We start from the raw sequence: 144,179 nt of genomic DNA, 5'->3' as shown, positions 1-144,179 counted from the left end.
GCAGCCAAATTGGCTCCTGCCAGGCCATCCCCTGACGTGGGGAGAGGACATCATGGATGCCACAGGGGCTGTGGGGAAACAGTCCTGGGCAAAGAGGAGGGATTGCACTGTGTTGCAGCCAGTGCTGGGGGAGGAAGAAGGTCTGCCATTGTGCAGATTCTGAAGGGGGCTAAAAATGGATGAGGAAAAAAATATCCTAAGCCAGAAAGGATGGGAGTGACCATTGATGAAAGGCCATTTGGTGCCCTGTGGGGAGCAACCAGAGACTGTGGCCTGAAGGAAGATGAAGAGAGACTTTATGTTTTAAAATAGCACATTTCAGGTGCCCTTTCTAACCCAAATCTCCTCCCAGTCTGAGGAGGAAAAATCCCTTTGGGAGGTCCCCCCCACCAGCACCATGATGGCGGCCAGCACTGCCCCCTCACCTCAGCGGGGCTGGCTGCCTGGGCCAGGGGCTGTGGGGGCCATGGCGCCACAGGGGCTCTACCCTGGCATTGTGTGATGGAGAACAAGCTCCTCCAGAGAAGTGAAACACGTCCCTGGCATCAAGGCAGCCAGGCAAAGAATTCACACTCTGGATAAGTTTAAAAACACCAGCATTTTGCTCAGAGGAAGATGCAGGTCCTTGTGGGACTATGAGTTTTACAGGAAAGAAGATGCACTTCAGACTGCCCTGTCCTGAGTTTTAATTAGCTGTCTTCCTTCCACATTTCCATGTGAGTGATGTGGTGATCAAGTGCTGTTGTAGCAGTTCCTGGGAGGGAAGCTCCCTGCACAGCCACCATACAGACACAGCAAAGCGACTGATGGAGAAGGCTGCTCTGCTCCCCTCAGTCTCTGCGCCATGCCCCCAAACTCATTGAGCGATGGGACTCACTCATTGTCAACAGTAGGGACAGTTCTACCTAATCTATAATTAAAAGCATTTCCAGTTCTTAACAGTTGTTCAAGAGATATGATTAGTTACCTACCACCTTTAGTTTAATAATCCATAACGTCAATTGCTGTCAACTTATTTTATTCATGTGAATATGCTTATGCAGATATTCACTGTACCTCCTGCCACTGAATTCCCCCTGTGTCCATTAAGTACTGTAAGCCTATAAATAAAAACTGAACAGTAGCAAATAATCACATTGCAAATAATCACAAGAATTGGTGCTCCATCGAAGTTATTACACCCAGCACTGCAGAAAGCCTGGGCCAAACAGCTTGAGTCTTCGTGGCAATAGCTTTGTCTGATAAAATGGTGTTGACCTACTGATGGATGTATGGTGATCTAACATATATGATTTCTCTCCAAGGCAGCAATGGAAATAGCATTCCCGTTTAGGAGGATTACCCTTTTATGGTAATGCCCCATCTCCTCAGTCTGAGTTCGTAACACTTGTTTCTCTCTGCTGTGCTCCAGAGGTTGAGTAGATTTACTTCGGTTGTGTACAGTACATTTACTTGCAAATGCTTTCAAAGTTATGGCCATGATTCTTATCCCCTAAAGACTGTTAATTAAAAAAATCTACTCATTAACATTGCAGCATTATTTTGCATGATGTCAATGATTACCTCTGCTATTACTCAGGGCCAACACCTTGTGTAAACCTGTGTCCCAGAGTTAATAAGATAGTAACTCCTGGTCAAGAAAGAGAGCCAACAATTACTTTACTCACATTCTTCACTGAATTTAAGCCCTGACATGTACACCTGCTCACGTTAAATACCACTATGGTTATGGTCTTTTATTCAAACTAAGTATAAAGGTATATTATTTTAACCAAACACGGAGATCTGGCTAGAACATGTAGTAACTAAGATTCTTGGTCTTGTTGCAACCTGTAACAATCACCATACTTTCCAACAGTCTGGTTTAATGTTTGCTTTTATGAATATTTTCCCTTCTGCTCAGTAGTTAAAATAGACAGGGAATTCACCCATACTAGTGGATCCATGTTGCTCTACACACTGCCTCATCTGCTGTGGCAAGATACAAGAGAGGGGACAAAGGAGCACGCGTGCAGGATTGTACAGAAAAGAAAAAAGCATGCACACAGGGAAAAAGATATGCCCTCGTGCTGCAGCCTCCCCATGCAAGCAGCCTCTGACAGAAAACAGAAGAAAAGACTTCAGAGAGCAGTTTGCTTCCCTGCTGGGGGGACAAAGATAAAGCAAAAAGAAGCAGTGGAGTTATTTCTGCACTGATGAGAGTCAAAGCCTGTTCCTCTCAAGTGTCCCTCATAGGAGGAAGATTTGGAGAAGATAAGAGACATCAGATGTCTTCTCTGTTAAAAGCACCAATCTGACCTTTACATATTGATTTAATGGACGCTAGCATAAAGGAAACAGAAAGTCTGCACTCTGTATCATAACCCCTCTGACTGAAATATCCTTGTGCCTGGAGTAGCTGGCAGAGCTCCAGCGCAGCACAGCACACCATACTCTTCTGTTCAAAAAAATCCAGTGGGCTCAACAAATACTGTTTGATTTAGACACTTTCCCAGACCCACTAAGGCTTGAAATAGTCTCACAACCTCAGTGTCTGTTTGGGTTGGTAAGTCTCACGTGGCTCTGGACTAACCAGCTACCTACAGGACCAGACCTACCTAAAGTCCTTTTTAGAGGTCCTCGGCCAAAAAAATCACAGGTAATTTTAAATGTATGATTATTCTATATCCCACTGCAGCTACTAATAAGAAATTGCAAATTTATTCTGGTGAAATGTGCTGTAACTTACCCATGTCGGATACCTTGTTATGTCAAGTTCACAACAGGCTTTTAGATCCATGGCTTTATTACAGGAATTTAGAGCTCTGCTTTCAAAGGAAATAGCTTTAGGCTGCATCACATGTTATACTTCCATATGGTGATAGTTATAAAACCCTTTTCTTAGACATATCCAGGAAAACTCAGAGTTGCTGTCAAGGCTGATATAACAGTCTGCTTTATCTCCTTAGTGGATGAACAGACTAAAATAGCCTTTTTCTCACAGAACGCTAATACAGTTCTGTTTCTATATATAAGCCCATGGATTTATTGCAAATCTACTGATAAAACCAGCACTACAATAACTTCTGCAGACTACTTAGTGGTTTTTCTCCCCTTTAGAAAATTTGAATATACTCTGAGTACTTCTCATTTTAAATATTTTTAAAAGTTGCTTTAGGAGAAGTTTTTTTTCAGTGCACTCTGATATTTCCTAATTTGACAAGCATCTCAGAAAACAGACATGAACTGAACAATGTTAATGCATGTATTTGGGCTGAATCTGTCAGCTAGATAAGTGAAATTAAAGTTATATATGTGCCTTAATTTATCAAATGCCCTTCTAATAATATCATGCCCAAATCAATTTCCAGCTTTGTTGGCAGTGGCAAAGTCTAACCGTGCCTGGCCAGAATTTAAACTGGTGGCCAGCTTTCAGAAGACTGCATACCACTGCCAGTCACATGAGCTATGCCTGCTCCCAAACACCTCCCTGTCCTTTATGGCTTTGCCTGAAGCATTAGTAAATCTTCCTTTTAGACATATATTCTACATACTGTTAATAGCTGATGGTATGCCAGCACCCTTCTCTTCATCTATTTCCAGTTCTCCAAACAAACCTTTATGCAAATCTTTTTAATAACCTGAAAAAAAGAAAAAAAAAAAAAAAAAAAGAGTTATTTATGGTAAGCTTTCAGCAGTTTTTCTTCTACTTTCTTCTTCCAAATGTCTTCTTTCTGCTGTAGTTACTGGCAGGTTCTAACTGCTTCCTCACTGTGGATGCAAGTTCGAGATCTGATGTAATTCTGACAACAATAGACCACACCTTTCTGTGGAAAGTTTCTAAGGTGTGGTAACAATTACTGTGTCTTGCGCTTGGAGGGATGGGTAAATAGGTAAAATGCAGCTGGATTGGTAAGTGCTACTATATAATGCACCCAGCTTGAGCTCCAATTATCTTGTAATGCAATATTTTTTTGTTTTCTTAAAGTTCTTCTGAGTAAGCTTTTTTTCTGAAGCATGTTAGATCAACATGGGCTTTAAATGTGAGAATCTTCCTCTAACACTACTCAGCAACCATTTTCCATTTCCTGGTAATTAGTAAATGCTGGCCTAGATATGCCAGAACCAGAGCAGAACCAAGGCAAAAGAAGCCTTGGATAAAGCAGGGGGGCAGGCAGCAGTACTGTGTCTTGTTTTCTGTCTCAACAACTTGTTTATGATGCTCTTTTCTTTTTGCATTTGCCATGTGGGTTTTAGGGGTTGTATGTTTTGGGTTTTTTTGTTTTTTAAAATGACTTAATTTTCCCTAAATACAGAAGATCATACATTGATGTCACATTCACAGGCAGTTGTGTTGGCCATCACCTCTACATGCTTGCACCAGATATAAGTCTGCCCAGAAAAACCTTGGCTACCCAGACATCTGAAGCAGATCTTGAAATTCAGGAGGAGGTGGGGGGTGGCATGTCAGATCTGGTATAGTGACACTTGCATTCTCCTTTATTACTCATGCACTGACTACCTAGAAGTCACTTTTAATTCAGATAATTATACTGCTGTTCAGCTCTGATATTTTGCTTTTTAATGCTCCTGTATCTTGCTCACCTCCATTTACTGAGGTGATATTGGTTTTTTTGGGAAGGACAGAAACTGAAGCTGAGCCATCCAGGAAAGTGCAAGATGTTCCCTTCCCTAAAAACATCAAGCAGAATAAAAATTAACAGATCTGGAAGCACAGTTTGCATTTTCCATTATTATTTGCACTGCCTGCATGTTGGAGATGGCAAGAGAAAATAAGTCTGCTCTGAAATCTCTTTTCATTGCTCCTGAATAGTCTAGTTTGTCCATCTATCCAAACCTTTCATTATTCAGACAGACACTCCTACTATTTTCACCTCCTTGCTTTGTTTATCCATGATAGCATGACTGAGTACATTTCTCCCTTACCATGCAAGTAGGTGTTATGATTTATGCTTTGTTTTCTTAAATAACCTCCTACAACAGACTCCTTCTTCAAAGCACAATCTCCACTGCACTTTTATTTTTTCACAGGCATCAGATTAGGTACCATTTACGTTGTCATTTCTCTAACTCCAAAAGAGAGGCAGGCCAGGTAGAACTGAGCAGTACTTACTCAGTACTTACTGAGAGCTGTCTGTCAGCCACAACCTTCATGTAGGAAGCTGATTGAGGGGCCATGAAGAGAAAGGAAGAGTTCAGCCTTCAGACCTCTTCAGACCTCTTCAATCCTTGTCCTTTTTACTGAAACATTTGGGAGCAGAAATACTTGTCCCTCTGGAACAGAACAGAAATCACATTTCTATCTGGCCAGCACATGCCAACCTGAAAGGGAACTGATAACTTTATAGATGTAAGTAATAAAATCTCATCCTTCAAACCAATGATTCTTTACCATCAAACATTACAGTTTCAACTATTGAATAGAATTAAACCATTCATTATGTTTTGCACACACCTGCCCATAGCAATTTCAGGTTGTAAGTACTAGTGCTGATCTATGACTTTGCTGTTTTACAAGGCAAAATGACAGAAATCTTCAATGATACGGTACAAGAATTTCCGAACCAGATAAAAAGTATGTACCTTTGTAGATGAAAAAAAGTATTACGTTACTTCAGAGAAAAAAAAATTACTTACTTGACCGCTACTGCTGAAATAAAGCAGAGTAAATACAGGAGGACTAATACACTGTACTTATTATTGGATACACACTTCTTGATTAGATCTGCTATTTCCTAAATACATTGATAGTATTTACGTTACAGATTAATTATACTTGGAGTGAAAACATTCTGAAAACTTTGTCACTAGGTAAATATCTTAAGCTAAATATTTAAGTTAAATTTCAAACTCTTTTGTCCAGTTATATTTCATCACGTCCTAATGGGCAATGTTTTTCTATTAAACATCTTCCTGAATTGGTTTTGCTCTGCTTCATTATTCTTAAACAATCTCTAGAGGAAGTTCACAGGATAGGGATTTATCATGTCTTTCCAAATAAAAATGCCTCTCCTAAACTCTGCTGTCATAACAGCCACGAGGTCTGCCAGCCCAGTTAGTGTGCATGTTGTAAGAAACAAGCAAAATATTGTACTTACAAGCTTATGAACGTATAAACTTATAAGCACAAAGAGACAAAGCTAATCATAGGCTATCTTAATTCAAATACCCCATATAGTTTCCCTAAAAAAGATACGCTCTGCTACAGGTCAGTGCAGAGATCTATGTGGGAAGCAGACGTTGAGATAAAGTAGTTTTATTTCCCTGCTCTTCATCTTCAGGTGAAGCCACTTGACCTCCTCTGTAGGAGACCACTTCATACTCTTGTGTATAAAATAGGGAAGCCTCAAGTTTACTCTGAGTTTGCCATATACAGAGGCTGTTTTGTAACATAACCTCGTCAAAGCCCTCTGCATTCGAGGAATGAAAAGAAAAGATTGTAGTAATAAGGCAGAAAGGTTTTTATGATAGAAAGACCCAGCAAGCTTATATTGCTTCTTCAGTGTGAGATAACATCTACTCAACTAAATCTTTGGCTAATGCTTCTGTAACCCAAGCTACATTCATGATTTTTGTTTGTCCTGGAATCTGGACCCTTCAGTCTATCGCAGATCACAGAATCATAGAATCATAGAATCATTAAGGTTGGAAAAGACCTCTAGGATCATCTAGTCCAACCGTCAACCCAACACCTCCATGCCTACTAAACCATGTCCCGAGGTGCCACATCTATACATTTCTTGAACTCCTCCAGGGATGGTGACTCCACCACCTCTCTGGGTAGCCTGTTCCAATGCTTGACCACCCTTTCAGTAAAGAAATTTTTCCTAATATCCAATCTAAACCTCTCCTGATGCAGCTTGAGGCCATTTCTTGAGGCCATGAGATCTGTTCTTTCAACATATAATGCCATTAATAGTTAGATACCCTTGTTCTCTGACCATGAGAACTAAATTATATATACTACATAACATCCTGCTTGCTTCAAAAATCTAGGAGCTCTTCATCTCTGTGTTAGTTATCTTTTCATCATTGTCATTATAAAAATGGATATGTAGTTGAAAATGGGTCATATAAAAAAAAAAAACAAACCTTCCAGAAATGATGCCCCAAGACTTAATCAGAACCCTTAAATATCTATATTTCACTGAGTTCAGTGGAGCTATAGTGATTTATGTAATTCTTTTTATGGTAGTCAATGACCAGAAAATATTTCTGTATATTCAGTAATGCTTCATCACTCATTCTTTACACACTATAATAGTTCAGTTTTCAATTTATACTTAAAAATTTGGTCTCAGGAGGTTAGTGGTATTTTCACATATTCATATAAGCTCTTAGTTTCATAAATGTAGTGTCATGCATAATTGCCATCACCCAAGAGGGGTGTAAAGCCTACCAAGTTCTTTTTTAAAAAATTGAATAAACCTTATCTCACAATAGGGATTTCTTGGTTTTAAGTGTCTCCAATTAAATACTGTTGCCTAGTAGATTCATAAGCTATCCAATATTTCCTGGAGAGACGCAGAGGCAGAATTCTTTCAGACAAGTACATCCAGAAAATAACACTTGCTCTCTACAGATAATGCTTCCCACTGACTGTGTTAACAGGTAATTTTTCTTACATCTTAAACAATTACAGTCTTGAAAATATTTACAACTTATTTTTATCCTCCCTTTTTTCCCCTTTCTCCCATGGTGTCATATGAGATCTGAATGTGTATCACTAACTTTTTGAAATGTCCTGGATATAATTTGGAGCCAGGCTGTTTTCACGTGAAATTACTTTAATGGATTTTAAGTAAGAAGCTCTTACTCCACCTACTAAATATGGTTTATGTTAGCTTCACCTTTCAAACTGCCTAAATGCATGAAGTCTCCTGAAAATTTGCAATTATATACTATGAGGTGATACCTAATTTAGTTAATGCTATGAAAGTCTGATCCAGTTCCCCTAGAAATAAATTAAAAACATTGTGTTGCCTTAATGAAAATTGGATTTGACCCTAAAAGGCTAAGACTCTGCTTATATGAACAGAAAGGAGAATATGGTATTTCTTCCAATGTTTAAAGTGAGAACGAAAATTCAGGAATCTCTTATTAGAGGGAAGGAGAGAGATAAAGACATAATACCAGTGAAGTCAGCAGAGATAAACTGATATAAATGCTTTTGGATGAATCGTACCATTCTGACAAATGATGCAAAACCATAGTCGCTGTTACAGCCTCAGGTTAAAATCAAGACACAAAAATGTTTTGTCTGATAGAGACTCTACTGCATTTATGAACATAACATATATTTAGCTCAGCATTTTCATCTTTTTCATTTTATACTTGCATTTATGATCTTATCTAGGTTTCCTACCCTTGTTTTCTTAGCAATCATAAACTTGCTATACTCCATGGTTAGGGATTTTGTGAGCTATTATGGATTCTGCTTGGAGAATATATGTTTCAATCCCTATGGAGCACTGCATCAGCACTATAAAATGGCTTTTTGTTTAACTCATATGCTACAGCTTTTGTTTTTTGCAAATACTACTTCAAGTAGGGATAAAGGGTTCCCTGAAAAAAACCTTGTAGAGGTCCAGAGGTTTTCCTGTGCTCTGCATACAATATGTTGGAGAAAACAGTCTTCCTGAAGTTTCTGGCATGCTGTTCTTGCTCCCTTGGATCTTCCAGAGGGAAGTATAGCAGCTGAAAAAACTGAATTATTCTGTGCCATTAAGACTGTGTGTGACTGGGCATTTTGGGCTACCTGTAATTATCTATGGAACCCTTTCTGATAGCTTCCACATAGCATGGACCAGACTGAAGCTGTTACCAGTCAGTGAGCGTGAAATGAGGTGGCACTCATTTGTTTCCTCCTTATCTAAAACTCTCTGCAGCATTAGAGATTAATTAGATATTAATTAGAGATTAATAGGATAATTACTGTGTATCTCGATCCACCCTGTAACAAAGCTGGTCCTTAGAATGTGAATAATCATCACGGATGAAATGCTGAAGCAGAATCTATTAAAGCTTCAAATACTTGCAAAAGACAGAGCAGTACACATCCAGAATCTGAATTTTTGGAAAATCGTGCTTAAAGACTAGTAGCCACCATTAGAGAAAATAAAGTTGCTGAGCCTACAGACAGCTTATACACTTTTTCTAGTTAATTGATCTGGTTTTGCAAGTGAAAAAGTGTATCAGACTTTAAGCCCAGCTGTTCTTTGGTGGGACAGTTCCCATAACTGGGGACTACAAAAAGAGAAAAAAATCACACATTCACTTCAGCTTTGAGGTTCTTCATTAAAAAGGCTATACATTAAGCATGGAATATAAATATTAATTTTAGAAGAAAGGCAAATGAGACACTATTAGTAAAGACAGTGAATAACATAGCTGAGATGGATTTGATTAACACATTACCAAAATAACCCAAGTAATGTTAAGTTTCCCAGCACTAAGTAACCTTAATTACATTCTACTGCTCTAATACAAACATATATGTTTACCATGGGGCAGCTATCCATTATGTTGAACAGTAAATTTATGTATTTATTTATATAACTCTCAGTATCAGCGGCCTATTTTAAAAAGCAAAGTTAAGGTAATGTAATGTTTTGTATTTAGGGTCTGTTCCACAGCCCATTGGAGTCAGATGCAGTCTCCCACTGAATCCCCAGCACTAAACTGAGCCTTATTAATGTAAGACGTTTCATACTGGGGATTGTAATTGCTCTCAGGTCTGTCTGCCATCCACTGAAATACTGTATTTACCACCTTTCTGTAGGTGAGAAAGTGAGTACCAAAATTATGAGTCAAGCTCTCTACCAAGTTTTACATCTCTATATTGCGAGCAGGTTATGGAGAGCAGCAGTGATCAGGAACGATTTGCTGCTGCCCATCCCTCAGCAGCCCAATCTCAACAAAACCTGAAGCGAAGGCAAATTGCTCTGAATTCTCCCACTTGCATAAGGCCAGTAAGGAATTTTATGCCGATGGATGTTGTCCGTGGTGGAGCCAGGGACCCCACTGGTACTTCCCAGCTGCACTGTGTCTTTTCCTCCTTCAAGGGGAGAAGGGTGGCCAGCCTGATACTGCTGACTGTGAGCTCCAAGGATCTGCCATCTCTCTTTAGCAATGGCATGCTGCCAGTTGACTGAAGAACCAAACCCCAAATGAACTGTTAAAAGATAAAGAGGAACAACATAAGAGTTAACACAAAATATTTGAAACCATATTATCCTATTTGCAAATTCTCCATATATTTTGCTCAAAGAAAATTATTTGTGAAGGGAAAGAGATAATAGCTGTTTATGAAAGTGGCAGTATGTGAATAATAATTTCACAGTAATAACTGTGAAATAAGAGCAAACACTGAAAAAAGCAAAATTATCTAAATTATGAGAGAGACAGCTGAACCCCACAGTGGTGACATTTAAAATTGTAAATATTGGAATGAAGAAAACAAGTGAACAATGCCTTTCCACAAAACACTGCTCATAATAACTGACATTTTCAGTCCCTATTTTAACTCCTTGTCATATGTTAAATACTATTGCCACATTAAAATATAAATTTCAAATTTGAAATGTTACAGAAATAACTCCTCACTACCTTGAGGAAAGTTGTCAATGTCAAACAAAATTAACTCACCAGCAAAAACCAGCTTGCTTTCTGTTATGGAGGGACTGCAAAGAAATGACATTTGTACAGAGGTAAACAGATTTGGAGTAGTGGGTTATAGTATGCTTCTGGAGGAATCTGCATGTATTATTACACACTATATTTTGTCTGTGTTGTATTGAGCCCATCAGCTGCTGTGCATCCAGTTTTAAGCAATGAATATCTGAGGTTTATTAATAAGAAGTACTTCTAATATTTACTCTGCTACAACCAAAGCCAGTTTTGCATTTCAAAGGGAATCATTGTATTTATTCCCTCATTAAACAACCTATTTTTCAGCTGGAGACAGGTTTCATATTTTGAAGTGTTAATATTTAAAACTAATATCTTCTTATGTTGAGGCTGTTACCTGCTGATTAAAACAAGGATCCAGCTCAACTGGTCAAGTTACTTCACATCTCTCCGAGATGTCAGCACTCATAAGATGAGATTGATAATACCTGCCTCCTTCATGCAAAGATGGGGCAAGGTTTATTAGCTCTTTATAAAGTTTAAGTGAAGGATATTGATCCTGCGATGTGACGAAGATTTTGGTCTTCCTCCCAACCAGCATAAGATTCGTGTTTCACAGTCTGAAGCTGGGGTGGTTCAGCTTTAGCCTATTGACCCACTGATTCACTCAGACATTAAAGTAAAATAAGAATTTAGCTATGCATTATGCATTAGCTATGCATAAATAGCTAAGCATTTAAACATCAAAACCTCTACTGTAAAGGGTAAATTGATGTCAAATTAAGTAGCTCCCATGAAGTTTAGCTTTCACACTGAATAGTGCACCTCACGTGTGAGGCAGACCAGCTCTTTCTGAGCTTTGCTGTTACGGACAACTTTTCTCAGTCTGTCACCACCCTGAAGGTGAAGGTCCTGCTAGTATGATGTTTTTAGGGCTTAACAGAATTTTTTATTATTATATTCATTCTCAGGAAGTATTTGCACAAGACTTTACAACCATGTTGTTTTCAGTGAAGGAGGTGTGTTTGTTTATTCTTAGATTGCTTTTGGACTTAGAGACCTTTTCCAGCTTAACAGTTATATCTGAATTACATTCACAATTCCAAGCTTTAGAAGAACAAACTAATTGCTAAGAGACTTCATGTACACAGAGCTATTAATTGCAATTAGATTAGAATACACAAGAAGGCTGACAGAGATTAAATTTTGTTATCTGGCTTCAATCAACTCACATGGACTGGGGTTGTAAACTTTATTTCCCATCACATGACTTCTCTGTATATTCCTTGGCAGTCAGCCTTGAAAGACACCAGTTATAATCTACAAGCCCTATTACATTTTCATAAATATTCAACTTTGGTGGTGATTTGCTGAGCGCCCTGTACTTGATGTTCTCTTTCACCCTGGAGTAATTTCCCTTGATAAACATTGATGAAAATGCAACCAAAGTTAATTAACACAATTTCCCTTTTTCATTCTGAGTGTAGTTGCTCTTGGTTTTACTCTGTTTGCACATGCAAAAGATCAGTTGTCTTAGAGAAGGATTTTTTCTGCCTGAGAGAGAAGGCTCCCTGTTAACCACAACATCTTTCCACAGGCATTTCTGTGACAATCTCCTCCAGTCGTCCAGAAGTCTTTTGCCAGCCTTTTTCATACTCAAGGATAGCATTAATCTTGTGGTGGAAAACCTTATAAAAATGAAACCTGTTGACACTGTTAGCAATCAAGAAGCCCTCCTTCCCTTTCATGCAACCCTGTAACTTCCCCCTGAAAAGATGCTTCCCAGAAAACAGATATTTCTAACTCTGTTTTAACCAGAAAGAGTTAGGAGTACTTTTTTGAAAGGTATTTTTTAGAGGTTTAGTTTATCTCTAAGACCCGTGGTATGAGGAGCATCATCATGAAGTTTGGCAGTGTTTCATGTCTCCTAAACAGAATTGATAGCACTGATCTGTCTCAAATCAAAGTCCTCCCAATATTTAGTGACAATACCAGCTTCACTTGCTTAAAAATAACAGCACCAGTTGCTGCATTCCTGAAGGTTTTTACGTTTGATATTGAGACTTCAAAAAAGGGAGATAACTGGATAATATAAATGTATTTTTGTAATGCTTCACTTTCTTTATGATGGCATTATGTACACAGAATGCTTTCTACAGACATGCCTCCAGCTTACATATTATTTCCTTGCTCGAAGCTCTCCAAAGATTAGTGAGTATGTCAACATTGGTTTATGCAGAAGCAGCCTCCAGGGCCAAAAAATGACGCTTGTAAGGTTGGAAATTCTACAGTAAAAAAGTCTTAAACATATGAATGTGTCACTTTATACTTAGTGTAAGTTAAAAAGCATTATATTAAGAATTTCAAATGTTTTCCATTCCCTTCTGTTTTATGGGAAACTTGTCACCATGCTCCTAAAGATTCCTGGGTTTCAGCAATTTTCAAAAGCTTGTCTGCAAAATTTTCCAATTTTGTTCTCTTCCATTTGCCAGGCAGTACTCCTGTTTTCCCTTTTTGCTGTAGCTGCAGGAGCCAACCTGCTTGCCTGTGGTTTGCATGAGCAAGACCATGCAGAGGTAATCAGACTAACAAACCTGCCAGAGAATGGACAGAGTAAAGAACATCAAGAAAATTTGTGCATTCAGTTCTCTCTGATCTCATCTTTCAGCTCATAATTAACTCTGCTGAGTTGCTCCTGCTATGGGAATTAAGATGTCTGGGCACCTTGCAACACTGGGCTCATCGTTTGTAGGTTAGCTGTGATCAAACCGTAAGGAAAATCAGCACTGAAGCATTTTGGAGGGGAAAAAATCTACAATTTCCCTTTTATTTTTTTTGTTACTGGAATTGTATAGCAAACTAATCCATTCCCTATTGACTGGATTTTCAAAGTAAGGCCACAATTTTAGCACCCAAAGTTGTTTTTCTTTAACATTAAATCCTTAATACCAGGTGTTTTGATGTATTTAAGCCTTGAAGGAAAGGAAAAGCTTCAGGTGCTTTTGAAAATATAAGCAGGCCTCTGTATTTTTCACAAGTTAACCAGCAGCCTTTTTTCTGGAAAAGACGCAGCAGTCAGTTTCTTTGCCCCAAAGTTTCTAGATCAGGAGATAAAAAAACCAGTGGGGTTTGTCTGTCTCTTTCATCATTTGGGGAGAATTTATGCTTCTTTAGACAGGTATTGGGCCATGATTAGGTGTATTGCAGTTAAAAAATATGAAGAGATGCATACAGAGATACACACAGAGATCAGTCCATAGGGCTGTCCCATCTGGGACAGCCAGACTGGGAAGCGAGATGTGAGGATAGCATTTGTACAGAGAAGCTTTTTTTTCTGCAGACTGTAAAACTGCCACATTACAAAGCAGACACAGAAAAGGAAGTAGAAACCATGTCTTGGGTAGTAGGTATTCAGAGCTAAGCAGATCTGAACCAGGGATTTTCTACATCTGGGGGATGACATGGGAGTGGGGAGCTGAATGGAAATGGTAAAATAGCCGTTTGTGTAACTGGGAGACAGTCTATGCTAGAATGGGGTGTGCAGGCATCGCTCTCAGAAAGGATCTCTTCCCTTCAGGTCCTCCATACCATTGTCTCCAGATCACAAACCAAGAGGCTCAGCCGCTTGTAGCCACTTGTGCTCAAGGACTGTTATTTCTTAATAATATTTCTTAATATTTCTTCTTAACATTTATTAATACCTTAATAGATTAAGCATCTAGTTGCCCTGAGATTTAGGCACCTAATTTTCTTTTAATTAGATTTTATTTTGAAAATGTGATGTCTGTGTGCCAGCTGCATTTCTAGGGATACAAAGATCTCCGAAAACTAGACTCTCAGCAATTTGCCAGAAAGCATGTGCTATGTCAGTAAGCAAACTCGAGAGCACCAGCTCTTTTTGAAGCTCACTCGGTCAGCCTTGGGCGTTAATGAAATTTCAGTGCATGAGTACGTCTGGTTGACAGGACTAAAAATAACTGTAAATAAAGATATCAAAAGTAACTCCTTGTCCTCTCCATTCCACATTAAGTTTTACAGAAGAATAACACATATTTGTAATTATTGCTTGTGGAGGAAAAAAAGGAAAATTTTAAATCCACTTTAAATGTTGGCTTTAAAAGACTGAATTAATTTATTTTTATCTCCTCTGGAGGTATTTTTTTATTTTCCATAGTGGCTGAAAACTTCCTGTGCATCATATTTATTTCCTACTTATTTATTTTTAAATCCTTCTTTTAAAGCTCTGTGTCCTATATTCCCTCTTATTTTTCATGGAAATTTTTACCATGAAAAAAGAGGAGCAGACAGCATTAGGGTAAAGGATACCACTTTATTTTACTTGCCCTCTGTGTGGACCTATGTATTTGTTTATGATTTGCAAGGTTTCTGCTTTCATCCAGGCAGAAAATGGTTGCTAAGCAGCATCATTGCTTTTTAAAAGGCAGAGCCAGGGCCTGATCCTGCACTGACTTGTGCCTGTGGTTATTCACAGGGTTATGCCCAAGGAATGGGAAAACTTATGCATAACTCCCACCTATGCACTAATAGAGGTCTCTGTATAACTCACATAGGTGTGTACATGTGTGTACATATATATATATGTACATACAGAGGTAAAAAGAAATGATGTCTGTGTTCTTGTATGTATTTCTGGGTGCATCAGTACAATTTGACTTAAAACCTAGTATCTGTCCTCTTAAATGAATTAATAATTGCCTAAACTGTGATGGTGATATGAAGTTGATCCACTGATTTTTGCCTTAGAAAAATCCATCATAAAAACCTTGCATCAGGTTTGGGTTTTTTTGAGTTTCTCACCAGACTTCAAACACAAAAGTGAAAAGCTTTGAAGCAAACCAGAGATGTTCATAATATATACAAGAACTATCAAGTAATGTCTCAGCCTTTCTTGTGTTGTCATGCCCCTGCCATTATTTTTGCTAAAAATTACTCATTTGTTGAAATTTATGCAAGTGTGCGAGATGCATGAAACTGTAAAAACATTTGGAGATTTCGCTCATTAATCCTTTGCTGAATTCTACATTTGATCTTGAACACAGCAGTCAGGAGGATGCATGCTGTCTTCTCAGCTCATAAAACAGACCAGAAGCCTTAAAGGAGATGAGTGCAAATATATAGATTTCATACATTTATCATATAAATATAATATAATATGATATATGGATATAATATAATTTTAGATGTGCAGGTGATGTGACTTCACCAAATCCAATCTAAACTGCTGGAAAGCCACTGTTCCCACATAGTAGCTAGGACTGGTGTGCTTTTAACCTTCAGAGTGCTTTATACGCTTTACCTAATTCTCAGTATTGCTCTTGAGAGACAAGTCGAGTATCTGGGTGCTGGTATAGCACCTGGGAAGCCAGTCAAAGCACTGCAGTGGCTTTTTTAAACCTGTAAGAGGGAGTTAGATTGAGGAGAGGTGTCATAAATTCCTCGCTTCATGAGCCTTGCGGTAAATAGGCTGGACTGCAACCCATAAAACTAACAGATAAAATTCCCTGGATGTGGCACAGATTGCCAAGTTACTTGGGAGGAATCACATAGTTTATCCACATCTTGTTTTCTTTGTGTGTATAATGCAGTGGTCTGGCTCGGCTCTGTAGGCACCTGGGAGATACTGTGATAACAAACAGGGTGACACACATGTGCCAGACTGTTCTGTCTTGGGATCATGGTAGGACTACACATGGTTAGGTAACTCTGTTTTCAGATCACTGTGCTCTCTCTTTCCTCCACCACCATCTGCATCTTTGTGGTAAATCACACAGTCACTAGTATTAAATGACAGGGAGCCGAACATTTTAATGTGTAGCCACAATGTTTGAAAAGGAACAAGGTAATTTTTAAAACAAGCTTCTGCCACGCTGTCTTTCCCTGTTATTTTTATAAAAACAAGAGACTAAGTGAACAGTCGAGAGGACTGCAGCTTCTTTGTACCACCAGAGAAGTTTTGGGCATCGAACAAAGGCTGTGGCCACAGTCTTGTCCAAATGAGCCTCTGTGTGCGATCCCAGGGACCCAGAAGAGGCATGAGATGACGTTACTTCAGAAGAGCATGAGAGTTCCCTTTGGAGGTACATCCAGGTCAGGTTAAATCCCTGGCACAAAAGTTGGAGCAAAACAAAACAAGGTTCAAAAGCAAAAACACGAAGACCAGGTTGTTATACCTCTGTTTGAAATACTACAGAAAGAGGACAAGGAAAAGCTGGTCTTAATCATCAGTGGTTGTTTTGCTAATCCAGATGGGATTACACAAGATACTTCAATGAGAATTTCAGTCTCACCCTCTACCTGTGTTTATTATTTTTTCAGTGTACGCACTTTCGTAGGCTTCGATACTTAATTAACTATATATGAACACATTCCCAAAAAAGTGGGAGTGTAGCCTAAACTTCTCAATTTTTCCCACTGCTGTTAACATTAATTTGCTTCTACAAGGTTGCTTCTAGCAACCAACATTTTAACCACTCTGATGCCGAACTTGGTCCGAGAAGGTCTTAGACTGCCTGGTTATCTAAAATAGCTCCAGCAGCCCCTCAGCAGCTGTGTTTCACTATTGCTTAAATAAGACAATTCTAGTACCTCTAATCTGAATTTTAGATGTATGTAATCATATATACTAGTTCTCATATTCTATAACATTGTGTCAACATCAGAGTCTAAAACAACTTCACAACACAACCTTCTTAGCATATGAAAACTTAATGTTTTGCCCAAATCTCCAGTTCTTGGGAAAACTTATTGCTGTTTCTCTTTGGTGTTGAAAAGCAAAACTGATTTAAAGTATATTTTTAAAAAGCCAGTGGGAAGTTAAAAAGAGAAGTCATACACATGACTCATGGTCCTGGAAACAGCTGTACTGCTTTTGGTGACAAAGGGCTGATTTTATGCCTTATGTAACTTCAGGAAAATCAACATGCAGCAAATGTACTGAGCCAGAAAGGAATCTGACCCAAAGTTTAAAAAATAATACAAGCTGTCTCATGTTATATCTTTAAATGGGGGTTCTTTGTACCTCCAAATATCTTACTTTCTGTCATGTCCTGAGAAAAGGATGAGTGATGTGTTTGCAGTAGATTGGGTCACTTGGGAACAGCGTAGATCAGAACAGGTTCAAAGTTAATCACTGCTGTATTGTGAGTGTTTAACAACATAAAGAGTATGTTGGTCAATAAAATAATGCCAAAACTCCAAGTTACACCCAGCCTAACTGCAGGCATCTTCATGAGAGATAAAAACGGCTATATGGTACAACTGCATCTGTACAGCAGCTACCTTCCTCTGGACTTCAATCGCCAGAGATCTCTCTAAGTATCAAACCCACTCATTTCCACACCTCCAAAGTACTAAGGAAACCAGAGCAGGAATGCTAGTTGTCTCTCTTAGGCACAAATTCTATCTGATACCAAAAGTGTTGGACCACGAAAGGGTAACCTCTTCTTTCGCATATATTTGAAATGATTATTTTTGTGCCTGGCTGTAGTTTGTTTCCCAGTACCCCTAACAATGTTTTATCTTGTGTTTATTGCTATGGTATTCTGTTCACATACTATTGGGTATTGTACTACTCAAATCTAAAGCAAATCCAAATATCTGCGATATATATTTAGCAACCCCAAGACTATTTATATAGTGGATATAAGAAATGCCCTTAGGCCAATGGTCCATCTCACCCAGGTTTCTGCCTCCAACAGTGATGACAGGAAATGCTCTTTTGGGAGAGCCCATGAGCCTGACGGCTTTCTGTGGTCCCTCCTACTGCCCAACACTCACAGGTGTGTTAGGGATATTAGAGGATACATCTCTGTGTATTCCTTGTACTAGCTATTTATGTACCTGGCATCCATTAATTTGTCTAATCCCATTTTAAATTGGCCTCCATCATCTCCTGTGGATACAAATTTTAGAAGTTCATTACACGCCTTGTAAAGAATTATTTTCTTCAGTCAAAGTTTTAAACCTACCTCTTACTTGCTTCAACATATGCCCCCTACTACTGAAGGATTTAGTGAACAACAGTTCGTCCTGCACCCACTGCCTTCATTACTTTGTACTTATTTTGCCCTACTGATAACAAAAGAACTACAAGTAGCCACTTTATGATATGGCACTGTTTGTGCCTTCTCCTGGTCTTCTTAAATATCAAGCCAGTGATATCTAGGGATACACTGTACATAGTACTACTATCTGGACACCGTAGCCCACTGTATGTTGGCTGTAGTAGCAAAAGTAGGTGTAAGAATTGCCAGCCACCTGCCCATTCCCATGCAAACTCAATCTGTTGAATGATTCAGGTTGAAAAACAGAAAAACCTCCTCAGAATAAAAGTTGTTTCTTAGCTTAGGTAATTTCATTTTCCTGTGTTACAGAATGTCCCAGCAAATAATTGCATTGTTGTGATGGGGAATGATAAAAAACAACGGTGAGGCCATAGGGGTTGCTCTTCCCAGCCATTTGTTTCTTCCGCTGGATTTGCAGAACTACAGCAACAGTGGTAACATATAATGAAGGGAAATATGTCTGTCATATTCCTGTTTGTTAGAAGCAGATCCAGATCATCATGAAAAAACCCTCTCCTTTCTTCATTATGAATGGAATTACAGACGACTGTAGACTATGCCCCCTTTGCTCCTTTTTTGACCCTAATTTGCAGAACCCCGTAACTCCGTGTCTAACAGAGGTATGTGCTGAAGTGCTTGTCCTATCAAACTTCCCAAAGTTACTAGAGTTTTTGGATTTGTTCCTGAAAAATAAAAAGTCGTTCCAAGTAATCCAACATGCTGTGCAATAAACTATTGTAAATTATCTCCGCAGTTGTGCAGGGAAGTCCTGTACAGCAGCAAGAAAGGGATCCCTTCTTTAAACAGCTGATATTGTCATCCTTCCCCATTCTCCTGAAGGGAAAGTTAGTACAGCTGCAGCTTGTATCTCTCTTCCTCTTTAGCTCATTTTCTGTATTTCACCCATTTGAATCATACATCCACCATGGAAATTATAAGCCCCTGAGAGTGAAGCACCCCATCTATCCAAAAGCACAGGGTAATGCCATGCTAGTCCCCAAAATCTACAGTGCATCTGATTCTCATCCAGTATGCCCAGTCCCACAGCACAAAGAGGAGGCAGAAGGTGAAGGATGCAGGATTATTCTGCAGAGCTGACTTTCTTCAAACACACACATTCAGGACACATGTTTTCCATATCTAGGAATAGTTTTCTTGCCACCTGATCTCCTGTTTCTCTAGATATGACAACAGCTGTATGCACAGCACAGGTGGTCCAAGATAGGAGAGCAAGTGTTTCTGCATCTGTCAGTGGGTTTGTGGAGGAATAACATCTAACTTCCCCAGCTGCTTCTCTGACCTAAACTCTGAGCAAGAGAGGGAGGCAGCAAGGAGCTTGGAAGCATGCAGAGAGAGTTCAGAAATGAGAGGTGTTGAGAGGTTTGGTAATAAATGAAGGGTTTCAGGCAGTGGAGCTGGAGGTGTGCCTGGGAACGTGAATGGAGACTGCAAAAAATGTCTGTGGATAATAATGAGCTAAGCAAGTCTTAAGGTAAGGAGGAGTCAGGAATGGCAAAGTCAAATTCGTCAAGAGAGTTAGTTTGTGGAAGAAGATGAATTGAGTCTGCAGGTCCAAAGGGTAAAGGAAAATCATGTAATGGCTACAGCTGAAAGGAAAGATGTCACAAAGCGTCAAATAATATCTCCTTCATTCTGTTTTTTGTTGTTTGGTTGTTTTGGGGTTTTTTTATTCTGAAATTCAGAAGTCCTGGAAAGCTTGAGAGTGTTTCCTTCTTTTATTTCCCCCACCAGACTTTTCACTATAATCATGCCATTACCCATTCTTTCACCAAATACATAGCTTCCCAGTCCCACCATTTCATTTTTCAAAGAGGTAGCTAGGAAGTATAGGAAGATACTACAGCAATATCTGCAGCTAGCCAGTTATTTTGGCCATCAGCCTTCACCGCTGACTTAAAAATTCACAAGTTTTAAATCTTATCCAAACGATAATGCATCTTTCTGGATATTTCCTCCTTAAGATCATGTTGGGTTATTCATATTCATAAGGTGGTCCTCTTCTAAATGGTTATATAAAAGAGAAAAAGAAGCATACATGCATGAGTCACATTATTCTTTGCATCACAACAGAACAATAGCTTTAGGGTAAAAGTGTTGACATAGGACTTGGGTGATCCAAATTTAACTCACAATTTTGCTACCTTCTTCCTTTGTAACTTGAACAAATGACTTAGCCTTTTTGAGCCTCAGTTTCTTAAACTGTGAAATGAGGTCTATAAATCTCTCTTGAGTTGTTGCGAGACTACAATCATTAATCCCGGTGATGGGATCAGATATTGCAGTGGGGAAAACTTCAAGAAAAGTAACTATAGTAGAATTCCAAATAACAACAGGGCATAATCCTGATTTGTTCACAAAAAGGGAATGACTGCAAAACCAAAAGGGATCCAGCTTTCACTTACAGATTTGAAATATGTTTTCCTTCTCAGCATTGTGGCTGTGACTTTATAAATGGTTATGCCACTTCCCCTTTCCCATCAAACACATTTCAGATCTCATTCATTTGTAAATGAAAGGAAAAGATAAGGCATCCCATAAAAGTACCACAAGAGTAAAGCCACTGGTGATTGTTCTCTCTAATAAAGAGTCTGTAAATTATCACCTTGGTTTTTGCCAAGTGACATAAAAGCAGACAATGAAAATGACTGAAGAAAGGACATTCAGAAGACAGACCATAAATGAACAAGAGAAAGCAAGATAAATAAACAAGAGGCAAAAATTAAGAGATGAAGATAGATTATCAGTTAACTTATTTTGGGGAAATGCAAGACAACATTCCCAGTTTCTCTTCAGGACTTCAAAGGCCTCAGTGCTACGAAGTGAAAATGCTTCTTTGGACTGATACAAAAAGAGTATCTGCTTTGTTTGCTCTAGTAACTATTAGAATTCACAGAAGCTGAACACACAATGTATATTTTGGAGTGACTGTATGTTTTGTTTGGTTTGTGTGTATTATTTGAACATTGCTGGTAGAAAACCACTAATACCTTTCCCTCTTTTTCCTAAATACATATCGTTCCTAATGTTAGGGACTTGCATGATAATTAAAAATGCAAAACTGTAAGTAAACTGTGCTGCAATTACTTGAGTAATTTGGTTCAAAGCAACTCACAAGGGCTGATGGGATGAGTGAAGTAAATGCTACTAAAGTCTGTTATTTCACACAATTACCCAAGGGGCCACTTCTTGTTCCCACAGAGTTCAAAGGTAAACATGCTTTTAACTACAATAGGAGTAGGAACTTGATGTTGACTGGTAGGGATGGCTGAAGAGCTTTGAAGCTGGAACAAAATACACGTGGCTATCACACATCAGTAATTATCTTGGCACCATAAACATTTATATATCAGCATGTTACAAACTCTTCATCTTAGGTATGATAATAAAATAACGGAGTCCTTAATGTGAGGGCCAAAATACGGTATTTCATCTCAATAAAAATTGAGTTTATTCTTTAACTTCCTCTCCTGAGTATCCTCGTATGTTACTATACAACACATAAGAATGGCACTATATAATGCACATATATAAATATATTTAAAGAAATAAGCTGGTCATTTCACCGCAGTGTTTGGCCAGATAACGACACTATTAATACTCTAGTGTAACACGAGGCAGCCTGTAGTCGTTATCATTCTCTGTGCTAAAAGGATGGAGCCAAAAAGTGAGATGTATGACCTTATAATGGAATTTGTGGTCCTCAGGAGAGCAGATATACGTGACACTGAGTGTACGTTACATACTCTTGTTGCATTTAGTTCATTCCTATCGGCAGCCATCCTGCTGGAATTTTAAATCTCTGCAGACTTTTTGTCTCCTCTCAAGGCTGTGCAGTAATTCAGACTCGTGAAGGGACACTGGTGCCACAGGAAAAGTAGTTTCTTGCTCCAAATGTGCTCCTTTACAATTTCCCCCTGTGATGCTCTATCTTCCAGAAACCTTTCAGTGCTTGTCCTATTTACGCTTGTGTGCATGTCTTCAAAGTGCAATGTATTTTGATTATGCAGATTTTCTGTGACTGCATTACAAGGTGTTGGCAACTTAAGGTTGCTTCTGTGCATGAACTGATTCCTGATTAAATCAATATGTGGGCTGACTAGCTCTAAAATAAGACCACTTTGTTCCTGTTTACTTGTATTTAAATTGAATATTCTTGTTAAGGAGAAACTTGCAGTTACTTGTGTTTAATGGGACCATTTCCTTAAATATAAACAGGTCACACTACAGACATTAAATATGAACATCTGCCATTTAATTGTGAGAGATTTGCTCGTATTAGCATTGCAATCGAAGCTACTAGCCAAATTAAAAAAAAAAAAGCTGGAAGCAGTGACCTGCTCAGTTTTCAAAGGAAGCATGCAAGCAGAGGGGCCTCAGCTGCCTCAATTATCCTTTTAGCCCAACCATTAAAGTGAATCCCACTGCAATAAGGAGTATAAGAAAGTCCTTATAGCTCCAAACCATTGTAGCATTCCTTATACAGCCCCTGACCCCCACATCCCTTCCAGTGAACCCTAGCCTCTTCAAGGCTCCAAAGAGAGGAGAGTGCCACTCAAGACACAGGTAGTTACTACCCCTGCAGAATGGAGATCTAGGCAGCAAAGATCTATCCCCTGCACAGATCTCAGGAGGAAACACTTGAGTTGATACGCTGGAATTACCAATGCTACAGTCAGGGCTGCACTGGAAGCATTCAGTATGGCTCAGCACAACCAGCTGTTACAGTCATAGGCAGTTCTCCAACCTGCTGCAGCTTTCCAATTTGCTTTCTGCTGCAGCTCCCTCTCTTTATTCCCTCCCAGGTATTTTGGGTCAACCCTAGAACAGCACACCACACATTGGACACGCACCATATGTGGCACCTGCAGAAGTCCCACAAAAATTCTGATGAGTGCAGACTGCCCCGATTTTCATTTTATTATATTCTTTCTAGATTCAAGAGTTGGGAAACTTAGTTTCTGTCCGTGTTGCCAGTTCTTGCACTTTTGTGATCTCAGGCAAATCCAGCGGTCCTCTTCATGCAGTCCACTCATCTGTGAAAACAAACAAACAAAAAAAGCAAAGCAGAAATATAAAATATTTATCTCTTTCTATGCATTTCTATGCTGCTGAATTAATTTACATACAGTTCGGAGCTCCTCAAACAGGAAGCATTACAGAATTGCAAAGTATCATGACTTGTGAAAGAAATCATTTCAACACAAACTCTAATGGCTAAACTCTACCTTCGGTTCAAAGGGATCTCATTTCCATGGAAGCGTTCCTCAACCCTATCAAAACCTACAATCTATGGCAGGCCGGTTGTAGCACTCACCAATGTTTTTGGAAACAAACCATGCCAATAAAAGAGACCCGTCCCAAATGTTAAACAAAAAACCCCCATGTTGAATCAACTCACGACACTGATGAAATCAAAGAGGATCTATGTATAAGAGGATTATTTTTTCACTGTCAAGCTGCAGCATAACACAGAGTGAGGACACAGTTATAATAAATTTCTGTGTTCTTTGGAATAAATTGTGAGTTTTTAAGATTAATTCATTGCTCCTGATCAAGAAGCAATATAGGTCATCTTTGTCTTGTTCTTGTGCTCATCTGAAAAACAACCCTAAAAGAGGCTTTCTCATTAACCTTCTGCCTTCCTGCTAGCATGGATATATAATGGGAATTGCTTTCCTTTCACAGGACATAAAGGTTTTGCTACATTTTTCTTCTTTTTTTAAATTAAGTTAGCCATAGCATTATTGTGGCTAAAACAGATAAGCAGAGTTAAAGTGACTTTAGAAATAATGCTACTCTTCTGCTTGTGCAGAGATTACAAATGCATAGTCCAACTCTTAAATCAATTTTGTTCTCTTTAGCTTTAGATGTTAGCATTAATTAAAAAAATGAAATTGAAGGGCACTGGGTTCTTCTGCAAAAGCTGAAAAAAGAACTTTGCTTGAAAAAAAAGCACCAAAACAGGAGTTTTGGACCTACTAGTACAAATCTTGGTCATTGCCTGGAACATTTTCTGAGCTCATGGTAGAACAGGATGTTTAATTCTCTTTTATTTCCCCAGAAAAGCAGATAAATCACTACCTGAACATTCCTGCACTCACAGCCTTTATGTTATTTTAAAAGCTAACCTGACTCGGAGATGGACATGACAGTGTATTCCTCACAGCCACAGGAATGAAAACAGTCTGTCTTAGAGCGCAGACATGATCTCCCAGTCTGCTAGGATGGTGCTGTGCCTGCTACCAATGTTGTATTCTAGTGTTTCTAATTACAGTCATCACTTAACGACCAGATTAGGGATGTAAAAGTCTGCAGAGCCATAAGTGACACACCACTGGCAAGAAGCAGCCTTTTCCAGTTGCGGTGTCATGACAGGAGTCAATGATTCTTTGGCACAAGAGGCAGCTGCTGGGACTTACACGTCCCTTTCTTTCGCTTGTGTGACCCCACACTAACATAGTTTTTCTTTGGGTTACAGGCAATTAGGTGTTTGTTTGTTTGTCTTCCAGAGACCCCAAGTGCTACCATTCTTTATATTTGAAGAAACATTCTCATTGAAAATTTCTGAATTATTTTTCTTTACATTTTAATTTTTCATTAGCACCAAGAGTGAAAATAATGATGTAGTTTCAGGGGCAGGGAGAAAGAAGGAAAAGCAAACTGGGAGCTACCAGACTGCAGTAGAGCCAACAAACATATTTTGTGAATGCAACACCAACACCAAGTACAAAGCTCTTACTTGCATGCACAGTCAGAAGCTGGCAGAAAGCTTAAGGGTCATGAAGGCAAACAATTTAAGAGCAAGCTGTTTTACAGCCTTTTATTGTAACACTCTGAGCAGGATGTTTCAGCTAAAGAAACTATTGTCCTTATGGAAGCAAGAAAGACATACAGATGTATGGAACAAGTCAGCATTTTTATAATGAACAAGTAGAATATATTTGCAAATATCACCACGCAGCTATCATAAATTAATACTGCTGGAAAGCATGGGAGAGTTCATTTAATTTTAACTAGGCTTCCAGTCCTAAAGAACCAATAACAAAATTCCAGGTTCTACAGGAAAGCCATAAACTAGAGATTTTTTAAAAGGCTGATTCCTGATCCAGCCCTTGAGAAGCTCCTGAATGTGCACAGTCCAAAGGACCAGACTTTAAGCAAGTCTCCTTAATACGTCCCACCACAATTGATGGGGAATCAGATTTGACTATCAAATTTTGATTTCTTTGCTCAGAGAATGATGACAGGACAGATACTGCTTTGTGAACACTACTATGCAGTTTATATAAGCACATCCACACTTTCAAATTGGTGTTACATCTGAGTGAAATACTGTGACGGCTGTCCCAGGCCAAGCAAAAATAACTTGTAGTATCTCCATGCATAGACTCCATGCATAAATAAAGGTAGTATCTCCATGCATAGACTGGATCTGCTGGCAGTTGCCTGGTGAGAATTGTCTTGAAAGAGCTATAAAAGCTATAATTTTTCAAAAATTGTAGCTATTTTGTCTATGCAAGATATATTTGCAGCTGGGAGCTCCCATGATGCCTCATCCTAAAAGCTGTGTTTTTGAGATCACAGGACTGATCCTTCAAGGACAGGTAGTCAGAAGAAGAGGGGTTTTATTAAGACATTAACTAGTGGCTCTGTCAGAATCCTCTGTATGTCTCCCATGGACTTAGTCCAATGGAATTAATTAAAAAGACTTCTGTTTGCTTAATGGAAATGAGACAAGACATAATTTATAACCTTGGTGTGGAAGAGAGTCTCTGGTTTTCCATCCAACACAAAACTATTTGAAATCAAGGAAGGTCACTGTGGTGGAAGAATGGTGTCTCCTGAAATGAAGAAGGAAAGTTGTTTACACTGTTTAAGAAGATGAACAGAGACTTGATAGAGAACCTGCCTTTAAAATTTAAGGCCACAGCTATTAAAACTGGGCCTCTTTCATACTGCATCTAAATTTCCTGCAATCTTTGCTCCTAAGTAAAGAATTCATCCAAAATGATCATTGCTTTGCCTAAGAATAGGGAAAGGAAAAGGAGACGAACTGTCCTCCTCAGAGTAGCTGTTATCAGTCAGCCAGATGGCAAACGACGTGCCAGAATTTACAGGAAACAGACCAATGCAGATCATTAATTCCAACACAGCCTCTACACCCCAAACACCATTAAAATGTCACTGCTAAGGACTCTGAGAGCCAGGGCACCAACAAAACGTGTTCTACACAAGGATTTTTGCAACTATAATGAATTATCAAAAACTCTTCCAAAATGCAGCAAGGAAAAGTTATGGAATGAGTAGATTGGTATATGTGATAATTATGGAGAACACAAGTGACCTTCAATTGCAATACATATCTCTATATATTTTAAATATATACATAATAAATGATGTTTCACAAAACATTTTGTTCACTCATAAAAATGATTTTTTTTTAAAAGAAAACCATGGACCAGATCCTTGACTGGTAGCATAGCTCGCTCAGGTGGTGTACTTCACTGAGCTATACTAATCTGTGTCCAAAGAGAAACACTATGTGACACTAGGTTTAAAGATATATTGTAGAGTGGCTTACGTGAAAACAGGTCTTGTTCTTACTTCTAGGACTAACATTTTTTTTTCTACAATTTCTCCATTTTTAATGCAGCAATCCAAGGCACGTATTTTCCTCTCACCAAATGGAACATTTTCCCCTCTCAGGTCGTCTTCATGGCTAAGCTTCGTCAGAAGCAGAGTTTAATGTTATGACATTAAGCCCTTGCAATATCCAGAGTTAACAAATTCAGCCTTTCCTTTAGACATTAGATTTTTAGATGAGACATGTGGAGTCCCTTATAACAAGACAGGGACCAGTGGAAGAGCCAGGTCCGAGTCAGGGACTCTGACCTACAGACCGCCTGACTTAGGAGTAACACACCATTTGGAAAAAAAGCAAGAGGGCTTTCCAGGACAGGGCTTTCCATTCATTAATTAGGAAGACTGTATCTTCCATGGTGGGAGACAACAGGTATGCAGAACATCCAGAGCTTCCACAAGCATAACTTTATTCATTTTTTTTAAATACGGTGCTGTTAGGGAAGTGGTTTTGTTAAAGAAGTGTTCTTGACATCTTATGAACACTGTTACAGGGAAGGACAGTTGTCAAACCAGGAGATCTAAGACCCTATGAACATCACTGCTCTGGTGGTTGCACGTGTGCTAACTAGTTCTTTTGGCTCAGCTCCCAGTAACTCAATTGTCTGGTATCAACTCGATCCCATTGATCCCTTTCAATAAAGTGTTCTTCTTTAGATATCAAGCAACCTTACTAAAAAAATTGCCATTACAACTTTCTGCCCTCTACGTGTTGATACACTTCAACAACCAAGCAATCCTGCCTACTTGCCTCTTCTGTGAGACCAAGCAGCTTTTCTTGTGCAGACACCTCATTCAGACAGAGTGATCTCCTGCAGTCCATTGCTAGCCAGTGGCTGAGTTTTATCTACTTTTTATGATGCTTTTGTAAAGCTGCTGTAGATTTCAAGATGCACTTTTTGGCTAAGACATCAGGGAGCCTAGCTGAAGCTCAAGCAGAAATCGTATTCATATGTGTAAACTTAATTCTACTATTGAATAGTTTTATATGTAAGAACAAACAATTTAGCAAAGCAAGAGAATACCCTATCTTTCTGAGAGATCTTGTTTTCTTGAACAAGTGTCAGCTGGGAGGAACATGCTTGTTTCTCGTTTTCACCGCTCTCTTTCGAAGGAAGGGTGATAACTGAGTTCAAGATTTAGCATAAGTTTAATTGGGAAGGATCACGAAGTGTCTAGCAAATTGAAATAAAGTTATTCACACATTATAGAAGTCTTGTCCATCACCACAAGAAATATAGCTGGAACAATGGTGTTTTAATCATGTATAATAATTTCATGTTGATGACAACGGAAGAAGCCGAGAAAACCCCCTTTTTTTTTAATGGGAGGTGACTTTGGGCGATCAGAATGCAACTGGCCCAAAGGAGATGCTGCCTGAGCTCCCAGCCCAGCCACCGTTCACAAAATCCCAAACGTGTTCCCCTGCCACCGGGACCAATGTGAAAAGAACTGGAAACACCCATCTGTTAACTCTGTGCTGTCGGGAAGATGCCATGCTTCCTCTTTGACACCACTAGCAATGGCTGATAATGAAAATTAATGGTGATTCATAAAGACATCTCCTTTCCCAAGAATATGGAACAGCAGCTTGCATAATCCTGAGATCTACTTAATTAAGGAACATCCCCAGCACTGTTTTATTTGATCATAGTTCCTGTCTCGTCTCTCCAGCTTTACGACAAGTGCCTTTGATTAGCACAGCCCTAATAAAAAGCTTCATTCAAACAGAAAGCAGAGAGTGGGAAAGTAGGCACCAAGGTGTGGCTGGTGATTTAAAAACTGAAGGGAGGAGGGAGTGGAAATATATCAGAGAGAGGTGAGAAGTTGTTACAATCCTGTTTGCTGCCAGCAAAATAAGAAGCTGAAGAGAGGGCCCAGCTACACACAGCCGCTGTGCTATCATGTATGTCTCCAGAGACGGAGCGATTCCTGTAGGTGAGGAATAGACCTATAGCTTAATGCCTCCACTCACTTCTGATGAGACAAGACCATTATTTTCAGTATTTTGAAGCACTTTCTGCTTGAAACCTCAGAATCATCCAACTTCATTGTTTTGAAATATGTCTCTCCATCGAGATTCTTGAAGACTGTTAGAGAAGTGGGTAAATATTATCATGTATGTCATACACATTTGACAGCTGAGACACTGAAGCTGTGTCTAACATAATGTCCTACAGGTTTCCTAGTTTCTGCCCAAGGCGGGGCCTCCAAATCAGGAGAAAGCAGGGAGGGAAGCGTATTGCTGCCTTCTGGGTGACCTTGGCCTTTTAGATCAGGAAGCAAGCAAGGAACCTCAGACTTCACCAGCGCCATGTGTTATTTATTATGATATTGCAGCAGCGCTCAGGGCCCCAGCCATTAATCAGAAACCCATTATGCTATCTAGCATGCAAACACATAACAAACAGACAAAACTTCAAACACCCTTCATTTATCAGCAGTGATGTTTTACAACTACTTTGCCTAGCAAGATAGGATTTATCGTGAAAAGTGGGGGGGGGGGGCATTTCTCATCCAGATGGGAAAACGCCTTTCCCAGAATGACCAGAGGTGCAGGAGCCAGAGGCAGGACAGAGTGCAGCCTGGCCCCCTGTGCACACAGGACAGGCCGCCAGGGAGAGTTTCCAGCATTAAATATGATATTTTGTGGTAAAGGGGGTGCCTGTTTTTGTATGCAGACATGACGCGTTGAACTACAGATCCGAACGATGAGAGGAAGTCATCACCGAGGAGACAGGACAACACCAGGTTTGAAAAATAAAATTATTGAACCAAGTGCGCTTGTGGCTGAGAGCTATGAGTACTACCAGAGCTACGAATGCGGTAGCAGTTACTCGTAGAAACGTGACCCAGCGCGGCACGAGCGAGCCAGCCTCGGCTTCTCCCGTGCCTGCGTGTCCCTCCCCTCACCCGCCCCGAGCCCTTCCGGACCCGGCTGGCTTTCCCGCCCCGCGGCCGCCGCTCGCTCAGGCGGGAGGGCCCCTCCCGTAGCGCCCCCTTCCGCCCCCATTACCCTCCCCCGACCCACTTCGGGAGCGGGGGGAGGGGCGCGGCCGGACTTGTTTCTCGGCGGAGCGATGCCGGCCTCCGCCTCCCGCCCGCCCCCTCGGAGGCGGAGGGTTACGGGGTGCAGTGCCGCACCCGCGCAGGCGGAGTGGGGATCCTTCACCTCCCGCGGCGGATCCGCCGGCGCCGTGCCCGCGCTCCGCTCTGCTTCGCTCCCGCCGCCCCCCTCCTCCTTCAGCAGCGCCTCCCCTCGCTTTCCCTGCGCCCTCCGCTCCCTCTTCCCGGCGGGCTGGGTCTGCGTCTCCGCGTCGGCTTCCCCCTCAGCCTGGAGGCTCCCAATATGAACAGCATCGTCTGCGCTGAGAGGCACCAGGTACGGCGGGGCGGCGGCGGGCCCCAGCGGGACGTCGCGGGCGGCCGGCCCAGACGCGGCCCGCGCCGGCTGTGAGGAGAAGGGCGGCGCAGTGGGGGGGCAGCGACCATGAGGCCGTGGGCGGCCGGGCGCGGCCGGGCGCTGCGCCTCCCTGGCCCCGCCGCTCTTTGTTCCCCGCTCGGCGCTAGCGCAGGGGGTCGCGGCGGCCCGGGGCTTCTGGCGGGCGGGGCGGGCTCCGCTGTGGCGGCCCGGCCCGTCGCACCGTGCCCGCACCGTGCCCTCCCCGCGCCCTCGGCTGGAGGAACAGGAGTCCCTCTGGCTCTACGGCTTTTCGTTGCTTATTTGGGGGCGGTTTCTTAAACGCTGGTCAAATCTCGAAGTTGCCATGCTCATCGAGGCGAAGTTGTATAAATGGCCTGAGATTGATTTCCTCACGACTGCCGGCCCTTCTCCTGCGGGGGGGTTGCCCTGGCTGGAGCGGGGGGGGAGGGGGGCGGCGGCGGCGCTGCCGTAGCCCCGCGCGGGCACCAGCGGGTGGTGGGAATGTCGTGCAGCCCCCAGCCCAGAAAATCAGATGTTCCCCACGCGGGTGGGTATTGTTCCAAGGTCAGGCGTTGCCTGCGCGCCTTTCTGAGCGCCACGCTGCGATCGCGTAGTGGCACCTTTCTTAAAGCCTTTATAGTAAGTGGGGGGAAAAAGACAATCGCAGAAATTCTGGACTTTGAGTGAAGAAAATAGCCGTTTCGGGATGAGGAACATGTGCTGACAGCTGTTTGCCAATGTCATGACCCTCCCTGTCATCTGTACCAGTTCTAGGAAATAGGAGATAATACAGCAAAAACAGCAGCTGTCAGTCCACATTAGTGCTTCTGGAGAAAGGTAATGAGTGTGAATGACCAGAAGCTTTTGGGGAGGAGCGGGGGGGAGAAGTACAGTATTTTCTGCCTGCACGCACAAATTTCCAGCAGCTTTTTATAATTTTTCAGAGGTGCTTCAAGGTAGAAAATATTTTCGCATTGGCAGGCTCACTGTTCCTTCACCTGGGATTCCCATAGACATAAAAACTGAATTGGTTACAATTTTGTGCAGGGTGGAAAAATGTTGACAAAAGTGAGAGGCGAGGCATCAGAGTTATTTACTAAGGAGAAGGATAGGAAGACTGAACAGTGGTAGACTAGTGGAAATTCAGTATCATGTCACCCTCCTTATTTGTCGTGGTTTGTGAAGGGGAGGATTTTTTTGTTTCCAGTGATGGGTGTGTAGACACCACATTTATTCTCTTCTGTCAGGGATCTACAAAATAAGAAACTGAGCAGGATGTGGTGCTTTGATGGTGAGATTGGTTTAATTTTAGAAAGCGGATTTTGTAGCCACAAGCCTAACTCCTGGAGCACAGGATGCAACAGTCAGGGAATGCTTTCCAGTTAGGAAATGGTACTTTAGCTACTGTAAATAGGTCTAATTTTGTTTTCTTCAGCTTGAGTTCTTACGGAGCAGGAGATGGTAAGAAAGGCAAAAACTGCCCAGAATGAGGGGTGGGAGACAATGACGACGCACAAAGAAAAAAAACCACCAGTTTGCTGTTTGTGTGGCAAATGTTTGAAGAACTGTGGGAAGTGTGTGTTAGCAGAAAAAAGAAACCCATATGGAGGGGGGGAAAAAAAGGAAAGAGCTCAGATTTTAAGAGAGTGCATGTGAGGCAGAAGGTAGAAAGAGGTGTACATAAAGACTATGACAACAACAAAAAAAAATGTAACGTGGAAAAGGAGAAGAGGAAACGCAGAACCGGTATGGAAAGGGGATGTAATGACCAGTGCTACAACTCAGTGAAACAGTGTATCAAAAGCATGGGGAGATAGCATTGGAAGTGAGTACCAAATGGGCAGCTGGTGTGTTACAGCTGAGAGTTGTAGTGGAAAGAGCAGTAACATTCAAGCATAAAATCTGCTTCTCGTAAATTTTTTATGTCTGCATACATAAATGTGTCTTTGAAAGAGCTCCCTAGGCTTGCTCTCTATAGAGGACAGTCCAAGTATTACATCTTCTTGGACTGCATGTAAAAGATTTTGGAAAACATCCATAGCACTTTTTCCTTCCCCTTCAATTCTTAACCGGTGATAGGAAATATTCTCTCCCTCTCTCCTTACTGTTGGGGTGGGACCGTAACTGAGCGAAATAGAACAATTTTGTTTGCAAGTCACAGTTATCAGTGAGACTAAATCTTTAGTGGAAAACAACTGAAAAGTGAATATGCAAAACAAAATTAATGTAAGTTCTATGAGTCTTATTTTAAATCACTGGTGTAAAGAAGTTGAGCCTGTTTAGTGGTGTAAAGTGTGTTGATACATGTCTTGGTCCATGATGTTTTGCCCAAATGCAAACTCAGTCATGAAAAGATCATGTGTTTTTACCATAAATAAGTGCTAATGTATGAAATAAAATTTTTGAGGACTTCTGGTTTTATCTTCTGATACAGGTAATGGACTACGAGTAGTCATAGGTGTGACCTACATTTCTTCTGAACTGGGCTGTGAAAAGCCAGAAAGCCCACAGCAACTAAGAAGCACCAACTGTGGTGTTAAATTCCATGTTTGTTTCACTGGATCAACAAGTGTCATTATATCAACAAGTATTGATTTTTAATCAAAAGATGAAAAAGTATCTCCCCCAAGTTACTGCTTTACTTGTGAGTTGAAGAGGTAGTACCTTAATCTGACAAAAAAAGTTTGTGCAAAATGGGCACAAAGCAAGGGCTTTGCTTACTTTTTTTAATGAAACACTGCACATGGAAAGTACCAATGGACTATACTAAAGATGAGTGCTCTCAGGTGGGATGAAAAATAAATACTACCTGCGTTGTTAGGTCATGGGCAAGGTGACTTTTGTCTCAGAATGCGGCTCTGGGACCTGTCATCTTGGTACCTTGCCTGAGACCACAGCTCGTACCTCTGCTGAAAGTGGCTCTGCAGTGGAGAGTCCTAGAGCATGATAACGGTTTTTAGATCTCAGAGAAATTCAACAGTAATCATCATGCAGCAGGTTTCTTAAATGTTGGAATGTTTTCTGCAGTGAACAACTGTTTAAAAAAAAAATTGGGATGAACAGATCCTAAATTCTAAACACAATTAACAATTTAAAGTGTATTAATTGACATTTATTTGCTCTTGTAACTGGGCTAACCATATTTCAGTAGTATTTGCATTTGCAAGATACATGTAAGAGGATAGCATAGTGAAGGATGAGAAGACTTAGTATCCTTGTTATTTAGGTGAGTCTTCTTAAATGCACCTTTTAACCTATATACAGTGAAATGGAAACATGAGTTTAAAAGGGGAAAATTTCTCTTCTGGAAGTCAGTTATGTGCAGCGAATTTATCTTAGAGTGTATTATGAGCCGTGAATCATTCATGGTCCAGTGGTACATATATGTAGCAAATGAAATTCTCAGTCTGTGCATAACAGTAAGTGTTTAGGAAACACAATTATTGGAACACAGTTATGTTTATATCGAGCAACTGGGCAGATGTTTGAGTACTGGCATTCCTGTACTTGGGTACAGCCATGTCATCAAAATGCACCATGTAAATGCTTCATGGCATCTGGCCTGCCTCGGTCCTCTGCAGTATGGCACCTAGTGTGATCGACTCTTGATGAAGGCGGTGCCTCCAGGCTCAACACCAGTATCGATCTATAATATTAAAACTAGAATGGAAATCCACCAGAGTTTATGTATCACTTTTTTGCTTCATTTTAAAAATAAGTGCAGGAAATAGGCCTGCTATCAAGTAAGAATTTTTTCAAATGGAATGTGGTGTTCGCATTCTGGAATGCTAATTCTGTAGCTTTAACATGTTTAAACAATTGCATTTTGATGGCGCTTGAAAAGTAATCATTTCAGAGGCATCAGACTTCATACTTTACCTAGTTGACAATGATCTGTGAACATCACACTTGATTTAAAAAATTCAAAGTCCTGGAAAATTATTAAAAAAGCCACTGACTGTTCTTGATGTGGTGAGCTAGAAGGGAGTATAAGCAAGGGGGGTGAAGGTAATGACAAAGTTATTTAGATGCTTAAAGTAATTTAAGAAAGGAATTTGTTCGCAGTACCTGTTTATAATCTTTAATGCAGAAAATGCAGCATTCTTGGCCTTACATTGAATTTTGGCTGATTGTTTGGCTTTTGTTCTAGCAGTGGCATACCAAACCAAAAAGAATGCAGAAAGTAATTAATATGCTTGTGCTATTTAATGCCATTTTGAGTAGTAATATTAGCCATGGTACACACACCACAGTATTGAACCTGTGGCAATAATTAAGAGGTTCAAATTCCTAGATATTCACATTGGACAATACTATTAGGTGCATAAATGCAAAATGTGTGGTTTTGACCTCATGCACAAAGGAGGACTTTAAAAGACAAATCTTCCATTTCAATCCAGAATAATTTTGGATGTCCTCTATAGGTCTTGAAGGTCATAAGCAAGTACATCAGGCAAAGTTAAAAGACTGTACTTGAAATAAAGTTCTTCTGTTACAGCAGAATGTTACAAAACGTGCCCAGAGACGTAAACTGAACGAGGATGATTCTGGAATTCAGTTGAAATTGTTTGAATAATTGTGGTGTAACTTGAAATCTCCCCAAAGCCTCAGTACTGGTAATTAACAGCAATCCCAATGAATATTGAATGGGGGAATACATAATGTGATGCGTGAGCAGACTAGCAGCCTGTTTGTCTGAACTGTTGTAGCAATATACATTTAATTTGCTTTGGTAATTATGAACCTCTACTCAGTTAACTAAGATAACTTCTTTGAGAGATCTGGCAGTCGAGTAAAAGCTGATTTAAAACCAGTATGAGCAAGGTGGATAATCTGCTGTGTGATGTGTCGCTTTCTGCTCGGAATCAAGCAAGTGGTGACTGGGTTGGTCCAAGCCTTTTCACCAAAATGGTCTGCCTTTTCACCAAAATGGTCTGACGCTGTACCGACCACCCAGTGCAACTCCCGCCTGGAACTCGGAGCTTGTCTCCCTTGACTTTCCTTTTTAGATGTCTGCTGTAGTTTGCATTTGGCTAGGTAAGTCTGGCCATGTCTGCATGATTCCTATAAAGGAAATGGAAGGTTTAAAATCTGAAATGATAAAGTCAGAGGTCTCTTGCTGGTAATTCTCTTGTACATTCGTGGGCAGTATTGAAGAGGCATCACTTCCAATAGATTCTTATAACTTCTTTCTAAGCTAATTCATTGCAACACTTGTACTAAAATAATACCTCTGCATTTTTGAACAATAGAATGTTTTAGTTGAGGTGAATCTTTGCGGAAAGTGTGGACATCAGACGTTTCGATTGCTTTAGAAACTGAAAAGGTTATACCAGTTGTACCAACAAGAGAAGTGTTGACTTCCAAATGCTTAGTTAAATAGTTTTTGGTAAATAGAGCTTGGTTCCAGGTTCGTAACTTGGCTGTAGGATTATAAAAATAACATACATTTACTCTGTGGAGATTTTTTCCTAGCGAAGTATGCTGACATTAAAGTATGTTGTAGAAAGTTGTAGTCCCTGGGGTACTGTTCCCGTAGTCCTCCCTGCGTGAGGGAGTACTGTATTACAGACAGACACCACTGCTGCTCTGGAGCAGTTGTTTCCTTCTTTATGTGTATTTGTGTCTGTTCTAGTAGCCAAACTTAGCTAACGTTAATTCTTTACCCGGTTATCTGCTGGCTGAAATAGTCTGTGTTCAGGGTTGTGAGAAGCTGTTAGGGATGGAGGCGTTTTTCCTGTGGAGCCAGTATGCTGTGGGATAATGCCCCCTGCCACTCTTGAGAATCAGCCTCACGTTTGAGCTGCTGATCTGCTATAGAGGCCAAGGGAGTCACAATTCCTGCCAAAACGATCCCGTGTGTAAGCACTGGCCAGGCAGTTGGGTCACGAGGCTCTCTTGCCTACAATGTAGGTGACTCTTAATTTTTGACATGAAGAAATGAGCTGCACTTATTTTTAGGAAAAACTGATTCCCAATGTGGCATTTAATCTGCACATACAAATATAGTTTTGGAACTGCAGTGGGGAACTCAAGTGGATGAAATGATCAGTGTTTTCCTGAGGTGACATCAGGGTCATGGAAAGTTCCAGAGTGGGTGTTTGTTGCCTGTTCCCTCCCCACTGCTGCTCCTCCTCCTTTTCTCCCCTCCCTAAAAAAGCCTGGCATAAACAGCTCACCTGCGTGCAGAATCCCAAACAAAGCTATCCCAGTCTGCACTGCCAGTGCAGAATTTGACCAGAACTTAACAGATTCTGTTCACAGGGTAGCAAAGAGACTTTTTATCAAAGAAAGTTATCATCAAAATAGCGATTTCTGACTTCATAATTGTTTTTCTTGAAGTATTGGAGACTGGAGACATGCCCAGTTGCTTCAGACATGTTCTTAATCCATCTTCAGTCCATTTTAGGCATTCAGTAGAAGAAGGATATAAGTAGATGAGTACAGGAAAAGGCAAAAGTAGGAGGCATGTGGATTTGTTTCTTTTTTAAAATGTAGTCATTTTTGTTGTGTTATTTAAGAGTTATCTACTTGTGTAAGCAAACAGTAATGATCTAGATATAGGAAGGTGCTGAAGGTTAGAGTTGGTAAGGAATTGTCTAAAAATGGGATTCAGCTGTTCTAACTTTTTCTCTAAGCGCTAATTTAGCTATTTTCTTGTCTCTGTGGGTATAAAAATTGATGTGGCTGACCTCTTGTTAGGCACAAGAATGTATTGGTGTCAATATGGAATTCTTTAGGCTGTCTTCTTTTTGTGAAGAAAAACTTGTTTGTTGGGGTCAGGAACTTTTACTTTAAGACACTATTAAAGTTTCATCTGAAATACATGGTAGTAATATCTATTGTCCTTACTTGATAACTTCTCCTTTACTGCAGATTATGATGCATGATTATCACAGAAGAAGTTCATGTCTATAGCTCTTAAGGACTTGATTACATCATCTTCAAGCCTGATAGTTTTGGAATCCATATTGCAGCTGCAAAGATACCTCTGTTTTTGCATTTCAACAAACATCTTCGCTGTCAGAAGATACTGAAATTGAAGTGCTCCGTTTTAACGCAGTGATACCATTGGATTATTTTAAAATCTCCCAGTTAAAAGTTTACAGTAATATATTTGCTAGGTAAGTTGATACTGTTAGCTGTGTATACAATAGTTAATAGTTTTGCTGAAATTCTGCAGCTTTAAAACCTTGCTGTCCTTTTTTTAATAAAACAACAAATGAAAGTGTATACAAATGGATAATAATCTTTGTAAGATTATTGTTGCCAGTTTAGGTCAAATGCTTTCAGTAGTAAGTGAATTTAAAATAAATGGATTACCACTAGAATTTTTTTGTGTGGGGCTTGCTATTTTTATTATTTTTATCCACTTCTTATGTTTTGGGGGTTTTCTTGTCTAGTCTGATCTTCAGAATTTTCTTAAACTTCACAGGGAAATAGAAATTGTTGCTGGTAGCCTTAGTAGCATGCCACACACTCTTTCCTCTAAAATTGTTGAGGAAAGTATACTTTTATACTGCTAACATACTCATGTTAGCAGCTCAAACTTAAAAAAACAAATCAAATTTGTAATTATTATTTCAAGTTCATTAGGTCACCTCAGGGTCATATTTTATTATTCTTAATTAGCTTCCTATTTGTAAAGTGGACTTTTCCTAAAAGTGCTTAGCTAAAAAAAGAATCAGTTAAATCAATCAATAAAATAGCCTGCAAATACAAAAGTTAGTTTCCTGAAGTTATTTTTCCGGTCTTGATCCAATTTACCTGAGGTGGTAGTTTGCACAGGGGCAAGATCTTCAGGGGAAGTTGTCTTAGCTTCATGATGACTTAAAATACATGGTCATTGTTCAGAATGTATTTAATTCTGTCTGTTTTGTTGGTGCTAATGTTCTTTCATGATTTCCAGCTACTCTAAAATATTTAATTAAGTCATTACTCATAAAATTAAACAAAAAATTATTTTTATAACTATACTTCACTAGTTATTTTAAATTCTCAGTTCTTACTTTTCAATGTAGCTGGGTTTTGGGTCTGTGCAAAAAATGAAGCTGACCAGTATGACAGATTTCATGCAGTGAGCAGAAAATCGCAATGAATCTACCAAATCTGATCTTTATAGAGTGGAATAAAGCTTCTTGTGTAATACAGTAGCTTCCAGCTTGCTCCCATGGAGCTAGTACAGGTTCAGCATGTAGTTTTGGAGTTGGTACCTACTGAAGTGATGTGGATAAGTTAAAAGTTGTGGCCTCACTCTCTGAAAATCATTAATCCAGTCAGTCCAAAGGATTGTTGGCAACATGTACTCAGCAGCAGTAGTACTCTTCTAGGCTTTTTTTTGAGATGGATTTTTTTTTTTTAAATTCCCCATGAATGCTTTTTGCAAACAATGTCCTAACAGTACTTCTATACTGAAGCAAAATGTTGTATCTCTAAACATAATACATTCTGTTTTCAGCCAGACCAACACCAAAATGATTCCTAATGGATATTTGATGTTTGAAGATGAAAACTTCATTGAGTCATCTGTTGCCAAACTAAATGCCTTACGTAAAAGTGGTCAGTTCTGCGATGTCCGTCTCCAGGTAACTTTTTTTCTGTCCGAGTATGATGGTTGAACGTGGTGGGGTTTTTGTTTCACTGTGTAATGCTATGTGCCTCACTGATTGTGACGCATGAGACTTTTAGAATCTGATTTTTCTGAAAAATGTATACTTAAAAATAAAAATAAGATATACTTTGAGAGAAGTGATGCTAACATTTTTTTTCAGCTGACATAAATTGGAGAGTATATTGATTTGAAAAATTGATTTGAACTGTGACATTCGCTTGGGTAGGCCTTCATGCTATTACAATACAAACGTACTTCAAAAAAATTCTTACCAGCATGTGGGTTTCTTATTTGTGTTTTAAATAAAGGTATGTGGACATGAGATGTTGGCGCACCGAGCCGTGCTAGCTTGCTGCAGTCCCTACCTGTTTGAAATCTTCAATGGTGATAGCGATTCTCATGGAATTTCCCATGTTAAATTTGATGATCTCAATCCGGAAGCTGTTGAAGTTCTGTTGAATTATGCCTATACTGCTCAGTAAGTAGTTTTCACAGAAACTGGAGAGAGTAGATTTTAATTTAAAAAATCAAAATAATGAATATAAATTTCTTTCTTTAATAGGTTAAAAGCTGATAAAGAACTGGTGAAAGATGTATACTCTGCGGCAAAGAAGCTGAAGATGGAGAGAGTTAAGCAGGTACAGTTCTCAGCTCTTCCAGAAGTCCATTCTGCTTTCTCAGGCTGACAGCATTATTTTTTTTTTTAATTAATGAGACAAAAAATGATGATTCTGTGGAAAAAGTGCTCAGTGGATAAGCTGCTTAGATGTTCATTAGCATTATATTGATTTGAGTGACATCAGTATGTATTGCTTCCACTTGTGTTATCTTTGTGCTGAAGGGTTCTCTGAAGTTAAGTTTTGTATTTGTGCACCTGTATAAGCAAAATGGCTTCTGAATCATAGCTGGTTACGTACCTTCAGGTTTGTGGAAGCGGTGGTGTGCTTGGATGCATTCCTTGGCTGCAATCCACACACTCCTGAACATAAGTTTGGTAGAGCTTGACTTTAGAAATACTTACTCTTGCTGCAAATGGGAATACCTTTGACAAAGGAATTGGGATTTTTATCTTCACTTGACTGCAGATAAGCAGTTTTGAATAGGCATTCAGTAGAAAAGCATGGGGTCAATGTATATGTGAGTAGCTTTCGAATGTGTATGACTTTTTTCTTTTAAAATATGCACATTCCTATGGAAGGCAACATTTTGTTTACAGCTCTAGTGGGGGGCGGGGGTGGGGGTGACAACAGACAATCACTATTCTGTAGTTAGAAAACAGTTGTTGCTGTACGTTGGGGTGGATAATGTAAACATACAAAAATCTTGTCTACTTGTAAACTAAGATGCAGCCTTTTTTCTTAAAAGGTTTGTGGTGACTACTTGCTCTCCAGGATGGATGTTCAGAGCTGCATCTCTTACCGAAACTTTGCAAGTTGTATGGGAGACTCGCGTTTGTTGAACAAGATCGATGGCTACATTCAGGAACATCTTTTACAGATTTCAGAACAGGAAGAATTTCTCAAACTTCCACGGTTAAAGGTTAGCTTGAGTTTGTAGACTTCCTTCTGGTACATTATTTCCAAAAAGCAACTCGAGGAGCAACTATTATGGCTTCCTTTCTGGGAGCAGGAAAACTTGGTGTACTGACTTTTACCAATAACGTGAAAATTCTGGTTCTGTATAATATTCATACTATTCTGAACCTTGACTGTAAAGAATACATACTATCATCCTTTCTAAGTGTAAAAGATAACTGCAGCTGTACTTAAATGTGCTTCCTAGTTTCAGTGGCATAGGCTGAAAGCTCCTCTGTAGATGGTGTTTTCTAGCTGTGCGGTAAAGTGAGATTAATGCTTACTACATTAAGTACAGTATGCCACACATACAAGGGTAATACCTGTAGAGTAAATACTCCTTTCCTCTTCTAACTCAAGCTTGAAGTCATGCTGGAAGACAATGTTGGCCTACCCAGCAATGGCAAATTGTACACAAAGGTAATCAACTGGGTACAGCGCAGCATCTGGGAGAATGGAGACAGCCTGGAAGATCTAATGGAAGAGGTTAGTCTTTAAGAAAATGGGATTAAACATCTTTAAAAAAAAAAAAAGTCAATATGAAGGATGATCCCTTTTTCTTTCATTTTTTTATTTTTTCACTTTTTTAACTATGACCCTAAAGAATTTAAATTTTACTGTAGGTACCCCTAAGCTGAGAAACTGGGGGGGTGTTCAGGTGAGCTGAATGAACTGTTCAGTCTGGTCTTCCGCTTTCCTTTTTTGCTCACTATGTGCTGTATAGTAACCTCAAAGTGGCATGTATCTTGCTTTAGAATTGGGGAGGTGGTACTGAAGCTTGCTGTAGATTCTTGATGTTTTCCTTTGCAGGTTTTGCTTGTAAATGCAAAGTAGGTAAAAGCTTCTAATGGTTGTTCCTCCCCATTGATTTATCTCCCCATAGGTTTATTAACAAAACTAGGATACCAAGGCTGAAGAACCAAGAAGAAACCTCAAGTGTATTGACACGTACAGAAGCAGCAGTCCTGCCCCAGTTCTCCTAAGAAAATCCGCTGTGGGCAGAGAACGATGATGATGATGATTTAATGGTGTTTACTTGCTCCTTTACAGGATACATTCTTTTAAGTTGTGTGTTATTAAATGGCTTTACTCATGAATACTAATACTAGATGTAGCCTGGGCAGTTTTTAATGGAAAAATGAGCGCGGAATCTAAATTTTTAATTGGCTAGAGAAAATGGACTTTACAAAAACCCATGAAACATCAAAATTTTCCCAGTTTGTTATTACAAGCATGATAGATCTTCAGCAACACTTGTATAGGCAAAAGTACATGTTGATACTGTCGTATATTCTCAAGTGTATATTTCCTCTTGGAAAAAACTCATTTTAAAAGTTTTGACCATGTTGAAATTCAGATGCATTTCACTGAAACAGTTGCATCTGATGTTTAGTTGTTGACAACAGTTTTCTCCAGAACTTAAATTTGTGTTGTCTTCCCTCATCCCCATACCTTTCTCTTAGAGTCCACTGTTGGCTTCTCTTTAACTTTTTTTGATCGAGATAAATGTGTATATTTTTCAAAGCAGAAAAGTTGTTTGTGGGGATAACGAAAATGCTTGCATGAGATTGTGAATTTGTGTAATTCTGCAAATTAATGTGCATCTTGCTTGTCTAATGTTTCTGTGCTGGAAAAACAGTAGAAGTCTTGGAAAATGAAGATTTCTCTCAAGCTGAGAAAGTAAGGAGCCTTCGTCCAATGTTTGAAGATTGCCACCATGACATCTGCTTCCTTTTAGTTTTGTCATTCTACTAGATTGAGATGAGATGACAAGAAGTATGCTGGCGACTGCCTTTTGTAATCTGCCTGTAGCTAAGTAGCAATGGAGACAGTAGCCACATGGGTATTCTGTTGTTGTTTTTGCAGGTTCAAACGCTGTACTACTCAGCTGATCACAAGCTGCTTGATGGAAATCTGCTAGATGGACAGGCTGAGGTGTATGGCAGTGATGATGACCACATTCAGTTTGTGCAGGTACAAATTGCAGACAGTCTGAGGTAACCCCAGATAGACTGGAGCAGTTTACAGCACACCTGAAGTCTTGTGTACTGTAGCAGAGAAAACAGCAGTAGCTTTAATGGAGAAATACGTGTCAAGAAGGTACCTTTCTCGAAACTGCTGGAGGCGATGATTTAGTCTCTGCTTCTGGTTTTTCAGCAGACTGACTCTAAGCCTCTGCAAACGGAGTGCTTTAGGTTTGACTTCAAAATAAATCTTAGGCTGTTAGAAGAAAGAAGAGGTAGAAGAGCAGTCAGCTGTAGCAAGTCAGCTGTGGCTTTGTAGAGATACTCAAGAGACTGTAAAGAATCACAGACTGCTTGGCTTGCAGTGGAGAATGGCTTATGCGTCTGTTAAATTTTGGCACGGAAAAAGATTCCAAACATAAGTTCTAATCCTTCAGCTGCCACCATCCATTTCTTCTGTTCAGCTGCACTGGTAATGTGCAAGAGAGATTTAAAAAAGCAGCAGCAGGTAACTTCTGATCTGGAGATAGCCAATGCTTTGACTGTGTACAAATCAGTCTTGTGCTTTTTGAGGAGATGGTGGTGGGGTTTTTGGGGGGTTTGTTGTTTTTTTTTTAGTTTTAGCCAGATATAATAATTCTCAACTTGTGAAAAATGCACAGCTTAGCACAATGGAGGCTGTTTAAGAAACAAAGAGTAAACAAGGGCTAATAGATGTAAATTATCAATTGCTTTATACAAATCAAAGTTGTTTAAATTTGCTGAGTTAGAAGCAAATATATTGTAATATTTTAACTCATAATGGTGGAATGTGCTGATACAAAAGTATACTTGAAATTTTTAGCTAAAGTTTATGTAAAACACTGTCCATCCCAGAACATGGATTTTAGAAGTGAAAAGAGAGGAAAATTAAATGCCAGATAATTTTCCAGTTTCTTAATTGTTTTTAGTAAGCCTTCACAGACTTCACCACCTTTGGATATTACTCCTTGTAATACTTAGAAGCTGAGAGGAGAATGTTCAAAAAGTTCATTTTTTAGAAATAAGGCCAAGAGGATTTTTAAATCGTTTCTGATAATAAGAATTGCCAACTTCAGAAATTCTAAACAGTTGAGAGAATTAACACCAGAAACCCATAGATGACAGTCCTGGAAAAATTGAAACTGTTAAATTTTTGAATTGCAAAAGTTTGTAATTTCTGACTGTTGAGGCAATTTAAGGATAAGGGAATAAGCTGTTAATTGGATGAAGGTTCAGAAATAACAAAAATGCTATCCACAAATTAATTGGTTTTCATGCTGAGTGGAGTATAGCTGTCAAACTCCTGTGTGTAAGGTTATCTATGAGTTAGATGATATATTTCAGAAGTCTTGTGACAGTTTCCATAGAGATCAGACTCCATGGAACTGTGCAAGTATTGCAGACTTGGTACTGCGGTCATAAACTTTGCTGCCAAACAGAATAGACAGAATGTTAAATCTTTGTGTTTGGTTCTTATGATTCAGAAAAAGCCTGAACAACCCAACCAACCAGTGTAGTCTGAAATGTGAAATTTTGGGTTTTTTCTTAACTGAGCAAAATAATGTAAGTTACACTATAAATTTATTTGAAGAAGAAAAGAAAGCAGAAATCTCCTGTTAGTGGGAAGTATCAAGGGAGTAAAATCCAAGAAACAGCTAATCTGAGCACAGAGAGGAACTGAGGTGAAATTAATTTGTCTTCAGGGAATGAAGAGAATAGTTAATTCTCTTCCAAATAGCATTATATAATTAACTCCAGTTCCAGAAGCAGAGCTTATGAGTGAGGCTTCTAGTTTGTAGATCAGTTCTCTCCAAATGAATGTAGTTTTTCCTTAGATTGGAAAATCCTGCTAGTAATGCATACTCTCTTCTAGGAATTTGAACTGACTTCTAGTCAGACACCAGCAGTATAAAGGTGCAGTCACAGGGTGAAATGAGTACCAAGATGTAGAGTTTCTTGGCCACTGTTGCTGAGTAGGCAAGATGTTCTGTTGAAAATTTAGGTGTGCTAGAAATGATGCTCTGCAGAGGTGGTAGACGAAGTGTTCTCTTGAACATGTATTAGCTCAGAGGAGCAAAGGTAGAAGGAGGGGTAGTCTCTGGCTAGGTTTCTGTAGCTGCCTTTTGATTTTGCAGAAGAAGCCACCACGTGAGAATGATCACAAGCCCATTAGTAGCAGCTCCTCTGGAAGTCTTTCTCCACATGCTACTGTTCAGAGTCCTAAACACGAGTGGAAAATCATTGCTTCAGAGAAAACTTCAAGTGAGTAACTGGGGCAGGGTTTGTCTAAAAGATGCGTCTGGTATGATGCACCTACCACCTCTCACTCCCTGGGGATTTCCTTCAACATCTGTAAGAAATGCAGAAGTGCTTTTTCTTACTGATGATGCAAGTCAAGTAACTTGCCCAGTAATTTGTGGGGTGTTTCTGACATAACTGGGGCCAAATCACTTACATTCCAATTCCTTATCGACAGGGCCATCCCAAATCCCATGGTGTGTGCAATTTACCCAGAAAGTCCTAAGGAGATAGGTAGTCTCTGATTTAATGAACAGAGCTATTTGCTATGTGTGTGAGGAGACTCTCCTAGCATGTCTTTAAGTTGCTGTCTTAGGTCCTTTGAGCACTACACTAATAATCTAAAACTTGTATTTTTCAGTAACTAGGCTAACACTTGGAACCAGTAACCGGAAAAAATAAAGTTTTCATACTTATAAGGGGAGAAGCCTAATCAGAAGACCCTAGCTGGCATTCACTTAAATTCACCTAAAATTTTATTGTATTGGTGGTCTCTCCTTTTCCCCTCATGACAGGTAACACCTACCTGTGTCTTGCTGTTCTGGATGGTGTGCTGTGCGTGATATTCCTGCACGGCCGTAACAGCCCTCAGAGCTCTCCCACGAGCACGCCACGACTGCTGAAGAGTCTGAGTTTTGAGCTTCAACCAAATGATATCATAGAGAAGCCCATGTCTCCAATGCAGTATGCTCGGTCTGGACTGGGCACAGCTGAACTTAATGGCAAGCTAATTGCTGCAGGTAAAGGAAATAGAAACAATTCTTTAAACAACTTGCTCAGTTTGGGGGGGATGACAATGGCTTCTTAACTCTGTACACTGTATTAGAGTCACTGCTCATCAACATCAAAGCAATTGGTCTTTGGAAATGTGGTATCATCTGACCTTTTGCTTTTAGGTGGCTATAACAGAGAAGAGTGTTTGCGCACAGTGGAATGCTACGATCCTCAAAAGGACACTTGGACTTTCATTGCACCGATGAGAACACCAAGAGCTCGATTCCAGATGGCAGTTTTAATGGTGTGTGGTGGGTGGAGATCAGATGAAATGTGGCAATATGTAAATGTAGGTGGCACAAACATGGCCAACTTTACAAAATGGAAACAGAAATTGCTTAACTGTAGTTACACTGTTACTAAAGTGCTAATGATTTGAATTGTTGTGTACTTAGATGTGAAGAAGGTATGTATTTTTTCCATTTAGGGGCAGCTTTATGTTGTGGGTGGGTCAAACGGTCACTCAGATGACTTAAGCTGTGGAGAAATGTATGAGCCAGAAATAGATGACTGGACTCCTGTTCCGGAACTGAGAACCAATCGCTGCAATGCAGGTAATACATCTGCAGTTGATCAACTGTTGGTTTTTTTTTTTAATTTATTCATTTATTAGCTTACTTATTATTCTTTCCTATATCAATAGGAGTATGTGCCCTGAATGGAAAACTGTACATTGTTGGTGGTTCGGATCCTTATGGCCAAAAGGGACTTAAGAACTGTGATGTGTTTGATCCTGTAACAAAATCTTGGACAAGTTGTGCTCCCCTGAATATCCGTAAGTTTGCTGTGTAGTTTGGGAGGGAGGGGGAAGAGGGTGATTGCAAAACTGCAGGTTTCAAACCAATCAAAGTAAGTGTTTAAATTTCATCTGCTAGCACATGACTTTTGTGCTGGGCTGTAACTCCTGCTGTTTGGCTGTAGGGAGACATCAGTCTGCAGTGTGTGAGCTGGGTGGATATTTATACATAATTGGAGGAGCGGAATTGTGGAACTGCCTGAATAGCGTGGAGCGTTACAATCCAGAGAACAACACATGGACCCTGATTGCGCCCATGAACGTGGCTCGACGAGGAGCTGGAGTGGCTGTTCGTGACGGTAGGCTTCTGCAGGTGTAAGCAACTTCTTGTGTTTGATGAATTTTTAATGTTAAGCTATGATGCAAGTAGAATACAAAGCTGTGTTCCTTCTCAGGGAGGAAACAGTATAGCAAGAACCTGGCTGTGCCTCCAATTTTAATTAAAAACTGTAACCAGAAAAACAAACTCTTGTTTCTGTTTTGGGGCATTTGCCCCCATGTCTGTCTCTCCAAAACATCACCATGCAGCTTCCAGAACTGCATTTGTTTGAATTCGGACTTTGCACTTACTCTGAAATAATTACCAGTCAGCTTTAATGATCAAGACCCCCAAAGCAGGTCAATACTCTAACTTCAGACCTTGAATAAGGCAAAAGTTTCTGACAGAGAACTGAAGTTCCTTCATTTTGGCTTGGTTTGCCTCCCCGGAAAGGAGGCTGTGTTTGGTGAAACAGCTGGTGCTTAGCAGTGATACATTCATTTTACTTTCTTTTGATAGGAAAACTCTTTGTTGGCGGAGGCTTTGATGGCTCTCACGCGGTGAGCTGTGTGGAGATGTACGACCCTGCTAAGAATGAGTGGAAGATGATGGGAAGCATGACTACTCCGAGGAGCAATGCCGGCATTACAACAGTGGCAAACACTATTTATGCAGTTGGAGGATTTGATGGCAATGAATTCTTGAACACGGTTGAAGTCTACAATCCAGAGTCAAACGAATGGAGCCCCTACACAAAAATTTACAAGTTTTAAGTGAATTAAGTTCCCTTTTGAAACTAACAGGCTTAGTGATGTAATTGTGTTTTAGTAGAGGTACACATGTGAATAGGGTTGGGGAGGGCATAGATGTTGCCAACAGCAACACAGAGCTTTTGCATATTGCATATTAATGTGCTGTACATATTTGTTTTGGAAAGAATATCAAGATGAAGGGTTTTTTGTGTATTTTAGAACTTGTTTTGAGGTTGTTGTGTGGTTTGTTGTTTTTGGTTTTTTTAAGACCTTGAAGATAATGCAAAGAAACTAGACTGGGCATATCATTTCAGGAGCTTCCCCCAGTGGTGGTTTTGTCATTTTGCACATTAAACGACTTTTCCTGTAGGCTGTGTTCTTGGGGCAGGAAGTATAAGGTTTATGGGGGATCATTTTTTTCATCGGGCCTTGTTTTCCTTCAGTAACTGGAACAATCTGTAACAAGAAGCCTTATTTAAATAGATATAATGGCTATTTTTTTTAATAAAAAAAGCTGACATGCCTGCCAATACCTTATCTTTTATGATTGCCTTTTTATAACAAGTTTTTATATACTCAGCAGAGTATTTTATCTGTTGACATGAAAATGGCAGATAAATGGTTATTGAAGCAAAGAGACAACCGTGGAGTTCATAGAGACCGAGTGGGAGAACTGATTTACCACTGTACGTGAGCTTCTGAGCTTTTGCCTCTGCTGCAGTAGTGTAACTTAGCATGCAACACCTTCCTTAGAGCTGAATGGAGTTTCTGAACATAACATAGCTGTGACTTTCTAGGATGGGAAGACTATTTTGGCTCCAAATATTCTGACAAACAGGCAGAGGGTGGCTTCTGTACAGCAGTTTTGTTGCTATGGGTGAGCTAACATTTGTAAAGCAAAAACTTCAGTGTGGGGTTTTTCTCATGGTTTTTAAACTCTTGCCAGTTGGCAATGAAAATGTATTCATCTGATTAGTAACTGTCTTAAGTTTATTTTTCTAATATTACAAGCTGAAAGTGTGATAGAACACAAATAACTTGATTTCGTATGTGCTCATAGTACTATGTTTTAGTTCACTTTCTCTATTCATATGGATAAAATGTTGGTTAGGATGACTTGGTGTCTAATGTGTAGTGCTGCACATCTAACTCCTGGTGCCAAAACTAGCACTGACTGCTTGCTGCTGATGCAAACACATTAAAAGGTACCTTTTGGGAAACCCTTGCACCACAGGATTGCTGTGATATGTCTTTGTGTCCTTTTCTTTAACAAGACAGTTTACGACATTAAAATAGACACTTCAGATGTATGTTGAAGACAAAGTAGGATATTTAACTGCTCAAGTTTGGGCTGAGTAGAAACAGAGGGGGGGTGAAGTGCCACATACATCTTCTGCCTGCCATGTGAGAATTACCCTCCACAAAGAAGTGTAAAGATCTCAGAGCAGGCAGCCAGCAGCCAGCACCTGGCTCCTAGAGCACTACTGCTGTTGTTGCAGGGAGATTTACCTACTTAGAGGCTTCTCTCAGGATCAGTTTACTAAAAGCTCTGTGCATGTTAAAGAGGAGAAAGGGGCCAAGTGAACTTGGAGAAAAAAAAAGTGCATTAACACTGTTATGAAAAGAAACACCCAATACTGTTGTAAGAAACTTGATCTGCTCCTTCAGCTGTGTTCCTCTGCATTACTCAAGTAGCTTTAGGAAATGAAGCCACTAGCTTGCTGTTAAGTTCAGCTGTGCCCAGTCACAGTCTTAGCTTACTGCTTTGATTCACATCTTCATAAGCTGTAGCTGTCTGATCCCAATACTCGTGACAGCCCTCTGCTACAGCTCTTTTCACACCCCATAACACAAGGTAGTCCTGCTGAAGCAGGGCATGAGCAGACAACTACACCTCTATCCTGGAGTAGGAAAACATCAGACCAAAGAAACATACTGATTATTCTGAGCTGTAAAGCTGGGTGCATTTGAACAGGGAGAGTCAGTATGAGAAAATATAAAGTAGTTGTCTTAATTGGCATCAGCTGTCTTCCCCTAGAGTGTATCAAAAGATGGAAGCTCAGACACATCACATGCTTAAGTTGAGCCAGCTTCCTAGATTTACAATATGAATTGCCGACATCAGTTTATTTGAGCGTAACACACTTATCCCACAGCTGTGAGATAACTTGAATGGAAATAGCCCTTAAAATGAATCTTGCTCTGACAGTAACTCTACCAACCCACTTCTCTCTGACTTTCAAGTGGCTGGGGGCAAGAACTGCATTAAACTTGATCCACAGTAATCGGGCAAAGTGAAAATAGAGCTGTTCAAAGAAACTGCCATGTAGAATTAACTGCCATTTACTGTAACAATAAATTAGATTTTTACAATAAAGATTTTACAAATCCATCCAAAAGTTAATATCAAAATAAACACTTCTAGTGCTTTACCAGTCATCTCATCTCTGTACAAATACATACATAGAAGAGGTAGCTTTCAAGGCCACAGCAGCATTGAAAATGGCTTTTAGAAAGTTTCATGGACTTAAAGCGGTTTTGGAAAGCAACAAACTGTACATTCAGATAGAGATGTCACCCAGAGAGCAGAGATGGGACAAGTCATGGAGGATAACCCACAGAGGGAAAGCCGCTCATGCCTTTGCAAGAGAAGGTGGCAAAAGAGGATGATGAGGAGCTTTCCAAAAGAGTGTTGCTAGCAGGCTTCCACTGTATGAAGATTAAGTAGATATTTTAACAAAGGCAAAACATCCCTTTGCTCTGAAAAGAGGTTCAGGACAAACACACCTGCATGAGGTTGGGGTTTTTTTTTTTGTTTGGTTTTTTTTTTTTTTAGAAAAGTGAGCATCAATCCATTTCTTTCCCCATTCTATATCCTCTTCAGCCTTATATAGCTCACTACATAGGATACATACATTGCACCTACATTTCATTCCTTCACATCCGTAGGGGTAGCAAGCACCACGGGTATCTGGCTTTGTATTCAGCTGCTTTCCCTTCAGTTCTTTCAGATCCCCAGGTGTCACAATATATTCTTTTTTCTCTCTTGTCACTTCTCAACTATCAGCAAAACAAATGCCTTACATGGGTTTTTCCTGTACAACCACTAACAGACCTAGCTTCTAACACAAATGTTTGGAATTTAGAACAGCAGCCCAGCACATCTGCTGCACACCAAACCAGCTGTATCAAGCCAGAGCCCCTCACTTGCGACAGAAAATTCTATTAGCTTGCGATTCTTTGCAGAAATTCAGATATTTAATGTACGTACGCAACTAGCTTGTTTTTTTTCTTCAGCTCAAATATAAAACAGCACCATCGAGAAAAAAGAAGGCAGAATTTTGGTTCCTGGAATATTTCCCTCACATACGCCAGAGGAGTTGTTAGACTTCGTTTGGACAACAAAAAAGCAGGGGGTGAACACTGCAGCTCCAAGCCTTGACCTAAGCATCACAGCCAGCCCCTGTTCTTGGCTTCTCTGTCAACCGAGGCATGACACTGCTTAATAGTGTGCTCCAGCTGGGCCAGCTGGCAACATCCAACTTCTAACCTTGCCCTAGGGAAGAGAAGATACAAAGGTTATCAAGACACAATGAACCCATTTTATAGACAGGAATCTTTCTGTATATTCCTTTAAAATAAAATTCAAAGGGATTCTAATGCCATGCTTTAACTCTGTCAAAAACAGAGAATACTCAGTATCTCTGGAAATCCAGACATAGTTCTATCTTTATAGCAAAAGATGGAGTTTATTACAGAGCTGGCTTACCACTGCTGTATCCTGCAATGACATCTTTAAAAAGGAACAATCCAAGAGCCACACAGCAAACATTACTTCAGTCTTCTCAACCCAAAACTGAGCCTTCAACTAATATAAAATGTTACTGGTTTTTATTGAATGTGTTTAAGCTGCAAGTCAACTATACATTTCGTATAGGTTTATGTGTTGCAGATAGATAGAAACAAGTTCTAGCCACAGTTGCAACACGGTCAGAGACTGATTTTAGGCTTCTGGGATAATCTGACTTCCATCTGCAGCTAGTCCTGTTCCTCTTGCACTTGCCTGACACCTGTAATTTTTCTGATAATCTGTGGAGTGTCACCAATCAGAGACAACATAGTACAAGCTTATGCTCCTACAAGTTAAACATTGTTCAAATTAGCTACTCATAAAGGAACTTACGGTCACATATTCAATATGGGACACCTGCACTGAGAAAAAAGCACTATACGAAACATTTTTTTGGAACAAAAGCGTGCATTTACAGTAACCACAGCGATTCCTGTTTTGGACCATATGGCAGGCTGACAAATGGTGTCGAATGTTTAAACAGCAGCCACTCTAGTTCAACACATGAAAAACCTTTCGAATTTTAATGTTCTTCTGAAAAAGAGCGAAACAAAGCCTCCATCCCTCAGAGTGCTTTAACAAATGTTGGCGAAACGACCAGATCCATGATGTTGTTTCCCCATGTCTAGTTTCATAAAAATCACGTGCAGACACTGAACCACTGCAGGTCTGCTGCACTTTTATTTGCTCACACAGTTTGACCAGTCTTCCCTGCACAGTCTGCCTTTTTCCCAGCTGTAAAATTGACAAAATACCTGCTCCTGTTTTTCTATTTGAACTTGGAATTAGATGGTAAAATTGGTTAAATGGTAAACAGCAAGGAAAAAAAAAATCCAAAAAGAAATCCATTTCTATACTTAAGCTAGAGTATTTTACAAACACATTTGCTATTGCACTTGGGGAGAAAAAATAAATAAAACAACCAGAGATAAGGCTGCTGAAGTTAAGAGTTTAAAAAAATTACCTCATGCATACATAAAAATTGTTATTTTAAACAATTAGCACAGAATTTTATGTTCTTGCCTGTACAAGCATGACATGCAAGAGATGCAAAAATCCCCCTTCACCCCCCTGGGGAAAAGAGGACATGCTCTGCCCCTAGTATTGTGCACCCCTCCTGTCTACACACACCCTCACAACAGCCCCTCAGCACGAGGTACTGATGAAACAGCAACTGCTCTACACATTATCTGCTGAGTGGTTTCTGCAGGCTCTTCTCTGGTATTTGCAACCAAACGTAACCTCCGAGGAGGAGCAGCTAGTAGGAATTATTTGTTGCTTTCCTACTAGGAAAGTGGCTATGAAGCTTGAAACCAGTTGTTCTGACTCAAAATACAATTTAATACAATCTCTAACTAAAAACGGATATGGCAGAAGACAAACTATGCAGTTGTGATGTGTATAATCAAAAAGGCAATTCCATAAAACCCAAGAATTAGCAGTGACTTTTGCTCTAAAGCTGCTAAAATCAAGGACTTTATACAAACACCTTAAAACAGCCAAACCACAACTCAGTGAACAGGCAGAGCTCCTTTTTACTTTTTGCTTTTCATTGTGTTATGTAAAGGTAGTTTTAAAAAATAATCAGCGTTGAAAGGTCACTTATATCAGGTTTCTTGACAGAATGGGGATTTTGGAAGGTTGAATTCAAACGTCTTTCATATATTTACATATAATGTATTTACACACAAAATAAATCTCTTGACTACACCGATTTACTATTCAGACTTTTGTTTCAAAAGAGGAATCTAAACGTAGTTACACAGAAAACATTCCGTAACTTTGGTTTTCCAAAAGACACTTTCTCAAAAGACCATTTAAAAGGTACTCCTCAAAAAAAAAAAGAGGAAAAAAAGCCAGGTTAAGTCACATGAGTGCAGCCTGAGGGCTACCGGACCAGCCTCTGAAATATTTTTTTTTTCTATGCTGAGCACAAATGTACACACATTATTTTCTTTATGCCTGTATCTATGCAGATTTATATCCAACAGCCAGATTTGGTTTTTTTTTTCCACTCTATCAACTTCTTTAAAAAAAAATATATATTTTTTTAAATACAATTCAAATTAAGGGATGCTTTTAAAAGTACGCACCATACCCTTCCCAGTATTTTTTGCTCTCACAAGTAACATAAACTTGGCAGATCAGCCCAACAGAGCAGGAGATGAATCCTATCACAAAGAGGAGTCTAAATGTATAGCATTTCTCTGGCAATAACCTATAGCACTGGCACAGCTACTCTGACAACATCCATCCTCCTGACGAACAAGCACCATTCATCAGCTACAAACTGCGCCTTGACTCAGTTTCGACACTGGTGAGTGAGGCACTAGGGGCAGCCAATAGTAAGTACACAGTGTACTTACTCAGGCTATCAGTCAAGTCTCTGTACAGAATGAGAGCGAACATCGGGATGCCTCAGCAGTACAAGTTATAAACCTTCTGCAGCAGTGAGTGCCTTGACAGTTTTCAGGAAGAGCTCTTAAAAACCAGTGCAGAAAAATATATTGGCTGAGACATGAGTATTTCATTACCCTCATCTCAATTAAAATTTTCCCTACATCATTCTAGTCACCACTGAGTAACTGTTAAAATGGTAAATAGTATTTATAGTACTACATGCAGACTTTTATACCCGAGAACAGTGCAATAGGTTAATTGAAATATAGTTACTACAGTAACTAGAAATAATGTTAAACAGGTCAAGAGAGATTATTTCTGCACCCTCAAAAACAGAATGGTGGATACTGGAACATGGATAACTTCCATGAAATGCATGACACCAGTGTGGGACACCCAGCTGTGCCAGGCTGGCAGAAAGGGACATGCAGGGCACTGAAAATTACTGTCAAGAAACAGGAAAAGGGGTAAGGTTTGCAAATGATGCCCTTAGTACTCCCTGAGGGTATCCGCCAGGCAGTCTTGCGCTTGATCAGCACAGACTGTGTATCAGGACAATAATCCAAACCATTGCTCTGACCACACCACACACAAAATCTGGCCCCACGGTTGGGAGGACGAGCGGAGGCAAGGGCTGCTCTCCTGGGATAGTGGGGGAACGCCTGGCTGGAGGGATCGAGCACACTGGTATCGTTATGACGGTGCCCATTCCAGAGGCATCGGCATCTTCCCAACCCCTGCCTAATGCAGTCATATCCACCTCCTTTGACAGTTTACTGCAAGGTAGATGCAACCAGGTGGAAAAGCAAGAAGAGCAGTGTGAAAGTAACACTTAGCTTTCAAGCGTGCTACTTAGATGTTCAGGCCTCCAAACAATGATTTTTCTTAGTTCAGACAAGATCATAGGCTTGCAAAACAAAGCCTGAATAATTCTTTCTACCACTACCCTTTACATCAAATTGTCGTTTATTAAATGATACAAACTGCTCACTGCTCAACAGTGAAAATTCAAAAGCCTTAGAAAGTACTAAACAGGTAACTAAGTCTTCACATTAGCTGCTAGCCATAAAAAATACAGTGACCTCTCTGAAATTCTTCTTGCAATCCAGCAACCCTACTGGCTGCAGCGCACGCTTGAATGGGAAGGGAGGGAGGAAGAAACGAGGGCTTTAACTAAATCTCCCTCGATCTACTTAATTCTGCAGCTCAGGACTGTGGCATGTTCCCACTATTCAGAAGGGAAAAACTTCATTCCAGTTAAGAAAGATTCACTAGGCTAGGATTTTCGTAAGCCCACTTTATCAGGTCTGAAGAATCTGTACCGAGGAAGAAATCAGCGGCCAGGCCTGCCCTTTGCTACTTTTGTATAATGCCATGTCCTCCCTCGCAGGCTACTGCCTCGACCCCTAACAGCAATGTTAACTGTGACTGATCTAACTCAGTACAGTGGACAGTTTTTGCCTTGTTACAGGGCTTTGCTCCCACCACATCTCAGTCTCTACCAACATAAGGACAGGGGACATGTAGAAGCAAGGGGGGGGGGGGGGGGGGGGCAGAACCCCACTGGAAAAGGAGAAGTCTTAGGTCAACACTACTCAGATAGATGAGAGGAAGCTGGAATCTACCAGGTAACTAGCAGGCAAGTTCAGAAAAAAAATAAAAAAAAAAATCACCTAAGAGTTTCTGATGGAAAAACTTATTTTGTAAATTTGTTGAAGATGCAAAAAATAGTTACAGTGGATCTCCGGGGCAGGGTCAGTCTTTTTGTTCCATTTATATCCTAAAGTTCTGGACCCTAGTCCTTGGCTAGCATCTTCTAAAGGCTACTGTGAGATACCAAAGCCTATAGTACCACTTAGGGATATGAAAGCAGTAAGAATTGTGCACGTGGCTTTGGCTATTTAGCTCCAAGTAGTCCTTTTCCTTCTCCAGATAAGGAGAAACCCTTTGGATCAAAATTTCAAGACGAGAGCATCTTTGGTGTATCCTGAAAAAGGAACAGTCAGAGTACAAATATTCTAGACAGGAATTTATCTCCCGAAGAATTCAGAGCCTAGGTTGAAGTAAAAACATTTGCTGGTAATTGAGGCAAGGGGAAACACTTTGTTCAGCGTGTTTCTGCCAAAGCACAAGTAATTCAGCCTGCTTTAAAGCAGTCTCCTTTCTCGTGCCTTAACTCTTGGAACATCTCTTTCTAATTGAGTGGTTTTAAAACCTTATTTAACATCTCTGCTTTATTGGGTGGAGTAATATTTTATTTCAATTCTGTAATACCGAATAGGTTCATTCCTGTAATAACAGAGAACAACAATTAGACATAAGAAGTACTTTGAAAATCTGTGGATTGAATTTATAGCAACAAATCTTAATCTTTGCTTCGTTTGCTTTAAATGTTTTCAAAGGACATAACTTATATGTAAGAAACATGTCACCCTTGCCCTGTACTGCTCATCCAGAAAATTAAAGTTCTGGTGAGAACATTTCTGTTGGCCAGGAAATATACTGTGGCATGCAGAATTCATGACAGTAGTCCAAGTTTTCAGGCTTTCTGATACAATATGGACCTAGGGGACACCTTTCAAACATCAAGAAACTGCAGTTCCCTTGCTACCCATAGCACAATACCAAAGGCTGTATGTACACTGTAGATTTTATACAGACAATGATGGAGATGCCCACAAATGTTTGAAAATGTGAGAACTACAGAAGTCCTGGTCACCAAACCAAGACAGTTAAGCTTCTAAACTACTTTTCTCTACTTATACATAGACTGAATCTCTCCCTCCCTGCATAACTTTTCTCCACTGACCTAGCAATTTCACAGAAGATTTAGGAAATCCGTATCAATACAGGCAAAAGAAAAGATTTTTAGAATAATTTGCCTACTCAGATTAAAATAATCTGCAAGCCTTTTACACAGCTGATGGAACCATGCTTCATAGCCTGGCAAGTTACAGCTAATTCATACCCATGTAACAGGAACATCAAATAAAATATTTACCTGTCTTTTATTATCCACTTAAGATTTATTTTAAAAAATTACAGCATTTTAAAAACTTCACAGAACCTGGATTTACAAGCCCTCAGTTACACAAATTCAGAAAAAAATTCTTTTATGAGCCAGAAACTTTACAGCAGAGAACTGTAAGACTTGCATGACACTCATGTTTAGATTAAGGTTTCCAAGGCCTTTAACTCGGCTGTACAACAGAACATTTATTTTCCTATGACTGAACTGTAAAAAACCCTCCTAAAATGGAAACGGTACTTGGAATATTAAGTCTGTTTCTCCTTTTTTTCGAACTGTACTAACAAACGGCTTAGTAAAATACAATGGCTTAATTTATGACTTTAATAACGATGGCCACAATTAAGCACAGCAACTGCAGATATGCCCAGTTTTCATGGTACAGTTCAACTACCTGAATTGCCTTGAGAATCGCAGGATTTTTCCTCTGCTCATTTAAGCAAAGTTCTCATAATAACGAGTTCTGTTACAAGAAATACCTCACCAAACCAGAATTTCAGTTATAATCAAATTCATTTAAATACAGTCTCATGCTCTAACCTACCTTACAATGAATGCTGACCTATACTGGCTCTGTCTGCCACTAAGCCGTGAATTCAAAACTGGTAGAGGAAAGAAGGACCAACATCTCACCTCAAAGTCAAACAGCTGAAAATCACTGTGTAGATGCTAATGGCTCATCTTTAATTTAATTTCTGTCCTCTCCTACTCTGTTGTAATAGCAGGTTATTAAAAAAAAAGGGGAAAAAAAAGAAAATGTCCCCATTCATCTTCCCTATGCCCCTCCTACAATGGTGATTTTTTTTATTTATCCAAATGATTTCTCTTATGGTACTTTGGTTAATACAGTACATGCTAAAATGCTGTCTCAAAATCCATCTGATGTGGTCAGTAATTGGCTTACCGATACATCTCTTGTGAAACACACTCATAAAGCTCCTCAGCAGTGAATTTTATACTGTTATTTATCTAAAACAAAGAACAAAGAATTAACATAGTAATTTACCAAGTATCACATATCAATTAAAATTATACAGCTGGTATAACAGATATGGTTAATGCATTACCTAACAGGCTCTGAAGTTGAGACAGTACATAAAAAAGTCATGCTATATATTGTAAAATCAAATATTACAAATTAACAATCATGATTGTATATAATGGGAGTGATAGATATCACTCCAGCTCCCTTTTCTAACAATTTCTGCACAAATCTAAAAGACCTTAAATAATTCTTCTTCCCCTCTTAATTTACCCTACAGTTCTATAGCAAATGAGTAAGTTCTGACTCACGTTAATTCCATAAATATAGCCACCCTATATACAGAGGCCCAAAACCCAAATATATTTTCCTGTATAGGAGAGGATGGCAAATCTGAAATATGTAATATACTGTATTGGGTTTGTGTGGCAAGGTTTTGGTAGCGGAGGGGACTACAGGGGTGGCTTCTGTGAGAAGCTGCTAGACGCTTCCCCCATGTCCAACAGAGCCAATGCCAGCCAGCTCCAAGACGGACCCGCTGCTGGCCAAGGCCAAGCCCATCAGCAACGGTGCTAGCACCCTTAGGATAACATATTTAAAGAGGTGGAAAAAAACCTGCGCAACTGCAGCCAGAGAGAGGAGTGAGAATATGTGAGAGGAACAGCTCTGCAAACACCAAGGTTAGTGAAGAAGGAGGGGGAGGAGGTGCTCCAGGCGCCGGAGCAGAGATTTTCCTGCAGCCTGTGAGGCTGCAGGTGAGGCAGCCTCATGGCAGACCATGGTGAGGCAGGCTGTCCCCCTGCAGCCCATGGAGGTTAATGGTGGAGCAGATATCCACCTGCAGCCCGTGGAGGACCCCACGCCGGAGCAGGTGGATACCCGAAGGAGGCTGTGACCCTGTGGGAAGCTCACACTGGCACAGGCTCCTGGCAGGACCTGCGGACCCATGGAGAGAGGAGCCCACGCTGGAGCAGGTTTGCTGGCAGGACTTGTGACCCTGTGGAAGGGACCCATGCTGGAGCAGTCTGTTCCTGATGGACCGCACCCCATGGAAGGGACTCAAGCTGGAGCAGCTCGTGAAGAACTGTAGCCTGTGGGAAGGACTCACGCTGGAGAAGTTTGTGGAGGACTGTGTCCCATGGGAGGGACCCCACACTGGAGCAGGGGAAGAGTGTGAGGAGTCCTCCCCCTGAGGAGGAAGGAGCAGCAGAGACAACCTGTGATGAACTGACCGCAACCCCCATTCCCCATCCCCTTGCGCCACTGAGGGGGAGGAGGTAGAGAAAATTGGGAGTAAAGTTAAGCCTAGGAAAAAGGGAGAGGTGTGGGGGAAGGTGTTTTAAGATTTAGTTTTTATTTCTCATTACCCTACTCTGATTTGATTGGCAATAAATTAAACTAATTTCCCCAAGTCAAGTCTGTTTTGCCCGTGACAGTAATTGGTGAATGATCTCTCCCTGTCCTTATCTCGACCCACGAGCCTTTCATTGTATTTTCTCTCCCCTGTCCAGCTGAGGAGGGCAGTGATAGAGAAGCTTTGGTGGGCACCTGGTGTCCGGCCAGGGTCAACCCACAACATACACTAAATGGAAAAATACCTCTATTCTACTCCAAACATTCATTTCAATTTCTCTTCTTAAAGTCTTTCAGCACAAATCAGTTAAAACTTCATGAATAACTGGTAATTTCAATTTATCTTTTTTTCTCTGAACTGCAGACAATATTCTCCATAGAACTACCTAATGCAATGCACTCGCTTGCTCTCTTCTTAAATTATTAGGTCAGGGATGTTTTGGTAACTTCAGCTTCAAGGCTTTTTACTCTCGACGGTGAGTCTTTCAGCACAAATGTGCACTAAGGAAGTCACACAAGCAACTCAAACACTGGTAGAGATTTAAATAACTTTTGGTAGGTACCAATCAAAAATACATTTTTATGTCCAACACCTAATAAAAAAGAGCAAATCTTCAAAATTCTAGCTTAGTGGAAACACAATGATGAGACAGCTAACCTCATAACTACTTTAAATAAAAAACAGTAACAGAAGCGTATCTGACAAAACATTGAAGAAAACTTCATACCTCGTTGCTTATGAGGAAGTTATAGAGGGTCCAAATATCTTGGAAACTACTGGTTGGGGTCAAAATTCTGAAAAAGAAAAGTTTGGGGATTTTTTTAAGCAAATATAAAAGGATTCTATGGAAGAGTTAGAATACTCAGAAGTGCTTCATGAAAAAAAAATCTAATTACTTTCTTTAAACAAAAAGAAAATTCTGGTCTTTGAAGAATTTTCGCTTCCACCCATCCCTTTCCACTCCCCTAAAATAATTAAATGATCTTATTATTTCTGTAACAACTTTCTATGAAGGTTTTTCTTAATTAAAAACTCAACTGATGTTTTTATGAGCAATTAATTTCGCTATGTAGATGGGAAGAAAACCAGCAATAATTAAAAGCCTTTTGTTTCACATAAGCAAAGCCTGCTGTATTAATGTGGAGCAACAGAAAAGTGACACACAATACAAAACTTTCCCACACTAGCTAAAGCTTTAACTGATTCCCTCCAGTATTCTAATGCACAGCTCAAACGCTACAATTTACATACCATTGTTGCTACTTCTAATAATAACCAATTCCCACCCAATATTGGGAAGTGAAAATAGAGTTTGACAGCTGAAGAGACGTGTCTTTATGAAGAACTGTATATCACGTGAAATACTGGTATTATATTTAGCCATGAATACACACAGCAGCCAGCGACATTTCAGTCTTCCCCAAAATCTAGTCCTTGTTCACCACATTACAAGCAGAGATAGAGCTTGTAATGTTCACCACGTTACAAGCACCCGCAGAAGAAAGCGTCAGCTTTGGTCCCTCTGTAAGGTGTTGTGAAGTTCTGAGAGACGTACACCCTTTTCCACAAGGCTCCAAAAATGATCCAATAAGGAAGTGATTCTCTCAAAAATTAATTCTCCTAATCTATTTAAGCAGATATAATTCAGTTATACCTCAGTGTAACTTAATTTGCATTCACTACGAAAAAATGGAACCCTCCTAAACATTACAAAATGTACATTAAAAACTACATTAAAAACCATATAACAGTTTACATATATTAAGAAATACTGATAAAATTCTGCCTTATGTCAAGTTTTAAGTATGTAAATAATTATTAAGAAAATTATTGTATTTGGGGGAAAAAAAGAATTGAAAAAATCTTATTTTTGGGAAGCTCTATTTACTTTCCCATGGGAAAGTGCCCAAATTTTCCCCTCCCTCCCCTTGCAAGCTGTAAGCCTTTATAAATGAATTAATTAGGAATTGAAAAAAACAGAAAACTAACAGAATACGTTAAAAATCCCAGTTAAAAAAGACACTGTATTTTAAACAGGCTGGAAGACCGTGACACACCACAGGATTTATCATAACTAGTTAAGTCTGCTGCTTATTTTCATCATGATTTTACATAGGAATTATCACTGTTACAAAAATTAGTCACACATTCTTTCCCCCTTTGTAAGAAGATACACACAGAATTTTTTTCTTAAACTAAAACACTTAACCTGCCAACTAAAAGTCAGCAAGAGAACCAATTGGCTAGTTTTCCTAAAAATACCTTGAAGCCTTCAACTGCTACCTCCCTGAGAAAGCTATCAGCTTTGACAGCATAAAACCCCGGCAGAGACAATTTGGCAAAAATCCTTGGAAGCGCTGGGAATCTTGGCAGCTTGGACCGCATCGCAGCTAAGATTCCCACCGACCAGGTCCATGGAGCCATTAGCCAGCAACCCTTTCTGCATGGGACAGTGCATCAGCTTTAGCTATCGCATCAGTCATCTGCAATATAAATACATGAGTATACCAGAGCCTGGGAAAGTGTGATTTCTATTGCCGATTATTTTTGTACCATTCTGCCTTCTGTTTCATGCAAAAAGGAGGAAATCTTGCATGTTTGTTTTCATAAAATGGAATGCGGAACCATACAAAACATAAAAGGTAAGATATTACTAATAACTTCACCTGAAAGCCATTACATATTGCCACACAGTATGTTGGGGCAAATATTTCATATTTTTCCTGCTGCGCCAAGGGCACGTATGGAAGGGTGTAGGATAAGTAAGACTGCAGCCACAGCTGAGCTGCTGGTGGGAAACCCATAGGAAGGATGGAGGGTGGGGGGGAAAGGGCAACTGGTGAGAGAAAGACTTGTATTAATTATGGGCTTCTGGATTTTGTGGAAGAAAAATGTATGTATGAGCTACAAAAAGGTGAAGGAAGAGACTGAGAGCAGAGTGGAAGGCAGCATTAAATGGTGCTGCCTTTCTCTTTGACTACACGGCATCTCCACATGGCTCTTTATGTTCATCTGACTTCTCACTTCCCAGGGCAGAGAAGTGGCTCGAAACTTCAAGTTTCACTCCATCATTCTTAGCAAGGCTACATTTAAAGAAAACCAGTTTGAAAGTAATTTTCAAAGCAATATTAGACTGTAATTCCAAGGTCATTTTTAGACCCCTGGTTTTGCACAGATCTTTAATTGTACTGTGAGTGTGAAAGCAGCCAACATGCCACCCACATTTCCCTCCCTTTCACAAACATAACACCATGAAAGCACCAGCATCACATATACTGCATTTGATCTTTTCTCACTGAAGGGAGCACTTTTCAACGACCACTAGAGAATCTGAATCTTGACACCAGTTAGGAAGCTGCAGACTTAAAAATTATTCCATTGATGTTTCCTAGACTATGCACTTCAGACAGCCAACAAGGTAACCCTCACCACTCTTCATATTCATTTCTTGTCAGGACATCAAATTGGAAAACATACTTATTTTTGTACTGGTGACCAAAGCATACTAGCAAACAGCTAACATTATTGGTCTAGCTCACTAAGTTACCAGACCCCAGGCAGATGTACAAACAGGCTGTGCTTCCAGTTCTTTGGAAAAAAAACGAAGTAAAATGTGTAAATAAGCACGCAAGTAACTTAATGTTAAATCCCATAACTTATTTTATGGCGTTTGCTTGGATTATGACAACAATTGCTTCTGCATTTATAACATGAAATGCAAAGTCTGACATTTGGCTCAAAGCTTTACAACATCTTCAAATAAAATACATTTGTTGTTTTCAAGGAACAACCATTGCTACACACAGAGTACTGAAAATAAGTTGGTGAGAGAAGAGCTTGCACAGTAACTTCCCCCACAAATTCTTAATAGGTCAGCATTCATAAAACATGCTTATTACTGTTTTCAACTAACTAGGAACTGGAATAAAAACCCCAGTCTTGGAATATATTTTTCTGTAGAAAATTGTAACACATTCCTGTCTGCAGGGTAATGATTTCACACCACCGCTGCTGTCTCCTGGTTTTAATCGTTTTATGTTCCTTTCATCTCCTGTAGCCACCATTTTGTATTATGGAAAACAGAAATTTTAAGAGAATATGTACATCTGGACATGTTTGTATGTACATCGACTCTGCATCTATTACTTCATTAAATCAAGCTGATCTCGTTTTCATCAAAATTTCTCAGTGAAAAAAGTCTGCTTCAGCTACAGAACTATGTCTAGAGAACACCCTCTAAATTAAGAATACATGAAGCAAATGGTCTCTTACGTAAAACTCTTGTAATGAGCAATCTGAATCTCAGTATTGTGAACACTGCAATATTTAACCACTGCTTTATCTTCTCTCTCAACATGACATCAAATGCATTTCAAAAGCAGAAGCTGGAAAGCCATTGAATCACTTTTGCCTTTCCTATCAGGATAGCCATGCAAAACCAAACTACAAACAACCCGATGTTATGTGCTTCAACTTTTAATTAATCCAAACATCATGCTCTGAGCAGGTGTTGGCAAGGATGCTGGGTGACATGAAAGTTAGATTGCCATTAAAATGCAATTTGTTGATCAAGCTAAAAAATACAGTATGGTTCTGTGCAGTTTTCTGAAAATATGTAGTACGTGAGGTAGAGAAGAGTATGTCATAGGAAGACACAAAAAGTGACTATGGGTAACAGCTACAAAATGGAGGGTGCAAGATATGATAATCAAAAATGGAAATGGATAGGAAGTAGATCACAATGTGGCTCCTCACTTGTGCATAGAGATGACCTGGGAAACAAGCAAAGCCTATGTGGAAAGGATCAGAAAATTAACTTATCAAATAGAAGGAAAAAAAAAACAACCCACAAAACAATCTGGCAGTGAAAGCAGGTCAGCCTGCCAGCTGCTCACAAACACTAAAATCCTGGGCAATGACAAGTAAAGCGTACGGATAAGAGTCATATGAGACTACATGGTAATCACTCTCACATCTGGCCAAACCTCTGTACCTCAGTATTTGCCACACTGAGCCATTTGTCTTTAACAGTTCTATGTAATTGCCTGTGGTGTAAGACTTATAGGACTGTCGTAAAGCATTAACCAATTCAATAAATCCATGCAGTCAATCAAAAAAGCATATGACTTAATTGTATAAAAGTCAACTTAACCCATTAAAATCCCCGTTTAGCCTCACTGTCATAAGATCAGGGAAGCAAAAAAGATGAGAAATGGAAAAACAAAACTTCTATGCAGCTTATTAACAATTCCTCATGACACTGCACTGCAATAAGGGACTCAAAATGGTGTTACAACAATCAACGCATGCCAGAGTTTTGTTCAACATCAACTTATTGGGAAATTAAGGGTATTTTTCCCAAAAGAAAGTCAAGCTCATGCTTTCTTATATTGTGGAAGTACTTCAGATGTCAGATCCTAGGACCACTTTGTCTAGATGCCTATTCCCTAGCTTCACAAGGTCAGAAAGGACCATGGCTTTTACAACACTAACTCATTTATTTAAACTTTTCTGCTTTTTAGACATGCTTAAAGGCAATAAGGCTTAAGGAGCTGCCACAGCATCACCTCTGCCCTGCACCTTGTTAAGCGCTGGCCAATTTCAGCTGTATTTGACAGAGGCAGAGGTCTTGAAACTTTTTAATTTCTTACAGCTCTCATTAAAATAGGCAGAAGGGTGAAGGACAAATTTGGACCCTGGCAGCAGAAAAAACTGTAGGTTAAGTTAAAATGTAATAGGAGATGGCAAAGAATCCATGTAGGAAAGAAAACACTACAACTAGGAGAAAACCTTTTATCAGATACTGCATGTTAACTATATCAGACATGATAATTAAACTAAAGGCTCATCTTCCTGTAGTATTGTATCTTCAGAAATGCTATTACTGATGTAAAGTGGTTTTTTTCTTAGTACAAGGGGATGTTTCTGCATTAGTGCTGACCCCTGGGGAGGGACATTTCTACAACTACATATCTCTCTGCAAGATGCCTTGGGGCTCATCCAACCATAGTCCTGCTTTCAGCTGGGCCAATCTGACTGTGTGTGGTCAAAATGCTCCACAGAGTTAATCCCAAAATATTCCATTCAGTGATCAGTTCTGATACAGTAATGCTTTGTTCCACTACTGAAAAGATCTTAAAAAATTATATTTTTAATTTACAAATGTTTATGGAGTCCTTGTCCAAACAAACAATATCATTGGGAATTTGAGAGAAATTCCATGTAGATAATATATTAGAAAAGCAGAATTCAGGTTCCTTACTACAGTAACAAACAGATAAATATTTTTACAGCTGACACTGTATTAGTATAAATATTTATGAGTAATGTATCTAAGAGTACATGCTGTAAATTGTGAGTGATTTTAAAGTTGGCATGTGAACAAAACAATTATTTCTTAGCAAATAGATGAAAAAAAATCAAACTAGAAATAACTATATCAATTCACCAAAGACTAAACTTTCTTCTTCTTTTCTGTTAACAAGAATTTCTTATCTAAAAGTAAGTTGGGCAGGAAAGATGCAGACTTGTAAAATTCCCTAGGGGTGCATATAAGCCTTTGAATCAGAAGTTATATTCAGCCGAAGGAAAACATTGGCTAAGTAAACCCCTACGGATACATTTAAACGCTGCTGCTGAAGCCTTTGAAAGGGTAAGAAAGCTACCTGCATTCAATATTCCAATCAGTATGTTAATGGGAAGATCTAACAGCAACAAGACACAAAATATGTTTCAGATGACTGATCGTGAAAACCTACAAGTACTTCCAATTTTCTGCTGGTATTGGTACACACATTAATTTTAACAAGTTAAAAGAGAAACACATCCCGCATGCATGAAGTGGAGAGAAGTTATGATGTAACTTAAGTATAGAGCCAAATATATCTCAAGTATATATACCCTCCAGCAGCAATACCTTGCAAGGCATTCTGCACCTCTTAGAACAAGATCTGTAAGAGTTAGTTAGCTGTAGTAAGTACTTAAACCTCTCTTCTCTCTGAAGATGAAGGGCCCAAATATCTTCCAGCAGAATCAGTGGAAGAATTTCTACAACTGATAAAAGATTTGGCACAAACTTGAAAACCCTGAGTTGCAGAAATACTTCTGTTGCCTCAAAGAGCTACTTGAAAACCGATAAATTATTTTAAAGATTTTTGAAGATAATTATTTTAACTTATTTTAAAGATTTAATTTAAGAGATCTTACATTAGGTCTCCTAGTTAACTGGTTCTGAATAATACCCAACCCAAATAATACACAACACAAATACAAGTGTAAACCATCACTGAAAACAGTCAGAAATATTATTCACTCCAAAAGTATTTAAAAACATGTCATGGTTTTACAGTTTGACTTGAAGTATAAATGTCAGGGGTTTAATAATCTTTGTTCATTGGTAGTCAATGTAATATGCATCAACACATATAATACCCTCTCCTGTCAAAAGTGGAAAATAGGTCTTTCATGCTCACTTTTCAAGTGAGTAAATCTCAAGAACACACCAATACAACAATGGCTGCAAGGATCAGCTATATTTGATGAGACAACTAACACATACTTGTTTAAATACATTCCTGCTGCCAAAAGAAGCAGGTAGGTTACCAACAGTTGCTAACCATACTAGTTATTGTCTTAGTTTTAGAGCTGAAGTACTGTAAAACATATATGGCATGCAGTACTTTGCACTATAAATACCATTCCGCTACCAATGTTGTTAGAGGAAGAAGCAAAGATGGAATTAAAAATCTGTATGGTACGACAAAGTTACAAAAATAGGGTAAGATGCAAAAAGCTGTTAATAAGACCTCTTCCATGAAACAGCTTCCCCTCGCCCCTCCTTTTTAATATCTACACTTTTCATATACATGTTCTGGTCACCAAGTCTACATAGCTGTAGTAGTGCCACTAGTAGTGCCAGTAGTGTAGTATTTTCTTTATGAGGAAGGGTATCATTATACACATTTACCTCAAGAAGTGTGATTGTGCTTTTCTAATTGTTTTTAACAATCTGAAAATCTGAACTTATATTGCAGTTGAACTTTCAATATAACTTATTTGTAAAACCTCCAAACTTTCACAAGACAGGTTTTCTCTCTTCTTTGTTCTGGACAGCAAGGAGTAGAAGGTAACACAGAAAACACTTGTATTTTATCACTAAAAGCTGTATTGCCTCCAAATATCAAGCTAGAACTTTTTCACTACTTTTTCTCCAGATGTCTCCTTTTCTGCAATCACACCATTAGATTAACTATAAGTTACCAAAAGGAATGGAATTTTTTCAAAAATCAAGAAAAATAAATATACTCTAAGTTCAGTTTTAGAAAGGCTGAGCGATCTAGGCAAAATGAGCCTCTCTATTGCTTTTGAAAGCTTCAGACTTTTTGTTTTAGTACTCTGTAATATATATAAACCTATAATGATTCATAAATATGGCTTCTGACTCTTTGGAAAACCGACTCAGAAGTCTCAAACTAACTTAAATACCTACGCTCCAGACTAAAACAGAAGATTACGTGTTAGTCTCTCTGAATTTCTTGCCCCACGATGCCCCCTACTGCAAATCTGCAGAAGAAACCCAGAGCAGGCATTTCCAAATGCAACCTTGCAAGGAAATTACTCCACTCCGAGAATCATCCTGGATGCATAAATAACATATTTCAGTTTAACGGTAGAAAAGAAAATTTTAAAAAGTATGAAAGGAATTTTTAAAGCCATTTTATAAACGTTATTGAGTGTCATGGTAATCATGTGGAACAGAAAACAGCCTTTCCATTTCAAATAAAGTAAAATAACAGAATACTGTCTATCTTAGCTCCAGATATTCTAATGACTCTAATCAAGAAAGTACATCTTTTGTAAAACAGATTTCCCTCATAAAATGTTAGACCTTTTTATTTTTACAGAGCTCTCCCATAACAGGAAATACGGGAGATAAGTAGCTTTCACTAAAGGAAATAAAAAATGTCTTTTGTTATAGCCATGCGAAGTTTTAATGAAACACCTCTGTAACACAGAAGTAATGACCTTGAAGCACCATATTCCCCATAAATCTCGTCCACCACGTATATAAACTGGTACCACAGAATTTCTTGCAAGAACTTTAGGACTGGAATGAAAAGAACCAAGTTTAGCAGTAACCTGCTTTATTAAAACAATTTCTTTAGAGAAAAAACTGACATTGCCACTACTAAAATCTAATCTCAGTTGGGAGTACTAAACCAAATAATCAGCAATGAAAATGAATCAATTACCACCAAGCTATTCTAGCTCACATTTCTACCCATATTTTTCTGTTTCTACTTTCATAATGTTTAGACTTAATCAATCACAAACCAGTTCCTACAAACACTCTTTAAAGTAAATGGGAAACTGAGGAACTCCACAATCATAAGAGTGACAATGTAAAGCATTCTTCTGTAGCTGGTCCTGCTGGTGAATAAACTTCACTGCTATAAAAAAAAGGACTAAGTTAAGACACACACTGTGTGTCCAAAGAAGGGCAATGAAGCTGGTAAAGGATCTAGAGCATTAGTCTTATGAGGAGCAGCTGAGGGAACTGGGGTTGTTTAGCCTGGAGAAAAGGAGGCTCAGGAGAGACCTTATTGCTCTCTACAACTCCCTGAAAGGAGGGTGTAGAGAGGTGGGGGTCGGTCTCTTCTCCCAGGTAACAAGTGAAAGGACGAGACAAAATGGCCTCAAGTTGTGCCAGGGAGGTTTAGACTGGTTATTAGGAAATTTTACTTCACTGAAAGGGTTACCAAGCATTGGAACAGGCTGCCCAGGGAAGTGGTTGAGTCACCATCGCTGGAAGTATTTAAAAGATGTTTGGATGAGGTGCTTAGGGACATGGTGTAGCGGTGGTCTTGGTAGTGTTAGGTTTACGGTTGGACTCGATGATCTTAAAGGTCTTTTCCAACCTATACGATTCTGTGATTCTGTGACTACACAGGAGATACCTTATTCTTTCCGAAGCTTCATTTTTATTCTTCTGCACTCTTTAAAAAAGAAGGAAGGCAGAGGGAATATTATCCTTCCTAAACTGAGAGTCCAGCTGATTGATTCTCATTGTTACTGCTGCAATATAGGCTTTGACTCATGAAGAATACTCTAGAATTGGTAACAGTGAAGTCCCAAAACTTTATGTCCTTCACTATATTGGAAATTTGCCCCAATCCCAGTGGGCCTCGCATTTGAAAAACAAATGTTCTGAATTATTCAAAGTTCTTGCCATCAGAGCTAATGTATTAGTTAATCATGTCATAGCTCCAGTTACACTCTGAGCAGAGGTGAGTGGCTCATCATCAAATCCTGGAAAACAAGTCCCAGGTCATAAAAGAGAAAATTCACTACAAGAGATCTGAATGTCTGCAACAGTTTCTTATTCTTTTGCTACCAAGAAATGGTTCTAGGTAGCCTTGATACCAAGATTTTTACTGAAAATCATCTAACTAAGCACACACAATAAACTGTAGTATGGCATCAAAAGATTTCAGTGACTTTTATGACTTCAAGCGACTGTTACTATTACTAGCTTTTATGACTAGCTTAAATGCTTACCTACTAATTCCTTCACGGATATCATTCACAGCTGCCAACAGTTTCTGCAGCCCTAAAAAAGCTTCTTCAAACAAAGACTTTGCAGTCAAAGGTAGTGTGTTGGGGTCCAACTTCTGGAAAATTTCAATACTAATATTAAAAAGAAAGAAAGAGAGACATTGAAAAACAATTAATAAAAATCCTCAAAATTCAGAGAAACCCCATATCTATTGTGTGCATTGTATTTTGCCTATTAAAAAAAAAAAGGTCAAATGTAAATCTATACTAAAACCATGTTATCTAAAATAGTCTTAGAATAAATAGTAGAAAGACCATGCCCTACAATTGTATTTCTCTGTTTAAAATTTTCCTTGGGGACTGTATTCTGTAACAGTACTTTACCTTTGAGTTAAATAGATTTATCATTAAACTTCACTTGAGAATGAAATAGTCCCTTCATGCACGACCTGAGCAAGCCTCTCTTAGAAGAGAACTGTTAGGTTAAAGAAGCAAAGTAAAGTGCTTTCCATCAATTTTCCAAGCAGCTTCATTCTCCAGATTTATTGGAATGGGCTTGACACCGTCCCTGCAATGGTTGTGCTGGGCCACTGAGCTGCAGTGCACTCATGAAGAATTATCCCCACAGGTGCGAGATAAGTCGTATTTTCTTGACATGAGCAAGAAGAGTGTGAAGTGACCTTTGACTCTAAAATTTTATCCTCTTTTCACAGCATGGTCCTTAACAGATGGCAAGAGCCAACAGTTCAGTTGCATTTTCATTATGAAGTGGTACACTTGAAAGAGTTTTTCCTTGATGCCTATATGAAACCTTCAAATTCATGATTACTATCCCAGTAAGATAACTGCTAAGTAAGAGACTGTTCTCTGGCACAGATGCTCAGCTGACCTGAACACAACAGCAAGCCACCTCCTAACCAGCCTCAATTCAGATTAATTTGCACTGGTGTAAGCCCAGAGGACTTACACTGGTGCAGCTCTATAGTACATTCAAATGCTAGTGTGGAAACGGCATTGGGAGAGTTCTTATCACTGTTTATTAGGTGAGTCCTTAACAGACCACCAAAAATAGAGTTCCTTTGTGCTTGACATAATCTGAAATCTTTTCAAAGGAGGGACACTGAGTTAAGAATACAAAAAGAAAACACAGTATCTATTCAGATTTTGTGATAGCATCCAAAGATGGCACCTCAGTGATCTTCAAGCAGATTTTTCAAAAATAACCAAAATATTAACAATGGTAAAACATCTAGATGGAGAGGGGGTTAATTTCATGCAATTTTGAGTTTAGATGAGAAAGGAAATTCATCATTACATTCTGCATTTGTATTTTATAGAGTGAAAGATTTTGCTTACCAAGAAAACTTACCATATTTCAAATTGATTGAAGTTTTAAAAAAAAGTAAACAATTTTGCATAGGCTAGTATATCTCCACAGGATTTGGAAGGAAAATAACCACAAGAAAACTTAGAGCTTGAATGCCTCTTTTTTTATGAATAAAGATGAGATTTCCATGGATGTCTCACATTTGTGGCTCTTACAGCGTTTTCAACACCATTCTCTAAGGCAATTTATTTCAGCCACTGTCCAGAAAAAGAGCAGAAGACTAGACAGATCCCTGACTGCATCCACATAACAATTTGTATGCTCCTAACTTCTTTGGGTGACAGGTTATGTGACTTTTTTTGTCAATTTTGATTAATTACTAATAGCTTCTTCTCTAAAATAGGAGGAAAAAAAAGCAATTTCTGAACTGTGTTTGTTTGAAAATTATGTAAGGTTATGCAGAAGCTCTGAATTTCTTTAGCATACCGTACCTGTACAAGTTTATTGTATTCCACACACCTTCAAGGACTGACCAGATTTGCTGGTGCCTGTTTTCTTGAGCTACCTGGAAACTTGGATGTAACCTTTTTTCTTCACAGTTTTGAAGATTTGGTGTCATTGCTTCCATTTTTTCACATACAGCATTTTCTGAAAGAACCATGATGTCTTCTGATAAATCCTGCTCACTGTCTGACCTCACCTTATAAAACAGTTTAGCAAACAAATAATGAGTGTATTTGGTTCCTAACTTAAGAAAACTTGAACACTTCTACTTTTTTTTTTTAAGCAATGCTCAAAAAAGCAAGGCAGACCTCTTCTAGTCATAACCATCTTTATTATAGTCTCTGCATCTAAAGCATCTCTCAGTCTTTCACCAAGTCTTTCTTCTGTATGTATATATTGGTATTTCTACAGATAGGAAACAGAAGCAAAGGGAAACCCTGTGCCAAAGCTTCCCAGGCGCAGTAAGCTGGTATAAACAAGAACTGCTTCTTACTCTTATTCCCTATCCCACGACTGATGGCACATTTTTCCTCCGTAACAGCACAAAGTATTCATCTACTCATTTGGTAAACTGGTTCAGAAAATTTGTCTGGGTTGAACTGAAACTGATCTGGCACAACCTACTCTGTATAAGGGCAGTTCTTTGTGAAGTCAAACACCTGTCAGGACAAGGACAGCAGGAAACAAGTTTTCAGACAGAAAGCCTGCTTCTTATGGTAGCACCGTTCACAGAACTGCAGACTAATGGCTGACTGCAATGCACACAGAAGTTACAGCACAGTAGACAATCAAGACTCCCCAGATCATCCTTCTTCTCCTTGACCACCTTCTTCTTCCTTTCTCCTTCAGCTTTCTCCAAAACTGAAAAGAACTTTTTACAGATATTCTGACCTGTATTCTTTCCCATATATAGAAATACTTAAAGTCACTCATGCTTATTATACCATTCTTTATGCCATTACATATGGAGCTAACAGTAACCACAAACCAAGACACTGAAATTTCTTCCACAGCAACTCAGAGATGAGCTGGAAGTAAAGACATACTTCTCAGAACACAAAAGGTATCAGGACACCCCCCATTAACTATCACAAAGCACATGATACGAGCGAGTCCTTTCTTCATGTGTAGTGCCAGAGCTACAAGACAATGAAAGCTGAAATAACACACCTAGCAATAGTAGTATTGGATCAATGTCACTAGTAGAAACAACAATTTTAATTTTAATCTTAATCTTTAAGGCCCTTTTCCATCAGCTACAAATACAATAGAAAAAGAAGATATTTTTCCTGAAAGCAGCTAAATAATGTTTTTCAGTCACCCTCCCAATACTAACACATTTATATTGGGGGGAGAGGCGGGGGGGGAGGGAAGTCTACAAAGCATATACATAAAGGCAGATATTTGCTATCTCAAAATAAAAGTTACATTTGGGGTCTATTAATTTTGAAAACACTCTAGCAACAACATTTCCTGCAATAATTTGTTAATTATGGGAATAATTTAGAAATCTAAGCCAGGTTTGTAATATGAACATGGAGTAACTTCAAGAAGGTGTTAGGGGAACAAATACTAAAGCTCCCCTTACCTCTGTAAGTGTTTGGTATAGCTTATTCACTTCAGCATAAGCCTGGGGAAGTACACCATTATAGTCCGACCTTGAACTGAAAGCATGGAGTAATTTTTTGGATTCTTGGAGCAAGATACCCGTTGTTGAGGAGTCAACTGTTTTACCTGATATTTAGACAGTAATATGGGAAATAGAAAAAAAAAAAAGCATTAGATGTTAGGAGTTATCAATCTTAGGCGGCAAATTTAATATTCAAATATCTGTATTAACTGAAGCACATAAAAAGCCTTGAAAATGGTTCAGAAGCATTAGATAAAACAGTTTCCAGAGAAATGTGTGTGAGGTTACGATTTCTCCCTTCTTAATCAAGTCTTCCAAATTTATCCCAGGATCTGGCAAGAGGATCAACTGGCATATCTAAAATAATTCTGCAGAACAGCAATATCCCAAAAGAGGTATATCTGTTAAAATCAAATTCTTAAAGACATCTTTAAATAAATGAAAGGAATTTGTTTTTTTGTTGTTGTTGGCTTTTTTTGAAAACAAACCTCCCTGCCCTACTTAATCTATCACATTAAGTAGTCTTTACTCCTCCATATTTTATTTGGCAAATGCAGATCATTTGGCCACACATAACATGGTGGCAAAGGAGGGAGAGAGATTATTTGTTTTTTAAAAAGAGTTCAGAGACTTTGGTGACCATTAATATATATATTCACTAAAATGTTCTTCCCCTGATTTTTGCAGGTACAGAGAGATGTGTGAAATAAATTCTTGCATGCCTGATAGTGTCCATACATTTGCTTTTACTGTCTTTGTATAAAAAGTAGAACAAAGCCAGCAGAATACTGAATTACAAAATGAAAAAAAAAAAATTTTTTTTCAGAAATAATTTTCGTGATTTTTGCAGGTGATATTTAGACCATCTGGGACCAGAGCCTGGATGGACTTGATCTTGGCACAAGCTTTCTTTTTTTTCTTTCTTTTTTTTTCTTTAATGTAATTCATAGCTCATCAATTTCACTTCAATTCTAGCTTTAAGGCTACAAAAACAGTGTTTGGATTTTGTCACCCATCCAGGGAATAAATTGTGGATCAATACAAAAGTAGGTAAGACTGTCCAAGGTATCCATCTGAATAATCTTAAATTGAAAAAAACCAGAATATGTGCCTTTTCAAAGTATCTACTTCTGTAACTACTAAAACCAGTACAGTGAGGTTTTTTACAAGTTTGCAATTAACATTCTCAGAGATTCTTACCTGTACAAAGGTGTTTATAGAGACATTCAATGGTTGAAAGTAAACTCCTTGGCACAACATAACCAAAAACAGCCATCCAGTGTTTTTTATAACACTTCAGCAAGTTTGCTAATGTCCATGGTGGCTTCAGATACAGTATCTGAAAGATAGTATGTTATAAATTCAAAGGCTGCTTTTCATATAGACATATTCCTATAATTTCACAACTGCTCTATTCTTCAATAATGTTATGATTTGTTCTTGCTGAAGTAGAATTTCAATGATTCCTCAGAAATAAGGCTGTATTCAGATTTAACAAGTTTATCTGTTAAAAAAGATTTGATTCAATAGCATCATGGTTAAACACAGATGCTCACGTAGAAGTGTTCAGTGTACAATAATGACCTTTCAACATTTTCATGATTTTTGGTTCCCCTTTTCTCAAACATTCCAAATAGTCTCAAGTTATCTCAAAGTGATTTAATGTGTTACTTGTGTACAAAAGCCAGAACGACAGTAAATAGGCCTTTGATTTTCTGGTATTGTGAAAAAGTAAACATACTTTTCCTAGCTGTGACTATATATACAGGAAGTAATATATGCATATTGCAATAAAATTGAAATTTATTACTTCCAAGTGAAACCAGAGTTTGAAAAGATGTTAACGGAAACCAACTAAGTTAATCAGAAGTGCCTAAAAGCTTAACAGCTAATCAAAGCTCTATCTTGTGGAACAACAGTCATCCCATGCAAATGATTTTTTTTTTTGAAAGCCACAGAGGCTTATCTGCAATAAATGTAAACTTCTAACTAACCCCTACCAGCTACAAAATAGAATCTAAAACAAAGCATGGATAATTTGAAAGCGCCTTGTACATGAGTATTTATTTTCAGTTAACAATACTTTTGAATGAGTGAGTGTTTGGAGGTTCTCGTTAACACTCTTGGAATTCTGTATGTGCATTGTAACCAATTTAGCTGTGAACAATTTTGTCCACATGGTATCTAAAAACACATGTTCTGATGGGGAAGAACTGCCTGCAACAACAGTGCCTCAATATTATACAAAACAGGATGGAATAATTTATTGAAGGACATATTTACAATGCAGTGATTTAACCATACTAGTAAAGCCGAAACAGAAATTTAATACAACTAATAAACAGAGTTCTGAAAATTCACACTGAACAGCCAGCATCTCTATTACTGTATTATTAAAAGACTATTAAAATACTGCAGAGTCATTACTGGTCAAATAGAATAATCTTGTTATAAAATGAAATAGTAAAACTGAACACTGAACTGTTCACTGTCAGTGAACTGTAATGTTAGTGAACTAGATGACTTAGTTGTTTGGCTTAGCACAGGTAGTATCATTAAAATATCAAGGACATTTAAACCTCTTAATACTTGAAACATCAAGCAAGATGACATAAGAAACCACCTCCATCCATAGGTTTCCAAATGCAATTTTCATTTCAGTCTCCAAAATACAAGATAAAGCTTCTCCTAAGTTCTTTTCAAGGTCTGGAAGTATATTTGGGAATCGCGCAGTAAGATTAGCATCACCTCTTTTTGTTTTCTCGAATTCTGTATCTGTCAAACCAATGATAATAAAAGGTACTTATTGCAACTGTTTCTGTATCTAATTTATGTTGATGGTACACAAATAACTTGTTCCTATAAAGACAGACTGCACTTTATATTTATGTTATAAAGCAGATGGGCTACATCTAATTAGGTTTCAAGTATTTCTAGTTATACCCACTTGTACTGTGGGTATTTTTAATTACAAGCTACTAACCAAGAAGATTAATTTCCCCAGAGCATTATTCATTTGTGATCTTACTCCACATTTCTTTTTTCCTTAAATAACTTAGATTATATGTAGCCAGTGGGGTTATCAGCAAGTATAAGAAGATCACTTCTTAATACTGTAAACTGTATTTGTATCTTTGGAAAAATGAACAGGCAATTCAAGAATCAATTTCTACTGTTTGGCATGCAGGTAAAGGTATTAGCATAAAATGTAAGGAGTGATCTTAGTGTACCGAATTTTACAGCTAAGAATAGGACCCAAACTGGCTCAAGTGGAATAACCTCTTTTCAGTCCTAAAAAGTTCAGGAAACATTTTGAATTACTATAAACATAGGAAATTCGTGCTCTGTTTTTTCTATAAAACAAAAATACATCATATTTGAATTTCCTAGAACTCTAAGAGACAGATGTTTTAATAAAGGTCTCAAACTTTCAGAAAACCATTTACTTTTGAAAATAAAAGATCTGCCTCAAACAAAAAGCATTCCTAAGGATTCAAAGTATATGAAAACTCAAGCTATAGTTGAAACTATTCTCCCTCTCCTACACTGGTGATTACATGTCTCAAAAACCAGCATATATGTATGTGCACATTAAACAAACTTACCACATTTTGACTGTTGCAGCTCAAGACATTTCTGGGGCCTGTTTACATTCAGATTCTGTAGAGCAGCAACCAAATCAGCTTTGCAGAATGCTTTGACCTCACTCACAATGGCTTTATTACATAAATTTTTATCATCCCTAGGAGAAGAGAATTAATTGTTGACATAAACCTGACATTATTACGTCACAAGTAATAAAAGCAACACACTGAAAAAACTGCCTTCGGTAAGTTTATTTTGTGAGCTTCATTATATATGAAGTTGTCTTTCTCAAGCAATTAGAAACAGTTCAAAAAATTAAACCAGAAAATTAACTAAAGCAGCTATTCTGAAAAAAATAGAAACACGCTGAAAAATGTTTCAGGCTCTAGGTTTGCTTTAAGAAAAAAACAGCTATAAATACTACAGCAATGATGCCTAGTTGCTGTGATCTTAGAATGCAAACAAGGCAATGATTCTAAGACAGAAATATCTTATTTGATTGCTACAATAAATCCTCATTTTCGACACCCTTTTTTACTGTTCTACTGGCCAAATCATTGTCCCAAATGCTGCCCTGAGGTATACACTGCTCCAGCAGAACTACTGTTAAGATGCAGTACAAAGTTGGATCCTAGTACTTTCTCAAAAATTTCGATTGCTTATAATGATAAAGGATAAAGGGATTTTCAGATGAAAAGCACTTCTGAAGTCACCTCCTGGTCTTTACTCAGAGAAATCTTAAGTCTTTATCAACAGCCCTGCCAATACTGTGATTGAAATTGTATTTTCAGCAGCAACCCAATCCACACACATCACCTTACACAAAACAACTGATACCTAGGGTCTTAACCCCACTTACTGAAACTATGCAGGTTTTAGCAAAGACCAAAGCAAGCTGTTTACAGTACCTGTCAAGGAATATTAGCCCTTCAAAAACTAGCTTCATGTGATTTGTATCAAATTGAGAATCAATACTCAAAAGTCAACTGTTATCCTCACAGAACAAGAGTAGAGGCAAATCTGCCTCCATCTTTTCTCTTTCTAAGAGTAATCTTCAATGTCCATCACTCTCCCCAAACCAGAGGCAAATTTATCTCCATCTTCGCTCTTTCTAAGATTAACCCTTGTCAATGTTTATCACTGTCCCCAACCAGGTGGGCAGAAACAAAGTATCTAACTGGATCTCAATCATTAATACAATTTTTTTTTTTTTTAATTTTGTAACTCCAATATTTTTTAATGAGAAATCAGAATAAGCTCTGAGAAAGCTATGCTTTAAAAAGTTTTTAGATTGAGCACTGAATAAGCTTAATTCTACTTCAGGCCTCAAGCACATGAAGGTGATTACATCCACAGTCTTTGTGTTTTATTGTATCATCATAGAATACCAAGTTGGAAGGGACCTCAGGGATCATCTGGTCCAACCTTTCTTGGCAAAAGCACAGTCTAGACAAGATGGCCCAGCACCCTGTCCAGCCCAATCTTAAAAAGTGTCCCATGTTGGGGAATCCACCACTTCCCTGGGGAGGTTATTCCAATGGCTGATGGTTTTCATTGTGAAAATTGTCCTCTTGTGTTCAATCAGAATCTCCCCAGGAGTAACTTGTACCCATTACCCGTTGTCTTTTCCATGTGACTCCTTGTAAACAGGGAGTCTCCATCTTCTTTGTAGCCACCCTTTAAATACTGGAACATGGTGATAAGGTCTTCCCTAAGCCTTCTTTTCTCAAGGCTGAACAAACCCAGTTCTCTCAGCCTTTCCTCATATGGCAGGCTTCCCAGTCCTTTGATCATCTTTGTGGCCCTTCTCTGGTCCCTCTCCAGCCTGTCCACATCTTTTTTGTACAGCGAGGACCAAAACTGAACACAGTATTCCAGGTGTGGCCTGATAAGCACTGAGTAGAGTGGGATAATGATGTCTTTATCTCTGCTGGGGATGCCCTTGTTGATGCAACCCAGCATGCTGTTGGCTTTCTTTGCTGCAGCAGCACACTGTTCACTCATATACAGCTTGTGGTCCATCAGGACCCCCAGGTCCCTTTCCACAGAGCTGCTCCCCAGCTGGGTAGATCCCAGCCTGTGCTGCACTCCTGGATTGTTTTCCCAGGTGCAAGACCTTACATTTGTCTTTACTGAACTTCATAAGGTTCTTGTTAGCCCACTCTTCCAGCCTATTCACGTCTTCCTGCAGGGTGGCTCTCCCTTCTGAAGTGTCTGCTTCCCCACTCAGTTTGGTATCATCGGCAAAATTCATCAGGGTATGCTTGATCCCATCATCCAGATCACTTAAAGATACTAAACAGCGTTGGGCCCAACATCGATCCCTGGGGGACCCCACTTGTGACAAGTTGCCAGTTTGAAAAGGAGCTATTTACCACCACCCTCTGGGTGCAGCCTCTCAGCCAGTTCCCCACCCAACGCACAGACCACTTGTCTAGACTGTAACATCAGTTTCTCTAGGAGGAGGCTGTGAGAAAGAAACGGTATCAAAAGCCTTGGAGTAATCCAGGTAGACAATGTCCACCACTCACCCCACATCAACTGAGCAGGTTACTTTGTTGTAGAAAGTGATCAGGTTTGTCAAGCATGATTTGCCGTTCTACTTCTACTTTCTCCTTCTACTCTAGCTTTTAAGAGGGTGATTGCTCCTCAAAAAGCTTATTTCAGAAGCAGCTCTTCACTTTTAAGATACGATCTGAAAATGCTGTATTTGGCATGAGACTACCTTACACTTCATAAGAGACCTAAAAACACAGAGGAACTCACGTGCAGAGTATGACAACAGCTTGAGGAAAGAGGTTCTGATACTGCAGACAACATTGTAAAACACGATCGTCATTGTTCTCATCACTCAGGCCATCTGCGAATTTAGTTAAGACAGTGCTGACATGTTCAGAAGTAACTCAATTCAATAAGAAATACTTCAGTGTAGTCATGGTACTGTTTTTAAATGTAATACTCCCCAAACAAGGACAGAGAAGTGTATACTAAGCACAAGTCTGAGCTTTGAATTCTTAGGTACTATTCCACTCAAAAACGCTATGGTTTTGCCAGAAAACGTCAAGTGAGCCACATGTAAATTTGAGTATGTTAGATTTTGTGATGATCGAGGCAAAAGCACACAACATATCCTTAGTTCATAGGTAAAAGTAGTAACTAGATGAATTTTCATTAAGTAATAGCCCACTTACCAACCGATGCAGCTGAAAGTGAGAAACAATTGATAAAACAATAGTGAACAAAGCACTAATCTGAATAAGGTATTTGCATACTATGCAAATACGGATATGCTCCGAAGGCTGCTGTAAGCTATTAGCTAATTTTAATTAGCAAACTGCAGAGTGAAGACTGTATTAAACTCAAAACTTAGTGCTAAGGTTCACATTAGGTGAACTGCAAGGATTAATTACCCAAAACAAATTGATTGCACATATATTACATATTTTTTGAGAAGCAAGCTGCATGGATTGTCCCCACAATTTTGAATCTTGGTTTTTGAGACACATGTAGATGAACTGGACTGCAGGAATAGCTTTGTCCCGAACATGCTGCAACATTTTCCCCTTCTTCAAGTTGTCCAACTCTTGTAGAACGACCCAAGGAATTATTAATGCAAGTCTGCCAACCCCTGGAAGGGAAAAAAACAAAAACAAAACAAAAAACCAAAGACATTTTGAAAAGCCACGCAAACTACTACAGTTAACTTTGAATTCAAACATCGTATTTATGTAAGCTCACACATATCTTTTTTGCCAGTAGTTTTCATATTCCATGCTCAAGAGTATCCAGCATTAAAAAATGAACAACTGAAAAAGGACAAGCTCCCTCCTTCTAACCTAACCTCAAACTGGCACTACATTGGTCACATGTAAAAATTACAATATTAGGCAAACAAAAAGAATAAACAATTTTAATGAACAGAATACTTTGACAACAGAGTGTAGTGAGTTGTAAAATACATTTGCAGCAATTAACATCCTATCACACACTCACTGTAAGATGTTAAAGCAAGGTAGGTGACAGCAGCTGAAAGAACAGGCTGAAAATACCTGAATGACCACAACAGTCACTGTGCAAAAACAATCATCAAATATAAGGAGCAATGGTTTGTGCTAACTACCAACCAGCATCCCTGAGCAAGGAACAGGAAGTATGGATATTGGACCATGGTTTTATTTGTATTTAATTATGGTTTGAACTTTAAAACTATTATATATGAAATACATGGTAAATCAGAAATTTAATGACTGTTCTGTTGGTCCACCCACAACAAATACTTCAACTGTTTTCTTTCCCATTCACATTATAAGAATACAATTTTGAAAAAATACATTAATATCCACCTGCTTTGTAATAGATAGGTCAGGAATCAGCAACCTTCTGAACCTTTTGCATAATGGGTCTGGTGCAGGACCAGAAATTGGAAGCTGCAATATCCTAAAAAACACATCCCACTGTACACAATGCAACACCATTCCTAATATGGGAAAGAGAAATACAGTCTGACACACTTTTGAAAATTACTCAGGCCCTTATTAAAGTTATTTTCCAGGTGGCCAAAATAAGTGTATTCATTAGCTGAAAGCATCAAAGCTCCCTAAGCATTCTGATAGATTCCAAATATGTCTACCAACAACTGACACGCACAATCCTAATCCTGCTAACATTAAATCACTAAAAGCTTCACAAGATATTAAAGCCAAACATTAAAGCCAGAGTCTACAATCTGAATTCCTGAGAAATTGCTCACACATCTCATGAATTTTGTGACCTTTACCAGGACAGAAATAAAGCACTGACGGACTGCTTATCAGATTTTAAATGTTTTTAGATTTCTAGAAAAAAAAATTTCTAAAAAGAGAGTAGAAAACATCATTACCACTAGTAATGGATAAAATGCTTAAAAGTATGTTCTTACAATAGGTAAGACTTCATGCACATTCCTGGGAATGTTGACCATGATTCTCTGTATGTACGTAGGTATAAGTATAGCAGGTTCCACTTTCATAGCTGAATTTTCCTTAAGAGACAGCCTATTTGGGTTCATAGAATCAGCCTCTTAAGTGTGAGCCTCCTGCTTCTATATGAAACCTGCTGCCTTTTTAAGGAGCCCAGTTTTGTTTTTCTTCACGTAGCCTGAAGTTCTTACAACATCTGTTTTTTCTTAAAATGTCTTATTGATCACCATGTATTCACATACCTGGTATATCCTCAGATTTCAGGGATCTGACAAACTCAAGGTGACTAATCATTATATTTGTGTCAATCACCACTAATATGTTCAGACCAGAAGTAAAAGCCTCTGGGGGAAAAAAAGAGAAAAAAAAAACAAACAAAAACAACAGTTGTGAAAAAATCAGTTGTATACTCTCTACTCAGACCACTAACCGACTGTAACAGCTAGCTGCAAGTAGATACCAAAGAACATCAAATCATGACATACCAGCAGAAATATTTAAATCCTGTTCTGGAAGATCTATTTCCATACTTGTAAGTTCTCCACAAGTTTGTACTACAGACAGTGCCATCCTCTTTTGAACACGAGCAACGTGCAAATCTTCAACTATCTGCATCTACAATGAAAAAAATTTGCACGTATGAAATCAATTGTAAGCAATCACTTATGAACTGTTCATGAAAAAGATACTTTTGCATTAAAGGTGTCGTGTTAAAACTGACTAAAAATTAAGCATGAAAAATTTTAAGTTGGTACAGCAAATGTAAAGCCATGACAACCTTCTGCACATCCTCCACTGTAAGAAGTCCACAAAAGACGTCCAAAATATGGCCTAGAAGGAAGATTTGTTTATGACCTTTCTACCTGGTACCCAAAAAACTTTGTTCCATTTTTTGCTACATAGACTGCAAATTTCCTGACAGGTGTTTCTTAAAAAAATATGTCTCCTTTCCAACTTGAAACTTAAGAGGATGGAAAATGAGATAGCTAGAGTATGTAAGCAACTACGAAGACCCCCTACGTTGCAGAGAACAACAGAAAGGCAATCTATCTCAGAAAGTTCCTCATTAGGAGTACTTTAGCAAGTTTGTTTACTATTTGAAAAAAACGCTCCACATTTTTCTAAGTGCTGATCATAAGCCAACAATGCAAAATACTAGGAAAGGTCAGGGAACTGTCCACCTACATAACCTCGATGACATAAGTTTTTAATACAACTTAGAAGTGTTAAATTAAAGCATTACTAACCTCTTGATCTGTTTCTAGATTCTGGCTGTCTTGAAGGGGTGGAAAGACTTCAAAACTCTGTGGGAAGAATTTAAAAAAACATACCAATAACACAAAATATCAAGGAAGACTGAGGAACAAGTGATCCCATGTCAAGAGTTTCAGAATATAGCTCTTTAGTGTTAAACAAGTACATCACTAACCTTTTGGACAGACTTTATATCCTCACCTTCTTGGTAGGAGTCAGACGTGCACGGGACCTCAAAATTCTAGAAACAAGTAGGAAGGGAAGTAGAACACATATAGTCTTTTAGAGTGCTTTTTAGATAACACTGAATATTCCCAAGTGAATTGAATAGGTAACATAAAACATTTTTTATATCCATGATGAAGCATCTACAGTATCATTTCAAAAGGGCTTAGAATGATAGCTTTCTTTTAAAATAAATAAAGTGGTTTACACAGTAAGCCCATTTTTCCAGTCTCTTGTGGGTTTGTGACTACGTGTTCTTGCTCTGGGCTTCCCAGTACAAGACAGACATGAATTTAATGGAGCGAACTGAGCAAAGGGTCACTAAGATGATTAAAGGACTGGGGCATGTCATACAAGAGGCTGAAAGGGCTGGGACTGTTTGGCCTGGAAAAAAGGGGAATCTTATCAACATTTATAAATGTCTAACGGTAGGGTGTAAAGAAGATGGAACCAGACTCTTAACAGTGCCCAGTGCCAGGACAAGAGGCAACAGGCACACACTGAAACACAGCAAATTCCATCTGAACGTAGAAAAACCCCACTTTTTTACAGTGAAGGTGCTTGAACAGGCTGCCCAGAGAGGTTGTGGAGTCTCCATCCTCAGAGATATACAAAACCTGACTGGACATAGTCCCGGGCAACCTGCTCTAGCTGACCCTACTTGAGCAAGGGGGCTGATCTAGATGATCTCCAGAGGTGCCTTCCAACCTCAATGATTCCATGATTCTGTATGTAATTACTATTTTTGTATACACACAAAATGATTGCGCTACTGTAACATGAATTGAAATCATGTTGCTAGGCATGTTAACGAGAACAATAACAAAAAAGTAACCACGCTCAAGATAAAGTTGAGGTGCAAAGCCTAACAGAAGCTAGAACTTAAAAACAAACCGATCACAGCCAAACGTGAAGTTGTGCAGGAAACGTACAAATTTAGTCCTAGATCTACAGCAAGTTCTCCTGGCATCCCTTTGTCAGCAATGAGCACCTGTTTGGCAGGCAAGTGTTCATTGCTTTAGTTTATTCATTCAAAAAATTATACAACCATGTCAGGTCAAAAAAAATTCTGTTGACTTATACCTAAATTGAAGTATTCCACACCTCCAGCAGCAAAGTAAAGCTATGAAAGCATATGTGCAGACACAGTCCTAATATGCAAGACCTTTTTTATTCTAATTTGTTTAACCATTTAGCAGAGCAGAAAAACATTTTAACATGGTTTACACTGGGATCAGAAAAATCCATCTAGTTAGCTATGAAATCCTGGTCAAAATCTGTAAGAAGACAGTCTGCTTATATAAAAACTGCCTGCCATTCAGAAACTAGCCTGAAACATCTACCTGAATAATAGAAAGAATTGGGTTCTCATTACCTGCTTAAAACATAATGCTGTGGCTTCAAAGTCCCTTTCTTCAGTCCCTGAATTACCAGTAGCTTTATCAGAATCAGCATCCTGTTTTTTCCGTTTACAGGAGTCCCATCGTTGTGGTGTTTCAGTTGAATAGTGTGATGGTGTATATTTATTCACAAGCCATTTTTTCTTAGAAAACTCCTTATATTCTTCTTCATACTCTTCTTCCCAAGTCCTAGACAATGTATTTGGCTTCTTAGTGAAAGGCGTATCATCATGCACAGTCCCTGTAGAGGTGTCAGATGGCTTTTTTGGAATTCTGACATCTTCACTCAATTTTTTTGATCCAGCTGCCTTTTTATGTAGTACATGTGAATCATACGCAGATGACTTAAATTTTTCCAACGTAGTTTGTTTTGCTTTTAACTTTAGTTTGCAGAGTTCAACTTTCTCTGCCTTTTTCTTCAGTACCTTGTCCCTCTGAACTGCAAAGCTATGCCAGACTCTTTTTCCTTCTGTTCCATCAAAACCACTTTTGTTATAACTTTCCCTGCTAGTAGTCACATCAGGAGTGCGTGTGCTTTTTCCATGTTTAATTTCTTTGGCTTTAAATTGGATAACTATTCTCTTTTGCTTTTCAGTTTGGATTAAAGAATTGTCTGTGGTTTTGCTTCTATTCGGAAATTTTCCTTGGGATCTTCCATCAGCGCTGTGAGAAATATTAGAACTTTGGTCTTGCTTCTTCTCTTGCCCATCTTTCTCTACTTTGAATCTATAGAAACATTACAAAAAAAGTAATCTAGCTCAGTTAATGTAAAAGAAAAAAAAAAAAGCCTGCACTTGATTTAGGCAGTTACAGCTAAGTATTTATGAGTACCAGTTTGGTCTGTTCTTAAATATGAACTTGCAGCAACATCTGTCCTTTAAAATAGTTTGATACAGCATTTTTAGTATTTATGTTTTTCATAGCTGTAAAGCTATTTTAGCTTACAAAATTCAAAAAAAGCTTTTTGTGCATTCACTATCTATTGATTTGAGAGATGCCCTACAAAGTCTAGTTTCATCTTATCACACAGATAAGTTTTAATAGCAGTTTAATGATATACAAGGTGTGTCACCCTAAAATTCAAGTGTGCAGCAGTTCAGCTCGGCCACACAGTGCCAAACACCATGCAGCTTTCAAACAGGGAAGGATAAACAGACTGGAGAACTTGGAAAAGGAATGATTGATGGGAATATGTAACAATCTACAGAAATCATGAAGGATATGAAAACTGAATAGAAAACTTTTTTTATACGAGCAGAGAAAATACTCAATAAATTTATCACACACTAGGTTTAAAATAGCCAAAGAAAGTTTCTATCCTACTCTACAATAGTGTTGTCAAAAATGTTGGGGAGGTAAGGCCATTTGACAAACTCACGTAGTACAGGTAACTTAAATGCACTGATTGGCAACCAACTTCTGACTCAGGAGACCCCTAACTGGTTCTCTGAAGCTGGAAGGGTGTACAACAGGAAAAATCATTTCATATTTGTCTTGTTTCACATATTCCTTCCTATGCAAGCCCTATTGGCCACTGTCAGGGATAGGGTACTGGACTGGACAGAGTTTTGGCATGAACATAGTTACTGTTTCATGGTTATACCATACTGTCCTAACAAACAGTGCTTAACAGCATGTATACATGCAGCTAAATACCCTGTGACTTACAACTCCAGTCTAACAGAGAAACTGGAACAAGATTTCACCATAATTAAGAAACAATCCAAAGCTTTTCCATCTCAGGATTCATGACAACATTCTCACTTTATATGAAGTAGTTTTCAAACGCTGTTTACATTTGCTACACTCAAGGTGAAAGATTGCTTTCTTTGCCTTGGAATCACTTACTTCAAGCATCAGGAAGAAATCAATGATTTCAGGACTACAGGAATCTATTAAAGGTACTACGTTCACTACAGAACTATCCTCCAGACTTTACTGGAGCCTTTTTTTGCTAACAAAATGTGTAATATGCAATACAGACCAACAAGGTAGTGCTCAAGACAAAAAAAAAATCTTTTTAATGACAGCAGTGTTGGAAGGATATAATTCTGATCTTATTTGAAGTGTAGTACCATATGTTAGAGTTAAAAAAAAAATCTGAACCCTGCCTTCTCAACTATCTCAAACTGCCTGGCTGAGACAGAATCCACTCATTAATGCGATGCCAACACTTCATCAGTTAAAATACCATATTTTATTTGGTGAACAAGTCAAACAAAATTCTTAAGTTTAGTATTAAAAAAAAGTCTGTGACTGTTTTATTTTTAAGCAGTTCCATTTAATGACAGAGCAAGAATTTACCTCTGAAATTCTGTCTCTCCTTTCATAGTATGGTTATGAGATCTTGTGTCTTCAGAGTTCTGAAAGAAGGAAAAAATCCAAGGGCTTAGAGGAAACTGCAGTTAAAAAAACCTTCGTAAGATGGAACAACCTATTATTTCACACTGGATTCACTATGATTTTGAGTAAGTTTGAAAAAGCCACATACCTTGCTATAATTTAGTATTTAGATTTTGTTGTATTTAAGAACAACACAAGGGGAAAAATTGAATGTGGCACAGAGTCCTGGGTTATAAATAGAGAAAGCTCAACTAAACAAACATATTTAGCATTCATGTGTTTCATATACTCTACAAGTATATCAGTATGTAAAATATACATTTTTGTACATTTATAAAAATTCTTAGGGAAAAGAAAGTTACCTGAAGACTGCTTCTAACTACAGAGGAAGTATCCTCTATCCAAACAGAGGATATTTCTATGGGAAGTTTTTGTGCAGAAAAGATGTGTTATTAATTCTTACCAGATTTACTAATTAGGTAGAACAGTGTGAAACTGCAGTTACATAGGCCTGGTTAAGAGTAAAGATTGAACAGTCCTTGTTTAGAAAGCAGTTATATCACTGCTTGGCCTATCTATATTGGAAGCTGCATCGCATTCATGTTGCAGAATAACTGGAAGGCGACTTTGATCAGGTCACAACAGAATGCAGTTTATTATTGCAGCTATGGGAGAGAACAGAGAGCAGCAAAATGACAGACTGCTGATATGAACTCTGCCTGGCATGACAGTTAATTTTTATATACCTTTGGGTTATGTGACTCAGTTTTTCCAGAACTACAGCAGGGTGTAGGAAATTTCAACAGAGAATGGTAACATATGGATTACTTCAGATAAGGAAGCTCCAGGCAGTACATCCTTTTACACATAATTCACTCCTTCAATAATTGGGTCTTGCTGGCTCAGTGAGGCCATTAGGTCACTGCTGCAGAGATTCTCCTCACTAGAGAGGCCTGCAAAGGCCTATCAGGCCTTAGCTATTTTACTTCCACATTAGAAAGCACTTCATTAAAAAAATAAAAGGTTTGCAGAAACTAGTGGAGTCCTAATTAATTAAGGAAATTTTGAGAACTTCTGCCTGTGGTTGGTTCTGGAGTTGTAACAGCAGCAAAACCAATGAAATCGTAACTCAGGAGACTGTTAAAGGCTGCTGCCACTGAGAATCGTATCGATGCAACTTGCTGCAGAACCTGTTCAACTCACATGATTATAGTCAAATAGGAGTCAAAGTGTTTCATTGATTTATTAACAACTCAATTAACTGGCAATCAGTGAACTACCCACTCAGGATCAATAATAGCAATACAACAGAAAAAACTATAATAATAGACAATTACAAAATGGTATCAGATCAGATGACTTGGTACCAGGAAGTTTAAAATCTCACACACCTACATGATACACTTTGGCACACACACTCATGCTGTTGAAGACGTGGGCGCTCCAGTCACATGTGCAGCTGTACCACTTCCTACAATCTGCTAACACACACACTGGTAAGAAAGGCCTCCCACGAGGTCACGTACACACACTCAAGGTGGGGGACCCTAGGGGATGCCTCTCCTGTACTGTCACTCCACCAGCTGGAATGCAGGCTACTGACAGTGTCCAGCAGTAAAGGTGCTCCCTTGGGGTAAGCAGAGGTTGTGATGCTGGTGGGACAACCTCTGGCAGTATCAAGCCCAGTCTGACTGCTGCTCAGTTACCACTTTCTCTCTTCAAGGCCCGTTCCCCTAGAACCACGAGTTTTCATGATGTTTTTAAAATTTTTCAACCTAGCTCCTTCTTTTCTCAAAAGTCTCTTGATAATGCCCTGATTTTCACTTAATTTGGTCATCCTAAGCAAACTTTCTTACTATTACTTTCCTCTTAGCATTATCAGTTTGGGGTAAATGTCCTCTTGGAGCAGACTGGTTTAGGTGTTCTGTTTACAATCCCATGGCTATCATATCACCTGGTGTTATCCAGGCCATGTTACCAAGAGGCAGCTGTTCCGACTCCTCCAGACAGCTCTGTGTAAAGCTGTTGTGATTTATACTGTGACAAATGTCCTTTCACTCATACTTATGGAATTATATGCCAAACCGCTAAAAGCTAACAGGCATAAAGTTTTCTGTAATCTGTGGTCATGCTTACACCACACAAAAAAAAACCACAAAGCCCCTACACAATCATGCCTAAATATGATTCTACTTAAATAGCTTATTCTCACCTATAAGAGCAGAAGATACCTCTTATCCATACTGTGATCACACTGAAGAAACAACTTGCTACTATTCAGAGGTTTCCTTACCTTTTTACTATTATTAGTTTGGGTTCTCACTGTTGCTTGCACTGGTATGTCTGCATGTAGCAATATTTAATGCTGCATATAGCAATATTTGTACACCAATAGTGTAAAGCAAATTAGATTTACATTATTTAAAACATTTACATTATATAAAAAATTTACATTATATAAAAAGCAAATGTAAAGCAAAGTTGTATAGCAATAATGTCTGCATATAGCAATATTAAATACTGTCTAAAACAGATTGAGGTCATGCAACAGTTAAAATTCTGTATTCTTCAAACTGGTATAGGCATTAGCAATGGCAATACAGCTATAGTACAAGGTTTTAAGCCAAGTTTTTACCCTTTGTATTACAGAAGTAAAAACAAACCTTAGAATAAGTTAATGTTAAAAGACAAATTGAATAACAATAAGGAATTCAGGGGGGAAAAAAATAGCTACAAATATTTGGCTTTGAACTACATTTTATACAAGAGCAAAAGGCTTCTAACATGTATAACTCAGTTTATAAGGCCATAGTATCACGCTCATTTATAAACACTTCCAAACATTTTTTGAAACATTTATGATAAGACAGTTAAAAGCTCTGTTATTTCATATATACTTTACAAAAGCCAAGGGAAAAAAAACTAGCAAACTTAAGTGTGGATTTATTAAACTACTGATTTATTGGATATGTATTATACTACTGGCAGGAAATAATTTCCAGAAGAGGATACAAACAATAAAAAAGAATGGGAAACTACATACAAGCATGACCAGAAAGAATATCACCCCTGTAGCGCCTGCCTTTTACAAGCGATTCAATGAAAGCTTACTCACTAGATACAAATATGTACCAGAGTACACTAAGAATTTTGGTCACTGATTTATGTCTCCGTGGTTAAAAGGAAATATTTGAGAGTTGCTTGCTAAAATGCTGTGAAGTACAATTTGAGATTAATCAAAACATTAAGATATATGATCCAAGATAAAGAAGAATCCAGGAAAAGAGTAGTGATTTTGGTAACAGTTTTAAGCTCAATCTTCCTCAACCAGGAAGCTATACTAAAATAAAAAAATCTCTTATTTTCTGATACCCACACTACTCATAGCCTCTGGAGAAAAACATAAGCTAGTTATCTGGCTAGAACTTGCAGTTATCTGACCAATTCGACCCTCCTGCTGTTCTTAATGACCCCACCTTTAAATCTGATTAATCCTTCTGTCACAAGATGGCTAAACAATTCATGCTCTTCTCTTGAATGTAGGGGTCTGAATTAAAACCATGATAATAGTAATAATACAGCTGTTCCTACTTTGTCATCCCGGCCATCCAAACAGTCTTCCTTTCCAGTTAATTTCTTCAATTTCTTTTTAGACATCTTCAAGTCCTAAGAAAATTAGTGTTGCTATTATTATTTATTTCAAGTTTTTATTTCCAGCTGGTATAAAAAATAAATTTTAACGGCATAGAGAAAAAATACTCTAATACTCTTCTTTTGTTGTCTCATTACAGAACCACAGCAGATTTCAACAGGGTTACTTACTCACATCTCACTACTAAGAGAACTTCACAGAAAAAAGGATGGCAATTACTTTACCATCTACTCCAGAGACACATATTTTGTACCAGCAAACATACCAGACTAATAGATACAAACATCCTTTAACATTTAGTCATGCAACCGTCAAGTTTTAAAGCAGTTCCAACTATATAACTCTCGCCTAGGCCCTCCTACCCTTCCCCTAAGGTGGAGGTAATATCGTGACATCTCGCAACAGCTACACCACCCTCTACACGAACTAGTCCTGCAAGCCTGCCGCGAACAAGAAGAGGTTTAAGAAGGCTGTAAGAAAGCTTCACCAGAAGCTCCCAAAGCTCTAGAGATGAATTTCCAGAGTACAGGTCAACTACCTAAACAGATAAGCCACAGAAATAGCTCAGCCATAAAGCAGGGAAGACTAAGTAAACACACGGCTCTAAGACAGCCTTCAACATGGGCAGGTTGAAGTGACTGCAGGAAGAGCTGCTGTTCCGCCACGAGCAAAGGGGGAGCAGCCTCCTTCCCCCAACCCCACGCGTGAAGAAAAAGCAAATACAGGGTGAGCCTCCGGGGCCCTTCAGAGCACATGCCGGCCGGCCGGCCGGCCTCCCCCACCCGGCAATGCCAGCACACCCCCACCCCCTTCCTCTCCGCTCCCTTCCCCTCCTTCGCCTCCCCAGCAGCACAGGGACGGCCCCGCCTCGCAGCCAGCCAGCTCAGACGCACCCTCCCGTCGAAGCCAAGGGGGGCAGCAGCTCCGCGCCCCCGACCCCGTCCCGCCGAGCGGCCTCAGGAGGACGGTCCTGGCGGAGGGACCTCAAGGGTACCCCGAGCGCGGCCCCGCTCTCGGGCGGGGGACTTCCCTATCAGGCACAGCCCACCGCGCTGCTCGCCTGCTGGAGCTGCCCCGGCCCCTCCCCGCCGCGGGGCGCGCTGGGCAAGGCCCAGGCCCCCGGGAGCTGGAGTCCTGCCGGTGAGGCAGCCCTCGCCCCGAGGCGCTCTGGGAAATGTAGGCGGTGTAGGCCCGCCTCCTCTCGCGCCGTACGTGCCAGGCCGCCACCACCGTGCCTCCCTGCCCGCCTCCCTCCCAAATAAGAGGCGTGTGGGTAGAGTGGTGCGTCCCTCTGTTTCGGCTCGTCTCCCTTCGCCCGCTGCTGGACTGTCCCTGGAGAAGATGGCAGCGGAGGAGGCTGCAGAGGCCTCGCTGGCGCGGCTCTCCCCCGAGCGGACGCAGCTGGGGCGGGAGGATGATGATGATGAGGAGGAGAACCCCGAAGGCGGTGGCGAGACTACAGCGTTCAGTGAGGGCTGGGCGTGGGGGTGCCGTGAACGGGCGGGCGGTGTGGCGGGAGCCAGGCCCTCCGTCCCTCTCTGAGGGGAGCGGCGTGGCGCCCGGCTGCTGCCCCTCTTCCCGGGTCTGTGGGGCCCCGCCGTGCCCTGGAGGTGCTGCGGGCGGGCGGGTGCCATGCGGAGGCGCAGGAGGGAGAGAAGCACCTTGAGAGTATCCCGTGGGGGTTTGAATTTACAGCCGGGCGCGTGGAGCCGCCTTCGTGCCGTCTCCTTTTTCGCTCTGCCTGCGCCATGAAACCCCTGCGACGTGAAAGAAGCCCGTTTTCCTCCGTTTTACGAACTTGGTGTAGCATTGGGCTGGTGCGGGGCAGGCGGTGGGGCCACACGTGCTCCCTGCGGCGGCCCGGCCCAGGGGCTGAGCCTTGGCGGTGGTTGCGGAGCCTTCCTCCGTGCTCGGGGAGCTTTGAAGCGGCGAGTCCAGGGGTTGTGTCGCCCTTTCCTGCATCTACATCTAATGAGATTTTGTTGTTGATGATGATGATATTTTTTTATTTCAAACCGTGGTCCACAAGGTCCCGTTACAAACCGGGGCCTGTTGGAGGTGGGATGGGGACGCGATGTGTGCCATGCCGTCTTTGCCCCATACTTTTTCTCTTTAGTATTTTCTGCCAAATGTGTTTAAAACTGGTTGTGCCAGTTTTCCAGCCGCTCCAAACGTGGCATTGATGCCAGTCATTTGCTGCTACAGCCTTATAGTTGAAGTGAACTGACTCTTCTAATTAAAAAAAAAAAAAGTATAATTTAGGCTCTTTGAAGCGTTATTATGTTTGTACATAATCAGTGATTCCTGATGGGCATTTTAAAAATCCTGCAATCTTGCTTCGGTAGCAGCCTGCTTTTCTTAATCATTTAGTGTGAAAATTTATGTCTCTTCATGTAGACGGGTATACAAACTATATGTACATATATATGCATACTCTCAACCATTTTAACCTATACACTTGCTCTGAAGATGCAGACAGTCCAACTCAGTTGGACTTGGGTCACTGCCATGCTCTCACTATGCATTCTTGTTAACAGTGTTATCTGTTTTTCTCACGGCACATGTAGTCATAATAAATCATTGTTGTTCTTTCGGATTTCTTGCCAAAAATCCTTTTACTTCTTCATTTTCTTTCTGTCTTTCTATTAACAAAGTGTGCAGAAACTATCATCAGGCATCGTGCAACCTCTTAATTGAGAAGTAGACAGGAAATACAAGTCTGTCTTAGGTGAGTTGTCAGCTTAAAAATACATTTGTGAGACGTACAGCAACACTCTCCAAGTAGCAATGCTGATCTTGATATATTTTAAGGTAGGTAGAATAATTTTACTCTTTCTAAACAATTTTTCTAACCCCTTTCTTCAGGTATTCCCTCTATTTCCTCTTTCTGTTGTTTTATAATAGCAAAGATTTGTATCCAACTGCAATGTTTAAAAGTAAACAAACAAAAAACTCCAGGGAAATTGTAAGAACTGTTGTAAGATCCTTCCAGCCCTTACTCTGTCTTCAGTAGTGGCCAGGAGTAGATGGCTAGGGAAGACTCTCAGAACAGAGCAACCATACATTAATGCATCCTCCAGAAATACCTTCAAACTCCCTGTTTTCTTGAGCCAAAGGTCATGTTTTTGTATTTAAAATCCCATAGTGGATTTCTCTTCCGTAAAATTCTCACTTTGACGCTCGTATACTTGCAGCATCTGCAGCAGCCTGTGGCAGGGAGGTCCGCAGTGTTAACAGTAGGTTGTGTAGAGAACATTCTTGTGCTCTCAATTTCCAGCTGATTCCTCCATTTGGTGCATCCCAGTTTTTGTGTTGGAATAGACAGTGAGTCGTTGACTTGTGTGCTCTCTCTGCATCTCATGATTTTATAGACATCTGTTGTATCCAGGCTGAAAAGTCATAGTTTGCTCTGTTGCTTCTCAGTAGCTAAGAAGTGATGCCATAGCTTTGTTATTTCTTGTCACCCTTTTTTGAAACTTTCCTAGTTCTACCATGTCCCTTTGAAGCTTGGATCAGGGCAATACCATTCAATATGCAGGCTGAGCGGGGCTTTCAGCATCCTTTCCTAGTACTTCCTAGTGTCAGTTGTTGGGGAGAGGGACTCACTGCTTCTGAGGATTTATACCTCTTCCTTTCGCCAAAACTGTATTTTAAAATCTCAAGGTAGTAGTCCTGACTGGTGATGCTCAGCTCAAAGTCCATCCATTCATATGTGAAATCAAAATTAGGGTTTTTCCCCCAAGTCTACCACTTGACTGTTTTTTGTCATTTTATTGCCCAATCATTCAGGCTCTTAAGTCCTTTTGAAATTCTTCAGTAGGCCCATCTCTGCGCTACCCCACAGAAGGCATTGATTTGCAAGTGCTGATGGCACCAGCACTTAACCCTCATCACAGCCCCTGATGATAGCAAATTCCTTCCTTACTCCCCTCCTTTTTTCAGATTGCTCAACTAGTCATAAACAGTTCTAAACTTATGTTTTCAAATTTTCTTAGCCGCTAGTGTATTGTTATGAGTATTTGGACCTCCTCGCCTGCTTTGTCTTGATAGCACTGCATTTTGCCAGAAAATAACATGTAAATATTATTTTGTTAACTTTAAACATCTGATGATACAGATGGGTGAATAGCTTTGTTTGTCCAGGATGGCATTATTTCACAGTGGTTTCTAAGGATGAGCGATAATTAATCTCGTATTATTCTCCAACATACTGTTTATATATTTTTTTCTCCTTCACACTTGTAGTCATTTTTGCCTGTTAGAAGCACCAAATTATTGGAAACGAACATATTTGTATAATTCAGTTATATCAACAACACTTTTACTGGTTTTTTGTTTGTTTGATTTTGTTAAGATGGCGTGGTTGTCTCTGGAAAAGTGAAAAGCAACAACCTGGATGTGAAAGTTACTGAGTCAGAATTGGAAACTGAAGAAAAAAGAACAGAGGAAGAATCCACAAGAGAATCAGATAGCAACATTTTGGATGTATCATCTGATTATCCAAGAGGTTTGCTAATAAACTCTAAGAATATTTATGTTGTGTGCTTGAGGAAAGGAGGAGAAAAGGTGGAAATAGTGGGGAAGAAAGGTGAAGGGAATGTGTGAAGTCTCATTTTCTATACGTCCAATAGGTATGGATACTTCTTCCCATGCATCTGAATAAAATATTTTCCTAACGCATTGGAAATCTCTTTCAAATGAGATGCCATTTTCCCCTTACTAACATTTCTAGAAATCACTGCAGAAATTCACACATACACAGTGATAGAAGAGAAGTTAAGGTTAGACGAGGTATGATCTACATCAGGCTCTGATGCTAAAAGCACCACAGAGAACAGAGAAAATCTATTGTATCTAAGTGCAGAAATTAAAAGTTAGGAATTGCTTTTAACCCTATCTTTAAAACTCACTTCTGCATCTTGAGCACATTGGTCAATTGCTATCTTTGTTTCACATAAGAAAATCTGAAGACTAATCTTGTAAAAGCATTGTAAAGGTTTAAAATCGCTACAGAATCAGTATTAGTGTAAACTGGGATGTTCTGTGTCCAATGAAGCTGATTCATTGGATAAGCTAATTCTCTTGTTTTTAACATATTCTCCACTGTTCCCATTGACTGATAAGTTGAAAAATCAGGAGGTGAATTTAAAGGTTAAACAGTCTCCTAAGGGGAAAAATTTAATTTTAAAGTGGTAGAATTTAATGTGTCCTGGCTATACAGTGAATAATTGTTACTTATAATTGGTCCACTTCTAGCTGATACTTCAGTTTTGCCAGACAGTTCACAGGATGTTTTTGTACTGCTTTGTGCATGATTCGCATTCACTAATGATGCCAAGCAGGAAAATCAGGAGTAAGTGGAATGTGACTTGATCTTTTCAGCTTGTTTTTTCAAGTGAAGGTCTTTCCATTTTGAGAAGTTTGATATGTGTCAGCATTAGAAAGCCAGTAGAAATATATGGAAATATATGGATCTTATTGAAGAACCATTCTGGGGATTAATTTTGCAGTCATTCCTTCTACCATGGAAGTTAAAGTATACAAACAAGTATTCCAATTGGTACTCTAGTAATTCTCTAACAGTGTTAGATTTGAAATGGTGCATAGAAAAATAGCAGTAATCTAAAAGTAATTTTTTAACTGAGAATGTTTAACTTCTAATATCTTTGCTGTTTAGAGAAACATATTTCAATTCAAAGACATCTTGCTGATCTAGAGAAACTAGCTGACCTGAAAGAAGGTGAGTTTACCATGGCAGTATCCCAGAACACAGATCTTCATGTTACAGGTATTTACATTTTTTCTTAGTTTTTATTTTTAACACACTACATATTTTTATAATGCTTGAAGACTAAGGGTTTCATAAAAAATAGCTTTATGATTTGTTCCCTTGCTTATTGAATGTTGTACTTCCTTCAGTAAATTTAAGGCCTTAATGATTTGTTTCCATCTTTTTCCTCTGCATTGCTGCATGTCTAATGTTGGCAGTGTGCATGGATCAGCAAAATGTTAATTCTAGCTATACATCATCAGCTTACTCTCATTTTTATTTTACTTCAAGTGCCACAATAACAGGGAAGCTAATTGTTGCTTTCTAGTGCTTAAATATCAGTTTAAATAAATATGTATTCTGTTTTGGTTTTTTTCCCTACTCTGTATTCATTTCAGATCCAGATGTACATTGGAGGATTGCTTTAAGACTGCAAAGTGTTTTTATTACAACTTTTAGTTTTTCTCTGATTACATGTATGTATTTAGTACTGGTAGTGGCAGCCCTTGCAACTGAAACTAGTTTTTATTCACAGATCAAGAAGAACATCAGGGCTCATAGGCTCTGCATCATACGGCTGTTGTGCCTTAATCATATTTTAGAGTGGCCACTGGTGGAAATAATAGCTTCTATAGAGAGTTTGTTCCATTTTTAATGAGGAGATAGATCATAAGTATCTCATAAGTCTGGTACTTGCAGCTGTTTTGAGCCGAGTTATTTATAAGTCCATGGTAGTAATAAGAAACTCATTATTCCCTCTCCTATTCTCAATAGTAATTTTTTTTCTTCTGCCATGGATGTAGCATTCTTCTGCCATGTGTATTAATGGACTGACTTGTATTTATTACCATCGCCTCATGTATTTGATACTTAGTAAATAATAAGTCAATAAAATAGGCTGATCAACATTAGAGAACACTGGTGATTTATTTGGTGAGCTGTAGGCTGCCTCTGTTGGCTTCAGTGGCATGGGAACTCTGCATGGACATAGTAATCCACTCATTAAAAAAGTCACAAAAAAGGAATTTTACTGTTGTGCAAGCCTAAGTAATTATTTTTATAGATGCCCACGTTGTGTGACATGTTTCAGTATTCATCCTGTAGTGTTCTAACGCATAGAAGCTTTTCTGCTAAATTCCGCGCAAGAGTTTGACATTCAGCAGTGTACGACCCAGCAGCAGATGTATGTGTGCCCTGATACATAGTCCCTATGTGCAGCTCTACAACATGTGTCTCCCAATAGCTAGTTTTTATTTAGGGTAGTACTGCAAGTGCTTCAAAACCTCTGATGTCAGATAGTCTTGCCTTTGGTTTTTTTGTCCCTGATGCAACATTTCCAAGAAGAAAAGTTATTTTTAACATAGAGTACTTTATCTTTTTTGCGGCTTAAGAAGATACCAGGTGCTTGTTTTATCTAAAAGGTTCAGGAGGAGGAAAGACACATTCTTGTTCTAACATCTTCATTTGGGGTTTTTTTGAAACATTGTAAGTCTCTAGACTTCATCTATAAAATTGTCGTTCTGCAACACTCTTCAGAAGTTGTGTTAGCCTCGTGTCTCTGGAATAAAAATTACTAGAAAACAAAAACTAAGGTTGTAGCAGTTAACAATCTTTAAAGTAATAGTAGTTGTTGTCTATATTCTATGGAGTAGAAAGAGGCAGTCCATAAATTTGACATTTGTGTATGCCTGAAATAGAATATACACTGGGGAATTAATCTCTAACTCCCATTGGCAGTACCTTCATTCTTTTTTCTCTTAGCATGCATCTCATATTAATACAAGTGGTAACTGCATTTCATATGTTTCTCATAATTTCTGTTTATTTGTATTTTCAGATGAAAAGAAGCCTTGTCCATTGTGTCCTGAGGAGAAATTCAAAGCTTGCTATAGTCATAAACTCCATCGTCACCTTCAGAATTTGCACTGGAAAGTTTCTGTTGAATTTGAAGGTAATGGCAATCATATTTGAATAGTAAATAGTAGAAGAAATTGTGGACATGTAGGACATTGTTCTGTGTTTCATCTTTTAAAATTCCTCTTGACTTAAGCATCTTGTTACCAGCTCTGAGCTAGAAACATATTTTGACAATGAATTTTGACCTGGGTTGTAAAATGTAAATGTAAGACAGCTCTGTATTCTTCTACATGCCAAAATAATTACAGTTGTGCATTTTCTCATTTAAAAAAACCAGGGGAAAAAAAAAAACAACAACAACAAAAAAACCCCAAACAAAATAAAAAAAACACCCAACAATTGCTTGGTATGTCATGAAAATTACTGTAAAATTTAAAATATTGATATAATGAAAATTACTTTAATAAAAGTTTCGGTTATATTGTTAATAATCAGACACATGCGCACAAGTCACTTTTTGGCTCATCATAAAGATTCCATGGTTTCAGATAAATACTTAAGGTATTTATTTAGTATAAGTATTTAGTAGCCTGACCTGTTTTTTAACAAACTCTGTGATCTGCTTGTAAGATGCATTAAAATCCCTACAGGAAGTTTAAGAAGGAAAAGAAAGTGAACTGTATGTGTTTTTAAAGAACTAGGTGTATGAGTTTGTGGGAAGCGACTAATCAGAAGATGGACAAGATTAAAGATAAACTGAAAACGATCTGACTAGAGTTCTGTATTTCCGTGCACTAGCAGATGTCTTTTTGTTGGTTTTTTGTTTTTTGTTTTTTTTCTTTAAACTGTGGAATGTAAGTTTTATAGGAGTATTCACACAAGTCTTTTAGCCAGGTAACGATACTTTTGTAAAATACTCACAAGAGAAGACTCGCTGTAGCTTTGTAGGATGCTAACAGACTTATTAACATGAATTGTCTGTACGTAATTTTGTCGGATTTAAAAAATTTGTAATTTATAATTAGCTGATAAATTTCTCTGTGCAGCAGGTGAGTTTATCATATAATTGGTAATGTTCTCTTGTTGCTGTCTTGTGGCAACATTTGGGAATCTTAAATGAGACTGCCCTAAAAATAAAGAACATTTTGAGTCAGAGTTTGTGATATAGGACATATGCATTCTGTTTACTTATTGTACTGTGATGTGACAAGAATTTGTTTTCCAGGGTACAGAATGTGCATCTGCCACTTACCTTGTCGTCCAGTAAAACCAAACCTCATTGGAGACCAGGTAAAAATACTGAATCACAGAAATGTTTGTTACCCTACAAAGTGGGGGAAATGGGTGATTTAGGGGAACTTTTGCGATCTACTTAGTCTCAAAATATGTCTTGCCATCCAGTGTGGGATACCAAAAGCTTATAAGTCCAGAATATAAGTATCTGCTGTAACCCTTGGGTAGTTGAATGTAGTTGTATCTCTCTCTTATTTTGGTGGGTAGCTGCCTAGATCATGTAAAACACTGTCACAGTTTGGAGTAAACAGCAGCTTTGTGTGGAAGAGATGAAGGGTTTGTTAGGCCAGGCAACGGATGCTTCTAAGTTCCTTCCCTGTGTGCTGAGTATATGGAGTATTGGCAGAGTTCAGTCGGTTGTGGTGCTGTGGCAGGATAGCTGTGCTGTGCTGGCTCTGCAGGAATGATTATTTACAGTCTCTGTGGCTGTAGATTCAAAATATTTTGTATGCACTAGAGGTAACAGACAGATGACTTCTTCATATGCCTGTGTTCAGGTGTAGTTCTACTTTAACCATGTTTAAGTATTCTGAAACTACACATATTATATTTTACAGGCATTTTCAAAGATGGGAGCCCATTACCATTGTATCATCTGTTCTGCAACTATCACGCGAAGAACTGACATGATAGGTCATATTAATCGTCATGTAAATAAAGGAGAAACTGAATCAAGGTTTATTACAGGTAGGTTCTTACTTCTGTAAAACATGCAATCCTTTTATACTATCTAGCACATGGAATAACTGATATGTGGGTGAGAGACATGAGAAAAATTCCCAAACAGATTTAGCTTTATTAATGAGAAATCTGCCCTTAATATTTCAGAATTCTTTTTTTTTTTTTCCCTCAAAGGTGTAGCAGTGTTGTGATTTAGTCTCTGCATTGACCAGCTACTCTGTTCTTATCAATAAATAATATTCCATTCACAATTAGTTTAATTTTGTAAATGTAGGCTTCTGTCTCCCCAAAAGAATGGAGGACATGGAATCCATGAAACAAAATCTGTATAGAGAATTTAATACCTATGTATTTGGCTGTGTGTGTTTGTAAATCAGTCTTGAGTAAATCTCTGCAATATAAAAATCCTTTGCTTTTTATCCAAATTGCATCAGCATGGATTCACAAAACAAGTGACTTTTTTTTCAGTCCTGGAGAGACATGACAGAGCTGTCTGTAGTTCTTCGGTAAATGACAATCCTGTCTGACTTTCTCCAGAATTAGACTTTTGTTTCTAAACTTGTATAAACTAGACTGGAAGCATTTTAAATAATTGGAATGCCAAATCTTTATTTTTGCAAGTGGTCTGTTCTCTACAGCTGTCAAGTAAAAAGCACATTATTGATTAGCTGGTGTGTAAAAATTAAGGCTTTTTTGCTACAGCCCAGTCTGTTACTGTTGAAAATTGGTCTGATTTTTTTCTCTCTGTCTCTGTGTAGACATATGGATTTTATCTAAATATAATAGAATAAAGATGAGACTGGGAGCTCTGAGGGTCATACTTCTTCCTGTTGCCAATATCCAGTTTAGGAGTAGTAGTTTAGTGTCTGAGGATCAGCTTGCATGTCTGAGAAGTGATAGTAGTACCATCGATACCATATTCCATACCTTTAACTTAAATAGAGTTTGTGTTGTGAAATATATTAAACTCTGTATGGTTCCCTTCAGAGGTGTTAGTAAAGAGTGGCCCATTTGTAATTTTTTTTTAACAAAATGCATGTGGCTATTTTTCCTCTCAGGGAGAGGATAAATTTGGAGGTCAGATATTTCATGCTTTGTAGGCACTTCAGCAACACTTGGGGGCTATGAACGTGGAGCACATGGTAGAGTGGTTCACAGATACACAATCTGTGTACTTGAAAGCACTGAGAGATAGGCAGGCTGAGCACTGAAAGGTATCTCGTTGATGGCTAACAAATCTTTCCTGGTCATTCCTGGGTAAATTTTGCTGCTGTTAGACTGGGGATAAATTGCTCAGGGGAATGACAGCATGTGTGTACAGCTGTCAAATCAGAAAGCTTGTTTTGCCACAGACTATTTTATACAAAGCTTAAGTACTGAAATTGTCCCTATGCTTGTGCTGTCTATACACATTTCATGAAGCTGTTCGATAACTTAGAGACTAGATCAAGGATTTTGAGGGGTTTTTGCAGTTCATTGATATACATTCAGGACTGTGTTAATAGGGTTTTAATTAATTAGCAATGTATTATGTTTGGACATGCAAAACAAACGTGCTAAGTAAGCCTGAGGCTCAGGGGCTTGCTTTCTTACATTTAAGTGGATACATAGGAGCCCAACTGAGAAACAAATCTGAAGTTTTGTGGGAAGAAAATTGTGGTAGAGCTTGATCTTTTATCTGCCAGTCTTAGGACTAGAAGATAAATTGTTGCCTGCTTTTTTTCCCCCACATACTTGTTAAATGATCCATGTGCTAGTTGGATTACAGCATAACCCAGACTTCTTGCTATATGGGAGCAAATTTTCAATTTAATTTATCAAATGTGCTAATGATAATTTCAGTTCTCACTAACTCTTTCCTTTCCCCATAATTACTTTCTTTTAGTTCCTGCTCCCAAGCCTTCTCATGAAGTGCTGAAAGAGTCGGCCACAGATGTGCAGGTTCTTCCCAACTACTCCACACCTCAGAAAACAGATTCCTATTTTAATCCTAGAATGAAACTCAACAGGTAACAGAACAGGGAGCGGGAGGATGCACCAGAGGGGTGATGAGTTTGTAGTGAAAAATACTCAAGCATTTTGAAAAGCAAACCCTGCAAAACTTTTGTTCAGAGTGTAAGAGAAATAGTTTTCTATCAGAACTCTTCTTGACAAATAATATTTAAACCCAATAACACTATATGGGAAACATTGTTATTTCTGAAGCAATTAAGTATTTTTCTGTAACGAGTAGTTGATGGATAACAGGATTTGAAAGGAGCACACTTGAAAACTCATTTCATTGTGTACACTTAAGGTGTTTTCTTGTGAATCTCCACAAGATACTATGGATAGTCACTGCTCTCTCGCCTCTAACTGAACAGCAGCATACCTGTAATTTACAGTTTTCATATTCTAGGCCTTTTTCTCTTGGGACTCAGATTCTCTCAAGTGACTTCTCATTGTTTGCATTAAAAAACATGAAGAATGAAACATCATGATTTTTTAAGGACAGTCATAAATGGTGTCTGTACCACAACTGAAAGGTGTGAGCATTGACACCAAAGCATGGGACTAGGCTTCAGCCTGTGCTGACCCCTCACGTTCTCAGTGCTGTTAATATTTGAGCTTCCAGGTTTTAAGTTAGCTCAGATAGGTCTGTGACAGCTAAGGCATGCCTCTGAAGAAGGCCATTGCAGCTAAGGTTGTGGCCATGTCTAAAAGAACAAGGCCTGTTCCTCAACACAGTGGAATTTCATTGCTCTACAGTAATTTCTGACATCTTTTTAAACACAGAGCCATTAGTAGGGTAGTATCAGATTGTGCTGGGAAAGTAAGAAAAATACTATTTACTGTTGAATGCTAGCCACTTTTTCCAGTGTTAGAGTAACTAGTAAGTTGATTCAGGATCTTACCTTATGAATATCCTGCTATAGAATTAAACTTTTAAGGATAGTTGAGGTTTTGGATTTACAATTCTTCTGTGTAAAAGGTGAAGTTTAGCTTAAATGTTCTAGTATTATATTCAAGGGAAATAAATAAGGAAAAGGAAGGAAAAGTATTTTCTCAACTTCTCAATTTTCTCAAATGGACTATGACCATTCTTTCTTATTTTTCAAGGCAATTGATATTCTGCGCACTAGCCGTTCTAGCTGAGGAACGTAAACCGATAGAATGTTTGGATGCTTTTGGTGCTACTGGTAAAGTCAATTTCTTTAATCTCTTGGCTAATATCCAATAGTATGAAGCAGCAGAAATCAGTAGTAACTGACATCGCGTATTCAAAAATAGTGAGGTACACAGTAATTTTCTTCCTTAGGCAGGCAATCGTTAGCTTCCATACAAAAAAACCAGCCTTCAAGAGCCTGCTATTAGGCCTTTTAAAAAGACTGTAAATAATATTAAGTCAAAGTTAGTGGTTTCCTTAAAATCAGTTGCCTTAATGTCCATGAAATCTTCCTAAACTTGCGTCCAAGGTCATGGATCTCTTGTGACTCTGTGGCTGTGGAATTCGGCTGTAAAATCAACCTGTGGTTTAAAAATGGTGATGAATTCAAGCTTCTTTGTCAGAATCATCTCTTAATTGATTACAAAAATTCTGGACATGAACTAAATGTAAAGTAGTTATATCAGTGTCTATTAACCATCTGGAATAAAAATCTAAAGAGATCTGGATTGCTGCCTTATCAGCTAGCTACTGTAAACTTGAAGTCATAGTTGAGAACAGCAGTAACTGCTCAGCGTTTTGCATAAAAATTCTTGATAATGAATTTATCACCATTCTGAACTAGGCCAGACTTCACAAGTGCATCCTGTCCTGCATTTCTACAATGTAATCGTGGACTTCACTACGAAAGTCAGCAATAAACATTTGGAGACAACCTAAAAATCTTCACAGTACCTATTCTTATGTTTGTGTTTTACTGTGGTCTGTCACATGACCCTGTCTGCTACGCTGGAGTGTTAAACAAGCCAAGGGGCTTTCCTGCAGATTGTGGGTCCAGCTTGCTACAAAAATCACAGGTCTTTTGGTCTATAGCCCCAATGATCATATAAGAAAGTGACAAATAGACTGTCCCTTTACATACCCCCTTGTCACTCTGTGCTGAGGCAGAAAGTCACCAACACATTTTTGCAGGAACATGACAAAATTTGCATCACACACACTTCTGTATTATAAACATTTTAAAGGATGAATTTTTTTCTTAGCAAGTTCAGTGACCCAGAAACCAACTCCTTATTCTGTCACGGAGTTACAATTCTGTCTTTCCTTAGGTATAATGGGATTACAATGGGCAAAGCATCTCAGAAGTTCTGTGAAAGTTACAATTAATGATTGTAATGAAAATTCTGTGACAATGATTCAGGAAAACTGCCATTTAAACAAAATGAAGGTGAAACTGAACACTAAAGAAGATGACAATGATGAAGCTATGGGAGCTGGAGAAGAAAATACCGACACCATTGAGGTGACAAAAATGGATGCCAATGTTATAATGCATTTGAGATCATTTGATTTTATGTAAGTGTTGAATGTATCTTTTAATAATTTTTCTGGTTTGATAACGACACATGCCACCCCATCGCCCAGTATATGATTATTTGGGGAAGCTGGAATGAAAGAATCGACCAACAGTCACTTGGTATTTTAAATGTAATTCTGTTGTCCCACAAATGGTGTGGGAACAGAACTTTAATCTTAAATGTTTTGGAAATCGCTGGAAAAATATTAAGCCCTTCTGACATCCAGAATGGACTATAAATGTCCATGAAAATTTTGAGCCAAACTATTTTTTTTTAATAACTTCACTGTCTGTTTGATAAAGAGAAATGTCAAATTAGTCTTTTTTTTTTCTTAAAACTTTTAATTAGTTTAAAATTAATACCTTTGCATGTTGTTGTGTAGGACTTTATTGCATCTCTTGTTTTAATCCATTTTGCAATATATTCATTTTCAATTAAAATGGTCTTAATTCTTCCAAGTTGGGTTTATAGATGCATACATTAAAAACCTATACAGACATCAAAATATGTGATTGGATTTTTTTTTTTGTATTAACATCCAGATCTAAGCTAATTAAGCAGCAGTTATTCAGGCTGAAAATTAGTCTAATTATTTAGTAGATAAACTGGAACGCATACATTTGAACATATTTTTGTTTTTAGAAGTTTTGCTTTGTTTTAAGGATGAAGCTAAGCATCAGGCCAATATTCTTGTAACTTGAATTAGTCAGTGGGTCAGGATGAAAAAAAAAAACAAACCAAAAAAACCCCCCAGAAAAACCCATCTTGCTGGCTTTGTGGTGATGTGGTTTTTTCCCAGCACAGTGCTGCCCTGGCTCTTGCAATTTGACACTTAAATATTCCAGAGTAATTCATGAGAGGTGTGCTGTAAATTTTAGTCCTGTTTTCTCATTTTGTTTTAAATATGACCATAGGTGAAGCTTATAAAATAGTGTTTTCCTGAGATTAAAGCTAAACTCTTGAGCATCTATAGATACTCAGTGGGACATCCTTTCTTTTCAGCCATTTGGACCCCTTTGGAACTTCTGTGAATTATCTGGATTCAGCCTTTAGAAATGTGAGAAATCTTGGAATTGTGTCATTGACGTCCACAGACATCAGTTCTCTGTATGCAAAGGCTCAACATGTTGCCCTGCGTCATTATGGATGTAATATTGTCAGAACAGAGTACTACAAGGAACTGGCAGCCAGAATAGTAATTGCTGCTGTGACAAGGTACTGCTAAAACAAATTTGCTCAAATTGTGGTAGAAACTTGTTAGAAAAGTATTAGTGATACAAAACTTAAGGCTGCTGCTGTAGGTTGTACTTGTTCAATTTCCAGAATTCCTTAATTCTAAAAGCCAGGCTTTGTGATACAAAATTAATGTTTCATATTTTGTGTGCTGCTGTGGGATAATGTAAATTTTAAACTAAAAGATAGGGAAAGGTGAAAATGCATAAATAGGGTAGGAGCTTGGGATTGTGGGGAGCGTTTTTGGTGGCAGGGAGGGATGGCAATGTAAAAAGTAATACCCAGACTTGCCTATTTGCAAACTCTTTTATTCCTCTCTCAATTTTGTGGTCATTTTAGTGCTGTGTAGGACTTTGTAAATATTAATTAAACTGCTTGAACGGCGTCTAGCTAAGCATTACAATTAGACTTGCTTCAGTGGAAACTGATGTTCACTTCAGATCCTCATGCTTGAGGATAAAAAGATATGTGTAATTACTAACTTGTGAAATTTGTCATTTGCATATAGATATTCTCAGTAAATTCAGTCTGTTAAATAAATGAAGACATAAAACCTGGTCCCTAATTCAGGAAAAAAAGATATAGGCAAGAGGATGGGACAACTGCTCAGGAAAGATGGGGAGGAAATAAAGTGCACAGAGGTCTTCAGAACGCCAGAGTGTAAATACTGACCTGAATATGTTTAGATTTTACTTCTCTGTCTCCCTGCATATGTGAAGTTGTTCCCTGCAGAATATTCTTAGATACAGACGTGGTGCTCAAGGAGAGTTTTTTCTGGGTTACATGCTCCAGCTCCCTAAAGATTTCTTCTTCCTTCTCAATGCTTACCTATTCAGGACTTGCTCACTTGCCTTCCCACAGTCCTTATCCAATTAACATTCGATGATTTACCATCATGTGTGTCCCTCTACATTTCTGCTTTCTCGGATTTTCATTTAGTTTGTTTATATTTGTTGTTACAATATTCTGGCAATATTCTGGTATTTGGATAGAAAGATGATGCAGATGGCAGACCAATATTTCTAGATGTGATAAAAGGAAGTAACACAAGATTTACTTAGCCTTACAGGATTTAGTCAAAACTAGGCACTTAAAAACCAAAACTTTCTCGTGATCACTTCTCAGATCTTTAGTATCTCTTTCTAGAAAGTGGATGAGCTCAAGAATCTTTCAGCAGGTTCAGGTGTCTGTGGCAATCTTCGTCTGCTGATTTCAGTACAATGGGGTTTTGTGTTTGTTTTTCCTTCATAGAGCTGCAGCTCGCTGTAACAAAGGCATTGAAGTTTTACTCGCAGTAGCTCTGGAACATTTTGTTCTAGTAGTGGTCAGAGTTTTAAGGGGACCATCTCCTGCAGATGATTCAGCAAAGAAAGTAAGATACCTCATCCATTGCCAGTGGTGTGAAGAGAGAATTTTTCAGAAAGAGGGTAATATGGTAGAAGGTAAATGGATTTTCCTTTGTACTTTCTAGAAGGTCTGATTCCTGTATCTCCGTTTTGTGCTCGTTTAGGCCTTGTTTATATTTACATCCTTTTAGTAAAGTAATAATTCCCTTTAATGTAACAATGAGTGTATTGTATGAGGTGGAGAAGGTACCATGCTTTATGGTAGTGTGTTAGATTAGTTGTCTGCATGGATTTTGCTGTAAATGTACTGGATTTGTTTCCAGACAGGACATATTCCAACTAACTGTAGCTGCCAGGATGCCTGATATGCCCATGGATCTATCCTTTCAGTAAAGGGCATGAAGAGTAGGACAGTCTCTGCTACCGTTTGGTTCCTCCATACAGTGGCAGCTTGATAGATTGCAGTGTGAGATTGCTTTTCTACTGTTCATGTCGGTTACCTTAAAATGTAGTGGACTAAACAGTATCACTTTCCCCTCAGATGAGGGTGTATTCTGCCTGGCCTTGGGCAGCATCTGTAAATGCCTAGTGGAAATATCTTGGCAGGTGTGGTAGGAAAGGTATGCAACATTCCTGTAATTCATCTAACACTTGGTGGTAAATAAGGCAGCCTCTAGGTTAAAAGTAAACTGTTTGTGGGCTGTCTCTATATGTAAATTAGCAGATGTAGGAGACAAAAAATTAAGCTAGGAGGTAGCTACTACCTGAAACTTTGTTTCAAAGTTACAGGTTCTTGGATATCTAACTACTAACTGGTGGTGTCTTTGAGTGCCCTGCTCAAAGTCAGGTGCAGGAGCATGCAATGAGCTTATTTAAAAAGATTAAAAAGATAAAGTTTTAAGAACAGAAATGAGTAACCGATAAGTACAGTGCTATGGCAGAGGTCTTAATTAGTAAATGAATTGTTTACTTAACACCTTACTTGCAAACGATCTGACTTAGGGGTTAGAAAACTTGTAGGTGGGCTATATTTTGTAGATGTAATTGGCTTATGTCTGAAATTTTGTTGTTATTTACTGTTAACCTGGACAGCTACTTATGTAAGTGTAGGAAGCCTAACAATTTCCTTGTTACTTGAAGTCTGCCAAGAAAGATAGGAATTATGTGGCTTTTTAGTTTGGTGTCTTGTTTTTTTTTTCCTTCAATGTTTTAACAAGGATCAAAGATCAAGTCATCAGTCACTAAATTCTCATAAGCACTGCTTGGCAGAAGTGAGAACAGTGTCACACTTCTGCTGTTGCTTGCCCTTCCAAATACCTCCACTGAAGTAAGCTACTATTTCATATCTATGTCATCTCTCTCCAGTAAAGTAGGCATTGCTGACTATTTCAAAACAACTTAAATCCTGTTTTTCTGTTGTAGAAAACCCTTATCAGCAGCTGCCTTGTGATTGTCACGGCAGTATGCCTGGGAAGACGGCAGTAGTTCTTGGTCCTCTGTGGTAAGTACAGAACACAATACAGAATCGGAGGGTAATTCAGGTTGGAAGGACCTCTTGGAGGTCAGCTATTCAGTCATATAATAAAAATGCAAGTCTGCTGGATATTTGGGCACTATAGAAGGCGGTATAGCAATCAGAAGGAATCCAGAAAACTTTTAATTGATTTGAATTTAGTAGGGTATTCAGTTTTTGCTTTTGTTCATAGAGTTCAAACCAGTTAATAAATAATAAGAAATTTGCTTTAAATTTCACATTCAGTGCAACTTATATAATTCGTCCTGCACAGGAGAACCTGGCTGTGTGTTCCTCTAGTTGCCAAATGTTAAGCAACAGTTTATTACTTGCTAATTGTGGAGAATTTATTCAGTAAATCCTTACATGTGCTGACGGTAGTAAAAAATACACTGCTTGATAATTAATACTTAAAATTTTCTCTTGTGAGAAACAAGAATAAATCTTTTTGTTAAGTCTTTTAACCATTTCAAAGCGGTATTAAAAATGGTTGACAATTGACAGTTCCTTTCTTCTGGGAGCTAAATTACTTTCTCAATGTAGTAGGGCAAGTCAGTGGTGGAAATAAAATTACCATTGTTGAGATCTTGATTTTTAACACAAGACCAATGTTACTGTCATTGGAAACAGCAATTCAGTATCGCTAAGTTAAGAACAGTCAGCCTGACGCAGCACTTCAGTGTAATGTAATTGCTGATCAGTTTGGGTGAGAGATTTTTACAGCAACTTTTTTGCTTTCATTAAGAAGTCTGAACTTTTCACTTGTCTTATATTTCATAGGTCAGGAGCCCTCTTTAACACTGGATTCCTCAGAAGAATGCTGTTTGAGGCTGTCCAGTATGGTTTGGATGAAGCTCAGCCACTTTTGAAGACATTAGTTTGTGAAGCTGAGTGCACAACTTCAAAACATTTTTCTACCCATAGTCCATATGATGAGAACAAACAAGGTAAGAAAAATGCAGACTGTTCACAAAAAGGACTGGCTTTGTGGTGATTTAGAGAGATGCTGCTCTTTGATAACTAACTAACAACCACTGTTAGTTAGTTGGTGTTAACTAACAGTGGTAAGTTAACACCACTGTTAACTTACTACTAACAGTGGTGTATCTGTAAAATTGAATGCAGTGTGGGACTTGTCAGCTCTTGTCAGATGGTCTTCGGTGCTATAAAAAGAGCAGGGTCTGTCCGAGGCAGAGTGCTGGATTTAGACAAGTTTAATCAGTATGACAGGTTCTAAACCAAATAAACATAATGCAGGCAGTTCACATGCCATGAAATCCAGCATGTTGCCTGAAGGAAACGGAAATACTAAGTGTCTGCTAGTTCTTTGGTGTATCCTGATCCCGACCTGAGAGCATATGCTTTTAGGAAGAGAGGACTCCCACTGTCATGCTCTGCATACTCCATAGGGATTGCAAATCAGTGTGCCAAAAGAAATGGCTTTCTGTATGGGAATGCTGCTCTACTCATTAAATGAAATTGTATTTTGAATATCCCCTCTAAATTCAAGTTACTGAGTTAGTATGTAAAAGCTATCACATGTATGCTTCTTACTACACTTCCTGCTTTAGGCCAGAATGTGGTATCATGTCTTTCTGTTTAACGAAGGCATTTTGCCATTTTACTGTCTTACAGTAGAACTAATTTTGACTTTTAATTGTATTCTAGAAGAGTGTGGTGTATATATTAAAACACCAAATACTTCTGCAGAATCGTACTTGGTACATGGTAAGTAGATCATTTTGGTGTAGCTGTAGCAGTTTCAAATTAAACTATAGTTTAAGTGATGGCTAAGCCAGCCTAGTGTTCACGTATATTTTTATATTTAACAATACTGGTACTCAGGAGTTTTTTTACCCACTGAATACCAATTTTACTTTACTTCATCCAGAATCATATTTACTGGTAAAGCAGAATGCTAAATACTCCATGAAGCCTTCTTGACTTCACTTTTTATTACTGAAAATGGCATGTTAATTAAATTCAGGCTAGATTTTAACTCAGCAAAATACTAGCCTATAAAAGCAGACAGAAAGGTGTAGCTGCTATGTGGCTTTTCTTTTTATGTACTGTCTTTGGCTTCACTGGCATTTTTTTGTGGTCTCACTGAGTATTCACTGGTTTCACTGGCATTTTTGTGGTCCAGGAAAAAGAAAAAGTGATGAAGTGATTCGAAATGCAGCCAAGCGCCAAAAATCTGAGAACAGTGCTGAGCACCCTGCATTTTACTACAATATCCACAGACACAGTATTAAAGGAATGAACATGCCAAAGTAAGGTTTTCGTTTAAGCTCCAGTCTTATCTTACTATGACAACTGATATATAACTTGTATTGAATCAGCCTTATTAGCATTAACTCCTTTTTAAATGTTTGGGGGTTTTTTTCAGGTTAAATAAGTTCTTAAACTATCTCTCTGAAGCTGGATACAGAGTAAGCAGAACCCACTTTGATCCTATGGGAGTTCGCACGAATGCGCCCTTGGCACAATTTAAGACTATTCTTATGAAGTACAGCACTCCCACATACATGGCGGGGCAGGCAGAAGGCCCTGTCCATCTAGCTGAAGATCTCCAGGCAGGAGAACACGTTCAAGCTGCTGCAGATGGCAAGGCAGAAGATGCTGAGTTTCTAGAAGATGATAAATCTGGAGTTGCTGCTGCCATGTTCACAAAAGACTACCCTACTCACTGTGCAGCTGATTAATGCAAATAATTTTGTTCATAGATCAGGATATTACAGACTTGCAAGCACACCCTGTTCAAGTAAGCCAGTACTTCTTACCAGACTGGATTTTGAAAATCTGAATTGCCTGCTATTTTAATTTGAAAAGATGTTTTAGAATTACGTAGCAGAACTTACCCCTGATCACAGCGTGCGTGGTCAAGGTACTGTTACTGTGAGAAGGTCTCTGAGACAGTTACTTGCTTTTACGCTCACATCCACTTTCACACTGAGGCATCGTGGCTGCTGCCATGTCTTTGTTAAAGCCTCATTGCTAGCACAGAATCCAGAAGGGTGGATGTGGCCAAAAGTCTTAAAGCATTTCTGAACATGAGGTTAACATGAAACAGAATATTCCTAAAATGAATCATTCCTAAAACCTGACTGGGTACAATTCAGAGGGAGGTCACGTTAAGATGATAAAATCTCACAGGATAAAATGTGATCTGAGTTTAAGCAAGCCAGAAAGTCCTGACTTGGTGCACTTCTAACTCCAGGTTGCACATGTAATGTGACATTCAGTTCTATTTTCATAGTTCTGCCTACAAGCAAGGACCTAACACAAGTGAGAACTAGAAGGAATGGTTCCAAGACTGTTACTGAAACTTCAGTTTATAACCAAACTTTAATTAATTGTGTTAGTCACTCTAGGTAGTTGTTTGTTCAGAGATTACATTTGGTTGTGTACTGCAAAACGGTACAGTGACAAGGCACCACAAGTTGAAGTTCTAGGTGAAGTTTTGCTGTGTATTTGTCAATAATACAATCTTAGCTGTTATAAAGGTCTCTTCTGTGAACGAGCAAAGATGCTGTGTGTTGGTAGTCGGTTCTGGTTTCCTTAAATATATGGCAGCATTCCAGCCAAATAAGCTTGACTAATAACTTTGTCCTTTCTTTCCCCTACACTTTTTTCAGATACCTCCATGTATTTCACTTGAATTGGGAACAGCTATCACAACTGAACTAGTCGTTCCAGTTTTTCACAGGTTTGGTGTTCAACCTGGCCCCCAATGTTAGGTTTATTTAAGAGCAGAACATGCAGGGTTATTAGTCTTATTTATCCATCTCTGAAACTCCACAATACGAGTATCACTTTTCTCTCATTGAGCGCCAACCAAGACTAACATGACTGATATGCTCCTGATTATGCAAAACTTCCTAAGCTCCTATCAGGCCAGAATTAAGTGACTGCCTCTTAACTCCATCTTAAATTCAGGACTGCTTTGGTAAGGAGTTATTTTCATTCTGCCCTAATTAAAAAAAAAGAGGAGACCACTAAAGGGATAATAGGTTGCACTTCAGCAGTGATACAGCAACAATGTTTCCTTCAAAAATTCAGTGCTTATAGTTCTTTTCCAAAGGATCAAATTGGAAAGATAAATGCAAGGAGAAAGAAAAGTTAGTGTTCCCTAGTTGTTCTGAACTAAGTATTTATTTTTCTTAAGTGGACTGTTGGAAGGCTTTGCTTGCAGATAACATGCCGCTCGCTTCAGTGTTAATGTAAGTGGGATAGAATCAGTCATAAAGTCAATTAACTGGAGCAAAAGAGAGTGTTCCACTTACAATAAAGTAGGATAGAAAGAAAGTTTAACTGAAGCCTGTTGTGGGAAACATGTTTGATTACTTTTACAGCCCCTAAGTAACAAGGTATTGTGCATCTTTTCCAAGTCAAAGCAACTATTCCTTGGTGGCTGCAGATGTGCACAAGGAGGTGCAGAGAAAGTGAAGTCCAGGCTTGTCCATACAATTTGGGCTTTTTTTCCTCTCTCAGATGGGCAAAAGCCATTAGAATCAGAGACAAGGATTTTTTCCTGTTGTAAGTGACCAACTTACAACTGGTGTTTAATTCAGGCCTGTGATAATTCTCTTTCTGTTCAATAGTTCTCTCAGTTGTTCATCAGGTAGGGTCAGTCCTGCAATAATTAGTTAACAGAACACTAGTGTTGGTTCAAGGCTGTTGTTTGGGGGCTTCTCCTTGTTATTTCTTGATTCTATTAGAAGGTATGACTAAGTACATTGCCCTCATGCTGTATGGAAACAGGGTTTGGGGAACACAGCATTCTGCTTGTCTGTGTCTCAAAGCAAGTCACCAATGGCACAGCAGTGCAGAGCACTCTGTGCACAACAGCATGACCTAAAGCTGGTTTGATCAACTTGAGTAATCCATATTGCCATGGTTGGCTATTACAGTAGTAAATATAGTAGTAAATAAATTAAGATAATGCGGGTGTTGGTGGCAAGGTTACTGCTGATTCTGTTTAAATTCTTAGAGCTGGGTGATGTTATACCACCAGGTCTGAGCTGATACTTGGCATAGTACTTTACCAGGCACTCTGTGCCACTATCACTAATGTCAGACCTTCAACATGCAACAAGTCTTTGTTGGATCCAGGTGTTACTGCAAGTGGCTTGTGCTGAACAGAAAATCAGAACTGATTAACTGCTGGAACCATTAGGGTACTGACATCAGTATTAGGTTATCAGCTGATCAGCATGCTAGAGGACAAACACCAGAGGATGATGGAAAATTAAGTTTTAGGATATGATCTAGTTACCGGTATGGTAGTACAGTGGCACCTCTAATGCTTTTTATTTTTAGCTGAGGGACATGTCCATCTACCCACTGCATACAGCAGAGAGTAGCTGCCCATGAGCATGAGCTCGCTGGGTGTTTTCTGTTTAGCTGTGACTGAGGGAAGCTTTAAGGGAGTTAAAGGTGTTCAAAGAAGGCTCTGAAAGTCAGTGTCAGCACAGTGAGCAGCAGGAGCAGAGGCAGAAAGGGACATCTTTCTGTAATCAGACAGTGCCTAAGTTTAGTATGTCTCAAGAAATCCTACTCTTAGTGTACGCAAGCATTCCCTCTTAACTCAAGGTGCATCCTTCTGGTTAAAAGTTGTAATAATTGTAGACATAAAACAAGGAAAGGAACAGAATTTCACTTTTTTTAATAATGTACCTCGACCCAACCGATTCATTACAGTTATCCTACACTTGTTTTCTGTTGAAGCTGTTTAATATACAATTAAATGCAACCAAAGTTGCTGGGTTTAACCCAAGCACTGTGAAAATCCTTCATCCCATTTCTCAGGCTACAGGATCTGGTTAGAACAGCAGCACCTATGACAGGTCACTGGAAAAGCTGCTATCTTCTATATGCCTTCATATTTCTCATTCAAGGCACATAACACACTGGAGTTCAGTTGGTTTCAGTGGACTGTAACAGTGCTCAGGGCCAGACTCAACTCAGATCAACACCAGTGGAGGTCAGCTGCACCTACCCCCTCTTCCCTCTGGACAACCACAAACACAGCAGCACTAACAAACAAACAAACTGTCCAAAGGGTTTCTCTTATGAATTATAAGAGGAAGCAGCACTAGAATTTCCAGTAGGTTGTTGATAACATTTCTGCTTTTATTGTCAATTTGAGAATCTCAGTGTGACTTTAGTTGGATACTAGAGCTTACCCGTACCTAACACACGTTCTGTACTTAAAAAATACCATGGCTTTAGAAGGTGGAAGAGTAAAGTCATTTTGAAAATAAAATAGTTTATAGCACTAAAGAGTCACAGTGCAATCAATGGTTTAATCAAACAACTACATATATATATATAATATTTAAAGAACATAAATATTCACTAAATTCACTACAACATGAAAATAAAAGCTTCACATTCTCCCACGCTTTTGAAAGAACTGGGGACAAAGTGACAGACAGCTCCTAGATGCTCAGCTTCACAAACACCTCTTGCTTAAGGGACTGGACATTACCATAGCTATCACAATGGGAAGGTATGCTGCAACTAATCTAGAAGTTTCCCCATAAATTTTCAAGCATTTATAATCACCACTCCCCCACCCCCCAGATTATATTTAGTGGACATGCACTACTAGTCTATACAATGCAACATTTCACCAGAAAGTCATGAATAACATATTTCCTTAAAAACTGCCCCCTGTTCTGGGGCCTGAAAACTTCAGTTTCTTGTCACAAAAACCTAAGTCTTTCCAGTAAGACAAAATAATTAAGTTACTCAAAGAAGCCTGTGCAGTTTTCAAATCGGGATAAAGCTGATCTGAAACAGCAATTGGATTGGACATGTATTTACAAGTGCTAGGCTTGAAAGACAGAAGCAATGGAAGGGTACTTCCTTCCCAAGAGAATCCCCGAGCATCTGAATACTTACGTACCACATGCCAAAAAACAGTCTTAACTACAGGCAAGACAAAGAAAGAGCAATACCGTATGGTTTCAAGTATATTACTTCTCACCTACCACAGTAATTTTTTTTGCTTCTAGCTTCAGGTGCAAACAGGTGAAGGCTTCATCAGGAAGTCTTACAGCAAAGGGAATCTCACAGCAACATCATTTCCCCTAAGACAGAATGCTAATAGGTAAAGCAACCCCCATTAAGTGACAGCAAGGTCCAGAGTGAGGGAAGAGGAGTTTAACATGCAAATGAACAGTAGCTACTGGACTTTACACAGCAGCCTACTGCCAAGTTTTAAAACTTGAACCTAAATGTAAGACACTAAATGGTAAACTTTGTCAAGTACTAAAATTGTCTTCCAAAGTGCTAAGCCACATTTGTTAAAGCTATGGAAAAAAAAAAAACCAAACATCTTTGAGCAGCTTATGGTTGAAGTCCTCCCTACTGAAACTGAAGCCCGGATAAACTCACAGCTGGGATGGCACAAATTCCATAAAGCAAAGCATTTCAATGTTACATTATGTCCGTGTGCTGGAATTTTGGGGATGTGCTTTAAAAAAAAAAAGTTTTCAGGACAGTTCTTTACAGAACAATCTAATACATTCACAATAAAAATCTGTTCTTATAGGGAACAGAGTAGGGCTGTAAAACTTCCAGATTTTCTTCAGTTTAGCTTGTGAGGACAGGATAACACTGCAACAGGGGCCAGATGGGAAGCTGCAGTGTGCAGTGTGCATAGAGATTGGCATGTTCTACATGAGGAAGAGTTACAGGTTTGGGTTGTTTGGGGGTATTTTTGACTGAAATATTTGTTAAAAAGCAAACCAATCTCATGAATCACCTTGCATTGAAGTATTAAGCCCAGTAAACAGCAAGGTTTTAAAGTGTCAGTTTTCTCACTACAGCTCTATTTGTTCACAAGAAAATGACTAATAAATCTTTTATAAGGAATCAGATTACGTCTAGCTGCAAGACTATCAGAAATCAATTCTCTACCAATCTTTTATATGGATAACCATTAGCAAATTACAACATTTAACACATTCTGTGCCATATGTTATTATTGAATAGACTTACTTAGCCATCCAATGCTCAATTACTTCACAGAGGCTACTATAACTGTCAAATGTATTAGAAATCCAGATTTACCTGGACAAAATTTAAGACATTCCAAACCGGAACACTCGTTCAGTTATCATGCATTAGGAACAAAAAAGCATGTAAAACACTGGAATGCACAGGAGAAGGTCATTTAGTCTCCTAGGGAAAAACCAAAAACCCAAACCAAAGACTAAATTAAATACAACCCAGAATACTGTCTAATCATATTAATAAGTATACTGAGAGAGCCTGAAGGCATCACGTGTATTGTCCATGAAGATAATGGTGGTGCCTTCTTTTAACATTAAAGAAGTCATAGCTACAAAAAGAGTTAGTCCCATCTCAGTTTTCCAGCACAGCTTATTTATGTTCCTTTGTTGGCGCATAGTACAGTTCCATGGGTTTGTTCACTTTCCAGTACTTCTCACTGACCAGTTCCAAGGAGAATGACCCATTTAATACCTAGAAGAGAACACCAAAACAGAAATGAAATCTGATGGCTTGCACAGGTAGTACTGTAGCAACAGACAACTACTTAAATCAGAAGAATGTGCCAACTTAAAGAAGTCACTGATAACGTGGAACAAGATATTAGATAACCACTCAGCGTCAAAAAGCAACAATGCAAGCTATTCTGAACTCCTGCTGATCTCCCTAAAACAGCACTGAAAAACACTTTTGCAAAGTGAATATAATTGTAAATAAAGTGAACTTGAGTTTTTCTCTTTCCTCTCTGCAAACAGCAGGAGTAGTAGACATGTATTTACACCAGAAGTATCTCTGCTTTAGTCTAAGGACAATCTGTAGTCATGTTTGAAAGCTGTTTGTAATAGACTCTTATTGCAAAGCATCTGACTATCTCTTAACCAGAAGACTTTATTTTATTCAGATAAGAATTACACTTATGCCCAAGTGTAAGACCAGGCTCAGAGTTCAATCTAATTGCAATACTGCCTTGTTGTTCTATCCATATATTCTGAAGTCAGCAACTGAGAGGAGGGATTCTTCCCTAAGTGTACTCACAGCTGTTTCACAGCAGAATATTAGAAGCTTGCATGGAAGTGGAGAAATGCCACCTTACAACAGACGCTTCCTGGTGCTAGAGCTATCTGCTCTTGAAACAAGACTCTCAGATGAAGTAATATTTTTCCTCTTCAATTTTAACTGTAAAATAATGGCATAAGTCAGCTAGTAGTTGCTAGTATCACTGGATTTTTCCCAAGTAATTTATATGCCTCTTTTTCTACTAACCAAGCTTTTGCTGTATACATTTTCCCACAAAGGAACTGATCTGCTTCTAAATAAACAACCTGGTGCCATGAATTTTATCTCTAAGCCAACTCAGGAAAAGTCCAGCTGAGTGGGTTTTAATCAAATCTGTATCAAAGATGTATTGATGCTCAGTTTTACTCTTAGACAGAAGTTCAGTACTTACAGTGAACTGCCCATTGGCGGTAGCAATGTAAATGGTATACTGCTTCTCACTGGCCGTGTCAAGGTTCATCTGGTTTGATTCTCCTTTGCTACGAAGCTCCTCCAAAGCCAATCTCACAGCTAGGTACTTGGACAAGTGATCAACGGTAGCATTGCCTGAGGTCTTGATGTATCTGTGGCAACAACCACAAAGATAATCAAAGACGTTTGAGTTTCAGGTATGGGAAAAAGACATCTGGAACACCCCCAAATATTAAGCATCAAGTGTGACAAGGCCTTTAAAGGCAGTTTACAAACAAGAATATTAATTGCACCCAAGACATGCAAGCAGCTCACCAAATGATATTGTTCCAAAGTGCCCTTACATCTTTTTGACACTTCTCCCACAGGCCCTCCTGCTCTTTGTAGAGAGAAGACAGCACTGCCCTGTCATCTGCTCGAAATGAAAAAATCTAACAACAACAGGTTGTCAAGGGGTTTTGAGAACTACTCACAAACTGCTGAAATCTTCTGAGCATAGATACACTCTGAAGTGCCTGGACAGAAAGCCATAAGGTGCAAGAGCTATACACATGACACTCTGCACCTCATTAAAGTTACTCTTCCTTATTGTCTCACTATCTGTTCTCACTTCAGTTCTTCATGCAAGAATTAAAGGCTGACATGAATGCTGCAGAGGCCTCTCCCAGAAGCTTAGCTTTCTCTTTGCCTTTCAGAACAAGCCCCAGAACTCCCTTGCAATTCCAAACAAAAAAGAAAAGCTGGCTGAAACTTATAATATTTATAGGCACTACAGAGGGATGTCTCATCAAGAGAGAAAGGCAGGAAGAAGTCTAACGAAACTCCATGAGACTGCTCATTGCTCTGATCCAAAATTTGCAGTCTGTGCTTGGACTGGATCCTGAAAAAAATGCCAGGAAAAGCTTCCAGCCGACAAATCCCGCTGACACAAAGCTGCTCTAAAAACTGCTGACACTTATGCACAGTTTGTTTATTCCCAAAGAATCTTATAATAAGTATAAAGGGGCTGATATTATACCATCATCCTAGTACCTACTGTGAACTGCAATGCTAGAAACACTTAAAAATCTTTATTTGTGATCAAAGGCTTAAAACAGATTGTTACTGCATTCTTGATAATAGTTGAGCAGTACCATCTACCTAACTTGCAATGGAAAGAGGGAAAGAGTACATATGGTTAAACAGGACGTGGTATGACCAAAGTAAATTGATTTTAAAAGCCCCAAGGAGTGATAGAAAACAAAAGCAACAGAAAATAACGGCAGAATACATGAAGAGGAATAGAAGACATTTACCTTGTCTGTGCACTGTCATCGTTCTCCATGAGGGTCGGATGAGGCCTGAAGACTAATTCAATTTCACTAGCACCATCCATTACGGGGTCTATTGCCACAGTTGTGTTGTTATTGTCCAGTTCTAGTCCAGAATCATCCGATGTTTTGGTCCTTTTATTACTAGGCCCCGCTTCCTGATTACTGTGTGTTGAGGCATTGCTACAGTGTGAACTGTCACCATTATCTTCTGCTCCACTACCATTCTCAATCTGTTGTTTCTTTCCCCTCTGTAGCCTGATCAGAAATAGGTGGAAATAAATGCTAACCCACATTCAGAATTCACCCAATGTACAGGCCCACGATGCTTGTACAACTCCTCCCTCTCCCAGCATCCGTCATGCCAGAAGTTAGACATATGCACACACAAGCACTAAACGTTTCAGAGATATTTAAAGTTTAAAAAAAAAATTCGTTCTTTCTTACAAAAAGATACTGATAGACAAGACTATGGATTTTTTCCTATCCCTCGAACACCTTTTAGACATGTTTTAAGATCTTTTTTTTAACTTCGTACAATTATTTTTATTTTTTCAGACAATTTCAAACCATTATTTTAATCTAAATATGAATCCACATGTGATTAAAAATATAAATCACACCATGCTTCACCACAACATAAAGTCTGGGGCCTCTTTCCCAGCTGGATCTCTTAGGTTTAAATGCACACCCAGAATTTCAATACTGTGTAAACACCATATATTCCAGCCTTGTGAATTCAGTTGCAATTACAACCTACGTTCTAGCATTATGTGCATTTACTTGCATGTAATGGTAATATGTTGGTACAGGATTCATTGATCACAGTTTATTACCCAAGACATGATAGCCATAATTTGGTAAAGTGAAGCTGAAATTTGCTGTCTACATCAGGCTGCCATAGAAGTTGCAGGGAGTGATACAAAGGTTTCTATTAGTAGGTTAAAAATTGTTTGCCAAAGGTTAAAAATTATTTTGGTAGATTTCAGAGGAGAGAAGGGGAATCTCAAGCTATACAGGGAGTGAGGACAAACGGTGTATTTTTAGTGTTAAGGCAAACAAGGTTACATGTGGACAAATTATGTGGATTACATACCTGTTCATAGCCTGAATCTTTAAGCCTTCCTCAATGCTGTGACTTAAAGCTTGCTGGTTATTGTGCTTGCTGATTCTTGCTAGCACTCTCTCCTGATGAGCTTCATATTCATCTCGGCTTGGATAAATTTTACTGATGAGAGCATCAAAATTGGGATCTGGTCTCAGTGATCTTTTTGAAACTAGCTTTTTACGACATGTGGGACATTCTTTGTTGCTGGACATGAAAAAAGAATGGAGAAAACAATACTAACTCTCCAGCAATAACAAAAGTCTGCCCTAATGCTGCAATTCTTAGTCAAAGTGCTCACCCAAATGCAATATTTACAGTAAATCTGGAATGAGGCTTCTATCTTTTGACAGATCAGGTATTTCCAGATATTTAAACAAAACCGCCAAACATTTATCTCCCTGCTTAATTTTTTTTTAAAGTATGTTTGAGCAAACTGTATTTAGACTGAAGAGTTCAAAAGTTCCACTCTGCAAAACGGTTCTTCCCTTAACTCTCTGCATGGATTTTCACCTAGAAAAAATGCATGTCTAGTGGGAATGATATTAAAGCATAGTCCTTCCTAGCACTCGCAGGACAAAACAGAGATTAAGGAACCTATTCTATAGTTCAAGCACTAATTACCGGGAAAACTAAAACAGTCTTGTCCTTCCTACCATTTTGTTCTCATTTAACTACGATGTCAGGTTCACACAATTTTTTCCTGTAAGAGGAAGAGGCCTCAATATCTGAAACACTGGCATCTTTACTCCTGATGGTTTTCTTGTTTCCTTCTAATGTATTTTTGCTAATTACTCATCAGAATTTACAAAGGCACAGCAAATTAAGTGTGACCTCTGAACACAGGTAATTACCATTATCAGAAATAGATATTCACATCATTGACTTAATTGCTGTTGGTTACCTCAGAATTCTATTGCTTTTAGGAAAATATGAACTCGTAGCTGAAGAATACAAGAAAAAATATTTGTACTTTAGCATAGGTTGTTTCAGTAGTGAAGCTTGGAAGAAGGACGACTACTGAAAGGCCACACAATTTGCAATTTATTATTAGGAAAAGGAAGAATAAGGGAAATGAGACTCATTTTTGTAAGTAATGTAGTGTATTTTTGTTTTGCTGTTACTGGATTGAAAAAAAAAAGAGAAAGGAGGTTTTCAACTCCTTGCAAGAAACAAAGTTATGGGATGATTTTTCATATGAGGAAAAAAACAGATCTGGTCTGCCACAGAAGGCTGAACACAAGAATGAAATATGAAAGGTGTGCTACACATTCAGAAACTTGCAGTGCACAGGCATGTAACTGTTCCACATCAACACCCAGGACGTGAAGGATTTTCTTGATCACATTTTCATCTTAAGTGAAATCCCTTTTCTCTGTAATAATATTTACATACCCACTCCTGAGGGCTGTAATAATACAGTCAGCACAGAACCGATGCAAACATTCTTTTGTCGTCATGGTGTTTTTTAACATATCCAAACAGATGGGACACATCAGTTCACTGTGCAGGCTCCTTGGTGACACCACTATTTCCAAGCCATCAGTGATTGCTTCCTAGCGTAAAATAAAGTTCTTTAATGGAATTTAGTAACTTCCTCACAGAGATTGCATGTTTTACTATTCTTTTAAAGAGAAACACAGTAAAAAGACAAAACAAGACACATACACAACCACATCAAACACACACACACACACATACTGCGAAAGGAAGGAAAAAAGAAATAAAGATCAAACATCAATTTATTTTTCTAATATTATAAGACAGGTTTTGTTTTGGGAGGATTTTTTTAACATATACTATCATTTAAAATAGGCAGTTAACACTCCTAAAGGAAAAAGAAAATATTAGACATCAAGCTTAACGTTCTAAAAAGTATAAAAAAGAGCCTTGCCATGAAGGCCAGGTCTTCAACATGTATTACCTGAGGCGTTCTTTGCAATTCGTACAAACTGAGCTCCCATGTTTTGCTTAAAGGTTGCGTCCCATTTGTCTGCACGGCTTGAGACATGGCTGGGAGAAAAAGAGAAAACAAGTTGCACGCTCATGTACAAGGAGCCAGCTCCCTCTCCCGAGCAGGCTCCTCTGGTGAATGAGGCATCCCCGGGTCCATACAGACACAGCGGTCTCTGTGCCAACCAAGCAGAAGTACAGCGGGAACGCTTGTTCATCCAAGTACCAGGCTCCACTGTGTTACACACGGATAATCCCATGCACTGTACCACTCCAGAAAGACTGAGGGAGTCAGTCAGCCATGAACACTTTGCAAAAATCAATTAAGGTTGTTAAACAAAAGTGGCATAGAACTGAAGGCCATAAAACTATGGCTGTGTGGTGCGAAAGCTGCAAATGCCACCTGATGCGGAAAACATTCATAAAAAATCCACTTACAAACGCACATGTGGGTCAAGTAGGGTCTACTTCCTAACTGAGTAGAAGGTCAAAGTTATACACGCACACAGAAAACTAGCTAAATATGTCCGCTGGAAGCATGCTATAATGCCTTTCTTTTTCCTCCTGAAAATACATCAGGGGTTGGGGTTGCTTGGGGTTTCCAATCAGAAGTTTAGAGAATACTGAAAGATCAAGTAAAACCTAGTCACTGGGTAATTTCAACCAAGAGGTCCGTTTTTCCTGTGCAATCCCACTGGGCTTCAGTGGATGTGCATCTGATTTGCAATTACATGGCGGTGGGGGGGAAGTCAGAAGTTTTTAAGTTTCAGAAGCCCAAATCATACACACATTATCAGGGTTTTGCTCATTTTTTGTATCAGTAGTGGTAGACACGCATTCCTGGAAATGGACAGAGATAAAAATAACTGCACTCAACAAATGACTGATAACACTCCACATCCACTGCTGCAGAATTTGCTTACGGACAAAGGCACGCATCACCTTTTCACTAAAAAACCCCATAAATAAAACAAACACCAAAAAAAAAAAAAAGACCACGCAGAGAAACTGTAATGCTTTTCCATCAACATTTTGGGATTATTGTATGAGATGAGGCATAACCACTACACATGGTCACTGCACACATGTGAAAGAAAATCAGGTCAAAACAACAGAAGATGATGTTTCTGAACAGAAAATATTTTCACACTGGGAGAGAGGGGACAATCCTTCCCATCTCTCAAAAAATGCCTGCCTTGAAGTAGGAAAACTTAATCTCAGACTGTGTGGTATGTTTAAAAAAATAAATGTAACCATGTAAGAGGCAAGATTGCAGTTGCAGACATTTCTACTAGGTGGAAAAAGCAGAACTGCTTTCTTCCTTTCTTTTATAACTTTTTAAAAATCTAGGTTTGTATTTCCAGAACCTTCAAATCAGCAGCCAAATGCAGATTCTATTGGCATCTACCCTGTACATTATAATCCAGTTTCCAATTCATCAAGTTCTATATGAAAAGGGTCAGCCTCTCTGGAGAACAAGGTTACTTTATAAGCTTTTATTAATTGTTGAGGGAAAAGCAAGCAAAGCAGTGCATCAAAGATTATTATATCAACTTTTATCCAGGCACAGAAATTAGAGTTTTCCCACCTTATGAAAAAAGGAGGGGGGTAAAAAAAAAAAAAAAAGCTTGACATAACATAGCCATGTCCACTATTATGTCTAATAAGTAACGATGGTCTGAAGAGGCGTCAAAAGAAATAATTAGGACATGACAGACTGTCAACTGCAATTTTTACTATATAAATATTGTGCCCTAAAAATACAGTTTACTTGTCACAAGAGACATGTTCCTTTGTGTGGATCAGAAAAGTAAGATGTCCAGTTAGGACCTCACCTCCCCATTAAACATGACAAGACACCACAACCCAGCTGCAGGCTGTCAGCTCCCAGTCTGGGCAAGCATTGGACTGTCCTGTCAGGATTCTGGGCATTTTATTTAAATTATTCAGAGGTATGAATTTAATGATGGTATTAAGTGACACATCTCAGCAAAGAAGCAATGTTGGAAGGAAGTAGTATTTCTCTGTGTTCTAATTTCCACTATCATTTAAGGTAGTTCCAGGCATACAGGAAGTCCTTCGGGATAAGGATTTTTGTTATGTGTTGTTGCCAGTTGGTTGTTCTAACACAGGCCCAACTTTATTATTCTGTGTTTGCACTGGATATTACTCTTGAGTGCTTTTAAAGCTGACACATTTAATTAACTATCATTTCAACTACTGATTCAACTAAATTCGTGAAGCTGCTAATCATTCACACCCTTCCCAAAAATCTGCTGAAGCATACAGTCAGACTGCAGCAGATTAAGACACTTAAGTCCTAGTAAATCCAGCCTCTCTTAACAGAAGAGCCTGCTCCCAATATTACACAGCTTCATCACAGTAAAAAGCTCATCTAAGCAGCCCCATTGTAAAGAGATCATCACATGCACAAGTAGTATCTTGCCTAAACTGGCATGCTTACACTTGCTAACACAGAATGGCAGCTCTCCAGGTGCCTGACTGTCAGCAAACCTATCAATACGGAGAACAAATATATTAACACTATCATTTATATTGCAGCCTTGCCTACAAGCCCGAGGCTACACTGCAGAAGACACAGTACAAGTGTCATGATAAATAATTGACCAGCTTTATTCTAAAAGCTTCTAATCTGAGATGCTGAGTGCTTCATTCTCACCCTAAGGTCTGCAGTGACAGCACTTTCAAATTTTAAGAGGAAAAACACTGGCCTTAAACCTAGCTGAAAGCTGGAGAGATCCACGTAGTCCACTTTATTACTAGCAAACACCTCCTCTGCCTCTGATATGTACGAAGTCGAAATCTGAGGAACACTGGAAACATGGTCAATTTAAACATGCTGAAAAGCCACACACGCACCCCCCAAATCAACAACAAAAAAACTGCATTCTATTGCACAGAGTTTTTCATCTGTTTGATGATCAATAAATAAGCCTCCTTAGCTTTTTCTCTGTTCCCCTACAGTTTCCAGATCTGTATTGGGCCTGAAAAATGCATGTGAATGAGGCTTGACTTCTCTTCCTTATGACATTGTTGGACATTGGATTGGATTACGTTTCTTCACACTGCTGAAATCTAATACAGCAACATCAACAGCTGGCACCAGTATCAAAGATCAAACTCCACAATCAGGAGAGGCATTCTGACCTAAAATTGCACTGACCATATAATAGCCATCAAGGATCAACTAGCAATCTCAAAATCATAATCAGTAAGCCATCTCTTTAGATGTTCTCATCAATGACTGATCTTCTCCATTCGCTTGGGGAATGGAGGTAGGAAAAACCTCTACAGTTAGCTGACTCTCAAGTCAAGCTTTACAACCAAGCAGAGGAGACTGCACTGGCCCCTTGCCGTCAGGTTGAACAGCAAATAGGCAACTATACTGACATCTGTTTTAAGTAAGCAAGTACTCTTTAGAGGCAGTCATTTTCAAAGCACATCCCAAACAGCGCTGCTTAGTTCATTTTCAGGTGTCATTTAATCTGTTGGTCTCCAGTAGAAAAAACCCTAATGAGCAAGACACGGCTGGACTGGACTCCACCATTCTCTCTGTTCTTGTGCTGGCTGTCGAGCTGAATTGCTGCGGACAGACCACCTCCAGCTCTCCTTGCCTGGCACAAAGGTAAATCCGACAGAAGGGCTTTTTCTGTCTGCTCTGACAGTGCCAAGACATTCACAGTCTGCAACAATAATACAGCGATTACTCCTTAGTTCAGTTTTCTTTTAGGACAGTCCACTGCTACTAGATTTGAAGCAGGCATCTGCTAAAAGAAATCCTGAATGGTGCAGGATTCTTCCCTACTTTACCAAGCCAGACTAGCTGATCCTTTCTAAAGCTACAAAATTAGGAAAAGTCTTTCATGAGTCAAAGAAAGATTTTTTTCTGTCATTGACACTTTGTTCGGAGTTAAAAATATAAAGTGGAAAGTTTCTAGACAGAAGGAACAACAGACTTTTTATTAACTACTACTGGCAAGGGGAGAGAAGATACAGAATAAATATAAAACCTCACATTTATTCTTTAGTCTTGAAATTTATTTCACTGAAATCTCACATTCTTAAGTTGGATCTTCACTGACATAGTTCACTATTCCTCTGCATCCCCTTTGGCATTTTTAAAAAAAAAAGTCTTACATAACAATTTCCTCATGCTCATTTTTCCAACTCAAAATATGAAGCAGATTTCATCACAACAATATCTACTTAAGTTTTCAGCTGTTTAACATTTCAGATCTTCTCCACTGAAGAGACAAGATCTCTTCTTCACAGGTTGCAGGTTTTAGCATTGGGAACAACGTAAAGTCAGACACTCCATCAGCCTTTTTTCATCATTAAGTTTTTGAAACAACTTCTAACACATCATGACTTTATACTTTTTATCACTTTTTACCTTTATGACTTGTCTACACCCTCTGGATATAAGAGGAAAGCAACCAGTCACACGACAACAGGGCAACATCAAGGCGAGAAGCCACATTCCTGTAGGCAGATCAAACACCTTTCTCTCAGAGCCACTAACAAGTACTAGTTGTTGTGCTTTATGCTATAGCCAGAGGGCCACTCTCGTCAGTCATAAAAAAAAAAACAAAACACAAACCCAAAACCAAAAACAAACAAACCAAACCAAACCCCTAACCAATATTATAAGGACACCTGCAATCCTCCAGACTAACTCAGTCTTCAAGCACAGTAAAACTCGTAAGTACAAAGTTTGTAATTACAGAGTATGCACATAAGTCACTATCAAAGCAAGAGCTGACTGATATAACCAAAAGAACGCACTACAAATCTGAGAACCAGAAGTGCTATGAATCTCTTCAGGTTTGATTTTTGTCACTCCCCAGTTCCAAACAGCATCTGAAAAAAGGGAAACAAGCTAACATTTAGTATTTAGTAATAAAACTTGCCTAGTTGCTTTGTGTCTTTTATAGAAGAAAACTGGAAGATGAAAGAGGGACATTGCTAAAGATTATCAGAATGTGTCAATTTTGATTTCTTTGTACCCAGAATGTTTCTCAGTTCTCCGCATTGCCAGAAAATTAAAAACAAAAGAAAACAAAACCCACCTGTGCTGTTCTTAAGCAGCTTCAGAAACTTTTGATCGATTTTATATAACCAAACTTTATCCACAAGTTGAATAGATCCCTAACTAGAGCTGGGAGATGAGCCTGCCATCTTCAGTAAAAAGCACCACATCAATTAATTTGAAAGACTTGCTATTTAAGCCTGATTTCCTTGGAAAACAGGGCTTATGCAATCTTGCTCTTTGTGCTCATCCATCTGTAGGCTATTTTCCAAAACAAATTTGAAGACAAATGGCTGGGGTTTAAAAACGTAACAACAAAGTAAGTCTTGTTCCTGAAGCGCTGGAAAACAGGCAGACAGTTATAGGAAAAAAATAACAGTATGAAAGAACCCATCAGAAAAGCCCTTCTGATCTCCTGCCTGCTTGCTGACCAGGGAATTTATGCTGTAGAGTCCTTCCAGCATGCTTAGAAAAAACTCCAGCAGAGCAACATCCACACTTGTCACACACCACATCCGCTTTACAAGCTTTTATACTGAAATACGCTTAATTATTTGCTCAAATATAGTAATGAGTCACAGTAGGTTGGGCATTCAGGTATCCCTTTCCTGAACCTGTCCAGGAAAAATAAAATCCAACTGGCAACAAGTACACTTCAGACCACTCAGAGCTGCGGGCAGACAGGCTGTTCTGGCTACAAGGCAGCCAGAGGAAAAGCTCGGCAGCAGCACGTCACTACTCCTTCTCTTCCCTACTTTACCGTTTCCAAGGCTTACCACCTTTAGATTCACCAACATATAATCGCTCCTTAGTCTTCTTTCTCAAAATTTGTCATTTGTGAAAATTTAAGATTTCCTTAGCTCTAGCTTGGAACTAACCTTGATGGTGGTCCTGCTTTAACCGTGGAGCAGGGGGCACTCTACTGGATGACATCCAAAGATGGGATGACATCCCCCACAACCTGAATTATTCTCCAAAACACTTTGCAGTGCCTATTTTAGCCCAGGCAAAAGGCTAAAGAGCAACTGCACACATGGTTGTGTCAGCACACCTTGAGATCAGAGAAAGAGTGGAACGCAAGCAGCTGGAAAAGATAACCCACAAATCCAGCTCAGGTGTGGCCATAACCATACCAGCTGCTATTTAACTCAAAACAGTGTACTGATCTCTGAGACTTTCATGGAAAAACACTTTTGAGGAAAAAAAATGCATCAGGCTTTAAAAAAAAAAAACCACCACACATTCTTACACAGCATTAAATCCTTAGAAATCAACCGGGGTTTGTTCCAAGTTTTAAAAAGTAAATATTTAGACTTAAAACAGTAAGAGAGTTGGACCTTATTTGGTATGCCAAGTTCAACAGCACCTTCAACTATTCCGATTTTTTTTTTCAAAAGCATTAGTTCTTTTAAAAACAGGTATCATAGTGCAGTTACTTTGGAAGCTTAACAGGATTCGAGTTCTCCGTTTTACTCTCTCTGATACTGTAACTAGTATTGGGGACAAATTGCATGTTTTGACAAAGTATGAATTCAAGTTTGAATTCAATCATTCATTTCAATGTATTCAATTAGAGCATTCTGAAATTTGTTTTATTCTGCTTTTACTTTCTGGCTAAGAGCTTGATTTGAAAAAATTTCTGGAAAGACATTATTTGAAGGAATTAATAATCTTCACTGCAGTTCACTGGCAGATCAGATTGCTTTACATTTGGTTGTAATCTAGGACAATTAGTACTAGATTACAATCTAGTACTTTTAGTATTCACTCTTTTCTGAAGTTTTTTTCACCTCTGGATCTCAAAATCCGTGGGAGACAGCCGAATCAGGTTCTGGCCTGGAGCTCATTTTGTTCCCAGCTCTGAAATTAACTGCTCAATGATCCTGAACAAGTATGTCACTGCATTTGTCTGTGCCCCCCGTTCCTCTTCTGCTTGTTTACTCATATTGTCACCACTCTTTAAACTGTCTCTCACTATGTTTATATTACACTCACTATAATTATATACTGATCTCAAAAGGGGATAAGCTCGAGAGAGGAATGTCTTACTAAAGTGTTTTTAGTTCATTCAGCCATCAGTCCTTGTCCTCCTGATATCAAGTTCAATGTCATAATGTCCTTTACAGGGAAGGTTTTCACTTCTTTAGATTCGCAAATTGAATTCAGTATTATATTAGTAACATGTACAGTTATCTTCTCTTGACACAATCAGTCATGATCTATGCTAACAACAAATTCAAGCTCATCAATTCATGGTCAGAGTCGCAATCAAAACACAGTGCCTCTGCAGTGCAGCTCACCTCCATCGTGCAGGGTTCAAGTTGTCAGTCTTGCAGACATCTAAGACATAAGATAAGATTTTGTATCCATCATAATCTCTTACAGTCATTAAAACCCCATTAAGAATCTTCAGGAGCTAGTGCTGTGGACTCGTACCATGAGCCAGATATAAAGCAACAATTACAAAAGCTACGGAAAACAAAATGAGAAAGTATTTGCCATGACAAAGGGCATATGGACAGACAGAATAAACTGGTAAGTGTCAAACAGTATAATTCATAGGGGAAACTAATGCTATACTGAAAGCATAAAGCCACAGCAAAAGGATCACTAATAAAAGCTCGCTTCAGAGAAGTTTTCAGAGTCAGTTCATAATCTTGACTGGACATGGTCATGAAAAACCTGATCTAATTGGCCGTGCTTTTACCAGGAGGTTGTACCAGATGATCTCCGGAGGTCTCTTCCAACCCAAATTATTCTAATTATGGGAGTATCTCACTATTGGAGAAATTTATACTTAGGTTTGTTGTATAGAAGGTGAACACAGCCAAGAAAAGCCACCAGCAACTAAGACTGATCAGGCAATAAAGCACTGCCATAATAAAAAGCTGAAGAAACCTGAACGGGACCTTCTCCTACTCCACACCTGCATACACACACCTTCTACAATCTATGTGGCTGAACATGATTATATGAACATCCTCCTTACCCAGAAAAGAAACATCAGAAGGCTTTTTGGGGACTACAGTGACCACTGGCTGAATATGACTACATGAGCATCTTCCTTACCCAGAAAAGAAACATGAGTAGGCTTTTTTGGGACTACAGTGACTGCTAGCTTTATACAAAGTGGAATCCATTTGTTTGAACTGTGTGAAAACAGCAACAAAGGAATTGGGCCTTCAGATACCTAGTATGTTATTAAAAAAATACAGCAAGTCTGCTTAAGATGGGACTTTCCTCTGTAAACACATGCTATAACCACATATTTGACAAAAAGAACACTTTCCTTAAATATCTTCTGAGAACTTGTGGAATCAGCAGTAAAATTTGCAACAAGGTATTTTTGTCTAAACTTGAAAATTAACAAATAAGCCCCAAAACCACAATACAAATGTTTTCTGAGAATATAGTTTCTCTCTCCTGTACGTATATTTAAATTGGCCAACAGCAAACAAAAATGCCTTGGGTTTTGACCATGTACTAAAAGCAGACCTCTTGAAAGCTGAAGGTATCTGCCCAAATTTAACATTGGTAGCTGTTAGAATACAGCTGTAAATAGTGACAGATTAGGAGTCAATCTGCAAATTCATAAGGATCAGATACAGACTACAAAACAAATGTTATCAAGTGAAGAGTTTCAGCTACTATCACAGAATGCCTAAAAGTACATGCATGGGCTAATTTCAAAATTATTACCAAACACTTTATCAGTTAATACTCTATAGTAATGTAAGTGAGCTCCTTTGTAAATGCCATGTTTAAAAGTGAGTGGTTAGCAACACTTACACAAAGCCAGTGTTTAAAATACTTTTGTACACATTAACTAGAAGTCCATCATCTGCAAAGCACAATCAAAGCAATTAAAAGACTATTAAAGATGCCAAATTAATACAAACTATGAAGCTGAAACTTCAAATAGCAATTACATGCTCCAGAAGTCAAATCTGATAAGAGTACTTACACCGTGTTTTCCACCCTTAAGATACATCAGCTTGCAAACAAACACATCCTTGCACTGTATTTGCAGGATAGGAACACTGAATTAAGAAAAACTGAGGCAGAAGAGACATAGCTACAGCTTGTTGTTATATGCTCCGTAAAAGAGATGAAACCAGCACATCAGTAACTCCACGGGCAACAGTGCTGCTGGACACAGCAGACTTTAGACTTCAGGGATCTGCTTGGTAGAGTACCATGGGATAAAGCCCTGAAGGGAAGAGGGGCCCAAGAAAGCTGGTTAATATTCAAGGATCACCTCCTCCAAGCTCAGGAGCGATGCATACCAGCAAAGAAGTAGTCAGGCAAAAACACCAGGAGGCCTGCATGGATGAACAAGGAGCTCCTGGAGAAACTCAAACACAAAAAGAAAGCCTACAGAGGGTGGAAGCAGAGACAGGTAGCCTGGGAGGAATACAGAGAAATTGTCCAAGCAGCCAGGGATCAGGTTAGGAAAGCTAAAGCCCTGATAGAATTAAATCTGGCCAGGAACATCAAGGGCAACAAGAAAAGCTTCTATAAGTACATTGGTGATAAAAGGAAGACTAGGGAAAATGTGGGCCCTCCCTAGAAGGAAAAGGGGGACCTTGTTACCAGGGATATGGAGAAGGCTGAGGTACTCAACAACTTTTTTTCCTCAGTCTTCACCAGCAAGTGCTGAAGCCACACCGCCCAAGTCAGAAGGCAAAGGCAGGGACTGAGAGAATGAAGAACCACCCACTGTAGAAGATCAGGTTCGAGACCATCTAAGGAACCTGAAGGTGCACAAGTCCATGGGACCTGATGAGATGCATCCACAGGTCCTGAGGGAACTGGCGGATGAAGTTGCTAAGCTACTATCCATCATATTTGAGAAGTTGTGGCAGTCTGGTGAAGTTCCCACTGACTGGAAAAGGGGAAAAATAGCCCCATTTTTAAAAACAGAAAAAAGGAAGACCCAGGGAACTACAAGCCAGTCAGTCTCACCTCTGTGCCCAGCAAGATCATGGAGCAGATCCTCCTGGAAACTATGCTAAGGCACATGGAAAATAAGGAGGTGACTGATGACAGCCAACATGGCTTCACTAACAGGAAATCGTGTCTGACAAATTTGGTGGCCTTCTATGACGGGGTTACAGCATTGGTGGATAAGGGAAGAGCAACTGACATCATCTACCTGGACTTGTGCAAAGCATTTGACACTGTCCCGCATGACTTGTAAATCCTTGTCTCTAAAACGGAGAGACATGGATTTGATGGATGGACCACTCAGTGGATAAGGAATTGGCTGGATGGTCGCCCTCAAAGAGTTGTGGTCAACGGCTCAATGTCCAGGTGGAGACCAGTGAAGAGTGGTGTTCCTCAGGGGTTGGTATGGGACTGGCACTGTTTAACATCTTTGTCAGCAACAGGACAGTGGGACTGAGTGCACCCTCAGCAAGTTTTCTGACAACACCAAGCTGTGTGGTGTGGTCGACACGCTGGAGGGAAGGGATGCCATCCAGAGAGACCTTGACAGGCCTGAGAACCTCATGAAGTTCAACAAGGCCAAGTGCAAGTCCCTACACATGGGTCGGGGCAATCCCAAGCACAAATACAGGCTCAGGGGAGAATGGATTGATAGCAGCCCTGAGGAGAAGGACCTGGGAGTGTTGGTTGAGGAGAAGCTCAACATGACCCAGCAATGTGTGCTGGCAGGCCACAAAGCCAGCGTATCCTGGGCTGCATCACAAGAAGCATGACCAGCAGGTTGAGGGAGGTGATTCTCCCCCTCTACTCTGCTCTCGCGAGACCTCACCTGGAGTACTGCGCTCAGCTCTTGGGGCCCCCAACATAAGAAGGACATGGACCTCTTGGAGTGAGTCCAGAGGAGGGCCATGAAGACGATCAGAGGGTTGGAGCACCTCTCCTATGAAGACAGGCTAAGAGAGTTGGGGTTGTTCAGCCTGGAGAAGAGAAGGCTCCAGGGATACCTTATAGCAGCCTTCTAGTATCTGAAGGGGGCCTACGAGAAAGCTGGAGAGGGACTTTTTACAAGGGCATGGAGTGATAGGACAAGGGGTAATGGCTTTAAACTGAAAGAGAGTAGATTCAGATTAGATACAAGGAAGAAATTCTTCACTATAAGGGTGGTGAGGCACTGGAACAGGTTGCCCGGAGAAGTTGTGGATGCCCCCTCCCTGGAAGTGTTCAAGGCCAGGTTGGATGGGGCTTTGAGCAACCTGGTCTAGTGGAAGGTGTCCCTGCCCATGGCAGGGGGGTTGGAACTAGATGATCTTTAAGGTCCCTTGCAACACAAACTATTGATTCTATGATTCTATGAAATAAGAAAGCAATCAGATTCTTGTCAGGGCACCATCCTTGGATCCTGAACGGGGCTTTGGTAGTTTGTGTTTAAAACCATCTGCATCATTACAACCCTACCTACCACCTCCATCCCAAAAAACACTCCTCACAAGTGCCAGCACGGTCCTCCCCCAGTTCCTTCACAAATACCACAAGGAAAGGCACTGTTACCCATACATCCCCTTGCAATCACCCAAAGCCTCCAGAGCACTGCAGGAAGCCTCCACTCTTCCACCTCTCTCCAAACCTACTGCAAGAGCAAAGATCATGTCAACCCAGAGAAAAACGCCCATCTACTTTCACTGCAGATTCGACTGCTGTCCTTACACTCTTCCCCAGACAACTGAATAATGGTACAAAGACCACATTTACAGTTAGGATTGCTCAAAGGCTGACATTATAACCCATACCTTAGGAAAGCTATTAGCCATGAGGCACTCACATAGTTAAGTATCCTCTCTCCTTTCTTCCCAGATCCATTTTTAAGGGGTTCTGTATTTCATTCTTAAAGAGCAAACCTGGAAACCTGTTTTTGAGCTAAACAAAATAAACAAACTGAGTCTGAATAAAAATGCATGAAAATAAAGAATAGCTGGGACTATCCTGAGGCCACACATTACCGTAAATAATAATGTATATTAATGCAAGCAATCTGACTGTGATGCACATTACAGTCGATGTTTAATGTGATAAAACAACTTAAAGCAGGTCTACCCTTTCACTACTTCAAGTCATTCCAATTTCAGTTACACTTGAAGGATAGCATGATGCACACTGAGAAATAGACATAATGTGATAACCATCCTGACAATCCTATTTTAACAATATTTGCATCTGGTTTCTTGCCCTCCTATTTTCCTACTTTATTTACAGAAGTAAATGAAGAAATTAACATTCAAATGTTTTGATCAATTATATCAGTATAGCCCCACTATGGCTGAGAAAACAATTTAACTATAATAAAACAGAAAACTAATATTAAAATGAAACACACATTTTACTTTCAGATGGGTACATCCAGCTCCCACTGAATGTTAGATAACTGATCAACTGGCACAATGAAGAAGTTACTAATACAATAAAATTATTTGTACATACATGAGTGACAGATATTTCCCACACTCCAGGTTGTGCCAAGTTCTACATTTAAAATATAAATCCAGCCTGTTCTGTATGAAAAAGTAACATATTCTCCTTTTCTTTATAGTATTGTGTCACAGAATGCATATTAGGAGAAGTTATAAGTATGCATTTCTACAGGCTGCTTGAAAGCCCATCAGTTTTAAGACAGTTTGTCAGATTCTCTCATTTGCTACTTAAAATCAAGTCTAGATTTCTCAAAATGTGAAGTTCATTGAAATCCATTGTAAAGGTCACCCTAGAAAGATTCACACTTTTTCCTCTTATCTCATTACTTTCAATAACAAAGCTTTTCACCTAGAAGAGAATCAACTACATAAGAAGTTATTTTATGAACCTCAACAGTGGAAGTACATAAAGATTAGGGAAGCTGTGTTTATTCCCAAAGTAAGTATTATAAAGCTCTTCATTTTCAGATGATCAATCTGAGAAATCCAAAGTTTGTAAGCCTATAAAGAGCAGTTAGCAAAGAGAGACAACCTCATTTCTGCCCTAGAGCACTACCAGCCAGGAGAAAAAAAAGAAAAAAAAAAAAAAAGTAATTAATTCAAGACCACAGACTCAAAAATGTCCCAAAGCAGCCAATAAAACTGAGGAATGCAGAGAAACCCAAGGCACCGGTGCCGTTTAACAGCTTCAACAGTCGGTAACACTACAGACATCTTCCCAACATGATTGTCCCTCCCTAGTTCTGAGTTTTTAGTTTTCCTGATAACTAGTCCCAAACTCCCATTTTCCCACAACCTGCCCCATAAACTTAATAGGCATTCCTCTTCAACATAAAAAAAATACTTCCTTGAAAACCAAGTAACAACACCTAATGCTGTGATTATGAAATGTCCAGTAGGCTACCAGACAGATGACATCTGACAGGGGGGAAAAAAAAAATAATACTGGCATTTCTGAAACACACTAGCTTGCAAGCACATGGTTTTTTACAGTTTCTTCACTGTATTTATTCTCCTAAGGAAGAAAGTGTTTTTGCCTGGTGCCTTAAGATGTGGGATCTTCCAGTTAATTGCCATTCATAGTTTACTGGACCTGAAATTAATTGATCCATTGAGTATGGCAGCATTCCCAATCTGGCCATCAAGCTGCTCATCCTGGCCTTTAGAAACATTTGTGCTATGACCTCATACAAACCATCTGCTATACACCTGTACACCTATGGAAGAATTCAATTAATTTAATGCTAATAGAAGTGACCAAAAAGGAGAGACAATCCTCCCGCTTTAGATGTCAAGAGTTTAAAAAAAAAAAAAAAAAAAAAAAAAAAGGATCAAATTAAACTTTTGGTCATTCTCAAGGCTGTTTTACCACAGTCTTAAGAACAGTCACATACTTGTGGATGTGACAGAATTATGTGATTTTAAGTCAATGCTTCTCTGTATAGTTATAGCAGTACAGTATAATAAAGCATAATAATGTCCACGTATATTGCTCTTATGTAGCTGACACTCAAATTCAAGTTTATTCTAATGGGTTCTATATTCCCTGCTAGGGGCATCAGCAGCCTTTTCACACTACCTCCTGGATCACTCCATTACTGTCGATAACCTCAGTCCTTAGTGTTCAACTTCTTTCTTACAGTTCTGTATCATACCCTCCCGGATATCTCCTCAGCTACAAAAAATGAAATACACAAAATTATCACAACATTTGCAGAGAACTCTCTCTATACCATGTTAGTCGCCTCCAGGTAGTCCAGAATTCACCCATCTTCCTCTAGCTGTCATACCTACGAATGCTCAAACCCATCACATTTCAGTATCAGGCTATTCCTAAACTAAAAAGCTTAGATCTTTTTTATCTTGGAGGGATTAATTAAAAAACTTTTCAGTTTTTGGAACAACAACAAAAAAAAAAACAAACAACAAACATTGCCCACTGTTCTAATGCAACAGGTAGTAAGATTATTTTAATCATTAAAGCTAAAAAAAAAAAAAGGTACTTATCCTTTACACACCATTTATATCTTGTCCAAAGTGAGTACTAAAATACGATACAACATTAATGCCTTCTGCCAGGAGTGAAAACAAAACTGTTACAGGAACAGTACCTTTTTACTCTTGATGTGGGTCAATAGATCAGGCAAGCACTTGATCTCAAATGTGCCAAAGACCTTTGCCAACGATTCATATAAAAAACAGCCATTACCAAGCCATAATTTAGCCCTGTGAAGTAACAATATTAAGCAGAACTCTGTGGAAGAGTGAGTAGAATTGCCATTTTCTCTGTTATTTGTTAAATTTTATGCAAAGTTTCTCATATTATAAAGCACGCTACTGTATACTGCGTGTATGACGACCCAGGTGAGTTTTAAAAATGAAGTTGTTAACCTCTTGGAGTTAAATCAACTCTTCCACTTGTTGAGCCCATGGCAGAACAGCTCACTCACCATCCAGTTGCCAAGACAGTGTAAAACTGAAGGCACACTGAAATTACCGTGCTAGACCCTGAACTGCAATGCTTTAGGAGCCAGCACGGATCTGCTTCCACTTAAATCAACTTAAATCAACTTCAGAATTAACAACCAACTGTGAAGGAGAAAAGCAAAAATGCTTTTCTAAAATTAATTTCAGTGCTGTTATCAGATCAGAGTAGGCGGGATAAAGGACTGGAAACTTTTGGGAGCAAACAAAAGTAAACCTTCAAACTCCAGAAAAGTTTAATCTGTCACAGCAACTAAATATATACAAACAGGCCAGAAATGATACACATTGCCTTAGGATATTTTAATCAGACTTACTTTTTCTTTATTTAAATTCATTGTCTAGTAGCATGTTTACAGTGCACTGGACCTCACAGTCTGCAGTAAAAGACCACATTTACATCGATGTGACTGTATCAGAATACCATGTACCCTGCTGTTACGGAGTGTACCCCGTGCCACAGAATTATGCTTCCAAATCACTGCTTTTGTTTTCATAGTACTTTCTTACCCTAACAGCACTGCTGGCACGTTTTTTGAGGCTAACCAATTTCTTGCTGTCTCCCTGAAATAACAGCTGCCAAAAGCAAGAACTAACCACTCCAATCAATAACGTTAAGTTAGATGATTTCAATACCCCTGTTCTTAGCCTTTTAGTTTGCTGTACATTTTAATAGAAATGCTATGAACATACTTGCAGTACAATTCAAATGATCTTTCCCATCTCCACAAATGTTGTTACTAGTTTGCCAGCAAAGGTTAGGTCTCTAGAAAACTAGTCTTCTACTTTCAGTTTTTACACTGGGAACGTGGAGAAACGCAGTCCTTGACTGATGACTGTGCTGGTAGAAATCACTTCTATAGCTACAGTTACACCAAGAAAAACAAAACAAAACAGAAAAACAAACAAACAAAAAAACCTGCAGCTGTTTTTTACCCAACCACTCAACCCACTTTTGGTGATTATAATGAAACACACTGATTCAATTCCACCTTCAGGACTTTTCAGTTTTAATACAACACTGTGCTCACCCAGATTAAAAAAAAAAACCCCTGCCAGAGCTATGCATAGCCAAGGCTTCCAGGTTCCTTCCTGACAGTTGTGGTGTCAGGCACCGTCAACATCAAAACCTGCACTCTGTTCAATTGCAAACATGCAGATAATTTTAATAGGATCTTAATAAACAGGAGCTACAGAACTGATATATTACTTCCATAGTTAATTTGTTACAGTACTCCTCAGGGCTGTACCTCCTGCTCTGGCCACTGCACTGCAGTGGCTGTTCCAGCCTTCAGATACCCCTCCTGAGCCCATGGCAGAACAGCTCACTCACCATCCAGTTGCCAAGACAGTGTAAAACGGAAGGCACATTGAGATTACTGTGCTAGACCCTGAACTACAATGCTTTAGGAGCCAGCACGGATCTGCTTCCACTTCCATTGGGAAACCAATGTGGGTTGGTTATTTTTCTTTTCATTGGCAGAAAAAATGAAAGCCTGCTCATCAGTTCCTTGGACTACTGCTTTGGCTGCTTTGTTACAGTGCTACAGTATCCAAGATGCTTCTAAGCAAATTTTAAGAAACATTGTAGAATCTCATGCCAAATATACTGTAAATCAGGTGCACTGCTCTCCCCGGGCAACTGGGATCACATCAAGTCAGGCACTTTGTTATCCTCCCCTTCAGTATACAGCATACCTACTGTCCATCACATTTATTAATATAAATAGCAGTAAGCAGTAATATTCTAATGGGTCGGTATTGTGGGAGAAATTCTGAGACTATTAGATCAAGAAATATGCTTGGGTTTTCCTTAGTTTTTCCAGAGCTATGTTAGATAGCCACAAAAATTTCTCACCCACTTATCAGTTATCATAGTGAAGCTAGCCATAACCAACAGCAATATAATTTTCTTAATGAGAACAAAAGATGACTTGGTTATTAATAAACAGAAAATAAACTCCCCCACAACACTTGAGAGACAAAAAGAAAGACTCAACTAATCTTACATATGATTGACTTAATACCTACAATAAACTTACAGAAACAGAATTGTTAATTTGGCAGCCAGACAGCTTTCATCTAAAGCTGGGTGACAGCTAACAATAACTTGTGTTTTAAGGACTCTCTCTCAAATAAAACTGCACATTTCATAAACAGTACTACAGGAGCAATACTTACACAGTTTAAACCCAGTCATCATCCAAAATAGCTTAATTTTATCCCTGAGTGGTAAAGAGTAAAGAATGGATTAGGTTTTTAATTAGTTAGCAGAATACTACTGCTAACTCCCAGCTGTTCACAAGAGAGCTCCACGATTCAGAAGTGGGGAGAAGGCAGACAGGCATAATTCCTAACATATTTCTCCACTGCAACAAGTCTAAACAGCTCCATAATACCAAACGCTGCTCATTCCTCAGAAAATTAAGAATTTAAGGTCAGCTTCAAAGGCCAGTTATTTTCACCAACAAGCAGAACAAAGTTTAGGCTCAACAATATCCCTTCTCTAATCTCTTCTCTGTTTGCGTCATTATTAGACTGATGATCTGGTCAGTAAAAATAGGTAAAGGGTATTGAAGCAAGAAAAAAAAGTGGAAGGAATGCCTTTACTCTGATACTTCTTTCATGCATGTTCTCTGAACTGATGCTTCAGTAACAGTAGATTCAGTGCTCCTTTTAAGAAAAATACAACTGAGCAGTTGCAGACTTATGTCTCATTTTTGAAGCTCCCTTCTCCCCCTGCCTTTTTCCCCCCATTGCATTATTTTTTTTAAGCAAGGGAAAGAGAAACGTTTAAAGAAAGCTGAAGAAATTCACATATGCCAACATCTCTTTCATATATAAGACTGATGGCTTTCCTATAGGTTCCAACCACATTTCTATTTCATGATAACACAGCCCTGAAAATGCCGGAATTCTGCTCTAATCACCCAAGATGCCCAACCAAGTCTTTATATACAACATATTACAATGCATCACTCTTAAAACACAAAGTGTTGTTGATAAAGGAAGCCCCATGCAATTTATTACACTGGTGCTTGCGTATTACTAAAACTCTTAAAACATGACAGGTAGTGCTTTTCTTGGCAACTGCAGTAGGGCTGGTGTTTCAAAGCTTTGATGCCAAAGGTCAAAATTTTAGCCACTGAAGAAGTTAAATTCCTCCAATGCAAAATCTGCGTCCCACCTTTATTACGAAGCTGAATGCAGAAAATAATAAGGCATTTATTAAACACTGTAAATAACAATTCACAGGGTCAGTGAGGTCTAAAGATGTTCTAAACTTATTTAAGTATCATTACTGAAGAGCACCGTAACAGTCGGATCCAGCCACAAAGCTTGCTACCCGACAGTGCGGCTCACACTAACATCTGTCCAGTGAAACTCCCATCTCCAAACAACTGACAAAGCTAATCCTTCAAACAAGTATATCTTTTAATGCAAACTATACTACTTATCGATATCCACTCCTTTCAAAGTGAGCGCCTCTGTCTTAGCTGACGAGTTGAATGCCAGCTCTGAGCTTGACATGATGTATAAAAATGTCAAATTATCTCAATTACATAAGTTTTTAATGAAAACATAGATTAATACAAATGAGAGTACCTCTGCAGGGAACTTCTATGACAAATCGAGTCTTTGTCACTGAATGAATGACATATTTCATTAAAGAATTTTCCCCAAGCAAAAATAATTTCACCTGCACACCAATCACATTTTTTCAAATGCAAGCAATTTCCTTTAATCCTTAAAAGCCTGCATGCAATGCATAGTTATTACACAGAGTTATAACCACTTCCAAACAGGACTGGATTATGATTTATCATACTGGAAATCAGCTTTCTCCACTAGCTGTCCTCTGGATTTCTATGGAATTAGGCACTTCATCCAATTATTTTCCATAGAAGAGGCTCTGAAAAACAAATAGCTTAACAAAAATCCCAAGAAGACTAATGCTCAGAGTGTTTTTTTCATATATACACTGTGCCATGGGGTGGGTCCAAGGAAGGCAAACAACTTTGAAGAGCCAACTGCCAAAGAGTATAAAAGTTGGCAAGAAACAGGTGCTAAATTAACATCGGAAGCAGTGAGAGTGGGTGTGAAGGGAGGAGACACACCTACAGCTCCCGACACAGGGTCTTTCTCCACCTGACGCCCTGTTGGAAACGATGACATTTTCACAAGAGCAGTCAGATTGTTCCCAGTATCAGTTTATCAGTCTTGCAAATACTGTTCAGCATGGTGATGCGCATAGGCTTTAGGAGAAACAAAAGGCTGGGAATGCAGAGCAATAAATCATATTGAACACTGTATTTTAAGCAGGGGCAATTTAATAAAACCAAAGATAACGGCTCGTGACTCTGTTAATCAGCTCTCCCTTCCCAAGTAAGGCATTTGGCAATACCTCGTTCTCTGGGTTGGTGTTACAGTATGCGGTTGTGATACGGAGCTGTGTATGGTACCTCTCCCTGCAGCTTCCAGAGTGTGCGTGTGCACATACATATACGCACACATATATATATCCCCGCACCCCCGGGCTTCGCGGCCACACGCCGGCCCACCCGGGCACGGCTCAGGGCTTGCGATGCTCCCCGCGGCCGGCGCCCCTGTAGCAACGCCGAAGGCGCCAGGCTTTGGGGAAGCAGAAGCGGTCCGGACACGTCCCACGGCCCCACCGCCGGCCCCAGCAGCCCCCTCAGCGTGCGAGGCCGGTCAAGCGGGGGGCGAGCAGCCCCGGCCCGGCAGGAGTAGTCTGTCAGGGGGCTCAGGGCGAGTGGATCCGCCTGACACCGGGGCAGGCAGCACACCCACCTGTGCGGCGACTGCCCAACCGGGGCCGGGGGAGCCCGATCATGGCTCCTCCGCGGACAGCTCCCCAAGCCTGGAGGGAAGCTCACTGCGGGACGCGCCCCCCGCCATAACAATCACCTCAGGGAGGCACAGCCTCTCCTTCGCCTCCCCCGCACCGGGGTCGGGCACTGCTCCCGGCACCAGACACCCCTCCGGGGCACCCCGCCGCTGCCGGCGGCTCCGCACCCTCCTCTGCTCCACTAGGGGAAGAGACCCGGCAGTAGCGACCGCAGCCGCCCCGGCGGCCACCAACCGCCGCCCTCTCGCCTCAGGCCGCCGCGCCTCGCCTCACCGCACCGCTTGCTCCCGTCACCCACTCTCACCGGCGGAGAAGCCGCAGCCCCAGCAGCACAATATGGCGAGCAGCAGCCTCCGCAATGGAGCTCGGGAAATAGAGGGGAGTTACATATTCATGGCCGGGGTTGGGCAGGGGGAGCGCGGATGGGGCTGCCGAGACCGGGCCGCCCAGCGCCCTCCTCCTGCCCCGTTCCCGCCCCGCCGGGGCGCGGTGGCGGCGGCTGAGGGCCGCTTGTTCCTTTCCCCATCATCCCCACACCTCAGCTGCGGTCGTTTGGTCCCCGGCTCCCCGCCGCCTGTGAGCGCCGCGATCCCACTCCCCTTCCCCTGCCGCTGGTCCCGAGCGCCGGGCGATACGGAGCTCCCCACCGCTGCCCTCCCTTACCTCAGCATGAGGCCGTGGCTCTCCCGCGCCGTGGCCCCTCTCCATTAACGGCCCACACCGGCGCTAAGCCCCCAAGCGAGCCGCGGCCCCTTGCACCGAACCGGCGCCGCGGGCCTGGAGAGGCGCCAGCCGCCGACGGTGTCGCCTGACAGGAGGGGGCCAGGGGCGGGGGGGGGGGCGAGTGGCTGCTCTGCTTGAGGTAAAGCCGCGGTGGGCTATCGGTGCGACCCCGTATTTTCCGCTCAGCGCCGCCGAGAAGGGAACGGAGATCGCGGGGCTGAGCCCCCCCCAGCCCCGGTGCCTGCCCGGGAGCTGGCGGGTCGGCGTGAGGCGGTGCGGGTACCTCCGTGACGAGCAAGGCAGGCGGGATGGCGGCGGCGGTGTCCTGGCTGACCCCGAGCAGCCGCTTGCATCTCATCACCAGGTGAAGCGATGGAGTGAGGTTATTAAATTGTCTTTAGGCAAGAGCGGGTCCACCAGCCTCAGGACCCAGTGGGCCAAACGCATGGCCTCCGGCTGTCCTTTGCTGGGCTTTTCTCCCTGAACGTGCCCTCTAAACTCCACGGCTCTTGACCGGTCTTGCTCTCAGCCGCCTTTCTGAAGAGAGGAACGTGCCTGTCATTTGTAGGCCGTGAGACGAAGCTGGACCCCCCAGGCAGGACTGAACCGTGAGGTTGGGGCAGCGTGGCACCACGCCCAATGTAACGGCATGCTGCCATCTTCATGCTCCTCAAACAAGGGTCAGAAACTGAAC

General features: G+C 39.4%; 4 protein-coding genes across 11 annotated transcripts; 2 read left to right on the top strand and 2 right to left on the bottom strand.

Annotated features, from left to right (window-relative positions):
* The first annotated feature begins 30,496 nt into the window (after window positions 1-30,496).
* Window positions 30,497-49,080, top strand: IVNS1ABP (influenza virus NS1A binding protein). The gene is made up of 15 exons (XM_072867763.1): window positions 30,497-30,756; window positions 37,675-37,922; window positions 39,257-39,383; window positions 39,718-39,887; window positions 39,972-40,047; window positions 40,775-40,948; window positions 41,344-41,469; window positions 42,850-42,957; window positions 45,104-45,230; window positions 45,782-46,006; window positions 46,163-46,284; window positions 46,468-46,594; window positions 46,684-46,815; window positions 46,962-47,135; window positions 47,615-49,080. Exons 3-15 carry the CDS (start codon window positions 39,273-39,275, stop codon window positions 47,866-47,868), a joined length of 1,926 nt encoding a protein of 641 aa, XP_072723864.1. The 5' UTR covers window positions 30,497-30,756; window positions 37,675-37,922; window positions 39,257-39,272; the 3' UTR covers window positions 47,869-49,080.
* A 794-nt stretch (window positions 49,081-49,874) lies between these two features.
* On the bottom strand, window positions 49,875-91,971 carry SWT1 (SWT1 RNA endoribonuclease homolog). 3 transcript variants are annotated; one of them, XM_072867757.1, is made up of 19 exons: window positions 91,787-91,968; window positions 90,833-90,907; window positions 87,203-87,261; window positions 84,874-85,624; window positions 83,449-83,514; window positions 83,267-83,323; window positions 82,505-82,634; window positions 82,262-82,363; window positions 80,501-80,689; window positions 79,828-79,921; window positions 77,082-77,218; window positions 76,100-76,251; window positions 74,677-74,815; window positions 73,435-73,580; window positions 71,834-72,042; window positions 70,019-70,147; window positions 60,189-60,255; window positions 58,030-58,094; window positions 49,875-51,403 (listed from the first exon to the last, which is right to left on the bottom strand). In XM_072867757.1, the coding sequence occupies exons 2-19, from the start codon at window positions 90,896-90,898 to the stop codon at window positions 51,298-51,300; spliced, it is 2,664 nt and encodes an 887-aa protein (XP_072723858.1). In that variant the 5' UTR covers window positions 90,899-90,907; window positions 91,787-91,968; the 3' UTR covers window positions 49,875-51,297. The 3 variants fall into 3 exon arrangements, with proteins under 3 accessions (XP_072723858.1, XP_072723859.1, XP_072723860.1); XM_072867758.1 differs by lacking the exon at window positions 90,833-90,907 and having other exon boundaries at window positions 91,787-91,971; XM_072867759.1 differs by lacking the exon at window positions 91,787-91,968 and having other exon boundaries at window positions 90,718-90,840.
* A 116-nt stretch (window positions 91,972-92,087) lies between these two features.
* TRMT1L (tRNA methyltransferase 1L) lies at window positions 92,088-115,090 on the top strand. Of its 2 annotated transcripts, none has more exons than XM_072867760.1 (16): window positions 92,088-92,361; window positions 95,248-95,400; window positions 96,571-96,633; window positions 98,501-98,614; window positions 99,746-99,810; window positions 100,371-100,500; window positions 102,380-102,503; window positions 103,594-103,673; window positions 104,749-104,995; window positions 106,000-106,212; window positions 107,482-107,672; window positions 108,999-109,077; window positions 109,870-110,036; window positions 110,758-110,817; window positions 111,236-111,362; window positions 111,479-115,090. In XM_072867760.1, exons 1-16 carry the CDS (start codon window positions 92,235-92,237, stop codon window positions 111,792-111,794), a joined length of 2,256 nt encoding a protein of 751 aa, XP_072723861.1. In that variant the 5' UTR covers window positions 92,088-92,234; the 3' UTR covers window positions 111,795-115,090. The 2 variants fall into 2 exon arrangements, with proteins under 2 accessions (XP_072723861.1, XP_072723863.1); XM_072867762.1 differs by having other exon boundaries at window positions 96,571-96,681.
* A 127-nt stretch (window positions 115,091-115,217) lies between these two features.
* Window positions 115,218-143,445, bottom strand: RNF2 (ring finger protein 2). 5 transcript variants are annotated; one of them, XM_072867765.1, is made up of 7 exons: window positions 143,426-143,445; window positions 122,918-123,006; window positions 122,389-122,549; window positions 120,985-121,200; window positions 119,874-120,146; window positions 118,559-118,730; window positions 115,218-117,585 (listed from the first exon to the last, which is right to left on the bottom strand). In XM_072867765.1, the coding sequence occupies exons 2-7, from the start codon at window positions 123,002-123,004 to the stop codon at window positions 117,484-117,486; spliced, it is 1,011 nt and encodes a 336-aa protein (XP_072723866.1). In that variant the 5' UTR covers window positions 123,005-123,006; window positions 143,426-143,445; the 3' UTR covers window positions 115,218-117,483. The 5 variants fall into 5 exon arrangements, with proteins under 5 accessions (XP_072723866.1, XP_072723865.1, XP_072723868.1 ...); XM_072867764.1 differs by lacking the exon at window positions 143,426-143,445 and adding an exon at window positions 143,067-143,135; XM_072867767.1 differs by lacking the exon at window positions 143,426-143,445 and adding an exon at window positions 143,041-143,058.
* Window positions 143,446-144,179: the final 734 nt, after the last annotated feature.

The sequence above is a fragment of the Ciconia boyciana genome, chromosome 7 (assembly GCF_034638445.1).
Source record: "Ciconia boyciana chromosome 7, ASM3463844v1, whole genome shotgun sequence".
In the NCBI taxonomy this organism is placed as follows: domain Eukaryota; kingdom Metazoa; phylum Chordata; class Aves; order Ciconiiformes; family Ciconiidae; genus Ciconia; species Ciconia boyciana.
Note: the sequence above shows the minus strand (reverse complement) of the source record. Positions and strands in the feature narration are given on the sequence as shown.

Excerpts from the sequence above, each read along its gene's own strand:
- IVNS1ABP (XM_072867763.1), top strand. The coding sequence starts at position 39,273 with ATGATTCCTAATGGATATTTGATGTTTGAAGATGAAAACTTCATTGAG. Across the intron at positions 46,285-46,467 it reads TCCAGATGGCAGTTTTAATG|GGGCAGCTTTATGTTGTGGG; the intron begins GTGTGTGGTGGG and ends TTTTCCATTTAG. Across the intron at positions 46,816-46,961 it reads TTGTGCTCCCCTGAATATCC|GGAGACATCAGTCTGCAGTG; the intron begins GTAAGTTTGCTG and ends GTTTGGCTGTAG.
- SWT1 (XM_072867757.1), bottom strand. The coding sequence starts at position 90,898 with ATGTCTAAAAAGAAATTGAAGAAATTAACTGGAAAGGAAGACTGTTTG. Across the intron at positions 83,324-83,448 it reads ATATAAAGTCTGTCCAAAAG|AGTTTTGAAGTCTTTCCACC; the intron begins GTTAGTGATGTA and ends TTCTTCCCACAG. Across the intron at positions 72,043-73,434 it reads TATACCAAACACTTACAGAG|GTGAGGTCAGACAGTGAGCA; the intron begins GTAAGGGGAGCT and ends CTGTTTTATAAG.
- TRMT1L (XM_072867762.1), top strand. The coding sequence starts at position 92,235 with ATGGCAGCGGAGGAGGCTGCAGAGGCCTCGCTGGCGCGGCTCTCCCCC. Across the intron at positions 100,501-102,379 it reads TGAATCAAGGTTTATTACAG|TTCCTGCTCCCAAGCCTTCT; the intron begins GTAGGTTCTTAC and ends ACTTTCTTTTAG. Across the intron at positions 107,673-108,998 it reads AGAGGGTAATATGGTAGAAG|AAAACCCTTATCAGCAGCTG; the intron begins GTAAATGGATTT and ends TTTCTGTTGTAG.
- RNF2 (XM_072867765.1), bottom strand. The coding sequence starts at position 123,004 with ATGTCTCAAGCCGTGCAGACAAATGGGACGCAACCTTTAAGCAAAACA. Across the intron at positions 122,550-122,917 it reads AATTGCAAAGAACGCCTCAG|GAAGCAATCACTGATGGCTT; the intron begins GTAATACATGTT and ends ATTTTACGCTAG. Across the intron at positions 121,201-122,388 it reads ATTACAGCCCTCAGGAGTGG|CAACAAAGAATGTCCCACAT; the intron begins GTATGTAAATAT and ends TTTCATGTCCAG.